A 144,179-nucleotide genomic window follows, 5' to 3' on the forward strand; every position below is an offset into this window, starting at 1 on the left:
CAAAGCTTCAAAGTGGAAATTCAATGCTCCAAGGTACAATTTAAATCTTAATTAGGGATTAGAATTTTTATCTCAAGTGATTGAAGCCTTATAGGAATCAAAATGGGTGTCCCTCCTTTCCCTCAAGCAGCAACTCTTTTTCCTTCAAGTAATTTCTTTTACAACCAGCCCTATTTTTAGCTGATTTTTTTTTGATTTTTGACTGATTTTTAATATCTTCCTTAGAACTCTCTTCCCCTCTCAAATTTTTTGTTTAGCTACATAGCAACAGCAGCAGCAGCGAATCGGTGGATGGTGGTTGAAAATGAATAAACAATGAAAGAGAATGCCAAGTGTCTAATTCTGAAAAGTGAAAGAATAATACCCTACAAGCCAATCGTATATAGGATGTGATAGAATATTCATTGTAATTTATCTTTCAGACTCATGTAATTAACATTTATGTTATTAATAAAATAAATATTTTTGATTCATTATATGCTGCATCTTATTAATTTTAAGATTATAATGAACCCCATAGGTCTGGATAATGATTTTAGAGTCATGATGAGATCACGTCAGTGAGATCTAAATCTTTGATAGCCCTAACCTAAAATATTCTTAATCATTGGTATATTGAGTCAGAGATCAATGATACCGGTAAGACTGGCATGTTCTATGTACGCTAAAAAATGAGGGTGGTTGATCTCATAACTACTTGTGTGATGACACTAATAGAAAGATATGAATACTCATTAGAGAATGAGTTCACTGAATTATCCTATAAAAAAATATCAGATGGAGTCTTATTTATATGTCAACTGATATTTCTCTAGTGGGAGTTGTGTAAGTGATCCTTAGACCTGAGGTCACCATGGTACCTTGTGTACATGGATCCATATTTTGGTTCACTACCTAACTTGATTCTTTGATCCTTGTATGGGGTGTTCTAGATATGGTGAAATATGCATGAAGATTGTGAGTGATCAATAAGGGATCAATCATTCCTAATAAGGGGAGTGAACATCCTATGTGATCTCATAGGACGATGATTCAGAAGTCTTTGGTCAAAGTAGGATGATAATTAGAAAAGAGTTTCTAATATATCATCAACTGAATCATCACCTTCAGATCGAGATACATAAAGATAAGTGATTAGATTTGACATATTTTCATATCCACAGCTCATCTGGGATGTTGTTTGACTGAAGGATTGAATTATACGGTAACTTACCACTGAAAGATATTTTGATAATTTTTTATTAAAATTTTAAATTTTTTAGATAGTCATGATACATTGCTAGATGTCAATTTTAACTTATGAATTTGATAGAATTAAAAGAGCTTAATTCTGAAGTCAATTTGGAAGAGTCAAAGTTGATTGAGACTCTTTGGATGACCTAATCTCATCGGTTTAAGATTATGTTGAAAGTCTTGATCTATTGCTGGCCAGATTTAGAACCCAATGGATCACACACTTTGAGATTTGACCTTGATCTAATCTAATTAAAGTTTAATATAAATTTTATGAGTTAATTAGATATGCTAGCATATTGTATTAACACAAGTTCCTAAATTGGTTTAGATCAAAGTATTTGAGCTAACCTAGACTAGTTGCCTTTGACCTAATGGGCTTAGATCAATTTAAATTGGATATTTATCCAATTTGAACCAATTTCAAGTGGAGAAGAACTCCTCTATGCCCACTAGAAGTCACATAAAAAATAAATGCCACCCCATCTCAAATTAGCATGTGAAATGGAGAGTCCTTCTTAAAGAAGGCTCTTAATTATATGCGTTGCCTTAAAAGATAAACCAGATATCCTATGATTTAATGTCAAAATTGATTGGGTTTTTCATGGAACATAGAAGAGGGAGAGTCCTTTTGCTGCAAGTATCTGATATGCCAAATTTTATATGGTGAATTTATTCACCATGTGAGAAGATGGAGCGCCAAAGGTTGGCACCCCTTCATCCCATGTGTCATCCCTTGGTCCCTTATTTATATGGGATGCCCCACTTAGTTTCTTGCAATAATTTTAGGTTGAACCTAGAGAGGAAGAACATGATAATCATAGAAAAAATTTTGAAAAAAAATTTAAAAAAAAGGCAAGGGAAATTTGAGTGGCAAAAGTTGTAAGAAGGGTGGTGAGATTTTAGCAAGCATTGCTTGTGTGCCCTAGGATTTGATTTTTTCATGTGTTGGAGCTAAAAATAAAATCTTAGGTTGTATGATATCTAAAGAGTATCTTCTTGGTGTTGTTTTGGTGGTAAGATCAAAAGCAACTGGACTTTGGCACAATCATAACGTAAGTTCGAAGCCGATAGTATTCTTGAAAAGATAAGACTACGGCAACGCACCAGTTGGGAAGAACCTTGGCTAACTTTTGTGTGGATCATTATTGAAGGATTTCTACCTTGGAGTCTCATGGAGAACACCAATATGCCACTTTTTTATTTTGGTAAAAGTATAAAATTCTATTCCTTTTGCATGCTTTTTTTGTTTTATCGTTATCGACAAGGTGATTTTAGGGTTTGGATTCTGACTTGATAGTTTTATTTGATAAAGCTATTAATTTGTATGATTTTAAAATTTTAAAAATTATTTTTTATTACATGGCTGGAACTCAATAGTGGTATCAGAGTCACCTTTGTCTGATTCAATCAAACAAGTGCAAAATTGTGGCATAGAATTATTCTTATGTATATCCTGCCAAAATTTTGCATTGATTTTTTAGCATCAATCCTTTAAACTCAAAAAAAATATTTTTGACTTTATATATACCATGATGATAAATTTTAATTATTAAATTATGAATTTATGATAATTTTGAAATTTATATTATCATGGTAGTATGATGTTTAAATTGATGCATTGTTAAGGGTGTTATGCATGCCTAATGTGATTAGGGTTTGCTATATTTCTTCGATATGCTTGTCATTTGTTTTGACTCCAATTGCATCCTTGTTTGATTTTTGGTATGATAATATAATTGCTATTATGAATAGTAGAAGCATATCTAATTGCATAATTTATAGTGTATATTTTATGTAGTTGTAGTTAGGATGTGCTGAGATTAGTTTAAAGTCCCACGTAAAAATTATATTAAGTTGTAATGTTGGGATTCACTTTTAAATCAAAAGTTGAATTCTTAAGATTAATTGGTGTTAAGAAAAATATGAATAGTGATTTTCTAATTAGGTCCATATGCTGGTCTGGCCAACTCTATTGATGTCTGAGAAAAGCTACAGAGAGCCTCCCACCTACTTACCTGGCCAATTTGATCTTTTTGAATTTTGGATTTAGATTGATTAGTGATGTAGACACTACAAAGGCCTTCCTTCAAACTTGATCGATAGAGTATGTCAAAATCTTAGTGAGCTTGTTGTGCTATCCACAAGACTTACTATAAAAATTGACGTGACGTTGATCAAGTGCATGTTGATGCTTATGGCATATTTGAATAGTGTTACTTTATTGTGCTATCCATAAGGGCAGCATTGTTTGGGTATGACTATATAGGATTGAAGGGTCAACTTAACTAGAACACTATAGTTTGTTGTGCTATCCATAAGGCTATATGTGATCTACAGGTCAGAGAGAAAGATGTTGAGAATTATAGTTGTACAATTGGTAAAGGGTTACGTACTCTTGAACTCATGAATACTTGTTGTGCTATCCACAAGGTGTTTGTGAGGAATAAAGATCTCAACCCCACCAAGAGACATTAGTATATTTCTTGATTTTCATATTTGAGGGGTATAAAGTTCAATAAAATAGTAGGAGACATAATTAGATGAAAATCCTAGTCTAGTTGTGAATGTCATCATGAGTCATCCGCTTATATTGTGTTCTTGTTGTTGTAGATTAACTACACACATAGCATCCTCACTTTCACTTAGAGGTATCCTAGATGTAAACAAATTGATCGGACCCAACTATGTCGATAGGTTAAGAAACTTGAGAATTATTCTCACTCAGGAGAAAGTCTCTTACATTCTGGATACACTTGCTCCAAATTTTCTTAGAAAAGATGCTTCTGAGGATGATAGGGCTGCATATAAGATGTGAAAAGATGACAGTGTGACTGTCAAATGCATCATGCTTGCTTCTATGAGCAATGAGCTTTCGAGGTAGTATGAGGACATGGATGTTCCCTTAATTCTTCTTAATCTTAAGGAGTTATATGGAGAATAAAATCAAACTACTCGATATGAGATATCAAAGTAGTTATTCCGTGCCTACATGACTGAAGGCACCTCCGTGCAAATGCATGTCCTAAAAATGATTGATTTGATCACTCATCTGGGACAATTAGATTTTGCCATGGATGGTGAACTGAGCAAATCCTGCAGTCTCTTCTTGATTTTTTTTCTTAGTTTGTTATTAATTATCACATAAACAAACTAAACATCAACCTGTCAGAACTGCTGAATATATTAAAAATAGCAGAGAACTATTTTAAAGGTGAAAAGGCTCAGGTCCTTCATGTTGATAAGATCAGTAAGAAGAAGGCAAAGAAAAGTTCTAAGAAAAAGATGAATCCTAAGGCTGGCATCTCCAAGAAGAAAGCGAAGAAGGTCTCCGCCAAAGGTACTTACTATAACTGTGGCAAGGAGGGCTACTAGAAGAGGAATTACAAAGAATACCTTGCCATCGTGAAATCGGCAAATGTTGCTAAAGATTTGTATATGATACAAATTAATTTATCATTAAGTACTTCAATGTCAGATTTTTGGATATTGGATACCGCCTGTGGTTCACACCTTTGCAAATCGTTACAGCATCTACAGGAAGTAAGAAATCTGAATAAAGGTGACTTCGTGCTGTTCAACGCTAGTGGAGAGTCCATTCAGACCGAAGCCGTAGGAATCAAAAATTTAAAGTTATCTTCGGACAAAGTTTTAGAATTAAAGATCTACTATTATATTTTTGATATTATTAAAAATATTATTTTTGTACCATTATTATTGAAACAAGATTTTGAAATAATTGCAAGGAACAATGGTTGTTCTATTTACTTTTCTAAAGAATATTATGAAAATATTTTTATTGATAATGGTCTTATATTTCTTTCACTTAATGATAATGTGCTTCATATTGAAAATATGAAGAAAAAAAAGAGAGAGGATGTGAATGTCACATACCTCTGGCACTGCCGACTTAGCCATATAAATGAGTCGAGAATTAACAAGTTATTCAAAGATAATTTTTTTGATCCTTATGATTATGAATCATATGGATCTTGTAAATCTTGTCTTATGAAAAAAATGATCAAGACTCCATTTACTGGATATGAAGAAAAGATGAGTGTCATTTTAGACCTTGTACATACTGATGTATGTGGTCCAATTTTGACTCAAGCCAGAGATGGATACTCTTATTTCATCACGTTTACTGATGATAGGTTTTGGTTTGGATATGTATATTTAATAAAATATAAATTCGAAATCTTTGACAAATTTAAAAAGTATCAAAGAATGGTCAAGAAACAAACTGGTAAAAGTATTAAAACTCTTCGATCTGATCGAGGAGAGAATACTTGTCTAGTGAGTTTCTTAATTATTTAAAAATAAAATAGAATAATCTCTCAATGGACATCTCCTTATACTCCACAATTAAATAGAATTGTGGAAAGGAAGAATCATACCTTATTAAATATGGTGTAGTCCATGATGTGTTTCACGAATCTTTTGATATCTTTTTGGGGATATACCCTCGAGGCTGCAGTGTATATCTTAAATAAAATACTTTCTAAGTCTATTTCTAGCATTCCATATGAAATATGGAAAGGAAAAAGATCAAATCTTAAGTATTTTAAGATTTGGGGTTGCCCAGCTTATGTGAAAAATATTGATGGACATAAGCTGGATGCTAGATCAGAAAAATATAGGTTTGTAGATTATCCTAAAAAGAGTATAGAATACTACTTCTACAACCCTACTCAATAAAAGGTATTTGTTGGTAGGCATGCCGTATTCTTGGAGAAACAGTTTATCCAAGAAGGAGGCAGTGGGAGGTCTGTCGAACTTAAGAAAGTTCAAAACCTACAATCCATCCAAGATTTATCAAATAGTTTTCAACCAGATGTGCCCATTGTTAAGGCACAGCCACTACACACACCTCCTCTCCGAACATCAAGTAGAGTGCATAATGTACCACTCAGATATGGATTTATCATTGAGAATGATAATACATCCCACATCATTGGAAATGATGTCCCACGACCTATTCGAAAGCTGTCGTGAGTAGTGACTCTGACAAGTGGCTTAATGCCATAAAATTTGAAATGGACTCCATGTATGCTAACCAAGTATGGACTTTGATTGATGTGCCTGAGGGTGTGACCCCAATAGACTGCAAATGAGTCTTCAAAAAGAAGATTGAAGCAGATGACCAGGTAGAGACCTGTAATGCTAGGTTGGTGGAAAAAGATTTCAAACAAAAATAAAGTATTGATTATGAAGAAATCTTTTCATCAATAGCCATGCTCAAGTTTATTCGGATAATGCTTGCTATTGCAGCATACCATGACTATGAGATCTGGCAAATGGATGTCAAAGCTGCCTTGCTCAATGAAAACTTTGAGGAAGAAGTCTATATGACTCAGTCAGAGAGATTTATCTCTAGCGGGAGAGCAAATTAAGTATGCAAGATGAATAGATCCATTTATGGATTAAAGCAAGCATCGAGGAGCTGGAACATCCATTTTGATGAGACAGTCAAATCGTTTGGCTTCATCAAAAATATGGATGAACCTTGTGTGTACAAAAAAAATAGTGGGAGTGCTATTGTCTTCTTGATCCTATATGTGGATGACATATTGCTCATTGAAAATGATATCTCGATGTTGCAATCGATCAAGACTTGGCTATCACAAAAGTTTTTCATGAAAGACTTGGGTGAAGCATCCTATGTACTTGATATAAAGATCTATGGGGATAGATCGAAAAAGATGCTGGGCTTATCCCAGTCTAGGTACATTGACCTGGTGTTGAAGAGGTTCAACATGAAGGGAAGTAAAAGAGATTACTTGCCCATAGGTCATGGCATACAACTCTCTAAGAAGATATCTCCTAAGACACTTGAAGAGAGAAATAGAATGGGATCTATTCCTTATGCTTCGGCTATAGGATCGATTATGTATGCTATGTTATGTACCGGCCTGATGTGGCTTAAGCCTTGGGCATTGTAAGCATATTTTAGGTTGATTCTAGGGAGGATCATTGGAAAGCTGTGAAAAATATAGTCAAGTACTTGAGAAGGACTAGAGATATTTTTCTAATATATGGTGAATCTGATTTAAAACTGAAAGATTATACCGATTCTAGTTTTTAATCTGATCCAGAAGATAGCTAATCTATATCTGGATATGTGGTCACCTTATATGGTGGTGCAGTAATTTGAAAAAGTTTCAAACAGCAAACTATTGCTGACTTGATCACTGAGGCTGAGTATATTGCTGCAAGTGAGGCTGCTAAGGATGCATCTAGATGAAGAAATTCATCTATGAGTTGGGTATGGTTTCAGGAATTGAACAATCAGTGCCTCTTTATTGTGCTAATACTGAGGCAGTTGCTCCAGCCAAAGAACCAAGGTCTCATTATTGTGCTAATACTGAGGCAGTTGCTTAAGCCAAAGAACCAAGGTCTCACCATAAATCCAAGCATATCCTAAGACGGTTCCACCTCGTTTGGAAGATAGTCAAAAGATGCGATGTGATCATGGAGTGAGTTGACATTAAGAGCAATATAGCAGACTCGTTCACTAAGGCCTTATCAATACAGCAGTTTAACCATCATTTTGATATTATGGGTATCAAGTATAGGGGCGATTGACTTTAAGTGCAAGTGGAAGATTGAAAGAATAATGCCCTACAAGCCAATCGCATATGGGATGCGATAGGGTGTTTATTGTAATTTATCTTTCAGACTCATATAATTAATATTTATGTTATTAATAAAATAAATATTTTTAATTCATTATATGCTGCATCTTATTAATTTTAAGATTATAATGAATCTCATAGGTCTGGATAATGGTTTTAAGACCATGATCAGATCATATCAATGAGATCTAAATCCTTGATAGTCCTAACCTAAAATATTCTTAGTTGTTGGTACATTGAGTCGGGGATCAATGATACTGGTAAGACTAGCATGTCCTATGTATGCTCAGAAATGAGGATGGTTGATCTCATAACCACTTGTGTGATGACACTAATATAAGGATATGGGTGCTCATTAGAGAATGAATTCACTGAATTGATCTACAAAAGGATATCAGATAGAGTTTTATTTACATATCAACTGATGTTTCTATAGTGGGAGTTGTGTAAGTGATCCTTAGACTTGAGATCATCATAGTACCTTGTGTATATGGATCTATTTTTTGGTTCACTACCTAACTTGGTTCTTTGATCCTTGTGTGGGGTGTTTTGGATGTGGTGAAGTATGCATGGAGATTGTGAGTGATCAATAAGGGATTAGTCACTCCTAATAAGGGGAGCGAACATCCTATGTGATCTCATAGGATGATGATTCGAAAGTCTTTGACCAAAATAGGATGATAATTAGAAAAAATTTTTTAATATATCATCAACTAAATCATTGCCTTCAGATCGAGATATATAAAAATAAGTGATTGGGTTTGACATATTTTCATGCCCACAGCTCATCTGGGATGTTGTTTGACTGAAAGATTGAATTACACGGTAACTTACCACTGAAGGATATTTTAATAATTTTTCATCAAAATTTTAAATTTTTTAGATAGTCATGACATATTGCTAGATGTCAATCTTGACTTGTGGATTCAACAGAATTAAAAGATTTTAATTTTAGAGTCAATTTGGAAGAGTCAAAGTTGATTGGGACTCTTCGGATGACCTAATCTCATCGGATTAAGATTACGTCGAAAGTCTTGATCCATTGCTGGCTAGATTTGGAATCCAATGGGTCACACACTTTAAGATTTGACTTTGGTCTAATCTAATTAAAGTTTAATATAAATTTTATGAGCTAATTAGATATGCTAGCACATTGTATTAACCCAAGTTCCTAAATTGGTTGAGATCAAAGTGTTTGACTAACCTAGACTAGTTGCCTTTGACCTTATGGGATTGGATCAATTTAAATTGGATCTTTATCCAACTTGAACCAATTTTAGGTGGAGAAGGACTCCTCTGCACCCATCAAAAGTCATACAAAAAATAAATGCCACCCCATCTCAAATTAGCATGTGAAATGGAGAGTCCTTCTTAAAGAAGGCTCTTAATTATATGCGTTGCCTTAAAAGATAAACTAGATATCCTATGATTTAATGCCAAAATTGATTGGATTTTTTATGGGACATAGAAGAGGGAGAGTTCTTCTACTACAAGTATCTAATATGCCAAAATTTCATATGGTGAATTTATGCACTGCATGAGAAGATGGAGCGCCTAAGGTTGGCACCCCTTCATCCCATGTGACGTCCCTTGGTCCCCTATTTATATGGGATGCCTCACTTGGTTTCTTGCTATGATTTTAGGTTGAAACTAGAGAGGAAGAATGTGGTAATCATAGAAAAAATTTTAAAAAAATCTAAGAAAAAGGCAAGAAAAATTTGAGTGGCAAAAGTTGCAAGAAGGGTGGTGAGCTTTTTAGCAAGTGTTGCTTGTGTGCTTTAGGATTTGATTTTTTTATATGTTGGAGCCAAAAATCAAATTCTAAGTTGTATGACATATGAAGAGTATCTTCTTAGTGTTGTTTTAGTGGCAAGATCGAAAGTAACTGGGCTTTGATGCGATCATAACGTAAGTTCGAAGCCGGCAATGTTCTTAAGAAGATGAGGCTGTGGCAGCACATCGATTGGGAAGGACCTTGGCCAACTTTCATGTGGATCACCAATGGAGAACTTCTATCTTGGATTCTCATAGAGAACACCAATGTGCCACTTTTTTATTTTGGTGAAAGTATAAAATTTTATCCCTTTTGCATGCTTATTTTTGTTTTATCGATATCGGCAAGGTGATTCTAGGGTTTGGATTCTGGCTTGATAGTTTTATTTGATAAAGCTATTGATTTGTATGATTTTAAAATTTTAAAAATTATTTTTCACTATATGGCCAGAACCCAACAAAAAAGTTAACAATATCATGCTTTTTAAACCCTTGTCTTTTCTTGCCAAATGGCACACCCTTGGAGAGCCAACAAATGGAGACTTTTTAAGGTGGCAATAAGAGGGTTTTTAACTCTTTAATTATGCCTAAGTTGCTGCTTAACCATCCCTTCAAAAATCTTTTAAAAAAGAATGTAAAACAATCTGGACCCACTAACAGCCTGTGGTGGAGTCGACTCCCCTGTAATCTGAGTCGGCTCCATTTTGGCCAAGTCGACTCCTCTTGGGATCGAGTTGACTCCTCACCCAGCATGTCAGAGGCTAGTTTTTGTTACTTTCTATACCTCTGAGAGAGCCAACTCTTTTTAAGATTGAGTCGACTCGACTGAGGGCAGAAGCTAAAATTGATCCAAAATTCTATCTTTCAAGTTACTGTACACACATACATGAAATTTAAAATATTTACACCGTATTAATTCATTCTAAACTCATTATTCCTCTCAATTTAATCCTCAATATCACCATCATTAGTTTAACTCCTCAATTATCTTCCTTTCTAATTAAACCATCAATTTTATATTCCATTACCACTATCTAATTTAGTTTTAAATGCTCAAACATGGCATGGATAAAATGCTATACTATATGCATATGAAATGCTAAGTGAAAGTACTAGTTTTCTTGATTCACTACTAATTGGTTGTGGATGTTACATCATCCCCCCCTCTCAAACCAGTCATTCCAGGGGAACCAATTCCTCCTTCATCTACATCTCTATTGCTCCAAGATGTGACTACACCTCAAATTTCCATGTGCATTTCTCCTCACCAAGCCGGCCCTCCAGCGTAGGTTCCTCAAAAATCCACTACTCATCCTGGGCAGGGAGTCGAGAATCAAAGGTCAGGCTTTGCGAACAACCAAGTCTCTCATGAACTACTTCATGCTACAATTCTTCTAGCCGATGTTGAGGTGATCAACGTAAAAAGTCCCGAATCCCATGTTAAGGACTCCTACAACTCTCCTCCGAGTGAGTTTAGAAAATTCTCTTCCTTTTTTTCCTCTCTCTCTCTCTTGTTTATTCACTGACTTCATTTGTTGCTCAGCTCGTCCACCATGTGGACCACTTCATGGATGTTTTGAAGGAAAACTAGCAGTCCTTAGAGGAGGCTGAGGCTAGAGCTACTTAGTCTGAGGCCCAAACTACAAGCTGAGAAAAAGATGGATGAGGTCTTGGAGTTAAAGTAGATGGCTGATAGGGAAATTCAACCCTTGAAGGCCAAGGTAAAATGAATGGAGGCTGAGGTTGCAGACGCTTGGAACCAGGTCGAGGTCCAATTGGTCAAGGGTCTCCACAGTGATAGCTCAGTGGGAGAAGAAGCTATAGACCAAGAAGCTTGTGGTGGCTGAGGCCTTTTGCTCCTCAGAAGAATTCATGATGGCCAAGCTAGAAGTCACCACCGACTCTTATTTGGAAGGCTTTGTAGATAGCAAGGCCAAAGTCCAAGGCCTTTTTCCAGATATCGACCTTAGCCCATTGGATGCTGACGAGGGGGGCACAGGTGCCAAGAAGGGAATTGGGTCGAGTGGTGTCGAGGATGTGTCTACCGAGGATACACGGACTGCCTCCCAACCTCCACTTGTGATTGTATTATTGGAGCCCGATGTTCAGGCTGAGAAGCAAAATGCTCCCATTGATGCCTGGGACTTGTTTTCTATTTTTCTTTTATTTTTGTACTTAAGCTAAAAGAACTTAGTACTACTCCGGTACCAACCGTGGACCAATGTCTTGCATGAAACCTGGGTGCTAGTCCAAAAGACTAAAGAAGAGACATGGAAGAGCATGGAAGCCTGATTGCATGGTGGATGATAGCAGCAAGGCTAACTTCTTTCCTAACATGCAACCCTAGGTGGAGTCTAGGGACATGAGAGAGAGAGAGAGAGAGACAGCTAGGGTTTCAGGAGAAAAAGCTCTATATTCATTCCACATTTTTTTGGTATAACAAGATTTGTATATATTCCAATTACAATGGGTTAAACAACCCGAGCCCAAAAAACTTCCTAAGCTAACCCATACATGAAAGTACTCACCCAAGCCCAAGTCTTGCATGCTCTCATCCTTTCGACTTAATCCTAGTTCAAATCTTTAGTTAGCCCCCTTAAGATCTCTCAAATAGCTCTCTATCTGGCCACTCCTATGAGATCGAGTTGACTCATACTGAGATCAAGTTGACTCGCTTGGAACCAAGTCGACTCTTACTGAGATCGAGTCGACTCGGGTATCCTAAAGCTGCTTCTTTCCTGTAGTCTTCATCCTTGGCTAGTTTCTTACTCCATCTTGTATTTTCAAGTCTCCATAGCACCAATCAAGCCTCTCAAAGTCCTCAACACCTGAACCTCAAGTTTGTAGAGAGCTACATGCCTCCACCCTAGGATCACTCCCGTTTTAGCTCTAGGATCACACTTGTCCTAGTCTTCCAGAGCCAACACCCTGACTCTTCTCTTATGGCCTTCCAAGGCTTGGAAGCACTACATCAACTCCTACAATCCCTATCTTAGTACCCCTAAGCCTTGGCACCTCTGGCAATCTCCTCCTACATGACCCCACTGTCGCTGCATATCCTGACAACCCCTTGTGTGAACATCCTTTCCACCACCAACCTTCTTCAGCTTCTGAGCTCCCTTAGAGACATTTGAAATGACTGCCTCCATAGCTGAAGACCTTTACTTGTTTCTTGACATCACCTTGAAACTTGTTGTAGACTCCCTTCTACTTGGCAGCTGCATCACTTGTTATCCTAAACTTTTTTGGAGAGACTACAGCATTCTTATGCTGGCACTTGCTGCAACTGATGCTCCACCTGATACGGTCTCCTCAGAGCCACACCTCTCAAACTGCACACTCAGCTCCACCTAGCTCTGTGCATTCTTGATGCTGGTGCTGGGAGATTGCTCCACCTCTTGCACCCCTCCGCTCTAAACTTATGCCAAAACTTCCTCCACCTATGAAGCCATGTTTGTCTGATGCTCCACCTGAATCTAAAGTCCACCTGGTGCTATAGAAGATAAGCCTGTACCCAAGGCCAACCATCTAATGCTGCCCTACTGGGCCTATCGCTGTACTTCGATCACCGTCGCTGCCCCTTCAAACTCTCTATACTTCACAGATCCCTCTGAAGCTGTTTTGAACCCTCCATACCTCATGAGCTCCTTCGAAACCAACAAGAGCTCATCCAACTCTTCTGATTCAGTGACTGAATCTAGAGAATTTGAGCCTTTCATTTCTCCTCCTTTGCACTTCTTCCAAATCGGACACTCCCGCTTAAAGTGTCTTGCTTCATTGCACTTGAAGCACCTAGCCTCCTTGCTGTCTTTTCAGGACTTGACTTCACCCCACCTACTCCTCTTTTTCTTTCATTTTTTAGGTCTCTTCGAAACAGCAAGATCCTCCTAGAAAACCTCCCTCTTCATCATCCATTTCCACTGTTCATTGGACATAAGCACTAACACGATCTCCTCGTATACCGGTGTCTTCTTACCATGCAGCAACATCGTAACCAATGGATCAAAGCTCCTAGATAGCGAACACAATAGCAGCAAACTCTTGTCCTCCTCTTCAAGCTCTACCCCAATGTTGAGCAAGTTCATGCTCATCCAATCAAACTGTTGAATATGCCCTGCAACATCCTCATCCTCCTGCATCTGAAGACTGTAAAGTTGCTTCTTCAGCATCAACTTGTTATATATATTCTTTTTCATATACAACATGTGCAATCTCGATCACAGACCCTTGGGTGATCTCTCTTCCAATACACCATACAACTTTCATCTGTCAGACAAGCCTTAATCATGGCACATATCCTTTTCTCCAAGGACATCCACTGCTTGTCAGTCATTCCCTCCGATCTATCCTTCAAGACCGAATCCAATCCCATCTGTACCAACGATCCTCCATCCTCACCTTCCATATGGTGAAACTCTTCTTTCCATCAAATTTATCAAACCCAACCTTCACCCCACTGCTTTCCATGATTAATCCAAATCACACATAGCACAAAGGCAGATCTAAAAAATACTTGATAAGGGATGGTGGATAGCTTCCTCCAGATCTCTTCGTTCTTCATAAAACCTGGAGAAAACCCTAGATTTGAAACCTTGCTGCTGATTTTCTACTATAGAAAACTCCTTGATCTTCTCTTCTTCCTCCTCCATGCTCAACCTGAAGAAAATTTACGATAGTGCAGTACATGCAATTAAAAATTTTATGCAGCAAAAATAATAAATTAAATAATTTAATCCTAATCATATGTATAAGATCTAATCTTAAACTACCACATTAAGATCTTTGATATAAAAAATATATACTTTAGATTTAAAAATAAAAATCACATCGATCTCATCAATGCTGAAATTCTAGATCTAACTATTAGATCTACCATATGAATCAAAATAAGTTAGAGATTATTACCAAATAAATTTTGATCTTGATCTTCTCTAATCCAACAATTGGAGAGGGTGCTCCTCAGGTTGCTCGTAGTCACACAAAGTCATCTGGCCTCTACAGAAAAATTCACGTGAAGACTGGCACAAATCAGGGGCTCGAAGATGCTAGTCTGCAAACAATTTCGACAGCTGACCTCTTCCTTCTTCTACAAGCACCTTGAACACTCCAAAGTGATAGAAGATCTGGAAGAAAAAGAGAGGAGGAGAAGAGGCTCTGAAAATAAAAAATCTACAAGGGAATTGATCATGGGATGTCCAAGTGAGGAGTCTTCTTTTTATAGACTAGGAATTAGAACTTTCTAAAAAAGGATGCCATGAATCAATGCCAAAACTCCTTTTGGCATCCCCAAAAATTCTCAAAAAATCATTAAGATGTGGAGAAGAAATTTGAAGTCTCACATGCTAAAGAATTCATCAAGAAAAATAAAAAAAATAATATGGCTCTAATAATATACCATATACAAAAAATTCCTTTCCTAGTCTGCATCTTATCTCTAATTCGGATCACATTCGGATTAGGCAAGAGATAATATTATGACTCATCAGCTATAGCCGACCACCCTTATTGGATCCTCTCTTATGATTCCAAAAACTACAATCCAAATCTAATTAGGCATGGAGAAATTGATATGGATCCAGATGTGGTGCAAAAGATAAAGATAGAGTCCTAGTCTGACTTAGACTCTTCATTTCTAATTCAATTCTAATCCAAATCAAATTTGGATTGAAATCATTGATAGAAATGAATCTAATCCAATTAGAAATCTAAATATATCATCAAATTTCTAATCCAACTAGGAATTAGTGGAGTCCAAACCCTAATCGAATCAAGATCAATTTTTTTTTGTAATCAGATTTGATCATATCAATCCCAATCTGAGTCGAACTGAATCTAATCCAATTAGATTTGTTCCAAAGCTCTTTACTCAATCAAATTGAGTCAATTAGTAATCTAATTACTAATTAATTCTTCATAAATGGTAGAGTCCTAGTCCCAGTGGGACTCTTCCATAGTATCTTAGTCTAAGTAGGACTCTTCACCAGAGTCACAATCCAATTGGACTCTTCAACCATCAGATCTGATCAAATTTTCTAATGCGTGTGATCCCATTAGTTCAAACTTAAGTCGGTAGTATAAGAATAACTTCCTATACCAATCGATGTAACTATTTAGTAATGATGATCCGACGACCGGATGGGTCGAAGTGTTGCAAAGCAATCTTCTAGAACCAACGACATATGGTTACCGTATAATTCATCCCCTTGACCCAAATGCTCAAGGTGACTTAGGGTTTAACTGTCAACCCTAATTAAGTTGACCACATTGTATTTCAACCTTTCAAATCCATCTTATGGATTATTCTAGTCAAGATTTTGCTAAATTGAAATACACTGATGCATATCTTCTACCAATTCAGAGGGGTCAATTCCATCTTGACTCACACATCGCCGATGAGTACTTGACTGCACCTAGTATCCTTCTGTCACTAAGTTTGAAACTCAGATAGTCCAATACTAAAGTATAGTGAGTTGCTTACAAGTCATCGTGGTGGTCTCAGGTCAGAGAGACACATATCCATACCCTTCACAAGCTACTCTTGACAGCAGAGTGCTCGGTACATGGTCACGTTCGATGTGAATATACTCTTACATTCTATCTGCATGCCATAACAGTATCTCCATAATCCTTGGTTAAGAGAATAACCAACTCATATGGCACACAATGACTTACACTTGATATCTCTATCATCATAGTAATAGCATATCATTTAGTCGCGAACAATTTTAAGGACTTAACGACAAATCCTCCTTTGTCGATTAATATATATAGTCCTAAGGACTTGATTACAACACAAGAGTTCAAAGATGATCAATTTGTAATGAAAATACCAAATAACTTTTATTAATAAAAATTCATATACAGTTTACAAGATGAGCACAATCGTCTAACAATTAACTTTGGGACATATTTTCCAATAACTTTCACTTGGACTAAAGCCAATCGGTACAGTATTGTATACCCATCTTCGATTTGTGGTCATCAAACTCCTTGATTTCAAGAGCTTTAGTAAATGGGTCGGTCAGATTTTCTCTTCCATCGATCTTTTGAAGGTCGACGTCACCTCGATCCATGATCTCCCAGATAAGGTGATAACAGCGCAGAATATGTTTAGTGTGCTGATAGGATCTCAGCTCCTTGGCTTGAGCAATGACTCTAGTATTGTCATAGTATAACAAGATAGGGCCATCAATGGAGGGTGTCACTCTGAGCTCGTCGATAAACTTCTGCAACCATACAGCTTCCTTCGCAGCATCAGATGTCGCAATATACTCTACTTCACAAACAATATCTGCAACAATATTCTGCTTGGAACTTTATTAGTAGATTGCTCAACTATTTAGGATAAAAATATAATCCGACATACTCTTACTGTCGTCATGATCTGACTGAAAGTTGGAGTCGGTGAGCCCCACAAGTTTCAAGTTAGTTTCACCATACACAAGCCACTAGTTTTTAGTATTTCTTAAATATTTAAGAATGGTCTTTACAACCTTTCAGTGATTTTTTTCTGGATCAGATTGGTATCTACTCACTATCCCTAATGAGTATACCACGTCTGGTCTCATACATATCATGGCGTATATAATAGAACCCACTGTCGAAGCATATGGAACTCTACTCATATGCTCTCTCTCTTGAGGAGTTATCGGACAATCTCCTTTCGAAAGAAAAATTCTTTGGCCTATCAAAAAATAGCCTTTATTGAAATTTTCCATCCTGAACCATTTCAGCATAGTATCTATGTACGTGGATTGGGAGAGCCCGAGCAGCCTCTTAGATCTATCCCTATAGATCTTCATCCCTAGGATGTAGGCTGCTTCTCCTAGATCTTTCATGGAGAATTGTGACGACAGTCACACTTTTATTTTCTGTAATGCTGGGATATTATTTCTGATTAAGAGAATGTCATCCACATACAACATAAGAAATACAATTATCAAACCATTTATCCATTTATATATGCAGGGTTCCTCTCCATTCCTAACGAAGCCATAGGTTCTGATCACCTTATCAAAACATATGTTCCAACTCTGAGATGCTTGCTTCAATCCATAAATGGATCTCTGAAGCTTGCACACCTTGGACTCATCTGTGGATATGAACCTTTCAGGTTGTATCATATACACCTCTTCGTTCAGTTCTTCATTTAGAAAAGCTGTCTTCACATCCATTTGTCAGACTTCATAGTCTAGATATACTGCTATCGCAAGCATGATCCGAATGAATTTGAGTATTGTCATAGGAGAAATATCTCATCATAGTCAATATCATAACGCTGACGATAACCCTTGACAACCAAATGGACTGTATAGGTCTCCACCTTCCGTCTGCACCCCTCTTCCTCTTGAAGACCCACTTACACCCTATGGGCTTTACCCCTTCAGGTGGATCAACCAATGTCCATACATTGTTGATCTTCATGGACTCTATTTCGGATCTTATGGCTTTAAGCCATTTATCAGAGTCAGATCTCTGCATTGCATCCATGTAGGTGATCAGATCCTCATCGTTCTCATCGAGTTCGACAGGATCTCCATCCCGGATCAAGAAACTTAAGTATCTGTCTGGCTAATGCGATACTCTACTAGATCACATTAAGGATGTTTGTTCATTGGGCTCCAGATTTGATCTCATCAAATTCGGTTCAGATTCAATCATTGGTGTTGATTCTTCTACCTGTCGAACTTCGTCAAGCTTGATTTTAAAGGCACTTATTTTTTCACTAAGAATTTTTTTTTCAAAAAATGTGCCTTATTGCTGACAAACATTTTTTGTTTAGCAGGCAGATAAAAGTAATATCTCTTCATTTTCTTGGGATACCCTATGAAATCACACTTATCAGACTTAGGACCGAGCTTGTCAGTTTGTAATCGTTTAACATAAGCTAGACACCCCCAGACCCTAAAGTAAGAGAGGTTCGGCCTACGTCGTGACTATATCTCATGTGGTGTCTTACTAACTGACTTGCCTGAAATATTATTGAGCACAAGATAGGCTGTTTCAAGTGCATATCCTCAAAAGAAGATCGACAGACTTGCAAATCCCATCATGGACCGAATCATATCCAATAAGGTTCAATTCCTCCTTTCTGAGATGCCATTATGCTGTGGTATCCCTAGAGGGGTCCATTGAGAGAGAATTTCATTCTCTCCTAGATATATCAGAAATTCACTAGAAAGGTATTCACCTCCTTGATCAGATCGAAAAATTTTAATACTTTTTTTAGTTTATTTTTTTACTTCATTATGAAACCGTTTGAATATTTCAAACGATTCAGACTTGTGTTTCATCAAGTAGACGTACCCATACTTAGATAGGTCATCTGTGAACGTGATAAAGTAGCTATACCTTCCTCTAGCACATGTGCTCATGGGTCCACATACATCGGTATGTATCAGATCCATCACATCATTGGCTCGTTCACCTTTTTCAATAAAAGGTGACTTGGTCATCTTTCCAAGCAAACAAGACTCACAGGTAGGAATGACTCATAATCGTGTTTATCAAGATTTTCTTCTTGAGCCAACCTGTTCATCCTATTCTTGTTGATATGACCTAGCCTACAATGCCAAAGGTAGGCATTTGTGACGTCATCTATTCTAGGATGTTTATTTGAAATGTACATTACATTATGCCTAGATATAATATAGATACTATTGTTCAACTGTCCATGTAAAATTGTAACACCATTCAAAATGATATCACAAAAAAAATTTTTATTGATATTTATAATTTGAATTGGCCAAAAGACCTACAGAAATAATATTTAAAAAAAAATTGAGATAATAATGACACTCACTAAGAATAATAATTGAGATTTGAATACAAGCTTTGTTGGTGCAAAAATCTACCTGCGTCGGAGAAGCTGGAGCTGGGGAAGTCGCGGTCGCTGCCGGGACCTGCAAAGGAAGTCTAAACCGGAGGTGGGGTTGCTCCGGCAAGACCCTCTGACGCTCAAGTCAGTTCTCTACCTCAACAAGAATGGAGTGCTCGAACGGAGAATTTAGCAGAGTTTTGAGATAAGAAATGAGCTTAGAGAATAACGTATCTGGATCCCCCCTTTTTATAGGCGGAGGAAGTAACGGATTGATGGCGACGTCTGTAACCGTCTGGTCGTGGGCCACCCATAGTCAGGGGGAATTTATTGTGAAGGGTAGTGGAGCGGAATCGTGGCTATCACCGCAGCTCGCCACGTGGAATCAGTTGCGAGGAGTGGAGCAGCATCCATTGTCGTGACTTGCCAGCGGATGGGAGAATCGCCCGGCATCCGTCGCAGGAGGTGGAGCAGGTTCGTGGCCGTTATGGTGGCCTGCCAGGGGGTAGTGGAGCTGTGCGGAATCTGCCACAGGAAGTGGAGCAGAGCTGCGGTGGTTACTGCGGCCTGTCAGGGAATGATGGAGCTGCACGGAATCCGCCACAGGAAGTGGAGCAGGATCGTGGCCATTATGGTGGCCTGCCAGGGGGTGCAGATCCATCGGCTGAAGTTTGGCAGCGGTCGGAGTCCGGCCCCCGTAGGAGTCCGGGCGTGGTCTTCCTGCAATTAGAGTTAAAGGCGGAGTCCGGCTCCCGTAGGAGTCCGGACGGGGCTTACCAGCAGTCGTTGTTGAGGACGGAGCCCGGCTCCCGTAGGAGTCCGGGCGGAGTCTGCTTGCGGCTGCAGTTGTTGGTGTCGAGGATGAAGTCCGGCTCCCATAAGAGCACGGGTGAAGTCTCCCTGCAATTAAAGTCAGAGGGGAGGTCCGGCTCCCGTAGGAGTCCGGACGAGGCCTACCAGCGGTTGATGCTGAGGACGGAGCCCGGCTCCCGTAGGGGTCCGGATGGAGCTATCCTGCAGTCGATGTCGGTGGTGGAGCCCAGCTCCCGTAGGAGTCCGGGCGGAGCTGTGCTGTAGTTGATGTTGGCGGTGGAGCCCGGCTCCCGTAGGAGTCCGGGAGGAGCTGTCCTGTAGTCGATGTCGGCGGCGGAGTCCGGCTCCCGTAGGAGTCTGGGCAGAGCTGTGCTGTAGTTGATGTCGGCGGTGGAGCCCGGCTCCCGTAGGAGTCCGGACGGAGCTGTCCTGTAGTCAACGTCGGTGGTGGAGCCCGGCTCCCGTAGGAGTCTGGGCGGAGCTGTCCTGTAGTCGATGTCGGCGGTGGAGCCCAGCTCCCGTAGGAGTCCGGGCGGAGCTGTGCTGTAGTTGATGTCGGCGGTGGAGCCCGGCTCCCGTAGAAGTCCGGGCGGAGCTATTCTGTAGTTGATGTCGGCGGTGGAGCCCGGCTCCCATAGGAGTCCGGGCGGAGCTATCCTGTAGTCGATGTCGGCGGCGGAGCCCGGCTCCCGTAGGAGTCCGGGCGGAGCTGTGCTGTAGTTGATGTCGGCGGTGGAGCCCGGCTCCCGTAGGAGTCCGGGCGGAGCTGTCCTGTAGTCGACGTCGGCGGTGGAGCCCGACTCCCGTAGGAGTCCGGGCGGAGCTGTACTGTAGTTGATGTCGGCGGTGGAGCCCGGCTCCCGTAGGAGTCCGGGCGGAGCTGTCCTGTAGTCGATGTCGGCGGCGGAGCTCGGCTCCCGTAGGAGTCCGGGCGGAGCTGTGCTGTAGTTGATGTCGGCGGTGGAGCTTGGCTCCCGTAGGAGTCCGGGCGGAGCTGTCCTGTAGTCGACGTCGGCGGTGGAGCCCGGCTCCCGTAGGAGTCCGGGCGGAGCTGTGCTGTAGTTGATGTCGGCGGTGGAGCCCGGCTCCCGTAGGAGTCCGGGCGGAGCTGTCCTGTAGTTGATGTCGGCGGTGGAGCCCGGCTCCCGTAGGATTCCGGGCGGAGCTGTCCTGTAGTCGATGTCGGCGGTGGAGCCCGGCTCCCGTAGGAGTCCGGGCGGAGCTGTGCTGTAGTTGATGTCAGCGGTGGAGCCCGGCTCCCGTAGGAGTCCGGGCGGAGCTGTCCTGTAGTCGACGTCGGTGGTGGAGCCCGGCTCCCGTAGGAGTCCGGGCGGAGCTGTGCTGTAGTTGATGTCGACGGTGGAGCCCGGCTCCCGTAGGAGTCCGGGCGGAGCTGTCCTGTTGTCGATTCTGCTGAGGGTTTCGACTGTGAGTATTTTATACCCAACACCAGTCCCCCTACTTCCGAGTTTGTATTTCAAACGAAGGAAGTACAGAGAGAGATGGGCACAGCCGCAACCGTCCCTTCGAATCCTGCGCACTGCCGCCTCCAGATATTTTGGCATTAAATGAGCGCGTGCCGGAGTCTTTTCGAATTGGAGTGGTACGAGGGGACGCTTCGAAAATCCCACAGGTACCCTGGCCTAGGTACGGTGCAATTATGATCCTGCCAATCGTCAGCCGCTTTTAGCCGTCTGCAAGGGGGAGTGGGACACGTGTCGGATGCGGGTTGGCCTGGGGGATTCGCGATCATTATGGCACCGGATCCCAGGGTCTATTTAAACCCATCCTCCCCCCTTTAGGTGTCCTACTCCATTCCTGAGTTTTCGCTGGTGTCCGTCTTCTCTTCGAGAGCCCTGCTTTAGTGAGCATCTTCTCGAGCCGTAGGTGCCTCCCATTTCTCGTCCCCCAGGTCCCTCAGAGTAACATAGGTTAGTGCCAACCTTCCTCTCACCGCCTAGGGGCTTCTCCTCTCATCATTGCTTTTGCGCCTCCCTCTGAGTTAGCCTTCAGCCTCTCGTTCCCCTTTCGGTCCGTCCTTTTAGGGTCCTTTAGATTCTCCCTTCGAAATCGCTCAAAATGTCCTCTGGCTCTTCTGTCTCCGGCAGTTCCGAGAGTTCTTCTGCTTCAAACCCCCAGGTCCCCATCTCTGCGGACGAACCCGCATCTGGGGCTAGGCCTCACCCGATTTTCGTACCGGGCGTTATTCCATGTTCGACGACTTCGGAGGAACTCCTTCTGATAAGGGTTCGGTATGGGGTTCCTCCGGAGTACGATCTGGAGCTACCTGGCCCCTCTGACCGGGCCAACACTCTGCCTCCCGGTCGCTTCTGTTTGTATCAGGAAGCATTCCGTGCCGGACTCCGGCTTTCGCTTCCTGCCTTTGTTGCTGCCTTCTTCCACTTCTTGGACATATCTCTCGCTTCCGTGGCCCCGAACTCCTTTAGGTTTCTGATAGGGTTTCTCTCCCTCTGCCACATAGTCGAGGTTCAGCCATCCCTCTCCTTGTTTAGGCATTTTTACACTTTCAAACGCCATCCTTCGGCGAAGGACTGGTGGTACTTCTCCCCCCAGTTCGGTAAGAAGGGGTTGCTGAAGGGCGCCCCTTCTTCGATTCACAATTGGAAGGGGAAATACCTCTTCGTCCACTGCCCGACCCTGGAACTGGGCCTGCCCCCTTGGGGTTCTCTGAGGGATTCCGTCCGCCGGGCTCCTAGCCTGGGGGAGGACGACCTCCAGGCCGTCCAGAAGCTTCTAACTTATCCCGCTCCTTCCCTTCCTAATCTTCTGAGGGAGCAGCCTCTTTTCAACATCGGCCTGAGCCCTCAGGATCCAGCGAGTATTCATCTTATCTTTTCTTTTCTTGCCTTCCTCTTCTTCTTCTCTTTACCTCTTTTTCCTTCCCACTCTCTTCTTTTTCTTTCTTTCTCTTTTTTTCTTTCTTTTTTTTTTTCTCCTTTTTCTTTTCTCATCATTTTTCTTTTTTTTTTCTCCTTTTTCTTTTCTCATCATTTTTTATTTTTATTTTTTTTTTTTTTTTAGCAATGGATGCCGAAGCGACGCGGATGCTCGCCAGGGGCATGAGAGCCCAGAAGAGAAAGGGCGCGGCGGCCTCCGGATCGGCGAAGAGGGCCAGGGCGGAGGAGACGAGCTTGGCTGCACCTGTCCGGGCGGCCCCGGCCATCGACATTCCTTCAGACGCCGAGCCAGTGGCTCCCCGGGCCTCCGCGAGGAGCCCGCCGTCTGGGGCCCCCGCTCCGGGGGTTCGCCCCACGGAGGTGCCTACCGCAGGGAGGAGGAGGAAATCGGTGGCTCGCAGGGCGAGTAGCCACCGAGCTACTGCAGACGAGTCCGTCTGCTCCGAGGAGGGATCGGAGAACCCCTTCAACGATAGGGACTTGATCAGGCGGTTGCTCGACGGCTGCATCCTGTCCGACGTCGTGGAGAGGATCGACCGCGTCGATCCTGAGCAGCGGGCTTGGGACTCCTTGGGGTCCTTCCTCGAGGTAAGCAGATATTTATTTACACGGTCACTCGGCCTTTGTCGTAATTCTCTATCCGTCCTTGCAGATTGGGCACCAGCTCTTCGCCTATGTCGAGGTGACGAGCCGCATGAGAAGGGACCTCCTTCAGGCGGAGGAATGCTGCCAAGCCGAGGTTGCTCGCCTCCAAGCGAAGACGGCCGAAGTAGTAGTCGCCCTCCAGGAGGCCCTGGAAAGAGAAAGGCAAGCCCGGGAAGAGGAGAGATGGATCTTGGAGGAGTCGGCGAGGAAGGCGGAGGTCGAGGTCGCCCATTTGGTCGAGCAAACTCTGGTTCTGGTCTCGGAGGCCAGGGCTCTTGCGGTGGAGGAATTCAAGGCCTCCGTGGAGATGAGGGTCCTGAATGTCCAGTTCGGCCAGGAGGCGTTCACCAAGGGGTTCGAGCTCTGCCAAGAGAAGGTGGCCAGCAAATTCCCCGAACTCGACCTCGGCTTTCTTGAGGAGTCTGAAGACGAGGCCGGCCCCTCGTCCGCCGCCACCGCGGTCGCACCCCCCGCGCCGAGTTCTCCACCTCCTGCCCCTGAGGTCTGAGACCTCTGATCCTGTGCCCTTATTTTATCGCCATATTTCCTTTCTGTTTGTCTTCAAAATTATTCAATCAATAAAGTCGAATTTCTTGTTGTGGATGGCTTCTCCTTCCCCCTCCTCCCTCTTTCTGCTTTTCTTCTTGTAATGAGTCGATCTTTGATGCTTGCATCTTCCGATGGCAGTGCCCTGCTGAAGCTCTCCCCTTGCCCCTGGGGGTCCCACTGAAATCGACAATCCAGCAGTTGAAAAAAGAGGTCCTTCACCTGACGAAGAAGTTGAAGAAGTCGGAAGGTGAGCTCCGCAAATCGAGAGAAGGCCATTCTGAAGCCGCCGCTGAGGCCGCCCACTTTCGGAGTCTCCATGTGAAGGCGATCATGGATTACAGCCGGAGGAAGGCGAACTTCACAAAGGAGCTCGAGGAATGCAAGAAGAGCACCAGCGATCGAATTTGGGCTCAAGAAGCCAGGATCAGCGCCCTTAAGGTGGAACTATCAGCTGCGAAGAGGAAGATCGGCCAGCTGGAAGGAAACTCATCCCGGCTCTTGGCCTGGGTTGATGATGGACAGAAGTGGTCGCAGAAGGTCTCCGACCTTCAGAAGCAGCTTCAAGACGCCGAGGTGAGCCATGACGTGCAGCGGGCCAGCTGGCGCCGGCAAGTGGAAGAGTACAAAGGGAGATTCCGGATGGCGGCTGACGAGGTCGTTCATCTCCAGAGGCAGCTGGTCAATAGGGCGCAGCTTACTTCCGCCCAAGATTCCGAAGAGCTCCAAGCCCTGAGAGGCACTGTTGAAGGGATTTCTGTCTCCCTCGGGGAGAAGACAGCCGAGCTGCAACAAGTGAAGATCCAACTGGCACTTGAGCGGAAGGCCGTCGTAGACGCGGAGGCGGAGTCCGAAGTTTTGTGGAAGTGGCATCGAGAAGCGGAGGCTGAGAGCCAGCAACTTCGTCGGGCGCTCCAGGATGCGCTGCGGAAGAGGGAAGAACTAGAAGAAGCAATGGAGAACCTGAGGCAGTCCTGGTTGAGGGATGGAGTAGATAACCCTAGGTCGAAGGGAGCAGGGCCTCCTTAGAGCTCTTTTGTCTTTATGTCTTATCATGTAGTTACTTCCTTTTTGTCGTTTTGTCCTTCTTTCCTTGGCCGTCCTGGCCTTGTAGTGTGTATATCGGAAATGGAAAAAAGAGCATTTTGTGTTACCTCGTCCATGCGTCACACTGATATTGTTGTCTGCTGAACCTTTCTTGTCATTTGACTTGTTTGACGTAGACGTCGTCGTGGGGGGGGGCTTTTTCCTTTCATCCGATCTTGTTACGCGGCCGAGTTTCGTCACCATTAACCCTTGCTGCAGAAGTTGCGGATGGAGCCCGACTCCCGTAGGAGTCCGGGCGAAGTCTTCCTTGTAGGCGAAATCCGGATCCCGTAGGAGTCCGGGTGGAGTCTTCCTTGGCGTAGGAACCCAGCTCCCGTAGGAGCCCGGGTGAAGTCTTCCTTGGCGGTGGAACCCGGCTCCCGTAGGAGTCCGGGTGAGGCCTACCTTGTCGTTGGAACCTGGCTCCCGTAGGAGTCTGAGTGAGGCCTTCCTTGGCGGCGGAACCCGGCTCCTGTAGGAGTTCGGGTGAAGTCTTCCTTGTCGTTGGAACCCGGCTCCCGTAGGAGTCCGGGTGAGGCCTACCTTGTCGTTGGAACCCGGCTCCCGTAGGAGTCCAGGTGAGGCCTTCCTTGGCGTAGGAACCCGGCTCCCGTAGGAGTCCGGGCCTTCCATTTTGCTCGAGCCGACGTGAGGTTCTCCTCTCGTTATCAGCCTGGCTTGTGGGGGCGCGTTAGGGTGCTGTAAGGCCTCTCCCCCATCCGGTCTAAAAGAATCGGGCCTTCGACTTTGCTCATGTCAGGACGAGGTTCTCCTCCTATTCCTGACATGGCTGTGGAGGCACATTAGGGCGTTGTAAGACCTCTCCCCCCATCCGGTCTAAAAGAACCGGGCCTTTGACTTAGCTCAAGTTAGGGCGAGGTTTTCCTCCTGTCCCTAACAGGGCTGTGGGGGCACATTAGGGTGTTGTAAGGCCTCTCCCCCCATCCGGTCTAAAAGAACCGGGCCTTTGACTTTGCTCATGTCAGGACGAGGTTCTCCTCCTGTTCCTGACATGGCTGTGGGGGCACATTAGGACGTTGTAAGGCCTCTCCCCCATCCGGTCTAAAAGAACCGGACCTTTGACTTTGCTCAAGTTAGGGCGAGGTTCTCCTCCTGTCCCTAACAGGACTGTGGGGGCACATTAGGGCGTTGTAAGGCCTCTCCCCCCATCCGATCTAAAAGAACCGGGCCTTTGACTTTGCTCATGTCAGGATGAGGTTCTCCTCCTGTTCCTGACATGGCTGTGTTTTTGGAGGGATCATATCCAGTCATAATACATCCACGCCAGGTGGGAAAGGCACGTTAGGTAGAAAGAAAAATAGATTCAAGGTGAAATCGTAAGTGATATATTTACAGTTTTCTCGCTCCTCCTTGAGGCCCTCCGGTGATAGAGTCGATGGTCCCGATGGGAGGCCGGTCCCCGGGCCGCTCCTCCCTTTTCTACGGTTCAGGCTGTGGGAGGGCTCTTGGCCGGTCTCCTCTACCCTCAGGCCTGTGGTGGATGAATCTATCGAGTCGACCTCGTCGAATGAGCTCCTCGATCTCATCCTGGAGCTGGATGCATTCCTCCGTGTCGTGGCCGTGGTCGCGGTGGTAGAGGCAGAACTTGTTGGGGTTGCACTTCCCGGGGTGTGTGCGCATCCTCTCCGACCTAGGGAGCTGCTCCCTGACCTCCATCAGTACCTGGGCCTTTGAGACGTTGAGAGGGGCGTAGTTGCGGAATTTCCCTGGTGGGGAGCCCCGCCGAACCTCGCAGTTCGGGCTTCTTTGCCTGCGTGCCCGGGGTGGGGTATGGGCGCGCCTATATCCAGGAGGAGAGCGGGAACGCGACCGGGCTTCTTTCGGCCTTTTCTCAACTGCGGGCTTACTCGAATCTCCTGCTTGATGCTCCCTTACTGTCTCTTCGTCCTTCATTTTGAAGGCTTCTTCTGCCCGGGCGTATCCTTCAGCCTGAGCCAGTAAATCGGCAAAATCCCTGGGGTACTTCTTCTCCAGAGAGTACAAAAGATCATTCTTCTGAAGGCCGCCTTTCAGGGCAGCCATGGCAACTGACTGGTCCAAGTTTTGGACCTCCAACACCGCGATATTAAAGCGGTTGACGTAGGCCCGTATGGACTCTCCTTCCCTCTGCTTGATGTTGATGAGGGACTCCGAACCCTTCCGGGGACGCCGGCTGCTGACAAAATGGGCCACAAATTGGTGGCTCATTTGATCGAAGGAAAAGATGGTACCCGACTTCAAAGTCGAGTACCAGTTCCTCGCTGCTCCCTTCAAAGTAGACGGGAAAGCCCGGCATAAGATGGAGTCAGGAGCGCCGTGAAGCAGCATCATCGTCCGGAAGGCCTCCAGATGATCGACCGGGTCTGAAGTCCCGTCGTAGCTTTCGAACTGGGGAAGCTTGAAGTTTGGCGGGATAGGTTCCTGCATGATCATTTGAGAGAAGGGAGGGTCAGTGCAAATATCCTCACCATAAGCGGGGGGCGCGTGGCGGAGTTCTTCAATCCGTCGGTTCATCTCCTGGAGCCTCCGGTCCAGGAAATCCTCTCGACTTCGAGTCTCGAGGGTCCTTTGGCAGTACGGGGGCAAGGATCTTCCAGGGGTGGAGTCGTGATCCTATTGAGGGCTCTCTACCCTCGGATTTGTTTTTTCGGGGAGGACGGGGCGGCTGGCCCAGGTGGCCCGCCCCGCCGCCGGGTTCTGGCATTCTGGAGATGCCCCTTCCGGATGCGCCGACGCCTGCGGTTGCTGCTGCTGCATTGCTTGTACGGCTTCGACGAGGCCTCTGACCTACTGTGCCAGCGAGTCAAATTGCTCCGCGCCGACCACCACCGTCAGAGGGGGAGGAGGAGGAGGCTGAGAAACTGGAGGGGAGGTCGGAGCCTGAGATCTGGCCGCGGAGGCCGTGGACCGTCGGGTGGATGCCTTACGTGGAGGCATCGAGTGTCGATCTCGCGGGGAAAGATTAGGAGTGGGTGATGGAGAGACGGTCGGAGGCGGCTCCGTTGAACACTCCTTTAAGAATAAGGGTGCTGCGAAGACACAGCCCCTTCCTCTAGCGCCAATCCTGTTGGTGCAAAAATCTGCCTGCGCTGGAGAAGCTGGAGCTGGAGAAGTCGCGGTCGCCGCCGGGACCTGCAAAGGAAGTCTAAACCGGAGGTGGGGTTGCTCCGGCAAGACCCTCCGACGCTCAAGTCAGTTCTCTGCCTCAACAAGAATGGAGTGCTCGAACGAAGAATTTAGCAGAGTTTTGAGATAAGAAATGAGCTTAGAGAATAACGTATCTGGATCCCCCCTTTTTATAGGCGGAGGAAGTAACGGATTGATGGCGACGTCTGTAACCGTCTGGTCGTGGGCCGCCCATAGTCAGGGAGAATTTATTGCGAAGGGTAGTGGAGCGAAATCGTGGCTATCACCGCAGCTCGCCACATGGAATCAGTTGCGAGGAGTGGAGCAGCGTCCGTTGTCGTGACTTGCCAGCGGATGGGAGAATCGCCCGGCATCCGTCGCAGGAGGGGAGCAGGTTCGTGGCCGTTATGGTGGCCTGCCAGGGGGTAGTGGAGCTGTGCGGAATCCACCACAGGAAGTGGAGCAAAGCTGTGGTGGTTACTGCGGCCTGTCAGGGAATGATGGAGCTGCGCGGAATCTGCCACAGGAAGTGGAGCAGGATCGTGGCCGTTATGGTGGCCTGCCACGGGGTGCAGATCCATCGGCTGAAGTTTGGCAGCGGTCGGAGTCCGACCCCCATAAGAGTCCGGGCGTGGTCTTCCTGCAATTAGAGTTAAAGGCGGAGTCCGGCTCCCGTAGGAGTCCGGACGGGGCTTACCAGCAGTCGTTGTTGAGGACGGAGCCCAGCTCCCGTAGGAGTCCGGGCGGAGTCTGCTTGCGGCTGCAGTTGTTGGTGTCGAGGATGAAGCCCGGCTCCCATAAGAGCACGGGCGAAGTCTCCCTGCAATTAAAGTCGGAGGGGAGGTCCGGCTCCCGTAGGAGTCCGGACGAAGCCTACCAGCGGTTGATGCTGAGGACGGAGCCCGGCTCCCGTAGGGGTCCGGACGGAGCTGTCCTGCAGTCGATGTCGGTGGAGCCCGGCTCCCGTAGGAGTCCGGGCGGAGCTGTGCTGTAGTTGATGTCGGCGGTGGAGCCCGGCTCCCGTAGGAGTCCGGGCGGAGCTGTTCTGTAGTCGATGTCGGTGGCGGAGCCCGGCTCCCGTAGGAGTCTGGGTGGAGCTGTGCTGTAGTTGATGTCGACGGTGGAGCCCGGCTCCCGTAGGAGTCCGGGTGGAGCTGTCCTGTAGTCGACGTCGGTGGTGGAGCCCGGCTCCCGTAGGAGTCCGGGTGGAGCTGTCCTGTAGTCGATGTCGATGGCGGAGCCCGACTCCCGTAAGAGTCCGGGCGGAGCTGTGCTGTAGTTGATGTCGGCGGTGGAGCCTGGCTCCCTTAGGAGTCCGGACGGAGCTGTCCTGTAGTTGATGTTGGCGATGGAGCCCGGCTCCCATAGGAGTCCGGGCGGAGCTGTCCTGTAGTCGATGTCGGCGGCGTAGCCCGGCTCCCGTAGGAGTCCGGGCGGAGCTGTGCTGTAGTTGATGTCGGCGGTGGAGCTCGGCTCCCGTAGGAGTCCGGGCGGAGCTGTCCTATAGTCGACGTCGGCGGTGGAGCCCGGCTCCCGTAGGAGTCCAGGCGGAGCTGTGCTGTAGTTGATGTCGGCGGTGGAGCCCGGCTCCCGTAGGAGTCCGGGCGGAGCTGTCCTGTAGTCGATGTCGGCGGCGGAGCCCGGCTCCCGTAGGAGTCCGGGCGGAGCTGTGCTGTAGTCGATGTCGGCGGTGGAGCCCGGCTCCCGTAGGAGTCCGGGCGGAGCTGTCCTGTAGTCGACGTCGGCGGTGGAGCCCGGCTCCCATAGGAGTCCGGGCGGAGCTGTCCTGTAGTTGATGTCGACGGCAGAGCCCGGCTCCCGTAGGAGTCCGGGCGGAGCTGTGCTGTAGTTGATGTCGGCGGTGGAGCCCGGCTCCCGTAGGAGTCCGGGCGGAGCTGTCCTGTAGTCGACGTCGGCGGTGGAGCCCGGCTCCCGTAGGAGTCCGGGCGGAGCTGTGCTGTAGTTGATGTCGGCGGTGGAGCCCGGCTCCCGTAGGAGTCCAGGCGGAGCTGTCCTGTTGTCGATTCTGCTGAGGGTTTCGGCTGTGAGTATTTTATACCCAACAAGCTTAATGATTCCTAAAGCTAGAACTGAAACTAATCTTCCGTCTCCAACATTCAGGAATCTCTCGCCTTCTCCAAATCTCCCAGTGACCTGAAGATCCTGCAATGAATTACAAATATGAATAGGACTTCTAGTATTCAATACCCAGGTCATTGTATCTATAAGAGAGAAGTTACAAGGTGTTATCACATAAGTACCTTGTCCAGCAACTGATTGCTTCTTCTTCTTTGGCCTGTTCGGATCAAGGGAAGCGATATACTAAAGATAATTTCTCTTCCAGTGACCCTGCTTCTTGCAAAAGAAGCACTCTGCCTGACGTTGATCAACCTTGAACTTGGATTTCTGGGACTGACTCCCAGCACTAGGCACCTTCTTATTATTCTTCTTTTTTCCTTTCTTAAAGGGACGACGACTACCTGAAGAAGATCCTCCCACTAGATTCATTGTCTCTTTATGGAGCTGGTGATCTTTCTCAAAAGTCTATAGCAACCCCAACAGATTGTGGTAGTTGACTACAGACTTTGTCATTCTGAAATAACTGAGAAACGACAGGTAGGACTTGGGAAGAGAGTTCAGGATCGCATCTTTCCCCAGTTATTCATGCAAAGGAAAGCTGAGTTTGCTCAATTTTTCAATCTACTCGATCATGTACAATACATGATCGATAACAGATGCACCCTCCCTCATCTAGGCATTGAAAATGGTGCAACTAGTCTTGTGCCACTCAACGTTATTAGGAGTACCAAAGGAATCCCTCAACACTTGATGTATTTTCTCTGGCTGAGCTTTTTCAAACTTTCGACTGAACTCCTCATTCATGAAGGCCCGCATGATGCAACAAACCATAGTATAATTGTTGAGCCACTTCAAATAAGTATCTCAGACCACTCCTCGGGTGTTAGGAGCAGGCTCCTCAGGTGTCGAATCCGTTATCACATAAAGGATCCACTCGTGCTCCAAGATAATTTTTAATTTTTGATATCAATTATCAAAATTCAGTCCAATAAGCTTCTCACTGTCCAATAGTGATCGGAGTGACAAGTTTGAGGCTATATCTGCATACACAAAGAAAGAATAAAGCCTAATTAGTATATAAATTTATTAATCCTAAAGACTTGGACTTTAGTCTAAAGGTCCTCCCACTATTTTATACGAATTAATAGCCTCTACCTCTAATACGATGAATTACCTTAATTTCTTAGTGGGTACTAGGATCCATACAGACTACATATAGGTCCGAAGATGGCTCGATCAATCCATATGCATTATGGACAGGTTCTCAAACAATTATTTCTTCAAATAACTTCTAGTATTTAATTTAGCCCCAGATTTCATTTTAGTAGGCGATGGACCTCCACTGAAAGTTTTGGTTAGGTCAAACCATTAACATGAACCTCTGAGTGATTCTACTTAATGAGTGATCAGGCCCGCGGATGGCTCGATCAACCAAACCATCATCAGATAGTTCATCAGAATCATCATATGATGAATGATAATTCCATCATTCAGAGAGAACATCAGACGCGTGGCACCTGCAATATCAATCAGAAATAATGAACCCATTATCACTCACCTTAATGGGAGGCTATGATCTAGTTATCACCATAACCAGTTTATTTTAAGGATCTAATAATTTAAAGGATTTAATCTATTTAGAAAAGAGAGAAGAGAAGAAAAGATCAATCAGTAGATCATAATTCTCTCACTGACTTCACCAAATCACTGAATCGAGTTAGGTCATGCTGATTGAACTGGCACCTAGATCAGTCACACTGATCAACCTTAATTGCATGGGCTAATTTAAATCACTTAGTGATCTAATCAAAATTTAGTTCACCAAATTGGCCAGATAAGTGAGATCGGTGGGAGGGTCTGCTAAGCTTGCCTTAGACACCATCAAAATGGCTAGGTAAGCCACTTTTAATTAAAAATCATCGATCGAAATGCCAAACTTACCTTAGACACCAATTGGTTAACTAGTTTTGATTTGACCAACCTAATGGTTTGGGTTCAAACACTGAGCCACAATCAAGATCCATTTGGTCTAATCAAAGACATGGACTTTCTATAACTATTGTACTAAAAAAATTTTGATTAATTTAATTTAATATTTGGTTAGACTTAATCAATTTTTCTACATGGTCAATCAATTCTTTGATTCTAACCTTAGGTCTAATCCAATTAAAGAGAAGGACCTGATTTGAGCTAACCCATGCCCAATATTTTATGCAATATCATTAGATCTAAATCACAATTCTAGATCCAATCAGCTTGATACTTAATTCTCAATTAAGTTTTGCATCAATATGGTTAAGATTTTGAAAATAATTTTTTATGTAAAGTTTTACATCAAGTCATAAAATCTTTTAGATCAAATCTAAATTTTTTTATGATTTTAGATCAAAATAATTTTGACTAAATAAGATTAGATGTAACTAACTATCTTCACAACTTGTATCACATACAACAACACCTAAGGTTTCAAGATCTAGGATTTTACAAGAAAGTAAGTTTTCTCTTTTCAATTTTTTCTTCATGAGACCTCACAGTGGCACCCCTACATGCCATGAAGAGCACCTCATTGAATGGGAGGAGAGGGTCACGAAACCCTACTTGCTCCTATGACCGGACGGCCTGGTGATTACCCAATCCGAGTATTTTACTACTCAAAATATCTAATCTAAATAAATAATAATAAAATCTAAAATAAACTAATTTAGATCTAATCTAAATCATAAATAATTAGATCTAATAATAAAAAATCAGATCTAAAGTCATATTAATTCATATCAAAACAACATGGCTCTGATACCAGTTAAAGAAAATTTACAGTAGTACAGTACATGCAATTAAAAATTTTACATAGTAGAAATAATAGATTAAATAATTTAATCTTAATTACATGTATAAGATATAATCTTATACTACAATATTAAGATCTTTGATATGAAAAATATATACTTTAGATCTGAAAATAAAAATCACATCGATCTCATCGATGCTGAAATTTTAGATCTAACTATTAGATCTACCATAGGAATCAAAATAAGTTAGAGATCGTTACTGTTGGTGCAAAAATCTATTTGCGCCGGAGAAGCTGGAGTCGGAGAAGCCGCGGTCACCGTCGGGACCTGCAAAGGAAGTCTAAACCGGAGGTGGGATTGCTCCGGCAAGACCCTCCGACGCTCAAGTCAGTTCTCTGCCTCAACAAGAATGGAGTGCTCGAACGGAGAATTTAGCAAAGTTTTGATATAAGAAATGAGCTTAGAGAACAACGTATCTGGGTCCCCCTTTTATAGGCGGAGGAGGCAACGGATTGATGGCGACATTTGTAACCGTCTGGTAGTGGGCCGCCCATGGTCAGGGGAATTTATTGCGAAGGGTAGTGGAGTAGACCCGTGGCTATTGTCATGGCCTGCCACGTAGAGCCTGTTGCAGGTAGTGGAGCGGCGTCCGTTGTCGCTAGTTGTCAGAGAGTAGTGGAGTCGCGTAGCACCTGCCGCAGGGAGCGGAGCAGAATCGTGGCCGTTGACACAGCCTGTCAGAGAGTAATGGGTCCGCCGCAGGGGGTGATGGAGCCGCACGAAATACACTACAGAAAGTGGAACAGGATCATGGTTGTTATTGTGACCTGCCAGGGGGCGCAGATCTGTTGATTGAGGCTCGACAGCGGTCGGAGTCCGGCCTCTGTAGAAGTCCGGGAGGGGTCCTCCTTGCGGTTGGGGTCGTGGGTGGAGTCCGGCTCCCGTAGGAGTCCGAACGGAACTTACCAGCAGTTGATACTGAGAGTGGAGCTCGGCTCCCGTAGGAGTTCGGGCGGAGTCCTCTTGAGGTCGAAGTTGTCGGCGGAGTCTGGCTCCCGTAGGAGTCCGGACGGAGCTTACCAGCAGTTGATACTGAGAGCGGAGCCCGGCTCCCGTAGGAGTCTAGGCGGAGTCCTCTGCAATCAAAGTTGAAGGTGAAGTCCGGCTCCCGTAGGAGTCCGGACGGAGCTTACCAGCAGTTGATGCTGAGAGCGGAGCCCGGCTCCCGTAGGAGTCCGGGCGGAGTCCTCTACAATCAAAGTTGAAGGTGAAGTCCGGCTCCCGTAGGAGTCCGGACGGAGCTTACCAGCAGTTGATACCGAGAGCGGAGCCCGGCTCCCGTAGGAGTCCGGGCGGAGTCCTCTGCAATCAAAGTTGAAGGTGAAGTCCGGCTCCCGTAGGAGTCCAGACGGAGCTTACCAGCAGTTGATACCGAGAGCGGAGCCCGGCTCCCGTAGGAGTCCGGGCGGAGTCCTCTGCAATCAAAGTTGAAGGTGAAGTCCGGCTCCCGTAGGAGTCCGGACGGAGCTTACCAGCAGTTGATACCAAGAGCGGAGTCCGGCTCCCGTAGGAGTCCGGGCGGAGTCCTCTGCAATCAAAGTTGAAGGTGAAGTCCGGCTCCCGTAGGAGTCCGGACGGAGCTTACCAGCAGTTGATACCGAGAGCGGAGTCCGACTCCCGTAGGAGTCCGGGCGGAGTCCTCTGCAATCAAAGTTGAAGGTGAAGTCCGGCTCCCGTAGGAGTCCGGACGGAGCTTACCAGCAGTTGATACCGAGAGCGGAGCCCGGCTCTCGTAGGAGTCCGGGCGGAGTCCTCTGCAATCAAAGTTGAAGGTGAAGTCCGGCTCCCGTAGGAGCCCGGGCGGAGATTTCTTTTAAGGTTGGCCTTGTTGGCGGAGCCGTTGATTCTGTGGAGGACTTCGACTGGGGGTATTTTATACCCAACACCAGTCCCCCTACTTCCGAGTTTGAATTTCGAACGAAGGAAGTACAGAGAGATGGACACAGCCGAAGTCGCCCCTTCGAATCCTGCGTACCGCCGCCCCTAGATATTTTGGTATTTTTTGTGTGTATGTCAGAGCCCACTTTTCGATGAAGGTGACCTGAAGAGTCTTTTCGGAACCCCCGTCGGAATGCGATCCCAAGCGCCGTGCCGTGGGAATTTGTGAACGGTCAACCCTCGATAGCGATGAAGGGGATAAGCACGACACGTGGCACGCACCAGTTGGTCCAGGAATACCCGCCGCCATAACTGCGCTAGGATCCGTCGGCTATTTAAACCCCCTAGTCCTTTCATGGCTTCATCCTGGCGCCTTTCTTTCGCCTGAGAACCTTGCTTCCCTCGCACCAGTCCTTGCCTTCTTCAGCCCCCCAATTCTTCTCTGAGGGTTTCTACGCCATGTCCTCTACCCCGGAGGCCGTTTTTGAGGGGATCTCTAGGGCTTGGAGGAAGGTGAGGAGGAGAACGGCGGTCGGTGAGAATCTCCATCGTTTTAAAGGGGGCTCAAGGAAGAATTCCTTCAACAACAGGGGTTTAATAACGGGGGCTGTCGGTGAAGTTATTCTGCCCGCGAATTTTGGAGTAGCAAGGCGGGATGATACCGGTCAAGAGGGCAGAGCTGTCGTCATAAGCTATGGCGGGATCCTTGATGCCGTCGGGGCCGAGGGACCAGAGGCGGTCGGCGTCGACGGTGGGGCAGTGGAACTTGTTGCGGGGACGGTGGAAGTAGCGCATGCCGACCTTGCCGGAGCATTTTGGGTGGCGGCTGTCGTGGAGCATTCGAAGATGAGGCACATCTCTGGCATCGCTACCGCTTCCAAGGTGACTCCGGTTCTTCTTGAAACAGGTCTTCGCTACTGCCGCCGTTGCCCTTACCGCCTCCGGAGATCTATCCCACCCTTTTCTCGCTAGGGTTGGGACTTCGGAGACAGAATGAGGCGAGATGAGGCGAGAGCTGTTACACGCACTGGAGAACGCGGCTGAGAAGGACAGAGACGGGAAGAGGAGTTTGCAGCTCAGAGCGGCCTCTGGTTCATCCTTCCTGAACCGTGTTTGCGAGGCTTGCGATGACGTGTATCTTCTTCTTCTTTTTTTCCTGACCCACCGGGTCCTGTAACTCATACTCTTGTTAAATGAAAAAGAGATTTTGTTACCTCGTCTGCATCTCGCATTAAATAGCTGTCTGTCGAACTTCTTCATTTTTCTTTCCTCTTTCTTCCTTCTCTTCTTCTTTTCTTTTTCACGTCGTCCCAAGGTCATCGATGACCTCTTCTGTTCATGTGGGGTTGTCATTTGCCGAGCTACTTTTCGGCTCTTACGCCGTTCGAAGATACCCAATTGTCATTCCGTCGATGGTTGCAGGTTCGCTTGGGGCCCTTCGGGCCCGAGGTCCCTCCTAGGGCTTGAATTTGGGGATTCGAGCTTCCGTTGCCTTCGGGCACTGTTTGCTTTCCTTTTTTGCTTGGGTTTTTTCTCTGCTGAAGTCGGAGCTAAGTTCGGCTCCCTTGGGAGTCCGAACGGAGAAGCCCTCCTGAAGTTGGGGTAGCCTAGCTCTCGTAGGGGTCAGGGCGAAGTCTTCCTGCAATCAAAGTCATAGGCAAAGTCTGGGTCCCGTAGGAGTCTGGACAAGGCCTATCGGCAGTTGTTGTTGTCAGTGGAGCCCGGCTCCCGTAGGAGTCCGGGCGGGGTTGTCCTGTAGCTGATGTCGGTGATGGAGCCCGGCTCTCGTAGGATTCCGGGTGAAGTTTTCTTTGGCGTTGTGGACGGGACCCGGCTCCCGTAGGAGTCTGGGTGAAATCTTCTATGGCGTCGTGGACGGAACCCGGCTCCCGTAGGAGTCCGGGTGAAGTCTTCCTTGGCGTCGGAACCCGGCTCCCGTAGGAGTCCGGGTGAAGTCTTCCTTGGCGTTGGAACCCGGCTCCCGTAGGAGTCCGGATGAAATCTTCTTTGGCGTCGTGGACGGAACCCGGCTCCCGTAGGAGTCCGGGTGAAGTCTTCCTTGGCATCGAAACCCGGCTCCCGTAGGAGTCCGGATGAAATCTTCTTTGGCGTCGTGGATGGAACCCGGCTCCCGTAGGAGTCTGGGTGAAGCCTTCCTTGGCGTCGGAACCCGACTCCCGTAGGAGTCCGGATGAAATCTTCTTTGGCATCGTGGATGGAACCCGACTCCTGTAGGAGTCCGGGTGAAATCTTCTTTGGCATCGTGGACGAAACCCGGCTCCCGTAGGAGTCCGGGTGAAGTCTTCCTTGACGTCGGAACCCGGCTCCCGTAGGAGTCCGGGTGAAGTCTTCCTTGGCGTTGGAACCCGGCTCCCGTAGGAGTCCGGATGAAATCTTCTTTGGCGTCGTGGATGGAACCCGGCTCCCGTAGGAGTCTGGGTGAAGCCTTCCTTGGCGTCGGAACCCGGCTCCCGTAGGAGTCTGGATGAAATCTTCTTTGGCGTCGTGGACGAAACCCGGCTCCCGTAGGAGTCCGAGTGAAGTCTTCCTTGGCGTCGGAACCCGGCTCCCATAGGAGTCCGGGTGAAGTCTTCCTTGGCGTTGGAACCCGACTCCCGTAGGAGTCCGAATGAAATCTTCTTTGGCGTCGTGGATGGAACCCGGCTCCCGTAGGAGTCCGGGTGAAGTCTTCCTTGGCGTCGGAACCCGGCTCCCGTAGGAGTCCGGGTGAAGTCTTCCTTGGCGTTGGAACCCGGCTCCCGTAGGAGTCCGGGTGAAATCTTCTTTGGCGTCGTGGATGGAACCCGGCTCCCGTAGGAGTCCGGGTGAAGTCTTCCTTGGCGTCGGAACCTGGCTCCCGTAGGAGTCTGGGTGAAGTCTTCCTTGGCGTTGGAACCCGGCTTCCGTAGGAGTCCGGATGAAATCTTCTTTGGCGTCGTGGACGGAACCCGGCTCCCGTAGGAGTCCGGGTGAAGCCTTCCTTGGCGTCGGAACCCGGCTCCCGTAGGAGTCCGGATGAAATCTTCTTTGGCATCGTGGACGGAACCCGGCTCCCGTAGAAGTCTGGGTGAAGTCTTCCTTGGCGTCGGAACCCGGCTCTCGTAGGAGTCTGGGTGAAGTCTTCCTTGGCGTTGGAACCCGGCTCCCGTAGGAGTCCGGGTGAAGTCTTCCTTGGCGTTGGAACCCGGCTCCCGTAGGAGTCCGAATGAAATCTTTTTTGGCGTCGTGGACGGAACCCAGCTCCCGTAGGAGTCCAGGTGAAGCCTTCCTTGGCGTCAGAACCCGACTCCCGTAGGAGTCCGGGTGAAGTCTTCCTTGGCGTTGGAACCCGGCTCCCGTAGGAGTCCGGATGAAATCTTTTTTGACGTTGTGGACAGAACCCGGCTCCCGTAGGAGTCCGGGTGAAGTCTTCCTTGGCGTTGGAACCCGGCTTCCGTAGGAGTCCGGGTGAAGTCTTCTTTATCGTTGGAACCCAGCTCCCATAGGAGTCCGGACCTTCCATTTTGCTCGAGCCTGGCTTGTGGGGGCACGTTAGGGCGCTGTAAGGCCTCTCCCCCATCCGGTCTAAAAGAACCGGGCCTTCGACTTTGCTCATGTCAGGACGAGGTTCTCCTCCTGTTCTTGACATGGCTGTGGGGGCACATTAGGACGTTGTAAGGCCTCACCCCCCATCCGGTCTAAAAGAACCGGGCCTTTGACTTTGCTCAAGTTAGGGCGAGGTTCTCCTCCTGTCTCTAACAGGGCTGTGGGGGCACATATGGGCGTTGTAGGGCCTCTCCCCCCATCCGGTCTAAAAGGAACCGGGCCTTCGACTTTGCTCAAGTTAGGGCGAGGTTCTCCTCCTATCCCTAACAGGGCTGTGGGGGCACATATGGGCGTTGTAGGGCCTCTCCCCCCATCCGGTCTAAAAGGAACCGGGCCTTCGACTTTATGAGATTGCCCTTTTATTTTTGACACAGTTTGCTTGAATTGTCTAAAGACACATGGGTATGCGATTTTCGACTAAAACGAAGTCACTGGTAGTACATCCGTAAGTTTTTTGAGCTCCACGGTCGTGGGAGGTCGGCTCCTTCGAGCTCCTTGAGATAATAAGTTCCGGGCCGAACTACTTCTTTGACCTCATAAGGTCCCTCCCAGTTCGGGGCGAGCTTCCCCCGGTCCTGAGGTTGTGAGACAGCAGCTCGTCGAAGCACCAGATCTCCTGCTTTAAAGGCTTTGCTCTTGACCCGGGCATTGTAATATCCGGCAACTTTCTGTCTGTAGGCTACCATTCAAACCTGAGCAATCTCCCATCTTTCTTCCAGCAGGTCGAGGTTGGCTCTGAGACTTTGTGCATTTTGGGGTTCATCGAATGTCACGACTCGTGCCGACGGGAGTTTAAGCTCGATCGGGATGATGACTTCCGTACCGAAGGCTAAAGCAAAGGGAGTCTCCCCTGTAGGTAACCTCTAGGTAGTTCGATACGCCCATAGCACGTGATAAAGCTCGTCCGCCCAAGTTTCTTTTGCTTTTTCAAGCCTTGTCTTAATTCCCTGCAAAAGGGTTCTGTTAGTTACCTCAGCTTCGCCGTTCGCCTGAGGGTGGGCTACTGATGTGAAGTTGTGGGAGATGTTTAGATCTTCACAGAATTCGGTGAATCTTGCTCCGTGATTAGGGTTCTAGGTAGACCGAACCTGCACACAATTGACTTCCAAACGAAATCTTGTACTTTTGCTTCTGTGATTTTCGCTAGCGGTTCGGCTTCAACCCATTTGGTGAAGTAGTCGATCGCTACCAGGAGGAACTTCCTTTGCCCAGACGCCATGGGAAAGGGGCCAAGGATGTCCATCCTCCACTGTGCAAAAGGCCATGGGGCACTCAGGGGTGTGAGCTCAGTGGTGGGCTGTCTCTGGATGTTGGCGTATCTCTGACAACGATCGCACTTTTTGACGTATTCGGTCGAATCATAATGCATCGTTGGCCAGTAATACCCTTGGCGGAGTAGCTTGTGGGATAAAGATCTGGCACCCAAATGGTTTCCGCAAGCTCCCTCGTGCACTTCTCATAAAGCGTAGTCAGCTTCTGAGGGCTGGAGACACCTTAAGAGGGGCAAGGAGTATGATCTTTTGTACAATTTGCCCTCATAAAGGATGTATCGGGAGGCTTGATTTCGGAGCTTCCGGGCCTCTTTCGCGTTTTGGGGGAGAACTCCATCTCTAAGATAGGTTATCAGTGGGTCGACCCAGCTGGGCTCGTGGTCGATCTCCATTACGGGCCGCGGTTCTTCTGTACTCGGATGTTTCAGAACTTCAAAGAAGACGCCTTTGGGCAATTCGGCCGGAGCCGATGTCGCCAGCTTGGAGAGAAGATCGGCTCTGGTATTCTCCGACCTTGGAATCCGCCTGATGTCGAAACTGCTAAAGGCGGGGGTAAGCTCCTTCACTTTCTCAAGGTACCTGGCCATACTATCTTCCCGCGCTTCATAATTCCCGCTGACTTGTCCCACCACAAGTTGGGAATCGCTGTGCACCTGGAGTTGATCTATTCCCAGCTCTTTGGCGATCCTTAATCCTGCAATCAGAGCCTCATATTCCGCTCCATTGTTTGTTGCGGGGAACTCGAAACGCAGAGCGTACTCCGCGATGACTCCCTCCGGGCTGACCAAGATCAGGCCTGCACCCGCACCTGCCATGTTGGAAGATCCATCCACATAGAGGGTCCAAAAGCAATCGGAGGGACTGGCTTCTTCGTTGGGGGAGTTCGGTTGAGACTTCAGGCTGTCAACTCTGCTTGGCTCAGGTTCGGCCTCCTCTGGGATGGTGCACTCTACAATGAAATCTGCCAATATTTGGGCTTTTACTGCCGGTCTAGGTCTGTAGTTGATATCGAATTTCGTGAGCTCGATTGCCCATTTTGCCATCCTTTCGGAGGTATCAACTCGGTGCAAGACCGCCTTGATCGGTTGATCGGTGAGTAGCGTCACCGTGTGCCCTTGAAAGTAAGGTCGGAGTCTTCGAGCTGCAATCAACAAGGCGTAGGTCAGTTTTTCTAATTTAGTATACCTGATCTCGGCGTCCCTCAGCGCGCGGCTGATGTAGTAGACCGGTCGCTGAACCTTCATTTCTTCTTTGACAAGGACAGCTGCAAGGGCCGTGGGAGAGACTGCCAGGTACAAAAATAGTTCCTCCCCAGGTTCGGACTTCGCCAGCAGCGGGGGTGAGCTAAGGTAGCCTTTTAATTCTTTGAATGCCTGTTGGCATTCAGAGATCCAACAGAAGTTCTTCGGCTGCTTGAGGGTTTGAAAGAAGGGCAAACATCATTCGGCCGACCTCGCGACAAAGCGATTAAGAGCCGCTATCCTTCCCGTGAGGCACTGAACCTCCTTGATCGACCTTGGGGCGGTCATCTCTTGGATGGCGCAATTTTTTTCTGGATTGGCCTCAATCCCGCGCCCCGATACCATGAAGCCCAGGAACTTTCCTGAAGTTACCCCAAAAGCACATTTGATCGGGTTCAGCTTCATCCTATACTTTCGAAGAGCGCCAAAGGTTTCCTTGAGGTCGGCGACATGATTTCTGGAAGACCTGCTTTTTACAAGCATATCGTCCACGTAAACCTCCATGTTTCGGTCGATCTGCTCTTTGAAGATTTTGTTCACCAGTCGTTGATAGGTTGTGCCCGCGTTCTTGAGGCCGAATGGCATGACCCTGTAGCAGTAAAGGCCGCGCTTAGTGATGAAAGCTATCTTTTCTTCATCTTCCGATGCCATTCTAATCTGGTTATAGCCGGAGAACGCGTCCATAAAAGTGAGGAGCTCATGGCCTGAGGTAGCGTCCACCAGTTGGTCGATCCTGGGAAGGGGGTAGCTGTCCTTTGGACAAGCCTTATTCAGCTTTTTGAAGTCGATACACATCCTCCACTTGCCGTTTGCTTTCTTGACCAGAACAACATTGGAGATCCACTCAGGATAATTGACTTCCTTAATAAATCCGGCCTTGAGAAGCTTATCCACTTCCTCGGCTATCGCCTTCTGCCTCTCCGGGGCATGACTCCGGATTTTTTCTTTTGTCGGCCGATGTTTCGGGTCGACTGCCAGATGATGTTCCATGACTTCTGTGTCGATCCCCGGCATATCCGCCGGGACCCATGCGAAAACGTCCGCATTCCTTCGGAGGAAATCCACAAGACGCGTCCGCACCTCCTCCCCCAGGTTGGAGCCAATTAACACCACATGCTCCGCGTTTCCATCATTCAAAGGGATTGGTATTAGGTCTTCGATTGGACCGCCCCTCTCTTCAGTGAGGTCATCGCGAGCATCCAATCCATCGATCGGACAGAGGTCCGCTTGATCGCTTCTTTGCAAGGCGATGTTGTAGCAATATCTGGCCAGGGCTTGGTCTCCCCGGACCTCTCCGATCCCCTGGTTGGTGGAGAACTTTAATTTCAAATGGTAGGTTGAAACAACAGCTCTGAGGGCATTGAGGCCGGGTCGGCCAAGAATTGCATTGTAGGCAGATGGCGCCTTTACCACCAGGAAATTTACCAGAGCTCTGGACTGCTTTGGATACTGACCCGCGGTCACAGTCAGAGCTATCATTCCTTCCGTCGGAACGGCGTCACCGATAAACCCTATCAAGGGGGAGCAAATCGATCTCAGATGACCGCCAAGAGTGGTCATTCTTGAAAAGGCATTGTAGAACAAGATGTCGGCCGAACTCCCGTTGTCGACGAGAATGCGACGGACGTCATAATTTGCTATGTTCAAAGAAACTACGATCGCATCGTTATGAGGGAATTGGACTCCCTGGGTGTCCACTTCAGTGAAGGTTATGGGTTCTTCAACTTTTTGTCGCTTGGGGGATGCAGCTGGTACGCTGATTGCCTCCCACCGGGATTCCCCCGAGATGACGTTGACGGAATCCGGCAGAGGCCGGTCATCCGACCACCCCTTCTCGGCGACCATAGCTGGAGGTAGTTGTGCAGAGACCTCGTGAGAGGGCATCAGATGAGGGAAGGAGGATTGGGCACCGAAAAAGATGGCCAGAAGCGGATCCGTTGAGCGCTCCTTTAAGAACAAGGGTACTGCGAAGGCACAGGCCCCTTCCTCTAGCACCAATCCTGTTGGTGCAAAAATCTATTTGCGTCGGAGAAGCTGGAGTCGGGGAAGCCGCAGTCGCCGTCGGGACCTGCAAAGGAAGTCTAAACCGGAGGTGGGGTTGCTCCGGCAAGACCCTCCGACGCTCAAGTCAGTTCTCTGCCTCAACAAGAATGGAGTGCTCGAATGGAGAATTTAGCAGAGTTTTGAGATAAGAAATGAGCTTAGAGAACAACGTATCTGGATCCTCCTTTTATAGGCGGAGGCAACGGATTGACGGTGACATTTGTAACCGTCTGGTAGTGGGCCGCCCATGGTCAGGGGAATTTATTGCGAAGGGTAGTGGAGTAGACCCGTGGCTATTGTCATGGCCTGCCACGTAGAGCCTGTTGCAGGTAGTGGAGCGACGTCTGTTGCCGCTAGTTGTCAGAGAGTAGTGGAGTCGTGTAGCACCTGCCGCAGGGAGCGGAGCAGAATCGTGGCCGTTGACACAGCCTGTCAGAGAGTAATAGGTCTGCCGCAGGGGGTGATGGAGCCATGCGGAATCCACTACAGGAAGTGGAACAGGATCATGGTTGTTATTGTGACCTGCCAGGGGGCGCGGATCTGTTGATTGAGGCTCGGCAGCGGTCGGAGTCTGGCCTCTGTAGAAGTCTGGGAGGGGTCCTCCTTGCGGTTGGGGTCGTGGGTGGAGTCCGGCTCCCGTAGGAGTCCGAACGGAACTTACCAGCAGTTGATACTGAGAGTGGAGCTCGGCTCCCGTAGGAGTCCGGGCGGAGTCCTCTTGAGGTCGAAGTTGTCGGTGGAGTCCGGCTCCCGTAGGAGTCCGGACGGAGCTTACCAGCAGTTGATACTGAGAGCGGAGCTCGGCTCCCATAGGAGTCCGGGCGGAGTCCTCTGCAATCAAAGTTGAAGGTGAAGTCCGGCTCCCGTAGGAGTCCGGACGGAGCTTACCAGCAGTTGATGCTGAGAGCGGAGCCCGGCTCCCGTAGGAGTTTGGGCGGAGTCCTCTGCAATCAAAGTTGAAGGTGAAGTCCGGCTCCCGTAGGAGTCCGGACGGAGCTTACCAGCAGTTGATACCGAGAGCGGAGCCCGGCTCCCGTAGGAGTCCGGGCGGAGTCCTCTGCAATCAAAGTTGAAGGTGAAGTCCGGCTCCCGTAGGAGTCCGGACGGAGCTTACCAGCAGTTGATACCGAGAGCGGAGCCCGGCTCCCGTAGGAGTCCGGGCGGAGTCCTCTGCAATCAAAGTTGAAGGTGAAGTCCGGCTCCCGTAGGAGTCCGGACGGAGCTTACCAGCAGTTGATACCGAGAGCGGAGCCCGGCTCCCGTAGGAGTCCGGGCAGAGTCCTCTGCAATCAAAGTTGAAGGTGAAGTCCGGCTCCCGTAGGAGTCCGGACGGAGCTTACCAGCAGTTGATACCGAGAGCGGAGCCTGGCTCCCGTAGGAGTCCGGGCGGAGTCCTCTGCAATCAAAGTTGAAGGTGAAGTCCGGCTCCCGTAGGAGTCCGGACGGAGCTTACCAGCAGTTGATACCGAGAGCGGAGCCCGGCTCCCGTAGGAGTCCAGGCGGAGTCCTCTGCAATCAAAGTTGAAGGTGAAGTCCAGCTCCCGTAGGAGCCCGGGCGGAGATTTCTTTTGAGGTTGGCCTTGTTGGCGGAGCCGTTGATTCTGTGGAGGACTTCGGCTGGGGGTATTTTATACCCAACAGTTACCAAATAAATTTTGATCTTGATCTCCTTTAATCCAATGGTTGGAGAAGGTGTTCTTCAGATCACTCACAATCACACAAAGTTGTCTGGCCTTTATAGAAAAATTCATGTGAAGACTGACGTAGATAAGAAGCTCGAGATGCTAGTCTGCGAATAACTTCGACAGCTAACCTCTTCCTTCTTCTATAAGCACCTTGGACACTCCAAAGTAATAGGAGATCTGGAGGAGGAAGAGAGGAGGAGGAGAAGAGGCTATAAAAATAAAAAATCTATAAGAAAATTGATCATGGGATGTCCAAGTGAGGGGTCCCCTTTTTATAGACTAGGAATAAGGACTTTTCAAGAAAGGATGCCATGAATCAATGCCAAAACCCCTTTTTGGCATCCCCAAAAATTTTAGAAAAATTATTAAGATGTGGATAAGAAATATAGAGTCTCACATGCTAAATAATTTCTTAATAAAAATAAGAAAAAAAAAATAATATGACTCTAACAGTATACCATATATGAAAAATCTCTTTCCTAGTCTGCATCTTATCTCTAATTCGGATCCCATTCGAATTAGGCAAAAGATAATATTATGACTCATTAGCTATAACTGACCACCCTTATTGGATCCTCTCTCATGATACCAAAAATCATAATCCAAATCCAATTAGGCATGGAGAAATTGGCATGGATCCAAATGTGGCACAAATGATAAAGATAGAGTCCTAGTCTGACTTGGACTCCTCATTTCTAATTCAATTCTAATCCAAATCAAATTTAGATTAAAACTACTGATAGAAATGAGTCTAATATAATTAAAAATTTAAATATCTCATCAAATTTCTAACCCAATTAGGAATTAGACGAGTCTAAATCCTGATCGAATCATGATCAAATTTCTCTTGTAATCGGATTTGATCATATCAATTTCAATCTGAGTCGAACTGAATCTAATTCAATTAGACTTGTTCCAAAGCTCTTTACTCAATTAAATTGAATCAATTTGTAATCTAATTATTAATTAATTCTTTATAAATGATAGAGTTCCAATCCCAGTGGGACTCTCCCACAAAGCCCTAATCCAAGTAGGACTCTTCACCAGAGTCACAATCCAATTGGACTCTTCAGCCATCAGATCTGATCAAATTTTTTAATGCATGTAATTCTATAGGTTTGAACCTAAGTCAGTAGCATAGAAATAACTTTCTATACTAATCAATGTAACCATTTAGTAATGATGATCCGACGATCGGATGGGTCGAAGTGTTGCAAAGCAACCTTTTAGAACCTACTGGCATATGGTTACCGTATAATTCATCTCTTTGATCCAAATGCTTAAGGTGACTTAAAATTTAACTATCAATCCTAATTAAGTCGATCACATTATATTTCAACCTTTCAAATTCATCTCATGGATTATCCTGGCTAAGATTTTGCTAAATTGAAATACACTGATGCATATCTCCTACCAATTCAGAGGGGTCAATTTCATCTTGACTCACACACCGACTTAATGAGTACTTAACTGCACCTAGTATCCTTCCATCACTAAGTTAAAAACTTAGATAGTCTGGTACTAAAGTATAGTGAGTTGCTTACAAATCACCGTGGTGGTCTAGGTTAGAGGGATACTTATACTCATACCCTTCACAAGCTACTCTTGACAGCAGAGTGCTCAGTACATGATCACATTCGATGTAAATGTACTCCTACATTCCATCTATATGCCATAATAGTGTCTTCACACTCTTTGGTTAAGAGGACAACCAACTCATATGGCATACAACGACCTACACTTGATATCGCTATTGTCCTAGAAATAGTGTATCATTTGGTCGCGAATAATTTTCAGGACTTAATGATAAATCTTTTTTTTGTTGATTAATATATATAGTTCTAAAGACTTTATTATAATACAAGAGTTCAAAGATGATCAATTTGTAATGAAAATATTAAATAATTTTTATTAATAAAAATTCATAAACAGCTTATAAGATGAGCACAATCGTCTAATGATTGGCTTTGGGACATATTTTCCAATACAACCAGCTCTGATACCAATTAAAAGAAGCTGGTAACACTCCGATACCAGTTGTGGACTAATGTCTTGCATGGAACTTGGGTGTTAATTTAGAAAATTGAAGAAGAGACAAGGAAGAGTGTGGAAGCATGATTGGATGGCGGATGACAGCAGTAAGGCCACCTTTTTCCTTGGCGTGCAACCCTAGGTGGATTTTAGGGATGTGAGAGAGAGAGAGATGGCTAGAATTTTAGGAGAAAAAGCTTTATCAACATTCCACTTTTTCTTGGTATTATAAGATCTGTATATATACGAATTATAATGGGTTAAACAATCCAAGCCCAAAAAACTCCCTAGGCTAACCCATATATGAAAGCACTCACCCAAGCCCAAGTATTGCATACTCTCATCCCTTGGACTTAATCCTACTTCAAACTCTTAGTTATCCCCCTTATGACCTATCAAACCAGGCTTTAAGACCCCTAAGATTAAACCCAACCCAAGACCAAAACAGAAATCCATACAATTCTGCCCGATAATCGAGTCAACTCTTATTGAGATCGAGTCGACTTGACAGTATGCCTGCCATAGGTTTTTCCAAACACAGCTCTCTATATGGCTGCTCCTCTGAGATCGAGTCGACTCATATTGAGATCGAGTCGACTCACCTAGAATTGAGTCGACTCTTACTGAGATCGAGTCAACTCAGTCACCCTGAAGCTGCTTCTTCCCTGCAGTCTTCATCCTTGGCTGGTTTTATACTCCATCTTATATCCCCAAATCTCTGGAGCACCAATCAAGCCCCTCAAAGTTCTCAATACCTAGACCTCAAATCCATGGAGAGCTATATGCTTTCACTTTAGGACCACTCCTGTCCTAGCCCTAAGACCATATCTATCCTAGTCTCTCGGAGCTAACACCCTGACTCCTTTCTTATGGCCTCCCAAGGCTTAGGAGCACCACACCAACTCCTACATAAGCTTGGCAATGGCTGAGCAAATACTGTGGTCGGGCCACTATTGAATTCTTCAGCTTCGATCGAGTTGATTTTGTCGTCGGCCCGACCCATCCATTGTAAATCTTCTTGTGTTTAATGCAAACTATACTTTTTCAACTTCATCTCCACTACTTATTATCATTGTTGCTTTTTTTTTCTCTATTACCCATAAAATTCTCCATCACAGGTGAAGGAACCAGATCTAAGGTTTCAAGATTAGATCTTGAAATTTTTTCAAGATCAAGCAGCGGAAGACTAAAAAAAATTAAAATTTATTTTATAAAATTAAAGAATCCCTAGATCTAAGATTCTATTACATGATTATTACATAGCATTAAATCAAAAATTAAAATATATAGAGCATGAACTACATGTTGATCATATCAACATGTTTCTATACTACATCTAATGTATGTATTAAACAATAGATCAGATCTATTACCTTGCAAGTTAGACGTTCTAACCTTGCTGATTTGGGCTTGAGGATGATGTTACAAACCTACATGCATCCAGTCTCTAGGAGTCATCCACACGATCCCACAAATCTCGATCAGAAGTTCTGCTTCAGAAAATCAGCACAGTATGCTAGTACTATGCTGATCCTTCTTCGATGGTTGATCAAGTACCTCCTTCTTCTTGATTTGAGCTCTTCCAAAGATGAAAAGTAGGAGAAAGAGTTTTAGATTTGAGATGCTCTCAGAAAACTCAAGATGGAGGAAGGAAAGAGATGAAACTAACAACCCTAGAAGAAGACCCTATTCTTCTTCTCTTTATTTTCTCCTAGACACCCTATCTTGTGTTTATTATATCTCCACAACCCAAAGATCTTTCTCTCTAATTTTTAGATGCCCCAAAGTTCTCTCAAATCTCTATAATATCCAAAAATTTTATGAAAGAACTCATTTTATATAGAGAGATATGATAGAGTCCTTGTCTAGGTCAAATACCTAGTCAAGGCTTATCCAAACATGGTAAGATAAGGGGTGCCCAACTCTTGGGTGCCTCCTCCTTATTTTAGTGCATGGACCACCAGCAAAGGATGCACAATGTGTGCCCTAAAAGCTATAAAAATCTCAAAAAAAATTGGGTAAATTTGGTGCAAAAAAGAAAGAGTTTTGGATTTCTAAAACTCTATCTCATAGAATTTGAAATCCAAACTTATTCCTACTTTGATTTGATCCACAACCACTTTCCATGTATAAAAGAAGAGAGAAAACCTTTTGGATATGGGAAAGACCTGGGAGAGGATTTTTTTCACACAAAATAAGAGGGGATTGGTGTGGAATAAGAGAGAGGGCATGGGGGGGGCTTACGTGGCGCAAGGTGGAATCCTAGCCTTACTAGGATTCTATCTTATGACTTATTTTAATTTGGTTTCTCAAACCAAATCAAAATAAAATTAGATCAACCCAATTAAAATAGATCTTAACCCAATTAAAAACCTAATATAATCAGATTAAATTAGATTTAAATTTAATTTAATTTTTTAATCAAATTAGAATTAGGTTGACCCAAGTCCTAATTGAACTAGGACTAATTTTTTTCTTGCACTTGGCTTATCCAATAAACTAATTGGACTTGATCTAATCAAGCCCAAACCAAATCTAATTAAATTATATTCAATTAGACTTAATCTCAACCTATTGGCTTAATCAAATTAAGTCAATTAGCAATCAAATTGCTAATCGATCCTCCTACAATACTTGCACTAGGTTAAATGTCAATCGTTTTGATCATTTAATCCTAGAATGATTCTTAATCGTTGATCAACCATCCGATCGGATCATGAACTCTAATGTGTGTAACCTTATAGGTCCGAACCTAAGCCAGTAGTATAGAAATAAATTTTTGTACCAATTGAAGTGACCATCTAGCAATGGTACCCGACGATCAGATAGGTCGAATGTGTAGAACAATATCCTTAGAACCCATGCGGATATAGTTTTCATATAATTCATCCCCTTGATCAAAATGATCATAGAACACCTCAGAGTTCAACTGTCAACTCTGATCAGGTTGTCCACATTATATTTCAAAATATTAAATCCATCTGATGGATTACCCTGGCCAAGATTTTGTTAAATTGAAATATAGTAACTCATTTTTCTCCAACTCTTGGAGTGGTCAATCCCATCTCGATCACACTCTAACTTCGCAAGCACTTGACTATGCCCAAAAACCTTCCATCATTGAATTAAAAATTTAGTTAGTCCAGTACCAAAGCACAGTGAGTAGCTTGCAAATCACTAAGGTGATCTCAGCTCTAAGGGACACTTATACCTATATCCCATCAGAGATATTCTCGATAGTAGAATGCTCTAAAGTTGGTCACATCCAATGATGATGTACCCTGATATCTTACCTGTATGCCATACCAGTATCTCCACACTCTTTGGTTAAGAGGACAACCAACCATATGGCCTACAGTGACCTATGCTCGATAGAAGCTGTCGTCTTTATTAACAGCCTATCATTTGATCGTGAATAGTTTTAAGGACTAATCGATAAATCTTCTCTTTATCGAATCTGAATAGTCCTAAGAATTTCATCATAACAATGGAGTTCGTTAGAAGATGAAAACTTATGATGAAAATACCTAAAATATATTTTATTTATTAATAAATCAATTACAATACTTGGTTGCTCAACCGTCAACAGCATGACGATTGGCTTTTGGGACATATTTTCCAACAACAGGAATCAGACCCCTATGGGTTGGTCAACCTCATCCTAGACTTTTCTGCAGCTTATCTAGGGATGATGTGTATTCATCTGAGGATGAGGAACACTTGTTTGATCTTGATGTTTGGCCTCTACTCAACTCATTCGAGGAAAAGAAGCACCAGTTGGCGATGTTGCATTACCGATCTCCGCTTGACTTGTATGAGCACAAGGAGCATCCATTGGCCGTGTCACTGACCTTCGCTTGACTCATACAAGGACAAGGAGCGTCTATTGGTCGTGTCAAGTTACTAGCCTCTACTTGACTTGTATAAGAATGAGAAGCATCCATTGGCCATATCATATCATTGGTCTTTGCTTGACTTATACGAGGACAAGGAACACATATTGGTTATGTCAAGTTGTTAGCCTCCACTTGACTCATATGAGGATGGGTGCTCATGGCCATGTCATATCCTTGGTCTTTGCTCGATTGTATGAGGATGAGGAGCACCTGTTGGCCATATCGTGTTGCTGGCCTCAGTTCAACTCATACAAAGATGAGGAGTGCTCGTTGGCTGTGTCGTGTCGCTAGCCTCTGCTCGACTCATACAAGGATGAGGAGTGCCTATTGGTCATGTCGCTGGCCTCCACTGGACTCATATGAGAATGAATGTCCATTGGCCATGTTGTGTTCCAGGCCTCCACTCACTTGTACAAGGATGAGCAGCGCCCATTGGCTATGTCACTAGCCCCCACTTGACTCATACGAGGATGAAAAGCATCCATTTTTCATCAAGAGTGTTAGAATTTTTGATTTGCAAGAAGTGAATCTTTATTACCGGTTAATGATAATTACATTAGGGATAATAGATTCATAAATTTTCAGCATTCTAAGTTCGAGAAACCCATGCTCCATATAATCGACCAAGCAGTATGCTCTTGGGTACACCACCTCATCAACATCATATGAGCCCTCTATTGGATTTTTACAGGTGCTAGTGCAAGTGGATTTCAAAAATTTTCTCAATCCAAAATATAATAAAAAATTAGATTAAAATAATTTTAATCTAAGTATGTATTCATCACATAAAAGTACCTATGGATCTAGTTCATATGCTGAAATTAATATAAACTAATTTTAGTAGAAAGAAATAAAAAATCTATGATCTAGTTGCATACCTGAATCACTTTCCTTTTTCCTCAAATCTGTAACTAGGGTTGAATCCAATTCAATCCCTGGATCTGGGGTTGAGCAGGTTCTGAATTAGTAGCATAAGTATCTTGCCTTTACGGATATCTATAGGGTTGATCTGGATTGGCTTCTCTTAAAACAACTCACTTGAGCTTAAAGTCTGAATAGGCTTGAACTAAGCCTGGATAGGGATTAACCCTTGATCCATTTTTCTTAATTCTTGAATGAACCAACTCTTATTTGATCTTTCTTTTTTGATTTTTGAAGAAACCAAGAGCCCTTCTTGATCCCTCAACTAACCAAGAACTAATAAAAAAAGTAGTTGTAACAACCTTCCAATAAACTTAGAAGAAGAAGAAGAACTCCAATAACTTTATGGCACCAACCCTTGACACCAACAAGATGTTGCCGCCCACCTCTCTCCAAGATCCAAGAGAGAGGATGCCTAAAGAGAGAGGGCACGGACTAGAGAGAGAGAGGAGAGGAGGTATTGGGCACAGTGAGGGTGGTGGCAAGGAAGAAAATTATGAGATTAATTTAAGCGATAGGGCTAGGATCCTTTAAATAGACAACATAAGGAAGTCCTAATCAAATAAGGATCCCTTCCTCTAATCATATTAGAAATCCTAGACTAAAGCCTCTTGGACCAAATCAAAGGGGTGGCTCGCCACCTAGCCTAGACCCATGCCCACATTAGGCTTGGGCATCCCATCATATGGGACCCAATTAAATATGCTCTAATCAGCCCACATGATTCTATAAATTCAATTGAACGGTTCTTGATCAAATCAAGATGAATGTTCAGTTAAGAAAATCAAAAAACTCTTTCTTGATTTAATTCAAGTTATAAATTGAGCATCCAACCATTGGAGCCTACTGAATCAAATTCAATTAGGTTCAAATTAAGTATAGGAATTGGCTAATCCTTATCATATAAGCAAACTAACCACAAGAGGTATTGGGTTCACCTAGGTGCTAGCAAGGTTAACATGAATCCAATAAGATTTTTTTAAATTTATATAAATTGATGCTTCATAAGCCTAATTTTAATCAATCCAGATCTTCTCCCTTTAATGTGTGATCTCATATATTCAATTCTGACTGGTAGTGAGATATACCATGATCTCTATCATAGGTATCACTGAAACTCCTTTCAGTGAGTTGGAATAGTTCTACTCTAGCTCGACAAAGATCATTAATCCAAAATGATCCTATTAAGCTCTCATAATCCATCAGTGATATCTAGTAATATATAGTGACAGCTCAGCAGAATCGAAAAAGAATCTCTAGATATAATTAATGTGTGATAAAGTCCCTTTATCATGAGTCCTGACTGGATGGTAGGTTATGGATAAATCATCAAACCTCATTATCAGTCATATGATAGATCCGATCAGCTCAAGTTCAATAGTGATTCTAAATAAAAACTCTTTTCTATCAATTATATTGCCATGGCCATAGACTTATGGACTTAGCTTCTCAAATCTCATAGGACTACTTCTCTCTATCAAGATTAATAGATTTCATCTAGATGCACACCTTACTACTACAGCTCAACCAACTGCAGTCAACATCCACTACAAAGACTCATAATCGAATCAATGCTTATGTGCAATCAAACTACAGTAGCCTTACTGCAAGCAACTGTGACATTGTAGGTCAAAAGACTAGTCACACAACTACAGTATCGAGATGATCACTGATGATTGAATAGAATTTTATGTGATCTCTCATATGGTCACACTCAGTATTAGTTATTCTCTAACAACTATCCATACTTGCTGTTAGTGTCTCTATACCGTAGATTAGAGACTCATCTATCTCGAAGAAAGTGAATCGTACGTCGATCTATCTGGATCGATCATTGTCCCCATGGCTATCCTATGACTGGAAGTAATTTAGAAATCGATCATACATGCCTCTAATTGTCAACAATTGAGAATATATATCGTAACATCAATTCTAAGAATGATTCAAGGATACATAATACTTGAATGGATAAAGAAAACTTATCCTTTATTGATTAAATCAATAGTTTAAGTATAAATTTATGTCATAGAATAAAAAATATATCAACCAACAATTGGCTTCTAGGACATATATCTAACACCCTCCTAGTTTGGCAATAGTTATCCTTATTCCATTAGGCGAGATACTTTAGCTCTTTGCAAGGTGAGGTCCTCTATTCAAAAGGCTTTTCCTCTTATTCTTGAGTTATAGTGTCAGTCCATTTTCAACTGATAAGTCACTATCTGAAGTCAAGCTTGCTCTCATATTTCCTCTAATAGGTCCAAGTTCGCCCTCAGATCATTCGAGTTGCTTTCTTCATTGAACTTTTCAACCTTGAGCAAATGTAAGCCGACTTCGAGTGGTCTCACATCTTCTATCCCAAAGGCCAAGTCGAATGGTGTTTCTCTAGTGGAGATTTGCTATATCATTCGGTAGGCCTAGAGTACATTGTAGAGCTCTTCAACCCATTGTCCTTTAGCTCGGTTGAGTCTCATCTTCAGTTCCTACAATAAAGTTTGATTAGTCACCTTAGCCTCACCATTACTTTGAGGATGTGTGATTGAGATTATGCGATGTGCAATTGCAAGCTCTCTGTAGAATTTTGCGAACTTCATATTGTCAAATGGCACCCATTGTGTATGATGATGGCTCACAGTAGGTCAAATCTACAACTAATGTATTTTCATATGAAGTCACGAACCTTGGCTTCAGTGATGTGTGTCAATGCCTCTACTTCTACCTACTTTGTGAAGTAGTCAATCATGATGAGTAGGAACTTCTTCTATGCTACTGCAGTTGGGAAGGGTCTGAGGATATATATCCCCCATTAGGCGAAGGGCCAAGGTATTATAATCGATGCCTGCAGAGCTGAAGGTCATTGTTAAATACTAGCATTCTTCTAGCATTGATTATATCTTCGCACTAAATCGGCTGCATCCTGCTATAACATCGCTCAGAAGTAACCTTGTCATAGTGCTGTGTAAGCAGAGCTCTATGCCCTAGGTGGTTGTCATAAATACCTTTATGAATCTCTCGAAGAGCATAATTTATTTTTGATGGATGAACACACTAGAGCAGTGGCAGTGAAGAGGACCTATTATATAGCTTCTCCTTATACATTAGATACTGAGGTGCTTGGTGTTTCAACTTTCTAGTCTCTTCGAGGTCAGCAGATAGAGTTCCATTCTTCAAAAATTGAATATCGGATTCATCCAACTTAGCTCATGATCAGTATGCATCACTGGGGCTTCCTTGATGCTTGGGCTTTCCAGACTCTCCATATATGAGCTTCTCTTGAAGTTGATAACTTCCATAAGGGCAAACTTTGATAAGAGGTCGGCTCTAGCATTCTCAGACCTCAAAATTTGCTGAATATTTAGGGATGCAAGGTCAGACATAAGATCCTTCACTTTCTTCAGATACTTAATCATGTTAGGTTCTTGTGAAGGAACCAGATCTAGGGTTTCAGGGTTAGATCTTGAAACTTTTTCAAGATCAGACAGCGGAAGACTAAAATAAATCAAAATTTATCTTGTAAAATCAGAGAATTCCTAGATCTAAAATCCTATTACATGATTATTACATGGCATTAAATCAGAAATTAAAATATAAAGAGCAAAAACTACATGTTGTTCATATCAACATGTTTCTATACTACATCTAATGTATGTAAAATATAATAGATCAGATCTATTACCTTGCAAGTTAGACATTCTAACTTTGTTGATCCGGACTTGAGAATGATGTTACGAGCCGTACATGCATCCGACCTCTAGGAGTCATCCACATGAGCCCATGAATCACGATCAGAAGTCCTGATCCAGAAAATCAGCACAGTATGCTAGTACTATGCTGATCCTTCTTTGATGGTCGATCAAATATCTCCTTCTTCTTGATTTGGACTCTTCCAAAGATGAGAAGTAGGAGAAGGAGTTTTAGATGAGACACTCTCAGAAAACTTACAAATGGAGGAAGGAAAGAGATGAACCCAGCAACTCTAGAAGAAGATCCTTTTCTTCTTCTCTTTGCTCTAACCCAAACACCTAGTTTTGTGTCTATTAGATGTCCACACCCCAAGACTCTTTCTCCTTAGTTTTTTGATGCCCCAAAGGTCTCTCAATTCTCTATAATTCATAAAAAGTTTATAAAAAAAATTATTTTAAATAGAGAGATATGAAGAGTCCTTGTCTAGGTCAAATACCTAGTTAAGGATTATCCAAACAAGGCAAGACAAGGGCACCCAACTCTTGGACGTCCCCTCCTTTCTCTATCATGGATCACTAGAAAAGGGCACATATTATGTGTCATAAAAGCTATGAAAATTTCAAAAAAAATCTGAGTAAAATTAGTGCCATAAGGAAAGAGTTTTGATTTCCTAAAACTCTATCTCATAGAATTTGAAATCCAAACTAATTTCTACTTTGACTTGGTCCACAACCGCATTCCACATAAGAGAGAAAGGAAGGAAAGTTTTGGGCATGCTTGAAGACCTGGGAGAGAGGGTTTTGTTGCACAAAATAAGAGAGAGTGGATGTGGAAAAAGAGAGAGTGGGCATGGGGGGCTAAGGTGGTGCAAGGTGGAATCCTAATCTTATTAGGATTCAATCTATGACTTGTTCAAATTTGGTTTCTCAAACCAAATCAAACAAAAACCAAATTAACCTAATTGAAATAGGTCTTAACCCAATTAAAAGCCTAATTTAATCAGATTAAATTAGATTTAAATCTGATTTAATTTTTTAATCAAATTAGAAATTAGGTTGACCCAAGTTCTATTTGAACTAGGATTAGTTTTTTCTTGCACTTGGTTTATCCAATAAACTAATTGGAATTGATCCAATCAAGCCTAAAAATCTAATTAAATTATATTTAATTATACTTAATCTCAGTTCATTGGCTTAATCAAATTAAGTCAATTAGCAATCAAATTGCTAATCAATCCTCCTGCAACACTTGCACTAGGTTAAATGTCAATCGTATTGATCGTTTAACTCTAGAATGATTCTTAATCGTTGATCAACCATCCGATCAGATCATGAACCCTAATATGTGTGACCTCATAGGTTCCAACCTAAGTTGATAGCACAGAAATAAATTTTTGTACCAATCGAAGTGACCATCTAGCAATGGTATCCGATGGTCGGATAGGTCGAATGTGTAGAACAACATCCTTAGAACCCATGTGGATATAGTTTCCATATAATTCATCTCCTTGACTAAAATGCTCATAGGACACCTCAGAGTTCAACTGTCAACTTTGATCAGGTTGTCCACATTGTATTTCAAAATATCAAATCCATCTGATGGATTATCCTGGCCAAGATTTTGCTAAATTGAAATATAACAACTCATTCTTCTCCAACTCTTGGAGTGGTCAATCCGATCTCGATCATACTCTGACTTCGTAAGTACTTGACTGTACCCAGAAGTCTTTTGTCACTAAATTAAAAATTTAGTTAGTCCAGTACCAAAGCATAGTGAGTTGCTTGCAAGTCACTGAGGCGATCTCAGGTCTAAGGGATACTTATACCTATATCCCATTAGAGACATTCTCGATAGCAGAATGCTCTGGAGTTGGTCACGTTCAATGATGATGCTCCCTTATGTCTCATCTGTATGCCATACTAGTATCTTCACACTCCTTGGTTAAGAGGACAACCAACCCATATGGCCTACAGTGACCTATGCTCGATAGAAGCTGTCATCCTTATTAATAGCCCATCATTTGGTCATGAACAGTTTTAAGGACTAATCGATAAATCTTCTCTTTATCGAACCTAAATAGTCCTAAGAACTTCATCACAACAACGGACTTCATTAGAAGATGAAAACTTATGATGTAAATACCAAAAATATATTTTATTTATTAACAAATCAATTATAATACAAGGTTGCTCAACTGTCAATAGATTGATGATTGCCGTTTGAGACATATTTTTCAACAACTCCCACTTATCCTAAAGCCACTCGGCACAGTATCTAATACCCATCTTCGACTTGTGGTTGTCGAACTCCTTTATCACCAGGGCTTTAGTGAAGGGGTCGGCCAGGTTCTCCTTTCTGTCGATCTTCTGAAGTTCGATGTCACCTCGATCCATGATCTCCTGGACTTGATGGAAGCGGCGCAAAATGTGCTTCATCCACTGGTGTGCTTTGGGTTCCTTCCCCTGAGCTATGGCACCAGTGCTGTCACAGTAGAGCAGGTCGGACCATCGAGAGAGGGTGCTACTCCGAGCTCGATGATGAATTTTCTCAGCCACATAACTTCCTTCGCGATATCTGATGCTGCGATGTACTCCACCTCACAAAAAGAGTCTGTCATAGTATGCTGCTTGAAACTCTTTCAGCAGATGGCTCCACCATTCAAAGTAAAGATATAACCCGACACGCTTCTGCTATCATCATGATCAGATTGAAAGTTGGAGTCTGTGAACCCTATAAGTTTCAGATCTGTCTCGCCATAAACCAACCATTGGTCCTTAGTATTTCTCAAATATTTAAGGATGACTTTAACCACTTTTTAGTGATTTTCTCCAGAATCAGATTGGTATCTACTCACTACTCCTAGTGAGTATGCCACATCTGGCCTTGTACATATCATGGCGTACATGATAGATCTCACGATCGAAGCATATGGGACTCTACTCATACGCTCTCTCTCTTCAGGAGTTGTCGGACAATCCTTCTTAGAGAGAGAAATTTCATGGCCTATCGGTAGATAGCCCTTCTTGAAATTCTCCATGCTGAACCTCTTCAGCACAGTGTCTATGTACGTGGACTGGGATAACCCAAGCATCCTTTTAGATCTATCCCTATAGATTTTCATCCCTAGGATGTAGGATGCTTCACCCAAGTCCTTCATGGAGAACTGTGATGACAACCAAACTTTTATTCCCTATAGTGCGGGGATGTCATTCCCGATTAGGAGAATGTCATCCACGTACAAGACAAGGAATACCACAACTGGACCATTTATCCATTCATAGATGCAGGGCTCTTCTCCATTCTTAACGAAGCCATACATTTTGATCACTTTATCAAAACACATGTTCCAACTCTGAGAAGCTTGCTTCAATCCATAAATGGATCTCTGAAGTTTGCACACTTTGGACTCATCTGTGGATGTAAACCCCTCAGGTTGTATCATATACACCTCTTCGATCAGCTCTCCATTCAGGAAAGCTATCTTTACATCCATCTGCTAGATCTCATAATCCAGATGGGCAACTATTGCAAGCATTATCTGAATGGATTTGAGTATTACCACAGGAGAAAATGTCTCGTCATAGTCAATACCATAACGTTGACGATACCCCTTGGCAATCAGATGGACTTTATAGGTCTCCCCCTTTCCGTCTGTGCCCCTCTTCCTTTTGAAGACCTATTTACACCCAATGGGTTTAACCCTTTCAGGTGGGTCAACCAATGTCCATACATCATTGACCTTTATGGACTCTATTTTGGATTGCATGGCTTCAAGCCATTTCTCAGAATCAGGTCTCTACATTGCATCCATATTGGTGATCGGATCTTCATCATTTTCATTGAGTTCAATGGGATCACCATCTCAGACCAAGAAACTATAGTATATGTCTGACTGATGCGGTACTCTATCGAATCACCTTAATGGTGCAGATACATTGGGTTCCGAATCTGATCTAATCAAATCTGACTCAGGTTCAGCTATTGGTGTCGATCCTTCTATCTATTGAACTTCATCAAGTTCAACCTTAGAGACAACGGTTCCTTCACCAAGGAACTTCTTTTCTAAAAAGGTTGCCTTAAGGCTGACGAACACCTTTTGTTCATCAGCATGATAGAAAAAATATCTTTTGGTCTCTTTAGGGTACCCTATGAATGTACATTTGTCAGACCTAGATCGAAGTTTATCTGTAACTAACCATTTGACATAGGCCGGCACCCCCAGACCTAAGGTGTGAAAGTACTGGCTTACGCCCTATCCATATCTCATATGGAGTCTTAATTACAGACTTACTTGAAACCCTACTTAACAGATAACAGGTCGATTCGAGTGTATATCCCCAGAAGGATATCGGCAAGCTGGCAAAACCCATCATGGATCGGATCGTGTCTAACAGAGTTCGATTTCTCTTTTCAGACACACCATTATGCTGTGGTGTTCCTGGAGGAGTCCATTGGGAGAGAATCTCATTCTCTCCTAGATATGTGAGAAACTCACCAGAAAGATATTTCCCTCCTTGATCAGATCGAAGAGTTTTAATACTCTTCCCAGTTTGTTTTTCTACTTCACTTTGGAATCGTTTGAACATTTCAAATGAATCCGATTTATGTTTCATTAGATAGACATATCCATATCTGGATAGATCATCTGTGAAAGTGATGAAGTAGAAATATCCACATCTAGCACTTGTGCTCATGGGCCCACATACGTCAGTATGTACTAGGCCTAAGAGCTCAGTAGCTCTCTCACCTTTTTCAGTAAAAGGTGACTTGGTCATTTTATCAAGAAGACAGGATTCACAGGTTGGAAGTGATTCATAATCACTGACTTCGAGAATTTCCTCTTGAGTCAACCTGTTTATCCTGTTCTTGTTTATATGACCTAGCCTATAGTGCCATAAGTAGATATCTGATACACTATCTAATCTAGGGTGCTTGCCAGTGGAATAGACTACGTTAACAGGTTATGATAATATATACACATCATTGTTCAAATATCCACAAAAAATAGTAACACCATTCATAATGATATTACAAACTTGTTTCATTATTGAAATTCATAATCATTTTTTACCAGAAAGCCTATAGAAATGATATTTAAAAAGAAATTAGGATAGACATGACAATCATTAAGAATAAAGGTATGGGACTCAAATATAAGTTTCAAGATTCCTAATGCTAGAACTGAAACTGGTCTTCCATCTCCAACGTTCAGGAACCTCTCATCTTGCTCAAATCTCCTACTGACCTGCAACCCCTGCAATGAATTACAAATATGGTAAGGGCTACCGGTATCCGATATCCAGTCAGTTATATCACAAATAGAGAAATTGCAAGGAGTTATCATATAAATACCTTGCCCAGCAACAGCTTGCTTCTTTCTCTGCCTGTTCGGATCCAGGGAGGCAATGTACTGAGGACAGTTCCTCTTCCAGTGCCTCCGCTTCTTGCAAAAGAAGTATTCAGCTTGACTCTTATCGAGCTTGATCTTTTGGTCTGGTTCTGCACTGATGTCCCAACCTGAACTTGCACCTTCTTCACTTTCTTCTTCTTGTTCTTCTTCTCTTTCTTAAAGGATCGAGAACCAGAAGACGAACCTCCCACTAAGTTCACCGACTCCTTGTGGAGTTGGTGATCCTTCTCAAAGTTCTGAAGCAACCCCAGTAACCTGTGGTAGTTTACTTCAGGCTTTGTCATTCTATAATGGGTGAGGAATAGGAGATAAGACTTGGGCAGCGAGTTTAGTATTGCATCTTTTCCTAGCTACTCATGCAAGAGAAAGTCGAGCTTGCTCAAACGCTCCATCAGCTCAATCATGTATAATATATGATCAATGATGGAGGCACCATCCCGCTTTGTGCCTCTCCATGTCATCGGGTGTGCCAAAGGCATCCTCCAATACTTGAAGCATGTCCTTTGGCTGAGTCATCTCAAATCTATGACTAAACTCATCGCTCATGGCAGCCAGCAGGATGCAGCACACCGTGGTCCAATCATTGAGCCACTTCTGGTGAGTGTCTTTGACTGTTCCACGTGCATTGGTAGCTGGCTCCTCAGGTGCAGGATCCGTTATCACATATAGGATCCATTCATGCTCCAGGACTATCTTCAACTTTCGATACCAGCTATCGAAATTGGGTCCCACCAACTTATCATTGTCCAACAATGATCGAAGCGATAGGAAAGTGGCTATATCTGCACAAAAAAAAAATCATAACCTAATTAGTAATTGATTCATTAAACCTAAAGATTTGGACTTTAATCAAAAGGTTTCTCTCACTATTTTATTTGAATTGGTAGCCTCTACCCCTCCAATTCGAGGAATTATCCTAATTTTTTAGTGGGTACTAGAATCTACTTAGACTGCACATAAGCCTAACTTTGGTTGACCAACCCATGTACATCTAAGGGTAGGTTCATAACCAATTATTTTTCTAAATAATTTTTAGTAATTTTATTTTTGCTCCAGTCCCTAATCAGTAGGCTTTGGCCTCCATTGAAAAGGTCTAGTTAGGTCCAACCATTAACATGACCATACTTGGCCCATCTAGCCAATGAATGATTAGGCCCAACTTTGGTTGGCTAACCTAACCACCATTTAGAAAGATGCAGTCAAGAAATCATATTATGAATGACAATTCCATCAGCCGATAAGCACCAGGCCTTTGGGCCTCCAATAATTATCCAACTGATGGACCCATTTTCATCCACTTAATGGGAGGCTATGATCTAGTTATCATTATAACTATTTTATTTTAAGAATCTAATAATTTTAGAGAATTTAATTGATTTAGAGGATGAGATTAGATGAACCAGCTTATCATGATCCTCTCACTGGCTTCACCAAGTCAGCTTAAGGGAGACCATTAAAAGGGCTGGTCTAGGAGCACCAAAATCAGTCACACTGATTTACCTAGTTGACATGGGTCAACTCGAATAGTCAAGTAATCTGATCAAAAAATAATTTCATCAAGAGATCAGGTAAGTTCGATTGATGGGAGGGTCTGCCAAAGCTTGCCTTAGACACCATCAGAAATGGCCAGATAAGTGGGCTGCCAATTAAAAACCACCGATCTGGTTTACCTTGGACACCAACTGGTTTAATTAGTTTCGATTAGATCAACCTAACAGTTCATGCTAGACCGCTTAGCCAAGAATCAAGTCCACTTGGTTCTCGTTAAAGACATGGACTTGACCAACTACAACTATTGTAATTGATCTAGAGAATCCTTGACCTAATCTAAGACAACAATTGATTAGATTTAGTCAATTCTCTAATTAAGTCTATCTTTAATCTAACCTTAGGTCTAACCCAATTAATAGACCTAATTTCCACTAACCCATTAACCCAATATGTTATAGTTTGTGTCTTAGGTTCTTCAATTCACAATCCTAGAACCTAATCAAACAACTTCTTAATTCTCAATTAAGTTTTGGGCTGAGGGTCGGGGTTCGACTTTTCAAAAATAATTTTCATATTTGTAAAATATTTTTACAACATGATTTTACCAACCAAGTTGCATGTTTGATTCATAATCAAAATGCAAGTGAAATAAGCATGAAACTACTTTAGATCTAATCTAAACAGGTTTATGTAATTGAAATAATTTCAACTTTAAACTGTGCAAATTTTCTAGACAAATATATGATGGTTCTTTACGTAGAAATTATTAACAAAGAGATTTTATTTTAAAAATATTTTTTAAATCTAATAAATCATAAATTTTATCTAGATCACATCTAATAAATTTATGATTAAAGATAGATCTATACAAACTAGGACAACCTTTGCACTGTAAGAGGTAAACTTTACAACAGGATAACCTACAGTTCATGATTGATCTAAAAATTTTAATTTCAGATTTAACAATCAGATTATAAATTAGATCTAATCTAAAAAATAATCTAAATATATATAAATAATTATGTAATAAACAACCTAGGCTCTGATACCAATTGAAGGAACCAGATCTAGGATTTCAGGGTTAGATCTTGAAACTTTTTCAAGATCAGGCAGCGAAAGATTAAAATAAATTAAAATTTATCTTATAAAATTAGAGAATTTTTAGATCTAAAATCTTATTATATGATTATTATATAGCATTAAATCAAAAATTAAAATATAAAGAGTAAGAACTACATGTTGATCATATCAACATGTTTCTATACTACATCTAATGTATGCAAAATATAATAGATCAGATCTATTACCTTGCAAGTTAGATGTTTTAACTTTACTGATCTGGACTTGAGGATGATGTTGCAAGCCACACATGCATCTGACCTCTAGGAGTTATCCACACGAGCCCACGAATCACGATCAGAAGTCTTGGTCTAGAAAATCAGCACAGTATGCTAGTAATGCACTGATCCTTCTTCGATGGTCGATCAGATGCTTTCTTATTCTTGATTTGGACTCTTCTAAAGATGAGAAGTAGGAGAAAGAGTTTTAGATGAGACACTCTCAGAAAACTTATAGATGGAGGAAGGGAAGAGATGAACCCAGCAACTCTAAAGAAGACCCTCTTCTTCTTCTCTTTGCTCTAACCTAGACACCTAGTTTTGTGTCTATTAGATCTCCATGCCCCAAGACTCTTTTTCTTTAGTTTTTGGATACCCCAAAGGTCTCTCAATGCTCTATAATCCATGAAAATTTTATAAAAAAATTTATTTTAAATAGAGAGATATGAAGAGTCCTTGTCTAAGTCAAATACTTAGTCAAGGATTATCCAAACAAATCAAGACAAGTTGGGCATCCCCTCCTTTTTCTATCGTGGACCACCAACAAAGGATGCATATTATGTGCCATAAAAGCTACAAAAATATCAAAAAAAATTTGGATAAAATCAGTGCCATAAGAAAAGAATTTTGGTTTCCTAAAACTCTATCTCATAGAATTTGAAATCCAAACTAATTCCTACTTTGACTTGGTCCACAACCACATTCCATGTAAGAGAGAAAGAGAGAAAAGTTTTGGGCATGTGTGAAGACCTGAGAGAGAGAGTTTTGTTGCATAAAATAAGAGAGAGTGGGCGTGGGACAAGAGAGAGTGGGCGTGGGGGGCTAAGGTGGCGCAAGGTGGAATCCTAATCTTACTAGGATTCAATCTATAACTTGTTCAAATTTGGTTTCTCAAACCAAATCAAATAAAAACTAAATCAACCTAACTAACATAAGTCTTAACCTAATTAAGAGCTTAATTTAATCAGATTAAATTAGATTTAAATCTGATTTAATTTTTTAATCAAATTAGAAATTAGGTTGACCCAAGTCCTATTTGAACTAGGACTAGCTTTTCTTTGCACTTGGCTTGATCCAATTGGACTTGATCCAATCAAATTCAAACTAAATCTAATTAAATCATATTTAATTAGACTTAATCTCAATCTATTGTCTTAATTAAATTAAGCCAATTAGCAATCGAATTGCTAATCGATCCTTCTGCAACACTTGCACTAGGTTAAATGTCAATCGTATTGATCGTTTAATCCTAGAATGATTCTTAATCGTTGATCAACCATCCGATCGGATCATGAACTCTAATGTATGTGACCTCATAGGTTCAAACCTAAATTGATAGTATAGAAATAAATTTTTGTACCAATCGAAGTGACCATCTAGCAATGGTATCCGACGGTCGGATAGGTCGAATGTGTAGAACAACATCCTTAGAACCTATATGGATATAGTTTCTATATAATTCATCTCCTTGACCAAAATGCTCATAGGATACCTCAGAGTTCAACTGTCAACTCTGATCAGGTTGTCCACATTGTATTTCAAAATATCAAATCCATCTGATGGATTATCTTGGTCAAGATTTTGCTAAATTGAAATACAGTGACTCATTCTTCTCCAACTCTTGGAGTGGTCAATCCCATCTCGATCACACTTTGACTTCGCAAGTACTTGACTATGCCCAGAAGCTTTTCGTCACTGAATTAGAAATTTAGTTAGTCCAGTACCAAAGCACAGTGAGTTGCTTGCAAGTCACTGAGGCGATCTCAGGTCTAAGGGACACTTATACCTATATCCCATCAGAGACATTCTCGACAGCAGAATGCTCTGGAGTTGGTCACGTTCAATGATGATGTACCCTCACATCTCACCTGTATGCCATACCAGTATCTCCACACTCTTTGGTTAAGAGGATAACCAACCCATATGGCCTATAGCGACCTATGCTCGATAGAAGCTGTCGTCCTTATTAACAATCCATCATTTGGCCGTGAACAGTTTTAACGACTAATCGATAAATCCTCTCTTTATCAAACCTAAATAGTCCTAAGAACTTTATCACAATAATGGAGTTCATTAGAAGATGAAAACTTATGATGAAAATATCAAAAATATATTTTATTTATTAATAAATTAATTACAATACAAGGTTGCTCAACCGTTAACAGATTGACGATTGACTTTTGGAACATATTTTCCAACATCTTGTGCCTCGTATTCGCCATATACTTGGCCGACGAGGAGTTGTGAATCGCTGTAAATCCTTAGGTGTCAGACTCCTAATTTCTTGGCAATTTTAAGTCTGGCTACCAAGGTTTCACATTCTACTTCATTGTTCAAGGCTTTGAATGTGAAGTGTAGAGCATATTCAGTAACTGCACCTTCCAGGGTAGTGAGGATAAGCCCAACTCTAGATCCTACTGCATTGGAAGAACCATCCAGATGAATTACCTAGCACTCCTTAGGTTCTTTGGCCTTGAGTTTCAACATGAGCTCCTCCTCTTCAAAGATGGCGCACTCCAAGATGAAATGTGCTAATAGAGCCTTGATGGATAGTCGGGGGAAGTATTTAATTGCAAACTTCCCAAGGCCAATGGCCCGTTTGGCTAGCCAACCTGAGGTCTTAGGTTGGTGCCTGATTGGTGGGTCGGTTAGGATGGCAATTGCATGCACTTGAAACTATGGATGCAGACTCTTTACTAAGATCACAAGCATATACACCATTTTCTCTTGCTTTGTATACTTAGTCTTCATATCATGGAAGACTCAGCTTACATAATATATGGGTTTCTAAAGTGCACCTTCTTGTTGGATGAGAATCAAGCTAATTGCTTGATGAGAGACTGCAAGGTACAAGCATAATACCTCATTGGGTTCTAGTTTGTTGAGGAGTGGGGTTGGGATCCGAGATCCCTCTTCAGTTCATTAAATGCAGCTTGGTATTCTCCCATCCATCAAAAGTCCTTAGTCTATTTTAGAGCTCCAAGGAAGGGTAGACTTTTCTCGACTGACCTTGAGAGGAATCTATTGAGGGCTACAATTCACCTCATGAGGCATTGCACCTCCTTGATCATCCTTAGCAATGTCATTTCTTAGAGTGCTCGAATCTTCTCTGAGTTGCCTTAATCCCATGCTGCAACATCATAAAGCCAAGGAACTTGTCGAACATGAACTTCATGTGAAAGTGTCATAATATTGCGAAGGTCCCTTCGAGGTCAGTAATGTGGCACCCAACAATCCTACTTTTGGCAAGTATGTCATCCACGTATACTTTCATATTCTTCTCAATCTACTCCTTGAAGATCTTATTGACAAGCCTTTGGTAAGTTGCTCATATATTCTTTAGGCCGAAAGGCACAATCCTATAGTAAAAATGACCCTTGTCAGTAGTAAAGGCAATCCTCTCCTCATCCATGGGGTCCATACAGATTTGATTGTAGATGGAGAAGGCATCTATGAAGGAGGGGAGCTGGTGATTAGATGTAGCATCCACCAACTAGTGATCTGAGGTAGCAGATAACTATTCTTGGGACATGCTTATTAAGGTCAGTATAATAAATGCATATGCATCACTTCCCATTTGCCTTCCTGACCAGCACTACATTGGCTAACCACTTAGGATAGTTTACCTCTAGAATGAAGCCTACCTTCAAGAGTTTGTCCACCACCTCCTCTATGACTTTCTGGCTCTCTAACAAGAAACTCCTTTTCTTTTGACTGATAGGATGATCCTCCAAATCCACAATCAAATGTTGGACAATAACCTCCGAGTCTATGCTTGTATATCCGAAGCTGATCAAGCGAAGACGTCTGTATTGGATCAAGAAAATGAGGCAAGGTATTGACGGTCATCATCATTCAAATTTGAGTAGACTTAAATTGTCCTGATCAGGTCTAACTCTTCTAACACAATCAGGATGAGGTCTTCTACTGGCTGGCCTCTTTTCTCTATCAGCTCATCTCAGATATCGAGCTCTTCTATGGGCCAAGGTTCTATGAGAGCATAGCCATATAGAATCACCATGTAGCATTCCTTAATAAACTCTTTGTCTCCTCGAACCTTAACAACTCATGTGAGGTGAGAAACTTAAACAACAAGAGATAAGTTGACATCACAGCCCAGAGGGTGTTCAGTCTTGGCTAATAGAATTTTCACGATGAAAAAGTGGATCAAGATTGTTGACTTCTTTGGAGTTCATCCTACAGTCACAGGGAGGGAGATAACCCCTTCTAGTGGTGTAGCATTACCAAAAAAGCCAACAAGAGGAGAATCAAGTTTCCTCAGTTGATTATGAGCCAAATCCATTTTTATAAAAGTATTATAAAATAAAATATTTGCAGAACTTCTATTATCCATCAAGATATAGTGTACATCGTAAAGTAAATGTCATATTCACATCTACCTTTCAAGGTAGCATCCCAAACTAAATCTTTGATTGTATCTCTTTAGATATTTCTCCAACCTTAGATTCTCGGGTTTTAGCATTACTTGATGCATCCTTCTTTGCCCATTATTGCTATTGAAGAGGTATCTTATGCACTTCCAATGCTATGTTTCTTTATAGTACTTTTACTCTTTACCATCGTCTTTTTTGAGCCTTTGTCATATATGACTTAGGCCAAAGTTGCCTCCCCTCTTTCGGTCATATTTCATACCATTCTTCAATAGGTATCATGGAAGGTTTAACTAACTTCGGTCACCTTTAGTCCCTATCAGTTTCACTTGAACTTCTTTCATCATATCATTGTTGATTCTACTAGACTGGCCGATAAACCATTTTACATATTCAATCGACTGAATGTTTGCTCTCATCTCATCTTTCCTATGCCAACCCATTTTCATATGCTCATCTCTAATTGGCTTGCCTTTATGACACCATTTATACTTGCCATTATCATTCTATTTATACCTCATCAGTTCTTTTTTTTTATCTTTTACATTGGTTAGACTTTCGGTTTGCATCCTTTCCCTCATCGATCTTCCACCCGATTGTCTATACCTTTAATCCCTCCTTTTCCACATGTTAAATAGAAGATTTTGAGGTCAATTCTTTTGATGTCGCTTCTAGAGGTGTACTATCCTTTCCAGTGTGACACTAAATCAAGATACTCGATTACAAAATTGGTATGGAACTTCTAAATGCAACAAATTTTTATATTGCATGTTCATGAACTCTCTTTTCTATTATTGTGGATCCACCATTATTCACTTTTCCATGTCTTCATTCTTTTGCATTCTATTTCGACCATGATTAACTATTATATTGGCCAGATCTGCACTCGCCATATTGACTGTTACTTTTGGAAAGGGATCTTCATTGATGAACATAACTCCTTTATCCTTATTAGAAAACTTCAATCTGCCTTCCATAATGGATTTTTGTATAGCATTTCTAAATATCGGATAGTCGTTTATACTATGACTACACCGATTATGCCATTTACAATACTTCTTCCCTTTAACTCCTCCACTGATGGAATTTTATGATCTTTCGATAATTTGATTTTTTGATCCTTCAATAGATGATCAAATATTTAATTTGCCTTAGTAATATTGAATGTAAACTTGACCTCTTCTTTCGGTGAAGCTTGAACAATTGTTGTTGATCGAACTTGTGCATTCGGCCTACTAAGTACCCTACAAATGTAAGGTTTGCCTGTGAGAATCTCTACAACATCAATTTTTGTTTTTAAATCTTCATTGAATTCCTCAGATTCAGCCTTAATGGTTGAAATATCATAATTAAAATATCTACGATATGTTTCTTTTGTAATTTTTTTTGTTCTTATTTTCTAAGAATTGTCTCATAATTTACCACTAGAATTTTAAGTAAAATAGATCAAAAAATTTTTGACCAGCAAACATCTTTCTTAGCTCAAGGTTAAGGCCATTTTAAGCAATTTTTATATATTTGGCCTCTCTTAAAGATGCATAGCATCTATTTCAGGCCTTTTCGAATCGACTTATATACTTTTCAGCTGATTCATCTACTTGTTGTGTCAATTAGCCAAATCTACAATCAATACCTCAGGCTCGATTCTATAAAATTAAGCATGAAATTGAATTTCTATTTTTTGCCAAGTAAATATGAAATTAGGAGGCAAATTCACATACTCTGAAAAAGCAGATCCAGTGAGGAAGTTTGTGAACAACTTAAGGTTGAGGAAATCATAAGTGCCTGCCTCATCACAGTAGACTGAGAATCTTCTTGCATGTTTTACAGTTGAAATACCATCATCTCCTGAGAAATGAAAAAATTTGGATACTTTGTACCCTCCAAAAATTCATATGCTTGATCATACCAATCTAGATATGGTTTCCTATATATCTGCCTATTGACTGGCCGAAGTGAAAAATCTAGTTGTTTCCTGACCATATCTACTAGATGAGCCACATCAAAAATAAGCTGGACATAATCGCCTTGATTCCATGGCACCATTAGCTTATACTGGGGCCCTTTGTTGTGACCGATATATAGGAGTACTATATACTGTATAAGAGCCTAGCACTGTAGCACTTATACCAATCCCTAGGGCCCTCTTCTATAAATGATATATAGGAGTACTATATACTGTATAAGAGCCTGGCTCTGCAGCACTTATACCAATCTCAATTCCTGGATTAGAAATGAACCTTGGCCCGTTCAGTTCTTTTGGCAATGGCACCATTGTAGGTCTCGTATATTGTCCCCCAGAATTATTCACATCTCCTCTTAGACTTAGTTGTCCCCCAGTGTTAAGGGCTATCATTGAACCAGATCTTGCTCTATTCTTGAAATGACCATTACAATTGGCAATGGATACATTCAGCCCGTACCCGATCGTAGTTCACATTGCATAGGCATTAGCCTCATTTAACCTCAAATTTAGGCTGTAATTGGCTAAAGTGATTGCATGAGATGGAACTGGAGGCCTAGTTGAGACTCCTATGTTCATCAAATATGGCTTTGTTCTAGACCACTCTCCATCATAGTATTGGCCTTTCCTCTATCACAAGACATCATCTTTTTTAGATCAAACCACTCTAGGATTTTCATATTTCCATAATGTAGACCCTATGTAGGCAACCCTTGTGTTATTGATTGGGCATTTTCTAAAAGGTTGTACAATAGTGGCCAAATTTCGAGGTGCAAGTAAGGATTGATTTTGTTCAGTCAATAACATAATTAACTTGTCAAACTGCTTAGACATAAGTGAAGAAGCACTTTCCCACTGACTTACTAACAGCCTCATGTCCATAGCAAATTGGTTGGTAATTGCTTCGACTAGATTTTTCTGATTTTCATCCAAATGATAACGAAATTATGCCACCATATTATTCACCTGGTATACGGTCCATTAGAAAGTCATGAGACAAGAATCTACTTTTACGTTGGCCAACTTTCTTTCCTAATGACACTTTACTGGGCTTCATCACTATTAGCATTACCTGCCACAAGAATGAATTAGACTCCACTTGTTCAACGAGGGGAGCCTACCAGTCTTCCATATCTTAACCACCAACAAGAAGAGTTTTTAGTTAATTCCATAGCAGAGGTTTGAACTTCAATCTTCTTCTTCGGTGGTACTCCATGTCATCCCACCAAGCATGTCAAAAATTATTTCTCTATTTTCAAGGCTGAAGTCCAAGAAAATTTAATAAATTGGTAGTCTTAAAAGAAATGCATGGCATGTTACCAATGCAGGGCCGAAATGAAGAGGATAATTAGATTTGAAATTGTCTTAAAACTTCAAGAACTTTTGGATTACAGAACTACCACCTACTCTTAAGAAAAATATTGTAAAATATGATTCAAAGGATAAAGTAAACAAGTAGATAAAGTAGAGTTTCTACTGATCTCTAATATCTCTTTCTTATGTGGTTACATCTAGTTTAAATAAATTTCACAATATAGTTACAACTCAACTTATCCACTTCCTTGTAACACCTCTCTTTAAAAAGGTTCCTGGTATCATTCAAATTCAGCACTCCTGTGCCCTTCACATGTTAGCCTTTTTTGCCTTTTTTACCAAGCCCCCTCGCCTGGTTTGTTAAGCCCAAATAACTTATGTGTGTAAATTTATGATGCAGATAATCCAAAGTTAATATGAAGTTGATTCATGACAAAATTTTTGCCAAGTCGCTGTCATTGTTTTACTTGATCAACGATGGGGTGTATGGAAAGATCCCGATGAGGCTTTATCTAAAGTGATATGAAGTTGATTCATGACAATACTTTTGCCAAATCACTGTCAATATCTTAACCCGATCACTGATGGGGTGCTCGAGAAGATCCTGACAAGGTCTCTTCTGTGGATGTCCTAACTTGGATCAAGATGTTTCCTTGTGATTGGTACTTTATCGATCACTATTATGAAGGTTTTAGCCATAGTCAAGATATCTCCATGTGGTTAGTGCTTTCTAACCTAGTCATCAGGATCTAGATTGGGGTCAAGATATCCTGAATCAGATTATGTCCAATCAACCTTCTCTGAAGATCAAGGCTGGACTCAGTGGTCTTGGATATACTCTTTGTGATGTCCTCGGTCATTCTTGATGACTTTGTTCATGGTCGGTTATAGCTGACATCAGTCGAATGCTTAACTTAGTCGCTTTAATAGGAAACCTGCATCATGACTTAAAGGAAATATTTTTACTGATGTAATTACTGGACATTCAAGTCATTGGTGATACATTCTCATCAAAGAGAGGAATAAAATGCCTTGTGAAGGATGTCGCACATTTGGGATCATGCATGCAAAAATCGAAATGTGCAGATTTTTAACTTTTAAAAATATGAATACTGCAGAATAAAAAATCTGATCCAGATTAAACTCTTTAACCTATCTAACATGCATGAAGTAGATCTAATCTACATGTAATAGGATCGATCACATACTTTTAAGATACTAAAAAATTAGATTTAAATAAAATTAAAAATTTAAGATCAGATCTCGACAACTTTGCATGGCTCGATGATCTCCGCTGTCGATAATTGTGATAATCCAATGAGATCTTCATTGAGCCATACATATGTTTGACCTTTACGAATATCCACACTAAGCTTCGATCTGATCAGAGGCTCTTGACTTCATCGGGATGCTAGCTCCCTTGTAGAAGTCTCTTCTTGATGGTTAATTCTGGTTTCTTCTTCAAAACTCTAAAACTCTCAAATCTCTAAAGAGGAATAGGAGGAAGAATATGTGGAGAAGGAAGAAGAAGATGTGGAATAGGAGAAACCCCTTTCTTTCTATTTTATTTTCTTATCTCAAAAACCCAACCCCACAAGAGAATGAAACCCTAAAGATGATGTGCACCTCTCTCAATCTCATGCACACATGAAGACCACCGCCCGTCCCTTTTTTTTTTTTTTCTTGCATTGAGAAACCCTTTCTCACACTAAAAATACCTCACACCCCTAACAGATTTCCATGATGAAAAACTCTCCTTTTTGTCACACAAAAAGTTTTCTTTTATGGTATGGCATCAAGGGATTTGGATGAGGTCAAACCTCATCCTGATAAGGAATCAAATCAAATTTTAAACCTTTATTATCTTCATCCAAACCTAGGGCATTGAGAAGAGGGGCGACATCTACCTTTTGCATGAGATGTCTCCCATAAAAAATAAGAGGGTGTGGCTTCTTATATGGGGCATGACATTATAGTGGGGGGTGCTAGGGAGAGCGAGTTCCAGTAGGCTGGGACTCCTCTTTTGGTACTAAATCAATTCCCAACCATCTTAAAAATTGGTTGCGCTTAATTGAACTCAACCAAATCTTATTTGGTTGCACCCAAAGAGAAGAGAAAATCTAATCTAATTAGGAACCCATTTTTCTTAATAAAATCCTAATCCAATTAGAAAATTAGTTAAACCCAATTCCTAATCAAATTAGGAACTAGTCTCTCTTGTAATTGAGTTATCTCATAACTCAATCGGCTTGATCTAATCAAATCCAAACCAATCTAAATTGAATCCAATTTAATTAGACTTGATTTCAGCCCTATTGCTCAATCAAATTGAGTCAATTAGCAATCCAATTGCTAATTAATCCTCCCACGACTCACAAACTCTTAGTGAATTATATTATTGCAACTCTTACATTGGATTAATCATCAATCACATTAATGATTATACCCAATAGTGATTTATAATCACTAATCAATCATCTGATCGAATAAAGACCTCTTTTGTATATAACCCATAAGTTCTATTCTGTCTGGTAGTGAGATATATTGTGATCTTCATCATAATATCATCGAAACTTCTTTCGATGGATTGGAATAATTCTAACTCTGTCCATCAAGGATCATGATCATCATGATGATGCTCGATGAGTCTCATAATCCATCAGTGACACCTTGCAGTATGTACTGATAATCTAATAGAATGAAATATTGAACCTTTAGATACTGTTATCATATAGTTTGATTTTTCTACCGTGAGTCATGATAAAATGCAGGTCAAGGATCACTCGTCAAATCCGTTCATCCATCATATATCAGGTTCAATTGACTCAAGTCCATATGAAGTCTTATGAAAATTTTTTTCCATCATTTACCTACCATGGTCATAAATTTTAGGACTCAGTCTCATGAACTGCATAGGATCTCTCCCTATCTACCAGGATCGATAGATCCCATCTTGGTGCACACCTTATTCCTACAATAGACCTACTATAGCCAATATATACCTCAAAGTTCTAAATGGCTAGGTAACCAAGTATTGATATAGTCAAACTACAGCAATCCCATTATGAACAGTCAAGACATTGCAGGTCAAAGAACTATCTACACCACTGCAACTTTGCATAAGCCACCAGCGAGTAGGTAGCTATTATAGTGACTTTTCATGTTGGTCATGTTCAGTACTCTTGACCTTTATCAAGCATCTGTGTTGGATTTTGATCACACAATAAAAATTAAATTTAAAAAATTTTAAAATAAATGTATCAATAGTTTTAACAATTAAAACTATTGAACCGAAATCTAAATCCTAGAATCATCTTGTAGATGTTGAACAAAATACAAACAAGCATGCAAAGAGATAGAAATTTATACTTCCTCCAATGAGTAGTATGGCAAGATGGTGACCTCCATGAAACTCCAAACTAGAAGCCCTCCAACAGTGATCCACACGAAAGTTGGCCAAGGTCCTTCCTAATCAGTGTGCAACCGTAGCCTTTTCTTCATAAGAACACTACCGGTTTCAAACTTGAAATACGATCACACCAACATCCAATCACCTTCAATTTTATCACCAGAATCATACCAAGAGAACACTCTTCAGCAGTCTCATAACCTAGGTTCTGATTTTAGGCTCCAATATATAGAAAAATCAAATTCTAGGGCTAACTAGCAACTCTTGCTAATTCTCTCACCACCCTTCTTATAATTTTTCCTCTCAAATTTTTCTCTCTTTTTTAAAATTTTTTTCTAAAATTTTTTTTCTTTATTGCATGCCAATTGGCTCTGATTTTCACCCAAATTCACCTATTAGCCCATATGGGATGCCCCATATAAATAGGCTAAGAGGGGATGTAAGGAAGGACCAAGGGGCGCCAACTCTTGGCACTCCAACTTCTCACATAGTGAAATAAATCATCGTGATTTATTTTTAGCACAGAAGAGCCTTCACACAGAAGGACTCCTCCTCTTCTACACCTCATAAATTTTCACATTAATATCAGCATGTAATAGTTAAGTATTTGGATGAGAACCAAAGAGATGGATAAGAGTCTTTTTTAAGAAGGACTCTTCACATCTCAATACAATAAAGAGGGGGGCAGCAATTTATTTCTGGCATGAAACCTGGTGGGTGCAGAAGACTCCTTCCACACTTAAAATACTTCCAAGTTGGATAAGAACTAAATTAAATTAGATCCAATCCCATTAGGTCAAAGATAACTGGTCTGGTTTAGCTCAAACGCTTTGAAATGAACCTATTTAGGAACTTGGGTTAATACAATGTGCTAGCATATCTAATTAACCCCTAAAATTTATATTAAATTATAATTAAATCAGATCAAAATTAAATTTTAAAATTTATAACTCATTGCGTTCCAAATCTAACCAGTAGTAGATACAGACTCTTGACGTAATCCTAATTTGATTAGATTAGGTCAGTTGAAGAGTCTCGATCAACTAGGACTCTTCCTAATTAATTCTTGAATTAAATTTTTTTAATTCTGATGAGCCCATAAGTCAAGATTGATGTCTATAAATATATCATGACTATCCGAAAGATTTAAAATTTTGATGAAAAATTATCAAAATATCCTTCAGTGGTAAGTTACCGTGTAATTTAATCCTTCAGTCAAACAACTTTTCAGATGAGCTGTGGGTATAGAATCATGTCAAATTCAATTACTTATCTATATGTATCTTAATCAAAAGTAATGATTCAGTTGAAGATACATTAAAAACTCTTTCTAATTATCATCTTGTTTTGGCCAAAGACTTTCAGAATCATCGATCTATGAGATCACATAGGATGTTCACTCTCCTTATTAGGAGTGACTGATCCCTTATTGATCACTTACAACCTCCATGCATACTTCACCACATTCAGAACACCTCATACAAAGATCAGAGAATCAAGTTGGGTAGTGAACCATAATATAGATTCATGTACACAAGGTACCATAGCAATCTCAGATCAAAGGATCACTTGCATAACTCTCACTAGAGAATCATCAGCTGACATATAAATAAGACTCCATCAGATATTCTCTTGCAGGTCTATTCAGTGAACTCATTCTCTAATGAGCATCCACATCCTTGTATTAGTGTCACCACACAAGTGGTTATGAGATCAACCACTTTCATCACTGAGCATACATAGGACATGCCAGTCTTATCGATATTATTGATCCCCGACTCAATGAATCAATGACTAAAAATATTTTAGGTCATGGCTATCAAGAATTTAGATCTCACTAGCGTGATCTCATTATGATCCTAAAATCATTGCCCAGACCTATGGGGTTCATTATAATCTTAATAATAATAATAAGATGCAGCATATAGTGAATCAAAATATTTATTTTATTAAATAATAATATCAATTACATGAGTTTGGAAGATAAAATTATAGAAAATACCTGATCGTATCCCATATGTGATTGACTTGTAGGGCATTATTCTTTCAATCTCTCACTTGTACTAAAGTCAATCATCCCTATACTTGATGCCCATGCAATCAAGGTGGCAGTCAAACTGCTGCAATGATAAGGCCTTAGTGAATGGGTTTGCTATATTGTTCTTGGTATCAACTCACTCTACGATCACATCATATTTTTTGACTATCTCCCGAACGAGATGGAACTGTCTTAGAATATATTTAGATTTATGATGAGACCTCGGTTCCTTGGCTTGAGCAACTATCCCAGTATTGTCACAATAAAGGGGCACTGATTGTTCAATCTCTAGAACCACACCCAATTCTGAGATAAATTTTTTCATCCAAATGGCCTCCTTAGCAGCTTCACTAGCAGCAATATATTCGGCCTTAGTGACTAAGTCAGCAATAGTTTGTCGTTTGAAACTTTTTCAACTTACTGCTCCACCATACAGGATGAACACATACCCAGATATGGATTTGCTATCATCCGAATTAGATTGAAAATTAGAATTAGTATAATCTTTCAATTTTAAATCAGATCCTCCATATATGAGAAAAACATCTTTAGTCCTTCTCAAGTACTTGAGTATATTTTTCATAGCTTTCCAATAATTCTCCCTGGGATCAACCTGAAATCTGCTTACAATGCCCAAGGCATAAGCCACATTAGGTCTGGTACATAGCATAGTATATATAATAGATCCTATAGTCAAAGCATAAGGAATAGAACTCATTCTATTTCTCTCTTTAGGTGTCTTAGAAGACAACTTCTTAGAAAGTTGTATGCCATGACCCATGGGCAAGTAACATCTTTTACTTTCTTCCATGTTGAACCTCTTCAACACAAAGTCTATGTACCTAGACTGGGACAAGCCAAACATTCTCTTTGATCTATCCCTATAGATCTTTATACCAAGTATATAGGATGCTTCACCCAAGTCTTTCATGAAAAACTTTTGTGATAGCTATGTCTTGACCAATTGCAATATAGGGATATCATTCCTAATGAGCAATATGTCATCTACATACAAGATCAAGAAGATAATAGTACTCTCACTAGTCTTCTTGTATACACAAAGTTTATCCAAATTTTTGATAAAGCCAAACGATTTGACTGTCTCATCAAAATGGATGTTCCAGCTCCTCAATGCTTGTTTTAATCCATAAATAGATCTATTCAGCTTGTATACCTGATTTACTCTTCCATTAGAGATAAATTTCTTTGGCTGAGTCATATAAACTTCTTCCTTAAGGTTTTTATTGAGGAAAGTAGTCTTGACATCTATCTGTCAGATTTCATAGTAATGGTATGCAGCAATAGCAAGCATAATCCTAATAGACTTGAGCATGGCTACTGATGAAAAGATTTCTTTATAATCAACACCTTATTTTTGTCTGAAACTTTTTATCACCAGCCTAGCCTTATAAGTCTCTACCTAGCCATCTGCTCCAATCTTTCTCTTGAAGATCCATTTACAGCCTATTGGGGTTACACCCTCAGGTGCATCAACCAAAGTCCAAACTTGGTTGGTTTACATGGAGTCCATTTTGAATTTCATGACATTGAGCCATTTGTTAGAGTCACTACTCATGACAGCTTCCAAATAAGTCATGGGATCATCATTCTCAATAATATAAGATGTGTTGTCATTCTCAATGATAAATCCATATCTGAGTGGTACATTATGCACTCTACTTGACCTTTGGAGAGAAAGTATGTGTTGTGGTTGTGCCTCAACAATGGGCACATCTGGTTAAGAATCAGCTTGTGAATTCTAGATAGGTTGTAGGGTTGAACTTCCTCAAGTTCAACAAACCTCCCACTGCCTCCTTCTTGGATAAACTCTTTCTCCAAAAAAATGGCATGCCTACCAACAAACACTTTTTATTGAATAGGGTGGTAGAAGTAGTATCCTATACTCTCCTTGGGATAACTCACAAACCTGCATTTTTCTGACCTAGCACTAAGCTTTTGTCCATCAATATTTTTCACATAAGTAGGATAATCCCAAATCTTAAGATATTTAAGATTGGGCTTCTTTCCTTTCCATATCTTATACGGAGTGCTAGACACAAATTTGATGGCACTTTGCTCAAAACATATGCCATAGCCTCGAGAGCATATCTCCAAAAGAAGATAGGAAGATCCATGAAACACATCATAAACCGCATAATATCTAATAAGGTGCAATTCCTCCTTTCTACAATTTTATTTAATTGTGGAGTGTAAGGAGGTGTCCATTGAGAGATTATACTAGTTTATTTTAAATGATCGAGAAACTTACTAGTCAAGTATTCTCCTCCTTGATCAAATCGAAGAGCTTTAATACTTTTATCAGTTTGTTTCTCAACCATACTTTGATACTCTTTAAATTTGTCAAAGGCTTTGGATTTATATTTCATGAAATATATATATCCAAATCTAGATATATCATCAGTGAATGTGATGAAGTAAAAGTATCCACCTCTAGCTTGAGTCGATATTAGACCACAAACATCAGTATTACAAGATCCAAGATGTCACTCACCCTTTCTCTATATCCAGTAAATGGAGTCTTGGTCATTTTATCCATGAGACAAGATTCATAAGTTTTATATGATTCAAAATCATAAGGATCAAAGAATTTATCTTTGTATAACTTATTAATTCTTAACTCATTTATATGACCAAGTAGACAGTGCTAAAAGTATGTGATATTCACATCCTCTTTCTTTTTTTTCTTCATATTTTCAACATGAAGTATATTATTATTAATTGATAGGAATAGAAGATCATTATCAATATAAATATTTTCATAAAATTTGTTAGAAGAATAGATAGAACAACCATTGTTCTTTGCTTTTATTTCAAAATCTTGTTCTAATAATAAGGGTACAGAAATAATATTTCTAATAATATTAAGAATATAATAATAGATCTTCAGTTCCAAAACTTTGTACGAAGGCAACTTCAAAATTCTGGTTCCCATAATTTCGATCTGAATGAACTCTCCACTAACGTCGAATAGCTCGAAGTCACCTTTATTCAGACTCTTTATTTTCTGCAGACCCGATAATGATTTGCAAAAGTGTGAGCCACAGGTGGTATCCAATACTCAAGAATCTAAAATTGAAGTACTTGATGATAAGTTAGTTTGCATCATATACAAATCTTTAGCAACATTTGCTTGTTTCACAGTTGCAAGATATTCTTTGCAATTTTTCTTCTAGTGGCCCTCCTTGCCATAGTGATAGCAAGTACCTTTGATGGAGACCTTTTTCACCTTCTTCTTAGAGATGCCAGTCTTAGGTTTCAATTTTTTCTTGGAATCTTTCTTATCTTTCTTCTTGTTGATCTTATCGATGAGAAGAACTGAAATCTTTTCACCTTTGAAATGGCTCTCTACTGTTTCAGCATGTTCAATAGTTCAGGCAGATTGATATTCAGTTTGTTCATATGGAAGTTTATGACAAACTGAGAGAAAAAATCAGAGAGAGACTGCAGGATCAAATCCTGGCTCAGTTCACCATCCATAGTGAAACCCAACTATCCCAGATGAGTAATCAAGTCAATCATCTTCAGGACATGAGTTTGCATAGATGTACCTTCAGTCATGCGGGTATGAAATAACTGCTTAGATATCTTATATTTAACAGTTCGACTTTATTCCCCATATAACTCCTTAAGATTAAGGAGTATAGAAGGAACATCCATGTCCTCATACTGCCTCTGAAGCTCATTGCTCATTGAGGCAAGCATGATGCATTTGATAGTCACACTATCATTCTTCCACATCTTATATGTGATCCTTTCTTCCTCAGATGCATCTTCTCCAATCGTATCAGGTGCAGGTATATCCAGTATGTAGGAGACTTTCTCTTGAGTGAGAATAATTCTCAGATTTCTTAACTAGTCGATGTAGTTTGGTCCGGTCAATCTGTTAGCATCTAGTATGCTCTAAGTGATAGTGAGGATGCCATATGTACAATTAATCTATAAAAATAAGAACATAATATAAGCAGACAACTCATGATGACATACACAACTAGATTAAGGCTTTTGTCTAATTGTGTCTCCTACTATTTTAACGAATTTTATAGCCCTTAAATATGAAAAATAAGAAACATCCTTATGTTTCTAAGTGAGGTTGAGATCTCTATTCTTCACAAATACCTTGTGGATAGCACAACAAGAATTCATGAGTTTAAGAGTAGATAACTCTTTACCAATTATACTTCATACAATTCTCAATATTTTTCTCTCTTGCCTCTAGATCACTCATAGTCTTGTGGATAGCATAACAAACTATAGTGTTCTAGTTAAGTTAATCTTTCAATCCTATATGGTCATACTTAAACAATACTGTCCTTGTGGATAGCAGAACAAAGCAACACTATTCAAAATATGCCATAAGCACCAATATGCACTTAGTCAACATCATATCAATTTCTATAGTAAGCCTTGTGGATAGCACAACAAGCTCACTAAGATCTTGACATACTCTATTGATCAAGCTTGAAGGAAGATCCTTGTAGTGTCTACATTACTAATCAATCTAACTTCGAAATTCAAAAAGATCAAATTGGTCAGGTTAGTAGGTGGGAGGCTTCCCGTCACTTTTCTTTGACACTAACAAAGTTGGCCAGGCTAGCATATAGACCTAATTAAAAAATCATCTTTAACACTTATCTAGACACCAATTGATCAAATGAATTCGATATTTGATTTGAAAGTGAATCCCGATATTACAACTTAATATAATTTTATAGAGGATCTTTAAACTAGTCTCAACACATCCTAATTATAACTATATAAAATATACTATACATATTATGCAATTCGGCATGCTTTTACAAGTTGTAATAAACATCATATTGACATGCCAAAAAATCATATAAGGGTGCACAAAATGACTTAACAAACATAACAAGTTTAGCCAAATTGAATAATAGACCCTAATCAAATTAGGCATATATAACACACTTAATCAAAAGTCAAATTAACCATCAAGCAACCATGAAACTATAAATTTTATATTATCATAAAATATAATTTTAATAATTAAAATTTAAATCCATAGTTTATAAAGTCAAAACTAATTTTTGATTTTAAAATTGATGCTAGAAATTGATGCAACATTTTTGGCAATATATGAACTAGAACAATTTTGTACTATAACTTTATACTTGTTTGATCGAATCTAACAAGAATGGCTCTGATACCACTATTGGGTTCTAGTCACATAGTGAAAATTGAATTTAAAAAATTTTAAAATAAATATATCAATAGTTTTAACAATTAAAACTATCGAACCAAAACTCAAATCCTAGAATCATCTTGTAGATGTCGAACAAAACACAAACAAGCATGCAAAAAGATAGAAGTTTATATTTCTTCCAATGAGTAGTATGGTAAGATGGTGACCTCCATGAGACTCTAAAGTATAATCCCTCCAATGATGATCCACACGAAAGTTGGCCAAGATCCTTCCTAACTAGTGTGCCACCGCAACCCTTTCTTCACAAGAATACTGTCGGCTTTGAACTCGAAGTATGATCATACCAACATCCAACCACCTTCGATTTTATCACCAGAATCATACTAAGAGAACACTCTTTAGTAGTCTCACAACTTAGGATTTGATTTTGGACTCCAATACATGAAAAAATCAAACCCTAGGGCTAACTAGCAACTCTTGCTAATTCTCTCACCACCCTTCTTATAACTTTTCCTCTCAAATTTTTCTCTCTTTTTCTCAAATTTTTTCTAGAATTTTTTCTCTCTATTACACATAAATTGGCTCTGATTTTCATCCAAAATCCAACCATTAGCCCATATGGGATGCCCCATATAAATAGGCTAAGAGGGGATGTGAGGAAGGACCAAAGGGCACCAACTCTTGGTGCTCCAACTTCTCATACGGTGAAATAAATCACCGTGATTTATTTTTGGTGTAGAAGAGCCTTCACACAAAAGGTATCCTCCTCTTCTATGCCTCATAAATTTCCACATTAAAATCAGCATGTAATAGTTAAGTATCTGGATAAGAACCGAAGAGATGGATAATAGTCTTCTTTAAGAAGGACTCTTCACATCTCAATGCAACAAAGAGTGGGGCAGCAATTTATTTTGGGTGTGAGACCTAGTGGGCACAGAGAATTACTTCCACACTTGAAATACTTCTAAGTTGGATAAGAACCAAATTAAATTAGATTCAATCCTATTAGGTCAAAAGCAACTGGTTTAGTTTAGCTCAAACGCTTTGAACTGAACCTATTTAGAAACTTGGGTTAATACAATATGCTAGCATATCAAATTAACCCCTAAAATTTATATTAAATTCTAATTAAATCAGATCAAAACTAAATTCTAAAGTATATGACCTATTGGGTTCTAAATCTAGCCAGCAGTAGACACAGACTCTTGACATAATCCTAATCCAATCAGATTAGGTCAGCTCAAGAGTTTCAATCAAGTAGGACTCTTTCTAATTAATTTTTGAATTAAACTCTTTTAATTCTGATGAGCCCATAAATCAAGATTGATGTTTAGCAATGTATCATGACTATCCAAAAGATTTTAAATTTTTATAAAAAAAAAATAAAAAAATATCCTTCAGTGGTAAGTTATCGTGTAATTCAATCCTTCAATCAAACAACATCCCAAATGAGCTGTGGGTATGGAATCATGTCAAACTCAATTTCTTATCTATATGTATCTCGATCAGAAGGCAATGATTCAGTGGATGATATATTAAAAATTTCTTTTTAATTATCATCCTACTTTGGCCAAAGAATTCTAGAATCATCGACCTATGAGATCATATAGGATGTTCGCTCCTCTTATTAGGAGTGATTGATCCCTTATTGTTCACTCACAACCTTCATGCACACTTCATCACATCCAAAACATCCCACACAAGGATCAAAGAACTAAGTTAGGCAGTGAACCAAAATATGAATTCATGTACACAAGGTACTATGGTGATCTCAGGTCAAAAGATCACTTACATAACTCTCACTAGAAAATCATCAGCTGACATGTAAATAAGATTCCATCAGATGTTCTCTCACAGCTTTATTCAGTGAAATCATTCTCTAATGAACACCTACATCTTTATATTAGTGTCACCACACAAATGGTTATGAGATCAATCACCCTCATTATTGAGCATACATAGGACATGCCAGTCTTACCGGTATCATTGATCTCTGACTTAATGAACCAATGATTTAGAATATTTTAGGTCATGGCTATCAAAGATTTAGGTCTCACTGGCGTGATCTCATCACAACCCTAAAACCATTGTCCAGACCTATGAAGTTCATTATAATCATAATAATAATAATAAGATGCAGCATATAATGAATCAAAATACTTATTTTATTAAATAATAATATCAATTACATGAGTTTAGAAGATAAAATTACAGAAAATATCTGATCGCATCCCATATGCGATTGGCTTGTAGGGTATTATTCTTTCAACCTGAACTCTCACTTCAGTATCTCCATACTATCGACTTGAGACTCGTCTACCCATAAAGAGAAGCGATCTATATACTGATCTATCCGGATCAGTTACCATCTTCATGATGATCTATCGATCGAAAGTATTTAAGAATTAACCACTAATAACATATATCTCAAATTCTTAACTCTTGAGAATATGTGTCATCATCCGTTAATTCTTTGGATGATTCATGGACACATTTTAAACACATGGATGAAAAAAATCTAATTTTTTTTTTATTTCATAATTTTTATTACAAAATTATGGCCATAGAAGGTGAATATATATCAGCCAATCTGGCTTCAGTGCATACATCTAACAAACTCCCACTTGATCTAAAGTTAATTGGTCATAAACTTAAGCCCCATCTTCTCAAGGTAAGCTTCAGTCTTCTATTGGCTCTATAGCTTAGTCAGCAGGTCAGTCACATTCTCTGTGGAGTTGACTCTCTACTTCTCAATGAACTTCTTCTTGAAATATTTATGAATCAGATGAAAATGTCACTCGATGTGCTTAGACTTCTAGTGGGATCTCAATTTCTTAGCGAGTGCTATGATACCATTATTGTTACAGAAAAGTAGAACGACATCTGATGGTATCACACCCTGCTCCATAACGAACATCTTGAAACAGAATCCTTAGCAGCTTTCGATGCAACGATATATTCTACCTTCATGGTGGAATCTACAATAATCGATTTCTCAAAACTTTTCTAACTAATCACACCACCATTATACAAGAATACAAAACTTGATGTAGATTTTTTATCATCAATGTCAGATATAAAGTCTAAGTTTATGTATCCCTATACCCGCAAGTCTCCTCCTCCAATGATCAAGAAGAGATCCTTAATCCTTCTCAAGTACTTAAGGATATTCTTTACAACAATCTAGTGTTCCTTATCTGGATTCGACTGATATCTACTTGTAATACTTACAGCAAGAGCAATATCAGCTCGAATATATAGCATAGCATACATGAGGCTCCCAATAGCAGAAGCCTAAGGGATCTTGCTCATACGCTGAATCTCCTCAGGTGTGCTAGGACACATCTTCTTGGAGAGATGAACTCCATGCCTGAAGGATAATAGATCCCTCTTAGAGTTTTTCATACTGAATCACTTTAGTATTTTCTCTATGTACAATTACTGTGACAAACCTATCATCCTCTTAAATCTATCTCTATAGACTTTTATTTTTAGAATATAGGATGCTTCTCCAAAGTCTTTTATGGAGAACTCTTTAGACAACCAAACTTTCATAGAAGTCATCATGGGAATGTCATTCCCAATTAGAAGGATGTCATTCACGTATAATACGAGAAATGTGATAGTCCTTCCACTAACCTTCTTGAATATGCATGGTTCCTCCTCGTTCTTGATGAAATCAAATGATTTGATCGTATCATTGAATTGAGTATTCTAACTTCAAGATGCTTACTTTAGTCCATAAATAGACCTTTGCATTTTGCAGACCTGATAATCTCCATCACTAGATGTAAAACCTAGAGGCTGCTCCATTAGATATCTTTCTCAAGATATCCATTTAGAAAGACAGTGTTCACATCTATCTACCATATCTCATAGTCATAAGCTGCTGCAACAGCAAGCAATGTTCGAATGAATTTTAGCATGGCAACTAAGGAGAAGGTATCCTGATAGTCAACGCCTTCACCTTGACTACAACCTTTAGCCACAAGCCTCACTTTAAAGATTACCTTTCCATCTGAACCGATCTTTCTCTTAAAGATCTATTTACATCCAATAAAAACTATTTCTACTGGTGGATCTACTAAGGTCCAGATCTGGTTGGTATGCATTGAGTCAATCTCTGACCTCATTGCGTCTAACCATTTCTCAGAGTCGATGTCTGACATCACCTCATCATAGATTTTAGGATCATCAACATGGTCCATATCATCTATGAGGAATATTTTCTCTACATCCCCTTCCAGCAGATCCATATATCATTTAGGATGATGTATGATCCTATTGAATCTACGAAGTGGAATGGGTTCCACAGGCTCTATGGCTCGTCGCTCTTCAGAGGTACTCTCTTCGAGCTGAATTTTTCTCCTACTACCTCCATCCTAGATAAAATTTTTTTTCAAAAATTTGGCATGCCGGCTCACAATCATATTATGACCCTTCAAAAGATAAAAATAGTACCTCAAAGACTCTTTTGGGTATCCTATAAAATGAGTTCTCATAGATCTAGCCTCTAATTTATCTATCTATTATTATTTGACATAGACTGGATATCTTCAAATTCTGAGATAACCAAAATTTGGCTTCTTACTATGCCACATCTCATGTGGTATGGTAGGAATGAATTTAGAAGGAACCCTATTAATTAAGTAATTGGCAATTATTAAGACGTGTCCCCAAATAAATAAAAAGAGGTTGGTGAAGCTCATCATGGATCGAACCATATCCAATTGAATCTGATTTCTCCATTTTGAAACCTTATTGAGCTGAGGCGTTCCAGGTGGAGTCTATTGAAAGACTATGTCGTTTGTCTTGAGATAACTGAGAAATTCTCCACGATCTGATTGAAGTATCTTAAGTGATTTTTTAATTTATTTCTCTACCTCACATTTGAAGTTCTTGAATCTTTCAAAGATTTTAGATTTATGCCTCATAAGAATACATATTCGTACTATAAAAAATCATCGATAAAGATGATGAAGTAGAGATAACCTCCTCTGACCGACACATCAAATGCGTCACACATATTAGTATGTACCAGAGCCAAGACTTCAGTGGTCTTTTCTCTATGTCCCACAAAGAGAAGCTTGATCATTTTTTTCTAAAGGTACAACTCATAGACTGGATACGACTCATCTGAGAATGAGTCTAAAAGACCATCTTTCATCAGTCTATTAACGAGTCTGAAAGATCATCTTTCACTAGTCTGTTAATCTTTTCTTCTCTGATATGTCCTAGCTTAAGGTGCCACATGTACTTTAGATTAATCTCATCTTTGAATCTCTTAGATCCAATATCACTCACAATTTTTTCAGATAAATTAATTGACTCATCTACATCAACATACAAATAGTAGAGACTATTGATTAAGTAACCATGTACAACCATTTTATTTTCAAAATAAATGGTATAATGATCCTTATTAAAACTAATTTCATAATCATTCTGTACTAAGCATGAAACAAAAATCAAATTTATGTTCGCAGTAGGTACACAGTAACAGTCCCTTAGTTCTAGACAGAAATCAGATGGTAGTCGAAGAGGATAGATCCCTACGATCATAGCAGCAACTCTTACTCCATTGTCTACTTGTAGGGTTATCTCTCCTAGCCTTAATCTTCTACATTCCTTAAGATCCTGCATTGAAGTACATAAATGTATACTAGAATCAGAGTCTATTACCCAACTGATAGTAGAAAAAATTATAAAATTAGCCTCAATCATGAGCAGATCCGACATACCTTTTAAAGATATATCCCTATAACTTTTCAAGGTCCATATCAGCATTTCTGGTCTAGGACACAATCTAGCTTCTCAAAATTTAAAATACTTTTCAAGTCCTTTAGCCAATCCTTATAGTTGAAACCTGGCAATTGGTTGATTTCTAAGATACGGGCTAGACTATTAGAGGTAGACAATTTTTCACAGAGAGAAGAAGTTTCTAGTTAGACTTTTGTAATTGATTTTTAGTTTATTTTAGAGAATTTATTTTAAAAATAAATTTAGCTTCCACTATTGTTTTGGATCTCACGATTAAAACAAGATGGCATTATATAAATTAGATCTAATCTATATTACAACAATAGCATCTGTTTGATTGAATCTAACAAAGATAGCTCTGATACTACTGTTTGATTTCGATCATACAGTGAAAAGTAATTTTCAAAAATTTTTATATGCATAAAATAAGTTTTAACACTTAAAACTAGCCAATCGAAACACAAACCCTAGGAATACTTTATAGATTTTAATCAAACAAATCAAGTATGCAATAAGGCAGATAATATACCTTCTGAAGATGATGATTCGATGATAGAACGATCTCCACAAGACACCAAGATGGACGTCCTCCAATGATGATCCACACAGGATTGATCAGGGTCCTCAATAGATGTAGTGTTGCAGCCTTCTTCTCAAGTGTACTGCTAACCTTTTCATTTTCAAGAACGGTTTGCACCACCACCTAATAGCCTTCAATCCTCCACAAAAGCCACACCAAGGATCTTTTCTCAAAAGATCTCATCACCCAAGAATTATTCAGAAATTCAAGTTTTGGATATTCTAAATCCTAAGATAAGCAACTCTTGCCTTTCCTTTTTCTCTCTTGTCTTTCCTCTTTCTTTTTTTTTTCACTTTTTTCCTTGCCCTTTTTTCTAATTTTTTTCCTTCTTTTCCTTACATGATCCCATGCCTAAGCAACCAAGGAATGTGCACGCCAACCTGATGTAGCTCCCCCTTTAAATAGGAAATGAAGGGGCACTAAAACATCCCATGGTGCTAGACTTTCTCATGCGGTGATTTAATTCACCGTGTGATTTAAATGGGCATGGAAGAACCTTCATACAGAAAGACTCCTCCTCTTCTATGCTGACACATTCCAAAATGCCATCTGATGGCACAAAAAATAAAAAGAGTGGCATTGGATATGAGGTGGCAAGGGAAACTAAGAGTCTTAGTCAAGAAGGACTTTTCGCCAAATTAAATGGGGCACTTCCAAATTAAAATGGCATGGAGAAAGGTGTAGTGGTGTGGATGAAGTCTAGTTCACATGAACTCTTTCATGATAAGATAAGAAATCAATTACATTAAGCCTAATCCAGTTAGATCAAGACAATAAGATTAGGGTTAGCACAAACACCTTGGCACCAAATTCAATTGGGAACTTGAGTTAATTCATATGCTAGCAATTTAATTAACCCATAGGATTTACAATAAATCCAACTAGATTAGATCAAGATCAAATTCCTAACATGTGACCCATTGGATTCTATATCTAGCCAGTAATGGACTCAGGCTCATGATGTAAACTAATCCAATTAGATTAGGTCAATCCAAATGCACCAATTAATTAGAACACCTTCTAATTAATTTTTAAATTAAACTCTTTTAATTTATGTAAGTGCACAAGTCAAGATTGATGTCTAGCAACATGTCTAACTATCTAAAAAATATAAAATTTGATAAAAATATCAAAATTATCATTTCATGATGAGTTACCATACAATTCAATCCTTCGATCACACATCACAGACAGGCCATGGGCATGAAATCATGTCAAGCCCAAATATCTATCCATATCTATTTTGATTTGATGATGATGACTCGATTGATGAATTAGTAGAAACTCTTTCTACTGTTCATTCCTACTCTAGTCAGAGACTCTTAGAGTCATCATCTTATGAGACTACATATGATGTTCTCTCATCTTACAAGGGGTGGTCGATTCCTTGTTGACCATTCACAACCTCCATGCTGTTGGATTCTGATGATGCAGCAGAATATAAATTTTAAAATTTTTATATGCATTCAATAATTGAAAATAAGGTTTAACAATTAAATTAGAGTACCAAAACTCCAAAGTCCTAGGAATACCTTGATGATTGCAATCAAATATCATAAGCATGCGCAACAAGAGAAGATCAGAAGTCATATACCATCATGAAAACTATGAACTGATAATCTCGAGATCTTCGTAAGACTCTAAAGTAAAAATCCTCTAATGATGATCCACACAGGACTGATCAAGCCCTTCCCAATTCGAGATGGTGCTGCAGCCTTCTTCATAAGTTCGCCATCGAATATCTTTTGTAAGAACAGATTGCACCATTGCTTGTATGCCTTCAAGACCTCTACTAGGACTACTCTAGGAACTCTTTTCTAAAAGATCTCACCACATAAAAATTAAATCAGATGTTCAACACTTGAACAATCTGATTTTAGGATAAGCATCTCATACTTTTTTTTCTCTCTACTCTGCCTTTCTATTTTTCTTCCTCTCTTTTTCCTTATCTTTATCCCAGATTTTTCTCTCTTTTTCCTCTCATTCCTATGCCTAGACTCAGCCAAAATTAGACATCAAAGCCAAATGTAGTGCCCCCTTTATATAGGAAATGAGAGGTGATACCATGGGACACCAATCTCTTCACATTAAACATTCCACATGGTGAAATAATTTTTTGCATGGAATACAAAGCAATAAGGCATGGAATAAAAGATGATTTACAAGCAGAAGGACTCTTCCTCTACTAAGAAAAATCAAAACACCATCATATGGTGCGTGGGAAAGGGAATTGCATGAGAAAACAAAGAGTCTATGAAATTAAGGACTCCACCATATCATCCAAAAAATGTGGCATCCCATTTATTTGTGGCATTCAATTTCCTTCCAAAAGAAGGACTCCTCCTTCTTATCTGCACCCACAATCCCAAGGGCCATCCCATGACATGAGGAATTAAAAAGAGACACGTAAACTTGGTAAGAAATTTAAGATACCACATTGAGAAGGACTCTTCCTTCTTAATGCCAAAATAAATGGGGCATTACATTCTTTTCTTGCATGGTGAATGGCATGGAAGAGGTTTATTCACATGAAACTCTTTCATTAAAAATCAGATAAACCACCTATTTAATTATAGGTTCAAACTCAATCACATTAGATCAAGGCAACAAGTTAAGCTTAGCACGAACACTTTTGCACTGAACCCAATTGAAAACTTAGGTTAATTCATGTGCTAGCAATTCAATTATCCCATTAGATTTATAATAAATCCAATAGATTGGATCAAGATCAAATCCTTATTGTGTGTGATCCATTGGGCTCCAAATCTAGCTTGCAATGGATCCAGACTCATGATATAACCCTAATTTTATTAGATTAGGTCAGCTTAAGAGTCCCAATCAACTAAGACTCTTCTTAATTGATTCTCGAATTAATTTTTTTTTAATTTTGATGAGTTTATAAGTCAAGATTGACGTCTAGCAACATGTCATGACTATCCGAAAGATTTGAAATTTGATAGAAATATCAAAATTATACTTTCATGATGAGTTATCATGTAATTTAATCCTTCGATCATACAACATCCCAAAAAGATCATAGGTATGAAAATATGTCAAACCCAAATATCTATCCATATGTATCTCGATCTGATGATGATGACTCGATCGATGAATTAATAGAAATCTTTTCTACTATTCATTCCTGCTCTGATCAGAGACTTTTAGAGTCATCATCCTATGAGATCACATAGGATATTCTCTCCTCCTACGAGGAGTGATCGATTCCTTATTGACCACTCACAACCTTCATGCACACTTCATCATACCTAGAATATCCCACACATATCTCAAAATAACATGCTAGAAAATAAATCAAAGTAAGGATCCATGTACATGAGGTATCATGATGATCTCAGGTCAAAGGATCACTTACACCACTCCCACTGAAGAATTATCTGTCGACATGCTGTAAGGCTCCATTTGATGTTCTTTCTATAGGTCAGTTCAGTGAACTCATTCTCTAATAAGCACCTACATCCTTGTATTAGTGTCATCGCACAAGTGATTGTAAGATCAACCACCACCCTCTCCATCGAGCATACATAGGATGTACCAGTCTTATTGGTATCATCGATCTCTGACTCGATAATCCAATGACTGAAAATATTTTAGATTAGGACTATCAAGATTTTAGATCTCACTGGCATGATCTCATCATAGTCCTAAAATTATTGTCCTAATCTATGGGGTTTATCATAATCATAAAAATATGATGTAGCAAATGATAAAACACAATACCTCTTGAATAATATAACTAATGTCATGCAAATGAGTAGGAAGATATTGCAGAAAAGTTCCTTCGCATCCCCATATGATTGGCTTGTAGGGTACTATTCTTTCAATCTCCTACTTGCACTAAAGCCAATCACCCCTATACCTGATGCCCATGCAATCAGGATAGCGAGCACACTGCTGCTATGTAAGGCTTAGTGAACTAATCCATTATGATGTTCTTAATATTAACACATTTTATGATTATATCATGAATGAGGTGAAAGTGCCATAGGATGTGCGTGGGTACTTGGTGAGACCATACCCAACTCAGTGATGAACCCTTTCATCTGGCTACTTTTCTTAGCAATCTTTACTAACAGCAATTAGCTGAGTCAAACACAGTTTGCTGTTTGGAACTTTTTTAATTCACTGCTCCTCTAGTACTTCTCAAATATTTTGAGAATACTTTTCACAGTTTTCAAAAGATCCTATCATGAATCTATCTAAAATCAATGATTATGTATAAGGTATAAACCACATCAGGCGAGGTATATTGAATATATGGGTAAGTAAACTCTTTTACACCCATTCATGTTGAACCCTTTCAACATAAATTTCATGTACCTAGACTGGGACAAGCCCAGCATCCACTTACATTTATCACTATAGATACTAAGTATATTGGATACTTAACCCAAGTTTTATCCATGAAAACTTTTGTGATAAGCATATCATTGACCAAGTGTAATATCGGGACTACCTTCCCAATATACTGTATGTTAACTACATACATAACAAGAAATCAGTGAGACTCTCACTTGTCTTCTTACACATATACATGGTTCATCTATATTTGATAAAGTAAAATATTTTGACTATTTCATCAAAAAAAGAAGTACCATCTTCTCAAATCCTGCTATAATCCATAAATAGATTTGCCTTCCCACTAGAGATAAACTCTCTAGATGGTGTGTAGCTATAGCAAGTAATAATCTGGATTGACATTTTTGTTAGCAACTTGTTGGGTCATACCCATAGGTGCTTCAACCATAGTCCATACTTGGTTGATGTACAGAAAGTTCATTTCGAATATCATGGTTTCAAGCTATCTGTCAGTCTTTACTCATGACAATCTCCGAATAGGTCAAAGAAACATCATTCTCAATAATGTATGGTGTATAGTCATTCACAATGACAAATCCATATTTGAGTGGTACATTACACACTCGGATTGACCTTCGATGAGGAGGTGTGTTTCATAGTTGTGCCTCATCAATATGCACATCTGATTGAGGATCAACTTGTGGACACTCCACAGGTTATGATAGGATAGTTTATAGGTCTTGAACTTTTCAAGTTCAATTATCCTCCTACTATCCCCTTAGAAAAAATTTCTTTTCCTAAAATGTGGTATACCTACTGACTAAACACTTTTGTCCAGTAGGATGGTAGAAGCAGTATCGCATACTACTCTTAGGATAACCTATAAACTAATATATATAAATCTGTTCTAGCACAAACTTATGTACATTAACACTTTTCACATAAGTTGGGCAACCTACATCTTACCTCTTTTTTATATCTCATATGGAGTACTAGTAATAGATTTTTATGGTATCTAATTCAGAACATATGCAGCAATTTTTAAAGCATATCCCCAGAATGAGATTTGTGAAGCATATTAAAGAATACACCATATCTCATATGGGGTGTCTATCTCTAGATCAAGATATTATTAGTCTTCGAACATCCACATGTTCAAGACCTAATATCTTGCTTGCCTATTCCCATGTCAAGTAAATGGGATCTTGGTCATTTTATTCATGAGACAAGATTTACAAGTTTTATATGATTCATAATCATACAGACAAAAAATTCTTCTTTGTATTACTTGTTTATTTTTGACTCACAAAAATAGTCAAGTTGGCAATGCCAGAGATATGTGACCATCACATATTTATTTCTTGTTCTCATCAACATGAAGAACAACATCATTGAGTGATAGAAACATAAGATCATAGCCATAAATTTTTATCAGAAGAAGAGTAACTTTTACTCTATACATTAATTTTAAATCCATATTACAATAACATAGGAATTAAAATAATAGTTTTGATAAATTAATGCATGTAACAATGGTCTACTAGTTTCTAAATAAGTAGCTTCCTATAGCCTTAGCATGAATGGACTATCCATCAGTGCTCAATGGCAAGTAATCATCTCACTTCAGCTTTATAGGTCCAGCAATACTTTGCATAAGTGAGACTTATATGAGGTATCACATACCCAAAGTGCTAAAGCTAAAATACTCAATGGTAAACTAGTTTGTATCATGTACAAACCATTAGCAGATTCAACTTTTGCATCCTACTACTGCTTCACACTTGCAAGACAATTCTTGCAAATATCTCTAATGCTCATCATTACTGTAATGATATTAGATACCCATAGTGAAGATATGCTTCACCTTTTTCTCCTAGAAGATACTAAAGAAGGAACTTAGGAGAGTTAGCAAGACCTAATCCTAGATCAACTCACCATCTATGATATTGACTTAATCACATGATTAAGTTAATCATGATACATTTTGACAGTCATACTATTACTCTGCCATATCTTATATGCGGTATTTTCTTCTATATAGTATCAACTCTGATCAAATCAAAATAAGGAGAATAGGAGACTAACCCCTATATGAAAACTATTCTCAGGTTCCTCAACCATTCTATGATGTTCGATCAATTTTAAAAACATCCTATGCAGTGATAGTGAAGATGCAAATATGCACATAAGAACATAAAAAGACTACTCATAATGACATGCACAATTTAGATGAGATTTTTATCTATTTGTATCTCCTACTATTTTAACAAATTTCATAGCCCTCAAGTATGAAATCGAGAAAACCTATAATCTAGTTCCTTAGTGGGGTTGAGATTCCAATTCCTCATAAAAATCTTGTGGATAGCACAACAAGCTCCTATGAGTTCAAAGATAGGTAACTCTTTACCAATTGCATCTCATGTAACTCTCAACTTAACTTTTGTCTTTAAAATACTTCTAGCTTTGTGGATAGTAAAATAAACTATAGTATTTTAGTTAAATCGTACCTTTCAATCTTATATGATCATATTTGAATAATACTATCCTTGTGGATAGCACAATAAGATAGCACTATCAAAATACACCATAAGCATCACTAAGTCAACATCATATCAATTACTATAGCAAGCCTTGTGGATAGTACAATAAACTTACTATAATTTTTGACATATTCTATTGACTTAGTATGAGCTAAGTACCATTAGCTTTATTATGCACTAAGACAGTATCAAATCAGTCTTCGCAGTAAGCCTTGTGGATAGTACAACAAGCCTACTCTGGTTCTTGATATAATACTGGCTTGACATGAAGGAAGGCATAGGTAGTGTTCTTAACACTTCACTATTAAAACTTAATATAATTTAAATTAGAGATTTAGGTCTCATGTACATCCAAAATATATATAATAAAATGTATCATATATAATTTTTAAATCTAACCACTAGCAAATAAGAGTAGATAAATAGAAATCTAATAGTTATGGACTTCTGAAAAATCATCTGAGCCACAGGATGATTTATGGGTCTATCCTAGGTGCATCATTGATTGAACCATCTCATGGTCAATCTTAATGCGCCTCTTAAATGTCTGGTAGTCTAGTCTTCATCTCCATGAAGTCTACCATGAATACTTGATCTATATTTAAAAATAGAGAAAAATAATTTCTATCTATTCTCAAATAATTTTTTTTTGTTATTTTACATCGACATATAAAAATTTCAATCAACAGTTGAAAACATACGAAAGAAAGGTATAGCTGATAATATAATACATCAGGGGCACCCAGCCCCTATTGCAACTTTTGCACATACATTTATATAATCAGTTAATAGAAAAGCATTCATGCAAACATCCATCACATGGATGTACCATAGTCCATAACCACTCAACATGCATTTTTATAATAATTACAAAATATTATAACAAGCATATCATGTTATCTTAGTTGTGATATCATTCATACACATGTCAATGGAGATGTTTAAATATATGGGTATAAGATTCATCTGGGGTTTTTGATTTAGATTCAACACTTGATCTAATTTTTTAATTTTAAGTCAATCATTTGTCATGCTATTTGAGTTGGGTTAATCAATTCATAGGTAAACCCTAATTCAATTAGGTTAATACAGATTCGATTAACCATAACTCAAATCCTAATCAAATTAGGTAAGTGACAATTAGATCAACCTAAATTAAATATGATATCTAATCAAATTAGAACTATGAATTTGATTTAATCTATAATCATTAACTTTAATTACATTAGAATAATGAATTATAGTTAAACAAATCCATCGATAAAAATTTTAATCCTTGTCTAATGCATCCTTTCCATGACCAAATTTTTTTCAGCCCCACACATACCTCAGGCAACAACCAAGATGGTTGACCCACAATGGTGAGTACCCAATAACATGATGGTCGGCCCTTGGATCTTAGGTAAATACATCAAATGCAAGAATCCTAAATCTTGGCAATGTACATCCAATGTATCATTCCAAGACTCCACGCATCACATGCACTAAATTTATAATTCCATCAAAAATTAGATCAGGGGATCTAATTTTAAACTGGTCTCATAAGTCTAAAAATCATGAAATTTGCATATTCAAGGTTCGATCATGGATTAATAACATTTATCATTTACAAAAATGGATCAAAAATATCAATTAAACATCAATAAAAAAATCTGATTTTGATATAGTTTGAACTAGATCTAATCCATATCATAAAAATAACATAAAATTTGATTGAATCAATCAAGGATGGATTTGATACCACTGTTAGATTTTGGTGACATAGCAAAATATAAATTTCAAAATTTTTATATGTGTTCAATAATTGAAAATAAGTTTTAACAATTAAACTAGAGTACCAGAACTCAAAAACCCTATGAACACCTTGATGACTGCAATCAAATATCATAAGTATGCATAATAAGAGAAGATCAGAAGTCATATACCATCATGAAGATCATGAACTGATAATCTTGAGATCCCCACAAGACTTCAAAGTAAAAGCTCTCCAATGGTGATCCACACAAGACTGATCAGGGCCCTTCTCAATTCGATACGATGTTGCAGCCTTCTTCATAAGTTCGCCACTGAATGTCCTTTGCAAGAATGGGTTGCACCATTACTTGTATGCCTTCAAGACATCCACTAGGACCACTCTAAAAATTTTTTTCTAAAGAATCTCACCATACAAAAATTAAATCAGACGTTCAATACTTGAACAATCTGATTTTAGGACAAGCATCTCATGCTTTCCTTTTCCTTTCTACTCTTCCTTTCCATTTTTCTTCCTCTCTTTTTCCTTATCTTTATCCCAGATTTTTCTCTCTTTTTCCTCTCATTCCTATGCCTAAACTTAGCCAAAATTGGATGTCAAAGCCAGGTGTAGCACCCCCTTTATATAGGAAAGGAGAGGCGATACCATGGGACACCAATCTCTTGGCGTTAAACATTCTATGCAGTGAAATAATTTTTTACATAGAATACAAAGCAATAAGGCATGGAATAAAAGGTGATTTACAAGCAGAAGGACTCTTTCTCTGCTAAAAAAAATCAGAACACCATCATATGGTGCATGGGAAAGGACATTGCGTGAGAAAACAAAGAGTCCATGAAATTAAGGACTCTACCATATCATCGAAAAAATGTGGCATCCCATTTATTTTGTGGCGTTCAATTTCCTTCCAAAAGAAGGACTCCTTCTTCTTATCTGTGCCATAATCCCAAGGGTCATCCCATGACATGAGGACTTAAAAAGGGACGCATAAACTTGGTAAGAAATTTAAGATACCACGTTAAGAAGGACTCTTCCTTCTTAATGCCAAAATAAATGGGGTGTTACATTTTTTTCTTGCATGGTGAATGGTGTGGAGGAGGTTTATTCACATGAAACTCTTTCACTAAAAATCAGATAAACTACCTATTTAATTATACATTTAAACCCAATCATATTAGGTCAAGGCAATAAGTTAAGGTTAGCACAAATACTTTTGTACTTAACCGAATTGAGAACTTGGGTTAATTCATGTGCTAACAATTCAATTAACCCATTAGATTTATAATAAATCTAAATAGATTAAACTAAGATCAAATTTCTATTATGTGTGACCCATTAAATTTTAAATCTAGCCAGCAGTAGATCTAGACTCATGACATAACCCTAATCTTATTAGATTAGGTCAGCTCAAGAGTCCCAAACAACTAGAACTCTTCCTAATTGATTCTCGAATTACACTCTTTTAATTTTAATAAGTCCACAAGTCAAAATTGATGTCAGCAACATGTCATGACTATCTGAAAGATTTAAAATTTGGTAGAAATATCAAAATTATCCTTCCATGGTGAGTTACCGTGCAATTCAATCCTTCGATCACACAACATCCTGAAAAAACCATGGATATGAAAATATATCAAACCCAAATACCTATCCATATGTATCTCGATCCGATGATAATGACTTGGTTGATTAACTAGTAAAAATTTTTTTTACTGTTCATCCCTGCTTTGGTCAAAGACTCTCAGAGTTATCATCCTATGAGATCACATAGTATGTTCTCTCCTCCTACAAAGAGTAACGATTCCTTGTTGGCCACTCACAACCTTCATGCATACTTCACCATACCCAGAATATCCCACACATATTTCAAAGTGGCATGCTAAGGAATAAATCAAAGTAAAGGTCCATGTACTCAAGGTACCATGGTGATTTCAGGTCAAAGGATCACTTGCACCACTCCCATTGGAGAATCATCTGTTAACATACTGTAAGGCTCTATTAGATATTTTTCTTATGGGTCAGTTTCGTGAACTCATTCTCTAATGAGTATATACATCTTTGTATTAGTGTCACCACACAAATAATTATGAGATCAACCATCCTCTCCATCGAGCATATATAGGATGTACCAGTCTTATCGGTATCATCGATCTCCAACTCGATGATCCAATGACTAGAAATATTTTAGATTAGGGCTATCAAGATTTTAGATCTCATTGGCATGATCTCATCATGATCCTAAAATTATTATCCTAATTTATGAGGTTTATTATAATCATAAAAATATGTTGCAGCAAATGATAAAATATAATACCTCCTGAATAATATAACTAATATCATGCAAATGAGTAAGAAGATATCACAGAAAAGTCTCTTCGCATCCCCATGTGATTGACTTGTAGGGCACTATTCTTTTACATGCATACTTCACCAAATCTAGAACATCCTACATATGTCTCAAAGAGTCATATTAGGGTATGAACCAAAGTATGTATTCACATACACAAGGTATCATGGTGAACTCAAGTCTAAGGATCACTTGCACCACTCTCACTAGAGAACCATCTTTTGACATATTGATAAGGCTCCATTCGATATTCTCCTTGTGGATTAGTTCAGTGAACTCATTCTCTAATGAGCACCTATATTCTTGTATTAGTGTCACTACATAATTGATTATGAGATCAATCATCCTTTCTGTCGAGCATATATAGAAAGTACCAATTTTACCAGCATCATCGATCTCCAACTTAATGATCCTATGACTGAGAGTATTTTAGATTAGGACTATCAAGATTTTAGGTCTCAGTGGCATGATCTCATCATGGCCCTAAAATCATTGCCCTAATCTATAGGATTCGTTATAATCATAATTAAAACATAATATGATACAGCAAATGATGAAATACAATACCTCATAAATATAAAAATAATGAATGTCATACAAATGAGTAAGAAGATTATACAGAATAGTCCCATTATATCATCCATACGATTATCTTGAAGTGCACTATTCTTTCAATCTCCCACTTGCACTTAAGCCAATCGCTCCTGTATCTAATGCCCATTCTATCAAGATGGCGACACACTACTGCTGTGACAAGGCTTAGTGAACAAGTCCATTATGTAGTTCTCTGTATCAACTCATTTTATGATCACATCATGAATGAGGTGAAAGTGCTTTAGGATATGCATGGGTTTTTGGTGAGACCACATCCAACTTAGTGATGAACCCTTTCATCAGATGACTTTCCTTAGCAATCTTCACTTACAACAATATGCTGAGTCAACTATAGTTTGCTGTTTGGATTTCATCCAATTTACTACTTCTCTAGTACTTCTCTAGTACTTGAGAATGCTTTTTATGATTTTCTAAAAATCCTATCCTGGATTTGTCAGAAATTAATTGTTATGCCTAAGGCATAAACCCCATCAAGCTTGGTACATGGGTAAGTAAAATTCTTTTACACCCATCCATGTTAAACCTCTTCAACATGAGATTAATATACCTAGATTGAAACAAGCCTAGCATCCATTTGATCTATCTCTATAGATCTATATACTAAATATATCAGATGCTTTGCCCTAGTCTTTCATGGAAAACATCTGTGATAGTCAGATCCTGAACAATCAAGATATTATTTCCAATATACAGTATGTCATCTACATATAGAATCAAAAAGATGATAGCACTCTCACTAGTCTTCCTATACACACATGGTTCATTCATTTTTTTGATAAAATCAAATAATTTGACTATCTCATCAAAATGGATGTTCTAACTTCTTGATGTCTGCTTTTAATCCATAAATAGATTTGCTCTCCCACTAGAGACAAACTCTCTAGCTGATATACAGCAATAGTAAGGAATATTCAGATGGACATGTTGGAAAAAATATCTCGAATTCAACCCATAGGAGTAAAAATCCAGATACGAAGAAGTTCAATTCGAAGAGCACGGTGTGAGGAGCATGAAGGTGTATTTGTGGCCTGCAGCACATGGCCCAGTGGGGCTCGCTGTGCGTAGGCTCACAAGATGGCCTATAGGCCCACGAGGTGCCGGCCCGACCAGGTGCGGCCCAGTGCAACCTAGCACACAAGTGTGCGCACGTGCGACAAAAGGTGGCCCAGGTCATTTTTCCTCTTTCGATCCATGGTGGATCGGATCCTGTTATCATGGACCATGGCAGGCCTGTGGACTTTAAGGGTCCATAGGGAAAAATCATGGCTCACAAAGAACACTATTCATATGAATAGTGTTTCGATGTTGAGGCTATAGTGCCGGGCACATGGATGCAGGTTTGGATGGCATATGGATCCAATAAGGAGGTTTCGTCTGGGCACTGGGAGTTGGGTTTTATCAGGATTCAGAGACATTTTTCATCCGAATTGAGCCCCATTTTCAATACTATCTTCACATAGTTTTGGGCCCTTTAAATAGGGATGCTGGGGTACTATTGAAAGCGGGGAGAGTTGAGAGAGAGGAGCTCAGACAACAATCGAGAAGAGCTCAACGAGCATCGAGCACGAGCAGTCGATAGAGAGATGCAAGTAAAGCACCGATAGGGGCTCGAGAGCAAAGCAAAGTGTCAGGCAGAGCATTGCAGAGGCATGACATAGCGGTTTGCTCCACAAGAAGATCTAGGGGCATCGAGGATCCTGATACTAGCAGGTCTGTGAGATGATCTCCTTGGAGATTTTGAGAGAGCTTTTATGAGGGTAGCTTCTAATTGAGAGAGATTTGTGTATAGAAAATTGAAAGTGTGAGGATCTCCTCTTGTACTTATTTTCTCTTTCATAATGAAGCTTGCATACCTCATGAAAGTAGCACTTGGACTATTCCATGTACTTGATTATGTGTTTTATTTTATTTCTTCTTTCTTTCTGCTATAACAGATGGTATCGAATCTACAACAAGTGATATCAGAGCAAATGATATCACAACAGGATATACCTGTTAGCAACCTATTGGGTTATACCTGCAGGTGCATCAACCAAAGTCCGTACTTGGTTGGTATACAAAGAGTCCATCTCAAATTTCATGACTTCAGGCCATCTGTTAGAGTCACTACTCATGATTACTTCTGAATAGGTCATGAAAAATCATTCTCAATGATGTGTGGTATATTGTCATTCTCAATGACAAACCCATATATGAGTGATACATTACGTACTCTTTTTTATCTTCGGAGAGGATGTGTGTGCCATGATTATGCCTCATTAATGGGCACATTTGGTCGAGGATCAACTTGTGGACTCTCTACTGGTTGTTGTAGGATAGTTTATAGGTTTTGAACTTCTCAAGTTCAATTATCCTCCCACTACCTCCTTCTTGGATAAATTATTTTTCAAAAAGTAGTATATCTACTGACAAAACATCTTTTATTTAGTAGGATGGTAGAAACAGTATCATATACCATTTTTAGGATAACCTACAAATCTATACTTATCTAATCTAGTACGAAACTTATGTACATCAACTCTTTTCACATAAGCTAGACAACCTGTCTCTTTTCTTTTCCATATCTCATTTGGAGTGCTAGTAACATATTTTGATAGCACCTAATTCAAAATATATGAAGTAATTTCTAGGATAAATCCCTAAAATGAGATCAAAAGGTCTGTGAAGTATTTGATGGATCACACCATATCACATATGGAGTATCTATCTCTGGCCTAAGTTGTCATCAGCCTTCAAACATCCATATGTATAAAGCCTAACAGCTCGCTCACCTTTTCTTCATGTCCAATAAATAGAGATCTTGGTCATTTAACTTGTTGGTGCAAAAATCCGCCTGCGCCGGAGAAGCTGGAGTTGAGGAAGCCGCGGTCGCCGCCGGGACCTGCAAGGGAAGTCTAAACCGGAGGTGGGGTTGCTCCGGCAAGACCCTCCGACGCTCAAGTCAGTTCTCTGCCTCAACAAGAATGGAGTGCTCGAACGGAGAATTCAGCAGAGTTTTGAGATAAGGCAAAAGAGCTTAGAGAATAACGTATCTGGATCCCCTTTTATAGGCAGAGGGGGCAACGGATTGATGGTGACACCTGCAACCGTCTGGTAGTGGGCCGCCCACGGTCAGGAAAATTAATTGCGGAGAGTGGTGGGGTAGACTCGTGGCTATTGTCATAGTCTGCCACGTATGGCCTGTTGCGGATAGTGGGGCGGCGTCCGTTGCCGCTAGCTGTCAGTGAGTAGTGGAATCGTGCAGCACCTGCCACAGGGAGCGGGACAGAATCATGGCCGTTTGCTACAGCCTGTCAGGGAGTAATGGGTCCGCTGCTGAAGCCACGTAGAATCCGCTGTAGGACCTGGAACAGGATCATGATTGTTGTCGCGACCTGCCGAGGGGGTGCGGATCCGTCGATTGAGGTTCGACCGCGGTTGGAGTCCGGCCTCCGTAGGAGCCCAGGCGGAACCGCTCTGATGTCGAAGGTGGAGCCCGACTCCCGTAGGAGTCCGGGCGGAGCCTTTCTGATGTCGGAGGTGGAGCCCGGCTCCCGTAGGAGTCCGGGCGGAATCGCTCTGATGTCGGAGGTGGAGCCCGGCTCCCGTAGGAGTCCGAGCGGAGCCTTTCTGATGTCGGAGGTGGAGCCCGGCTCCCATAGGAGTCCGGGCGGAGCCTTTCTGATGTCGGAGGTGGAGCCCGGCTCCCGTAGGAGTCCGGGCGGAGCCTTTCTGATGTCGGAGGTGGAGCCCGGCTCCCGTAGGAGTCCGGGCGGAACCGCTCTGATGTCGGAGGTGGAGCCCGGCTCCCGTAGGAGTCCGGGCGGAGCCTTTCTGATGTCGGAGGTGGAGCCCGGCTCCCGTAGGAGTCCGGGCGGAGCCTTTCTGATGTCGGAGGTGGAGCCCGGCTCCCGTAGGAGTCCGGGCGGAACCGCTCTGATGTCGGAGGTGGAGCCCGGCTCCCGTAGGAGTCCGGGCGGAGCCTTTCTGATGTCGGAGGTGGAGCCCGGCTCCCGTAGGAGTCCGGGTGGAACCGCTCTGATGTCGGAGGTGGAGCCCGGCTCCCGTAGGAGTCCGGGCGGAGCCTTTCTGATGTCGGAGGTGGAGCCCGGCTCCCGTAGGAGTCCGGGCGGAGCCTTTCTGATGTCGGAGGTGGAGCCCGGCTCCCGTAGGAGTCCGGGCGGAGCCTTTCTGATGGGAATTTCGGCCGCGGGTATTTTATACCTAACACCAGTCCCCCTACTTCCAAGTTTGAATTTCAAGCGAAGGAAGTACACAGAGAGAGAGATGCGCAGCCGAAATTGCCCCCTCGATCCCTGTGTGCAGCTGCCCCCACTTAATGTGCGCGTGTCAGAATCCATTTTTTGACAAAGGCGACTTGAAAGGTCTTTTCGAAACCCCCGTTGAAACGCGATCCCAAGCATCGTTCTGTGGGAATCTGTGAGCGGTCAACCCTCGATAGCAACGAAGCGGATAAGCGCGACACGCGGCACACACCATCTGGCCCAGGAATTCTCGCCGTCATAACTGCGCCAGGATCCGCCGGCTATTTAAACCCTTCGATCCATTCACGGTCTCATTCTGGCGTTCTTCTTTTCTCCTGAGAGTCTTGCTCCCCTCGTGCCAATTCTCGCCACCTTTTGCCCATCAATCCTTCTCTGAGGGTTTCCACACCATGTCCTCAACTCTGGAGGCTGTTCTTGAGGGGATTGTTAGGGCTTGGAGGAAGGTGAGGAGGAGGACGATGGTCGGTGAGAATCTCTGTCATCTCAAAGGGGGCCCAAGAAAGAATTCCTTCAACAACAGGGGTTTAATATCGGGGGCTATTGTAGAAGCTATTCTGCCCGCGAATTTCAGAGCAGTAAGGCGGGGCAATACCGGTCAAGAGGGCAGAATAGACGTCACAAGTCATGATGGGATCCTTGACGCCGTCGGGGCCAAGGGACCAGAGACGGTCGACGGCGGGGCGGTAGAACTTGTTGCGGAGACGGTGGAAGTAGCGCATGCCGACCTTGCCGGAGCGTCTCGGGTGGCGGCCGTCATGGCTATGGCTCTTCTTGAAACAGGTCTTCGTTACTGCCGTTGTTACCCCCGCCGCCTTCGGAGATCAATCCCACCCCTTTCTCGCTAAGGTCGGAACTTTGGGGACAGAATGAAGAGAGATGGGGCGAGAGATGTTACACGCACTGGAGAATGCGACTGAGAAGAACAGAGACGGGAAGAGGAATTTGCAGCTTGGATCGGCCTACGGTTCATCCTGCCCGAACCGTGCTTTGCGAGACATGTATTTTCTTTTTCTCTTTTTCCTGACCCGTCGGGTCCTGTAACGTGTGCTTCTATCAAATAAAATAGTGATTTCAGTACCTTGTTTACCTCTCGTGTCAAATAATTATCTGCCGAACTTCTTTCCTTCTCTTTGCCTGTGTCATGCCGTTCCAAGACCGTCGGCGACCTTTTCAGTTCATGTGGGGTCGTCCTTCGCCGGGCTTCTTTTCGGTTTTTTCTGCCGTTAGGAGATATCCACTTGTTAGGTTTGCTGGGATCTTTCTCCGCTGGAGTTGGGGCTAGGTTCGAAGAAGCTCCTGGAAGTTGAAGCAGTATAGTTTTCATAAGAGGTAGGGCAAAGTCTTTCTGTAATCAAAGTCATAAGTAAAGTTCAGCTTCCATAGAAGTCCGGGCGGAGCCGCTCTGATGTCGAAGGTGGAGCCCGGCTCCCGTAGGAGTCCGGGCGAAGCCTTTTCGTGGCGGAACCCGGCTCCCGTAGGAGTCCGGGCGAAACCTTTTGGTGGCGGAACCCGGCTCCCGTAGGAGTCCGGGTGAAGCTTTTTGGTGGTGGAACCCGGCTCCCGTAGGAGTCCGGGTGAAGCTTTTTGGTGGTGGAACCCGGCTCCCGTAGGAGTCCGGGTGAAGCTTTACCTTGACGGCGGAACTAGGCTCCCATAGGAGCCCGGGTGAAGCTTTACCTTGGCGGCGGAACCCGGCTCCCGTAGGAGCCCGGGTGAAGCTTTACCTTGGCGGCGGAACCCGGCTCCCGTAGGAGTCCGGGTCTTCCATTTTGCTTGAGCCGGTGGCGAGGTTCTCATCATCAGCCTGGCTTGGGGGGCGCGTTAGGGCGCTGTAAGGCCTTTCCCCCCTCCGATCTAAAAGAACCGGGTCTTCGACTTTGCTCAAGTTAGGGCGAGGTTCTCCTCCTGTCCCTAACAGGGCTGTGGGGGCACATATGGACGTTGTGAGGCCTCTCCCCCCATCCGGTCTAAAAGAACCGGGCCTTCGACTTTGCTCAAGTTAAGGCGAGGTTCTCCTCCTGTCCCTAACAGGGCTGTGGGGGCACATATGGGCGTTGTGAGGCCTCTCCCCCCATCCGGTCTAAAAGAACCGGGCCTTCGACTTTGCTCAAGTTAGGGCGAGGTTCTCCTCCTGTCCCTAACAGGGCTGCGGGGGCACATATGGGCGTTGTGAGGCCTCTCCCCCCATCCGGTCTAAAGGAACCGGGTCTTCGACTTTGCTCAAGTTAGGGCGAGGTTCTCCTCCTGTCCCTAACAGGGCTGTGGGGGCACATATGGGCGTTGTGAGGCCTCTCCCCCCATCCGGTCTAAAGGAACCGGGCCTTCGACTTTTGTAAGATTGCGTTCTCGTTTTTGATACCGTCTGCTTGAATTGTCCCTAGACAAGTGGGCACACATTTTTCGATTAGGATGAAATCACTGGTAGTATACCCGTAAGTTTTCTGAGTTCCATGGTCGCGGGAGGTCGGCCCCTCCGAGCTCCTTAAGATAATAAGTCCCAGGTCGGACTACTTCTTTGATTTCATAAGGTCTTTCCCAATTTGGGGCTAGCTTCCCCTGGGCCTACGGCTGTGAGACAGCAGCTCGTCGGAGTACAAGGTCCCCCACTCTAAATGTCCTGTTCTTGACTCGGGCGTTATAATATCGGGCAACCTTCTGTCTGTAGGCCGCCATTCGGACCTGAGCGATCTCCCGCCTTTCTTCCAGTAGGTCGAGGTTGGCCCTGAGATTTTGTGCATTCTGGGGTTCGTCGAACGCCACGACTCGTGCCGACGGGAGTTTAAGTTCGATCGGGATGATGGCTTCTGTACCAAAGGCTAGAGCGAAGGGAGTCTCTCCCGTAGGCAACCTTCGGGTAGTTCGGTACGCCCATAGCACATGGTAAAGCTCGTCCGCCCAAGTTCCTTTCGCTTTTTCAAGCCTTGTCTTGATTCCCTGCAAAAGGGTTCTGTTCGTTACCTCGGCTTCGCCGTTTGCCTGGGGATGGGCCACTGATGTGAACTTGTGGGAGATGTTTAGGTCTTCACAGAATTCAGCAAATCTGGCTCCCGCGAATTGCCGTCCATTATCAGTGATCAGTGTTCGAGGTAAACCGAACCTGCACACTATTGATTTCCAGACGAAATCCTGCACTTTCGCTTCTGTGATTTTGGCTAGTGGTTCGGCCTCGACCCATTTGGTGAAGTAGTCGATTGCTACAAGGAGGAATTTCCTTTGACCGGACGCCATGGGAAAGGGGCCAAGAATATCCATCCCCCATTGCGCAAAAGGCCATGGGGCATTCAGGGGTGTGAGCTTGGTAGCAGGTTGTCTCTGGACGTTGGCGTACCTTTGGCATCGATCGCATTTTTTGACATATTCGATTGAATCATGATGCATTGTGGGCCAGTAGTACCCTTGGTGGAGTAGTTTGTGGGATAGAGATCTGGCACCCAAATGGCTTCCGCAAACTCCCTCGTGCACTTCCCATAAAGCGTAGTCGGCTTCTGAGGGTCGGAGACATCTCAAGAGAGGCAAGGAGTACGATCTCTTGTACAATTTGCCCTCATAGAGGATGTACCGGGATGCCTGATTTCGGAGTTTCCAGGCCTCTTTCGCATCTTGGGGGAGAATCCCATCTCTAAGATAGGTTATCAGCAGGTCGACCCAGCTGGGCTCGTGGTCAATATCCATTACGAGCTGCGGTTCTTCCGTACTTGGATGCTTTAAAACTTCAAAGAGGACGCCTTTGGGCAATTCGGCCGGAGCCGATGTTGCTAGCTTGGAGAGAAAATCGGCTCTGGCATTCTCCGATCTTGGAATTTGCTTGATGTCGAAATTGTTGAAGGCGGGGGTGAATTCCTTCACCTTCTCAAGATATCTGGCCATACTGTCCTCCCGCGCTTCAAAGCTCCCGCTGACTTGTTCCACTACAAGTTGGAAATCGCTGTGCACCCGGAGTTGGTTTATTCCAAGCTCCTTAGCGATCCTCAATCCTGCGATTAGAGCTTCATATTCTGCTCCATTGTTTGTTGCGGGGAACCCGAAACGCAGAGCATACTCCGCGACGACTCCCTCCGGGCTGGTCAAGATCAGGCCTGCACCAGCGCCCGCCATGTTGGAAGATCCGTCCACGTGGAGAGTCCAAAAGCCATCGAAGGAACTGGCTTCTTCGTCGGAGGGGTCCGGTTGAGTCTTCAGGTCGTCAATTTTGCTTTGCTCAGGTTCGGCCTCCTCAGGGACGGTGCATTCTACTATGAAATCCGCCAATACCTGGGCCTTTATTGCCGGCCTAGGCTGGTATTTGATGTCGAATTCTGTGAGCTCGATTGCCCATTTCGCCATTCTCCCAGAAATATCAGCTCGGTGCAAAACCGCTTTGATCGGTTGGTCGGTGAGCAACGTCACCGTGTGCCCTTGAAAGTAAGGTCGAAGTCTCCGAGCTGCAATCAACAAAGCGTAGGTCAGTTTCTCTAATTTAGTATACCTGGTCTCGGCGTCCCTTAGCATGCGGCTAATGTAGTAGACCGGTCGCTGGACTTTCATTTCCTCCTTAACAAGGACGGCTGCAAGGGCTGTGGGAGAGACTGCCAGGTACAAAAATAATTCCTCTTTGGGTTCGGGCTTTGCCAGCAGTGGGGGTGAGCCAAGATAGCTTTTCAATTCTTCGAACGCCTGTTGGCATTCAGGGGTCCAACAGAAGTTTTTCGGCTGCTTGAGAGTTTGAAAGAAGGGCAGACATCGCTCGGCCGACCTTGCGACAAAGCGATTGAGAGCCGCAATTCTTCCCGTGAGGCACTGAACCTCTTTGATCGACCTTGGGGCAACCATATCTTGGATGGCGCGGATTTTCTCCGGATTGGCCTCGATCCCGTGCCCTGATACCATGAAGCCCAGGAATTTCCCCGAGGTTACCCCAAAGGCGCATTTGGTTGGGTTCAGCTTCATTCTATACTTTCGAAGAGCACCAAAGGTTTCTTCAAGGTCGGTGACATGATTCCCAGAAGACCTACTTTTCACGAGCATATCATCCACATAAACTTCCATATTTCGGCCGATCTGCTCCTTGAAGATTTTGTTCACCAATCGTTGATAGGTTGCACCCGCGTTCTTGAGGCCGAACGGCATAACCCTGTAGCAGTAAAGGCCGCGACTAGTGATAAAAGCAGTCTTTTCTTCATCTTCCGATGCCATCCTAATCTGGTTATAGCCAGAGAATGCGTCCATGAAAGTGAGAAGCTCGTGGCCCGAGGTAGCGTCCACCAGCTGGTCAATCCTGGGCAGGGGGTAGCTGTCCTTTGGGCAAGCTTTATTCAGCTTTTTGAAGTCGATACACATCCTCCACTTGCCGTTTGCTTTCTTGACCAAGACAACATTGGAGATCCACTCTGGATAATTGACCTCCCTGATGAATCCGGCCTTGAGAAGTTTACCCACTTCCTCGGCTATCGCCTTCTGCCTCTCTGGGGCATGACTCCGGATTTTTTCTTTTGTTGGCCGATGTTTAGGGTCGACCGCCAGATGATGTTCCATGACCTCTGTCTCGATCCCCGGCATATCCGTCGGGACCCATGCGAAAACGTCCGCATTTCTTCGGAGGAAGTCCACGAGATGCGTCCGCACCTCCTCCTCCAGGTTGGAGCCAATCAACACCACGTGCTCCGCATTCCCATCATTCAAAGGAATTGGTATTAGGTCCTCGATCGGGCCGCCCCTCTCTTCAGTGAGGTCGTCGCGCGCATCCAACCCGTCGACTGGACAAAGGTCCGCTTGATCGCTTCTTTGCAGGGCAATATTGTAGCAGTGCCTGGCCAGCGCCTGGTCTTCCCGAACTTCTCCAATCCCTTTGTCAGTGGGGAACTTCAACTTCAAATGATAGGTTGAAACAACGGCTCTGAGGGCATTGAGGCCGGGACGGCCAAGAATTGCATTGTAGGCAGATGGCGCCTTTACCACCAGGAAATTCACCAGAGCCCTGGACTGCTTTGGATGCTGACCCACGGTCACAGTTAGAGCTATCGTTCCTTCCGTAGGAACGGCATCACCAGTAAACCCTATCAAAGGGGAGCACATCGGCCTTAGATGACCGCCAAGAGTGGTCATTCTTGAAAAGGCGTTGTAGAACAAGATGTCAGCCGAACTTCCGTTGTCGACGAGAACGCGACGGACATCATAATTTGCTATGTTCAAGGAAACTACGACCGCGTCGTTGTGAGGGAATTGGACTCCCTGGGCGTCTTCTTCAGTGAAGGCTATGGGTTCCTCGACTTTTTGCCGCTTGGGAGGTGCAGCTGATTTGCCGATCGCCTCCTGCTGGGATTCCCCCGAGATGACATTAACGGAATCCAGCGGAGACTGGTCGCCCGACCACCCTTTATCGGCGGTCACAGCCAGAGGTAGCTGTGCAGAAACCCCGCGAGAAGGCATCGGACAGGGAAAGGAGGCTTGGGTGCCAGAAAAGATGGCCGGAAGCAGATCCGTTGAGCGCTCCTTTAGGAACAAGGGTGCTGCGAAGATTCGCAGCCCTTCCTCTAGCGCCAATCCTGTTGGTGCAAAAATCCGCCTGCGCCGGAGAAGCTGGAGTTGAGGAAGCCGCGGTCGCCGCCGGGACCTGCAAGGGAAGTCTAAACTGGAGGTGGGGTTGCTCCGGCAAGACCCTCCGACGCTCAAGTCAGTTCTCTGCCTCAACAAGAATGGAGTGCTCGAACGGAGAATTCAGCAGAGTTTTGAGATAAGGCAAAAGAGCATAGAGAATAACGTATCTGGATCCCCTTTTATAGGCAGAGGGGGCAACGGATTCATGGTGACACCTGCAACCGTCTGGTAGTGGGCCGCCCACGGTCAGAGAAATTAATTGCGGAGAGTGGTGGGGTAGACTCGTGGCTATTGTCATAGTCTGCCACGTATGGCCTGTTGCGGATAGTGGGGCGGCGTCCGTTGCCGCTAGCTGTCAGTGAGTAGTGGAATCGTGCAGCACCTGCCGCAGGGAGCGGGACAGAATCATGGCCGTTTGCTACAGCCTGTCAGGGAGTAATGGGTCCGCTGCTGAAGCCGCGTAGAATCCGCTGTAGGACTTGGAACAGGATCATGATTGTTGTCGCGACCTGCCGAGGGGGTGCGGATCCGTCGATTGAGGTTCGGCCGCGGTTGGAGTCTGGCCTCCGTAGGAGCCCGGGCGGAACCGCTCTGATGTCGAAGGTGGAGCCCGGCTCCCGTAGGAGTCCGGGCGGAGCCTTTCTGATGTCGGAGGTGGAGCCCGGCTCCCGTAGGAGTCCGGGCGGAGCCTTACTGATGTCGGAGGTGGAGCCCGGCTCCCGTAGGAGTCCGGGCGAAATCGCTCTGATGTCGGAGGTGGAGCCCGGCTCCCGTAGGAGTCCGGGCGGAGCCTTTCTGATGTCGGAGGTGGAGCCCGGCTCCCGTAGGAGTCCGGGCGGAGCCTTTCTAATGTCGGAGGTGGAGCCCGGCTCCCGTAGGAGTCCGGGCGGAACCGCTCTGATGTCGGAGGTGGAGCCCGGCTCCCGTAGGAGTCCGGGCGGAGCCTTTCTGATGTCGGAGGTGGAGCCCGACTCCCGTAGGAGTCCGAGCGGAGCCTTTCTGATGTCGGAGGTGGAGCCCGGCTCCCGTAGGAGTCCGGGCGGAACCGCTCTGATGTCGGAGGTGGAGCCCGGCTCCCGTAGGAGTCCGGGCGGAGCCTTTCTGATGTCGGAGGTGGAGCCCGGCTCCCGTAGGAGTCTGGGCGGAGCCTTTCTGATGTCGGAGGTGGAGCCCGGCTCCCGTAGGAGTCCGGGCGGAACCGCTCTGATGTCGGAGGTGGAGCCCGGCTCCCGTAGGAGTCCGGGCGGAGCCTTTCTGATGTCGGAGGTGGAGCCCGGCTCCCGTAGGAGTCCGGGCGGAGCCTTTCTGATGTCGGAGGTGGAGCTCGGCTCCCGTAGGAGTCCGGGCGGAGCCTTTCTAATGTCGGAGGTGGACCCCGGCTCCCGTAGGAGTCCGGGCGGAGCCTTTCTGATGGGAATTTCGGCTGCGGGTATTTTATACCTAACATAACTCATGAGATAAAACTTACAAGTTCTATATGATTCAAAATCATATAGATCAAAGAATTCTTCTTTGTCTTACTTATTTATCTTTGACTCACTAAAATGACCAAGTTGGCAATATCAAAAATATGTGACATTCATATTTTCTTTTTTCCTTATTCTCATCCATATGAAGAACAATATCATTGAGTGATAGAAATATGAGACCATTATCATAATATCCATAGCCATAAAATTTATCAGCAAGAGAGCAACATTTGTCCTTTACATTAATTTCAAAATCATGTTACAATAACAAAAGAATTGAAATAAGGTTTTTGATAACTTTAGGTATATAATAATAGTCTACTAATTTCAAAACTTTGTCTGAAAGTAAACATAAAAAGATTTATATAGCTTAGGTCTAGATAGACTCTCCACTAGCACTGAATAGCTCGAAGCCATCTTTAATCAACTATCTTATTCCTTGCAGTTCTTGCAACAATTTGCGTAAGTAGAAACTATAGGAGGTATCTAATACCCAAGAATTGAAACTGAAGTACTCAATAATAAATTAGTTTGTATCATATACAAATCTCTAGCAAATGCAACATTACACTCTGCTATTGCTTCATACTCGTAAGACAACTCTCACAATTTTCTTTTCAATGCTCATCATTGATACAATGTAAATAGGTACCTATGGCGAAGACATTCTTCACCTTCTTCTCCTCGATGATGCTATTCATAAACTAAAAGAAAGAATCAAGGAGTATGAGCAAGATCAAATCCTGGCTCTACTCACCATCCATGAAAAGAATCTAATTGACTTAATCACAAGATTAAGTTAATTAGGATACACTTGACAGTCATACTGTCATCTCATTATATCTTATATGTAGTTCTTTCCTTCTTTGAAGGATCATTCCTTATCGAATCGGGGTTAACAGAATTGGAGACTATCTCCTAAGTGAGAACTATTCTCAGATTCCTCAACCAGTCCATATGGTTCGATCAATCTAAAGGCATCAAATATATCATGCAGTGATAGTGAAGATGTAGATAACTTTATAAGAATAATTACATTAAAGGACTACTCATGATGATATGTATAATTAGATGAGATCTTTTATCTAATTGTGTCTTCTACTAATTTGATGAATTTCATAGTCCTTTAGTATGAAAAATGAGAAACCCTATCATCAAATTTTTTTAGTGAGGTTGAAATCCCAATTCCTCATAAAAAACCTTATGGATAGCACAATAAATGTCTATGAGTTGAAGGATAGATAACTCTTACCAATTGCATCTCATGCAACTTCCAACATAACTTTTACCTTCAAAACACTTGTAGTCTTATAGATAGTACAACAAACTATAGTATCTTAATTAAGTTGTATCCTTCATTCTCATATAGTTATATCTAAATAATATTATCTTTATGGATAGCACAACAAGACAGCAGTACCCAAATATGCCATAAGCATCACTAAGTCAACATCACATTAAGCCCTATAGTAAGTCTTGTGGGTAGAATAATAAACTTACTACATTTTTTGACATACTCTTTTGACTTAGCATAAGCTAAATATACCATAAGTATCATTATATACCAAAACAGTATCACGTCAGTCCTCACAGCAAGCCTTGCGATTGCACAATAAATCTACTATGATTCCTGACATAATATTGGCTTAGTATGAAGAAAAACATAGATAGTGTTCTTAACGCTTTGCCATTATGACTTAATATAATTTTTAATGAGAGACTTCGATCTCAAATGCATTCATAAAATATACAAATGCATCACAAATAATTATATTTAACTACCAGCATATTATAGCAATTAATAAAATCGGATAGTTATAGATTTTCTAGTGTAGTCCACCCGAGCCATTTGAATGGATTATAGATTTTATCCTAGGTGCATCACAGACTGAACCATCTCATGGTCGATTTACATATGCCTAGGCCCATTAACATTTGATAGTCCAGTCTTTATCTCCAAGAAAGCTTCTATGAATGCTCCATCTTCTTTCTTTATCTGTAAATATAAAGAAATAATTTTTATTTATTTATAAAAAAAAATTTATCCTTAATTTTATATCAACATGTAAAAATCCCAATCAAAGGTTAGAAACATATAAAGGAAGGAATAGAAAGATATAGCTGAAAATATAAATACATCAGGAGCACCTAGCCCCTAATGCAACCATTGCAGATGCATCCAAACAATCAGCCATCATAGATACATTCATAAATACATCCATCACGTAGGTGTATCCTAATCCATAACCATCCATCATACAATTTATAATAATTTTATGAAGTATGATAACAAACTACCCATGTTATTCTAATTATGATATCATTCATGCACATGTCACTTGAAATATTTAATTTCATGGGTGCAGGACCCATCTAAGATTTTTGATACGGGTTCAACTCTTGATTCAAATTCAATGATGAGTTTGCCATATGTCCCTCTCTTTGAGTTAAGTTAACCAATTCTTAAACAAAGTCTAATCTGATTAGGTTTGTAAAGATTTGATCAACCGTAACTCAAGTCCTAATCATATTAGATCAATGATAATTAGGTCAACTTAATTGAATATAAAATCCAATCTAATTAGAACTATGAATCTGATTTGATCTACAATCATAAAATCCTAATCATATTGGATCAATGAATTGTAGTCAAATCAAATCCATCATAAAAAATTCTAATTCATGATTAAAGCATCTCTTCAATTATTCAAATTTTTCAGCTGCACACAAGCCTAGATCAAGAACCATGATGGGAGACCCTACTATGATAAATGCCCAATCTATGGTGACCGACCCTGGGTCTAAGGTGTATGCATCACATGTAACAACCTTTCGTCCCAAGCATCACATGCACAATGCAGTAATTTCATGAAAAAATTCAAATCATAGGATCTTTCCTAAACTTGTCACACAAGTTTTGAGCCATAAAATTTCATCCCAGGATTTGATCATGGACAAGATAATATTTATTCTTAACCAAGGATGCACCAAATCAATAATTAACACCAAGTAAAAATCAAATTTTTACATAACATAAATTTGATCTAATCAATATCACAATAATATCATGCAATATATCATGCTATTCAAATTATAATATCATTCATATGCCTATGCCAAAATCATGTAGGGTGTATTTATAACTTTGGTTCAACACTTGAGCCAATTATCATTTGACTATGTTTTGGATTCAACCCTTGATCTAATTCAGATGTCAAATTTGACTTGAGCCATCACATTGAATCATAATCCAATTTGGATTAAAATTAATTCAAATCCTAATCTAATTAGTCTTAACCAAGTCAACAATTGGGCTAAAACAATACATCTTAATAAAATCGATTAAAACATCAATCTACCATGATCATAAATTTTTAGATAATGATAAATTCTAAATTCAGCAACTAAAATTTAAAGTTCAACTACGATCATGGTCAAAATAATTTTGGTTTAAAGATCGATGTAAGTAATCGATTAAAACAAGATGGCATCATATGAATTAGATCTAATCTATATTACAACAATAGCATCTGTTTGATTGAATCTAACAAGGGTGGTTTTGATACCACTGTTGATTTCAGTCACATAGCAGAAAGTAATTTTTAAAAATTTTTACATGCATAGAACAAATTTTTACACTTAAAACCAGCCAACCAGAACACAAATCCTAGGAACACCTTGTAGATTTCAATCAAAGAAATCAAGCATGCAATAAGGCAGATAATATACTTTTCGAAGATGATGATCTGATAACAGAACGATCTCCACAAGACACTAAGGTAAACATCCTCTAATGGTGATCCATATAGGATTGATTAGGATCTTTTTCAATAGATGTAGTGCTACAGTCTTCTTCTCAAGTGCACTGCTAACCTTTTCTTTTCAAGAACGATTTGCACCACCACCTAATTACCTTCAATCCTCTATAAAAACCATACTAGAGATCTTTTCTCAAAAGATCTTACCACCCAAGAATGATTCAGAAATTCAACTCTTGGATATTCTAAATACTAGGATAAGCAACTCTTGCCTTTTTTTTCTCCCTTGTCTTTTCTCTTTCTATTTTTTTCACTTTTTTCCTTGCCCTTTTTTCTTATTTTTTTCCTTTCTTTTCCTTACATGATCCCGTGCCTAAGGAACTAAGGAATGTGCATGCCAACCTAATGTAGTGCCCCTTTTAAATAGGAAAGGAAGGGGTGTTAAAACATCCCATGGTGCTAGACTTTCTCATGTAGTGATTTAATTCATCGTGTGATTTAAATAGACATGGAAGAGTCTTCATACAGAAGGACTCCTCTTCTATGCCCACACATTCTAAAATGCTATCTAATGGTGCAAAAAATAAAAAGAGTGACGTGGGATATGAGGTGGCGAGGGAAACTAAGAGTCTTAGTCAAGGACTCTTCCTTCTTAATGCCAAATTAAATGGGGTGCTTCCAAATTAAAATGGCATGGAGAAAGGTGTGGTGGTGTGGATGAAGTCCAGTTCACATGAAACTCTTTCATGATAAAGTAAGAAACCAATTAAATTAAACCTAATCCAATTAGGATTAGAGTTAGCACAAACACCTTTGCACCAATTTTAATTAAGAACTTGAGTTAATTCATGTACTAGCAAATTAATTAATCCATAAAATTTACAATAAATCCAACTAGATTAGATCAGGATCAAATTTTTAATGTGTATGATCCATTGGGTTCCATATCTAGCCAACAACAGATTCAGGCTCATGACCTAAATCCATCCAATTAGATTAGGTCAGCCTAAATGCACCAATTAATCAGAATATCTTCTAATTAATTTTTGAATTAAACTTCTTTAGTTCATGTGAGTCCACAAGTCAAGATTGATATCTAACAATATGTCATGTGTTGGAAAATATGTCCCAAAAGTCAATCGTCAGTCTGTTAACGGTTGAGCAACCTTATATTATAATTGATTTGTTAATAAATAAAATATATTTTTGATATTTTTATCATAAGTTTTCATCTTCTAATGAACTCCATTATTGTGATGAAGTCCCTAGGACTATTTAGGTTTGATAAAGAGAGGATTTATCGATTAGTCCTTAAAACTGTTCACGATCAAATAATAAGCTGTTAATAAGGACGATAGCTTCTATCGAGCATAGGTCGCTGTAGGCTATATGGGTAGGTTGTCCTCTTAATCAAAGAGTGTGGAGACACTGGTATTGTATACAGGTGAGATGTAAGGGTACGTCGTCATTGAATGTGACCAACTCCAGAGCATTCTACTATCGAGAATGTCTCTGATGGGATATAGGTATAAGTGTCCCTTAGACCTGAGATCACCTCAGTAACTTGAAGCAACTCACTATGCTTTGGTACTGGACTAACTGAATTTCTAATTTAATGATGGAAGGCTTCTAGACACAGTCAAGTACTTTGAAGTCAGAGTGTGATCAAGATAGGATTGACCACTCTAAGAGTTGGAGAAGAATAAGTCACTGTATTTCAATTTAGCAAAATCTTGGCCAGGATAATCCATCAGATGGATTTGATATTTTGAAATACAATGTGGATAACCTGATCAGAGTTGACAGTTGAACTCTGAGATATCCTATGAGCATTTTGGTCAAGGAGATGAATTATATGAAAACTATATCCACATGGGTTCTAAGGATGTTGCTCTACACATTCGACCTATCCAACCGTCGGATATCATTGCTAGATGGTCACTTCGATTAGTGCAGAAATTTATTTCTGTACTACCGACTTAAGTTCGAACCTATGAGGTCACACATATTAGAGTTTACGATCCGATCGGATGGTTGATCAATGATTAAGAATCATTCTAAGATTAAATGATCAATATGATTGACATTTAATCTAGTGCAAAAGTTGTAGGAGGATCAATTAGCAATTCGATTGCTAATTGACTTAATTTGATTAAGTCAATGGGTTGAGATTAAGTCTAGTTAAATATAATTTAATTAGATTTGGTTTGGATTTGATTGGATCAAGTTCAATTGGTTTATTAGATAAGTCAAGCGCAAAGAAAAATTAGTCCTAGTTCAATTAGGATTTGGGTCAACCTAATTTCTAATTCGATTAAAAAATTAAATCAGATTTAAATTTAATTTAATCTGATTAAATTAGATTCTTAATTTGATTAAGATCTATTTTAATTGGGTTGATTTAGTTTTGGTTTGATTTGGTTTGAGAAACCAAATTTGAACAAGTCATAGATTAAATCCTACTAAGACTAGGATTCCACCTTGCGCCACCTTAGCCCCCCATGCCTACTCTCTCTTATTTTATGTGACAAAACCTTCTCTCCCAGGCCTTCACATATGCCCAAAGCTTTTCACTCTTTCTCTCTTACATGGAATGTGGTTGTGGACCAAGTCAAAGTAGGAATTAGTTTGGATTTCAAATTCTATGAGATAGAATTTTAAGAAACCAAAACTCTTTCCTTATAGCACTGATTTTTTTTGAGATTTTTATGGCTTTTATGGCATATATTGTGCACCCTTTGCTAGTGGTCAATGGCAGAAAAAGAAGGAGGAGGCACCCAAGAGTTGGGCACCCCTTGTCTTGCCTTGTTTGGATTTTTCTTGACTAGATATTTGACCTAGACAAAGATTCTTCATATCTCATTATTTAAGATGAATTTCTTCTTGAAATTTTTGTGGATTGTAGAGTATTGAGAGTCCTTTGGGGCATGTGAAAATCAGAGAGAAAGAGTGTTGGGGCATGGAGATATAATAGACACAAAACTAAGTGTCTAAGTTAGAGCAAAGAGAAGAAGAAGAGGGTCTTCTTCTAGGATTGCTGTGTTCACCTCTTCTCTTCATCCATCTGTGAGTTTTCTGAGAGTGTCTCACATTTAAAACTCCTTCTCCTACTTCTCATCTTTAGAAGAGTCCAAATTAAAAAGAAAGAGGCATCTGATCGACCATCGAAAAAGGATCAGCACAGTACTAGCATACTGTGCTGATTTCTTGGACCAGGACTTCTGATCGTGATTCGTGAGCTTGTGTGGACGACTCCTAGAAGCCGGATGCATGTGCAGCTCACAACATCATCCTCAAGCCTAGATCAGCAAAGTTAGAACATTTAACTTGCAAGGTAATAGATCTGTTCTATTATATTTTACATACATTAGATGTAGTATAGAAACATGTTGATATGATCAACATATAGTTCTTGCTCTTTATATTTTAATTTTTGATTTAATGCTATGTAATAATCATATAATAAGATCTTAGATCTAAAAATTCTCTAATTTTATAAGATAAATTTTGATTTATTTTAATCTTCCACTGCCTGATTTTGAAAAAGTTTTAAGATCTAACCCTGAAACCCTAGATCTGGTTCCTTCAATTGGTATCAGAGCCTAGGTTGTTTATTACATGATTATTTATACATGCTTAGATTATTTTTTAGATTAGATCTAATTTATAATCTAATTGTTAAATCTAAAATTAAAACTTTTAGATCAATCACGAACTGTAGGTTGTCCTACTGAAAGATTTACCCCTTACAGTGCAAAGGTTGTCCTAGTTCGTATAGATCTATCTTTAATCATAAATTTGTTAGATATGATCTAGATTTAATTTATGATTTATTATATTTAAAAAATATTTAAATCTAAAATGAAATCTCTTTGTTAATAATTTCTGTGCAAAGAACCATCATATATTTCTCTGAAAAATTTATGCAGTTTAAAGTTGAAATTATTTCAATTACATGAACCTGTTTAGATTAGATCTAAAGTAGTTTCATGCTTGTTTCACTTGTATTTTGATTATGAATCAAACATGCAACTTGATTGGTAGAACCATGTTGTAAAAATATTTTACAAATATAAAAATTATTTTTGAAAAGTCGAAGCCCAACCCTCAGCCCAAAACTTAATTGAGAATTAAGAAGTTGTTTGATTAGGTTCTAGGATTGTGAATTGAAGAACCTAAGACACAAACCATAACACATTGGGTTAATGGGTTAGTGGAAATTAGGTCTATTAATTGGGTTAGACCTAAGGTTAGATTAAAGATAGACTTAATTAGAGAATTGACTAAATCTAATCAATTGTTGTCTTAGATTAGGTTAAAGATTCTCTAGATCAATTACAATAGTTGTAGTTGTCAAATCCACATCTTTAACGAGAACCAAATAGACTTGATTCTTGGCTAAGCGGTCTAGCATGAACTGCTAGGTTGATCTAATCGAAACTAATTAAATCAGTTGGTGACTAAGGTAAACCAGACCGATGGTTTTTAATTGACAGCCTGCTTATCTGGCCATTTCTGATGGTGTCTAAGGCAAGCTTTGCCAGACCCTCCCACTGATCGAACTTACCTGGCCTCTTGATGAAATTATATTTTGATCGGATCACTTGACATTCGAGCTGACCCATGTTAGCTAGGTAAATCAGTGTGACTGATTTAAGTGCTCCTAGACCAGCCCTTTTAATGGTCTCCCTTAAGCTGACTTGATAAAGCCAGTGGAAGGATCATGATAAGCTGGTTCATCTGATCTCCACATCTAAATCAATTAAATCTTCTAAAATTATTAGGTCCTTAAAATGAAATAGTTATGGTGATAACTAGATCATAGCCTCCCATTAAGTGGATGATAATAGGTCCATTAGTTGGATAATCATTGGAGGCCCAAAGGCCTGGTGCTTATCGGCTGATGGAATTGTCATTCATAATATAATTTCTTGACTGTATATTTTTAAATGGTGGTTAGGTTAGCCAACCAAAGTTGGGCCTAATCATTCATTGGCTAGATGGGCCAAGTATGGTCATGTTAATGGTTGGACCTAATCAGACCTTTTTAGTGAAAGCCAAAGCCTACTGATTAAGGACTGGGGCAAAATTAAAATTACTAAAAATTATTTAGAGAAATAATTAGTTATGAACCTACCCTTAGATGTACATGGGTTGGCCAACCAAAGTTGGGCTTGTGTGCAGTCTAAGTGGATTCTAGTACCCACTAAGAAATTAAGGTAATTTCTCGAATTGGAGGTAGAGGCTACCAATTCAAATAAAATAGCGGGAGAAACCTTTTGATTAAAGTCCAAATCTTTAGGTTTAATGAATCAATTACTAATTAGGTTATGATTTTTTTTTGTGCAGATATAGCCACTTTCCTATCGCTCCGATCATTGTTGGACAATAAAATTTTGGTGGGACCCAACTTCGGTAGCTGGTACTGAAAGTTGAAGACAGTCCTGAAGCATAAACAGATCCTATATGTGATAACAGATCCTATATGTGATAACAGATCCTGCACCTGAGGAGCTAACTGCTAATGCATGTGGAACAGTCAGAGACACTTATCAGAAGTGGCTCAGTGATCGGATCACGGTGCGCTGCATCATGCTGGCTGCCATGAGCAACGAGTTCAATCACAGATTTGAGATGGCTCAACCAAAAGATATGCTTCAAGTGTTGGAGGATGCCTTTGGCATACCCGATGACATGGTGAGGCACAAGACTAGTTGTGCCATCTTCAACGTCAAAATGCGGGATGGTGCCTCTGTCACTGATCATGTATTGTATATGATCGAGCTGATGGAGTATTTGAGCAAGCTCAGCTTTCTCTTGCATGAGCAGCTTGGGAAAGATGCAATACTGAACTCACTGCCCAAGTCTTATCTTCCATTCCTCACTCATTATAGAATGACAAAGCCTAAAGTAAACTACCACGGGTTACTGGGGTTGCTTCAGAACTTTGAGAAGGATCACCAACTCCACAAGGAGTCGGTGAACTTAGTAAGAGGTTCATCTTCTGGTTCTCGACTCTTTGAGAAAGGGAAGAAGAACAAGAAGAAGAAAGAAAAGAAGGTGCAAGTTCAGGCTGGGACATCAGTGCAAGGCCAGACCAGAAAGATCAAGCCTGATAAGAGTCAAGCTGAATGCTTCTTTTACAAAAAGCGGAGGCACTGGAAGAGAAACTGTCCTCAGTACATTGCCTTCCTAGGCCCGAACAGGTAGAGAAAAAAGCAAGCTGTTGCTGGGCAAGGTATTTATATGATAACTCCTTGCAATTTTTCTATTTGTGATATAACTGACTGAGTATTGGATATCGATAGCCCTTACCATATTTGCAATTCGTTGTAGGGGTTGCAGGTCAGTAGGAGATTCGAGCAAGGCGAGAGGTTCCTGAATGTTGGAGATGGAAGACTAGTTCCAGTTCTAGCATTAGGAATCTTGAAATTTGTATTTGAGTCCTATACCGTTATTCTTAATGATTGTCATTTCTATCTCAGTTTCTTTTAAATGTTATTTCTGTAGGCCTTCTGACCAAAAATGATTATGAAATTTTAATAAAGAAATAAATTTATAATATCATTATGAATGATGTTACTATTTTTTGTAGATATTTGAATAATGATGTGTATATGTTATCACAACCTGTTAATAGTCTATTCTACTGGCAAGCACCCTAGATTAGATAGTGTATCAGATATCTACTTATGGCACTATAGGCTAGGTCATATAAACAAGAACAGGATAAATAGGTTGACTCAAGAGGAAATCCTCGAAGTAAGTGATTGTGAATCACTTCCAACCTGTGAGTCCTGTCTTCTTGGTAAAATGATCAAGACATATTTTACTGAAAAAGGTGAGAGAGCTACTGAGCTCTTAGGCTTAGTACATACTGATGTATGCGGGTCCATGAGCATAAGTGCTAGAGGTGGATATTTCTACTTCATCACTTTCACGGATGATCTATCTATAATATGGATATGTCTATCTGATGAAACATAAGTCAGATTCATTTGAAATATTCAAACGATTCTGAAGTGAAGTAGAAATACAAATTGGAAAGAGTATTAAAACTCTTCGATCTGACCGAGGAGGGGAATACCTTTCTGGTAAATTTCTTACATATCTAGGAGAGAATGAGATTCTCTCCTAATGGACTCCTCCAGGAACATCACAGCATAATGGTGTGTCTGAAAGGAGAAATCAAACTCTGTTAGATATGGTCCGATTCATGATAGATTTTGCCAGCTTGCCGATATCCTTCTGGGGATATGCACTCGAATCGATCTGTTATCTGTTAAATAGGATTCCAAATAAGTCTGTAATTAAGACTTCATATGAGATATGGATAGGACGTAAGCCAGTACTTTCACACCTTAGGGTCTGGGGGTACCCGACCTATGTCAAACGGTTAGTTACCGATAAACTTGGACCTAGGTCTGACAAATGCACATTCATAGGGTACCCCAAAGAGATCAAAGAATATTTTTTCTACCATGCTGATGAACAAAAGGTGTTCGTCAGTCTTAAAGCAATCATTTTAAAAAAGGAGTTTCTTAGTGAAGGAACCGTTGCCTCTAAGGTTGAACTTGATGAAGTTCAACAGGTAGAAGGACCGCCACCAATAGCTGAATCTGAGTCGAATTTGATTAGATCAGATCTAGAGCCTAATGTACCTGCACCATTAAGACGATCGGATAGAGTACCGCATCAGCCGGATAGATACTACAATTTTTTGGTCTGGAACGGTGATCCCATCGAACTCGATGAGAATGATGAGGATCCGATCACTTATATGGATGCAATGCAGAGATCTGATTTCGAAAAATGGCCTGAAGTCATGAAATCTGAAATAGAGTTCATGAAGTTCAACGATGTATGGACATTGGTTGACCCACCTGAAGGGGTTAAACCCATTGGGTGTAAATGGGTCTTCTAAAGGAAGAGGGGTGCAGACGAAAATGTGGAGACCTATAAAGCCCGTCTGGTTGCCAAGGGGTATCGTCAATATTATGGTATTGACTATAACGAGACGTTCTCCCCTGTGGCAATGCTCAAATCCATTTAGATAATGCTTGCAATAGCTGTCCATCTGGATTATGAGATCTGGCAGATGGATGTAAAGACAGTTTTTCTGAATGGAGAGCTGACCGAAGAGGTGTATATGATACAACCTGAGGGGTTTACATCCATAGATGAGTCTATGATATGCAAGCTTCAGAGATCCATTTATGGATTGAAGAAAGCTTCTCGAAGTTGGAACATGCATTTTGATAAGGTGATCAAAACGTATGGCTTCGTTAAGAACGGAGAAGAGCCCTACATCTATAAATGGGCAAATGGTCTAATTTTGGTATTCCTTGTCTTGTACGTGGATGATATTCTCTTAATCGGGAATGACATCCCCGCACTACAGGGAATAAAAGTTTGGTTGTCATCATAGTTCTCCATGAAGAACTTGGATGAAGCATCCTACATCCTAGGGATGAAGATCTATAGGGATAGATCTAAAAGGATACTTGGGTTATCTCAGTCCATGTACATAGACACTGTGCTGAAGAGGTTCAGCATGGAGAATTCAAAGAAGGGCTATCTATCGATAGGCCATGAAATTTCTCTCTCTAAGAAGGATTATCCAACAACTTCTGAAGAGAGAGAGCGTATGAGTAAAGTCCCATATGCTTCGATTATGGGATCTATCATGTATGCCATGATATGTACAAGGTCAGATATGGCATACTCACTAGGAGTAGTGAGTAGATATAAATCTGATCCTGGAGAAAACTACTGAAAAGTGGTTAAAGCCATCCTTAAGTATTTGAGAAATACTAAGGACCAATGGTTGGTTTATGGCGAGTCAGATCTAAAATTTGTAGGGTTTATAGACTCTAGCTTTCAATCTGACCATGATGACAGTAGAAGTGTGTCAGATTATATCTTTACTCTGAATGGTGGAGCCATCTACTGAAATAGTTTCAAGCAACATACTATAGCAGACTCTATTTGTGAGGTGGAGTACATCGCAGCATCGAATGCCGCGAAGGAAGCTATGTGGCTGAGAAAATTCATCATCGAGCTCAGAGTAGCATCCTCCCTCGATGGTCCGATCCTGCTCTATTGCGACAGTACTGGTGCCATTGCTCAAGTGAAGGAACCCAAAGCACATCAACGAACGAAGCACATTTTGCACCGCTTCCACCTGATCCGAGAGATTGTGGATCAAAGTGATGTCGACCTTCAGAAGATCGATGGAAAGGAGAACTTGGTCGACCCCTTCACTAAAGCCCTGACGATAAAGGAGTTCGACAATCACAAGTCGAAGATGGGTATTAGATATTGTACCGAGTGGCTTTAGGATAAGTGAGAGTTGTTGAGAAATATGTTCCAAAAATCAATCGTCAGCCTGTTAATGGTTGAGCAACCTTGTATTGTAATTGGTTTGTTAATAAATAAAATATATTTTTGATATTTTCATCATAAGTTTTCATCTTCTAATGAACTCTGTTGTTGTGATGAAGTCCTTAGAACTATTTAGGTTCAATAAAAAGAGGATTTATCGATTAGTCCTTAAAACTGTTCACGACCAAATGATAGACTGTTAATAAGGACGATAGCTTTTATCAAGCATAGGTCGCTGTAGGCCCTATGGGTTAGTTGTCCTCTTAACCAAAGAGTATGGAGATACTGGTATGGCATACAGGTGAGATGTAAGGGTACATCATCATTGAACGTGACCAACTCCAGAGCATTCTGCTGTCGAGAATATCTCTGATGGGATATAGGTATAAGTATCCCTTAGACCTGAGATTGCCTCAGTGACTGCAAGCAACTTACGTACTTTGGTACTAGACTAACTGAATTTCTAATTCAGTGATGAAAGACTTCTGGGCATAGTCAAGTACTTGCGAAGTCAGAGTGTGATCAAGATGGGATTGACCACTTCAAGAGTTGGAGAAGAATGAGTCGCTGTATTTCAATTTAGCAAAACCTTGGCTAGGGTAATCCATCAGATGGATTTGATATTTTGAAATACAATGTGGACAACTTGATCAGAGTTGACAGTTGAACTATGAGGTGTCCTATGAGCATTTTGGTTAAGAGAATGAATTATATAGAAACTATATCCGCATGGATTCTGAGGATGTTGTTCTATACATTCAACCTATCCAATCATCGGGTACCATTGCTAGATGATCACTTCGATTAGTGTAGAAATTTATTCCTATACTACTGACTTAGATTCAGACCTATGAGGTTACACATATTAGAGTTCACGATCTGATCGGATGGTTGATCAATGATTAAGAATCGTTCTAGGGTTAAACGATCAATACGATTGACATTTAACCTAGTGCAAATATTGCAGGAGAATCGATTAGCAATTTGATTGCTAATTGGCTTAATTTAATTAAGTCAATAGGCTGAGATTAAGTCTAATTAAATATGATTTAATTAGATTTTGTTTGGGCTTGATTGGATCAAGTTCAATTGGTTTATTAGATAAGTCAAGTGCAAGAAAAAACTAGTCCTAGTTCAATTAGGACTTGAGTCAACCTAATTTCTAATTCGATTAAAAAATTAAATCAAATTTAATCTAATTTAATCTGATTAAATTAGATTTTTAATTGGGTTAAGACCTATTTTAATTAGGTTGATTTGATTTTGATTTGATTTGGTTTGAGAAACTAAATTTGAACAAGTCATAGATTAAATCCTAGTAAGACTAGGATTCCACCTTGTGCCACCTTAGCCCCCCATGCCCACTCTCTCTTATTTTGTGCGATAAAATCTTCTCTTTCAGACCTTCACGTATGCCCAAAACTTTTCACTCTTTCTCTCTTATATGGAATATGGTTGTGGACCAAGTCAAAGTAGGAATTAGTTTAGATTTCAAATTCTATAAGATAGAATTTTTAGAAATCAAAACTCTTTCCTTATGGCACTGATTTTATCCAGATTTTTTTTAAGATTTTTATGGCTTTTATGGCACATATTGTGCGCCTTTTGCTGGTGGTCCATGGCAGAAAAAGGAGAGGACGCCCAAGAGTTGGGCATCCCTTGTCTTGCCCTGTTTGGATTTTCTTTGATTAAGTATTTGACCTAGACAAGGATTCTTCATATCTCATTATTTAAGATAAATTTCTTCTTAAAATTTTCATGGATTATAGAGCATTAAGAGACCTTTAGGGCATGTAAAAATCAAGAAGAAAGAGTGTTGGGGCATAGAGATATGATAGACACAAAACTAAGTGTCTGGGTTAGAGCAAAGAGAAGAAGAAGAGGGTTTTCTTTTAGGGTTGCTGTGTTCACCTCTTTCCTTCCTCCATCTGTGAGTTTTCTGAGAGTGTCTCATATCTAAAATTCCTTCTCCTACTTCTCATCTTTGGAAAAGTCCAAATCAAGAAGAAAGAGACATCTGATCGACCATCGAAGAAGGATCAGCACAGTACTAGCATACTGTGCTGATTTCCTGGACCAGAACTTCTTATCGTGATTCGTGGGCTCGTGTGGATGACTCCTAGAGGTCAGATGCGTGTGTGGCTTGCAACATCATCCTCAAGCCCAGATCAGCATAGTTAGAACATCTAACTTGCAAGGTAATAGATCTGATCTATTATATTTTACATACATTAGATGTAGTATAGAAACATGTTGATATGATCAACATGTAGTTTTTGCTCTTTATATTTTAATTTTTGATTTAATACCATGTAATAATCATGTAATAGGATCTTAGATCTAGAGATTCTCTGATTTTATAAGATAAATTTTGATTTATTTTAATCTTCCACTGTCTGATCTTGAAAAAAATTCAAGATCTAACCCTGAAAACCTAGATCTGGTTCCTTCGTCATATGACTATCCAGAAGATATGAAATTTGATAAAAATACCAAAATTATCTTTCCATAACGAGTTACCATGCAATTCAATCTTTCGATCACACAACATCCTAGATAGGCCATGGGCATGGAATCATGTCAAATTCAAATACCTATCTATATGTATCTCGATCTGATGATGATGACGACTTAGTTGGCAAATAAGTAGAAACTCTTTCTACTGTTAATCCCTGCTTTGATCAGAGACTCTCTGAGTTATCATCCTATGAGACTATATAGGATGTTCTTTCCTCTTACAAGGAGTGACCGATTCTTTATTGACCACTCACAACCTCGATGCATATTTTATCAAATCCAAAACATCCCACATATGTCTCAAAGAGTCATGTTAGGGTATGAACAAAAGTATGGATTCACATACATAAGGTACTATGATGATCTTATGTCTAAAGATCACTTGCACCACTCCCACTAGAGAACCATCTTTTGACATGCTGATAAAGCTCTATTAGATGTTCTCTCTGTGGATCAGTTCAGTGAACTCATTCTTCAATGAGTACCTTCATCTTTGTATTAATATCACTACACAAGTGATTGTGAGATCAATCACTCTCTCTATCGAGCATACATAGAATGTACTAGTCTTACTAGTATCATCGATCTCTGACTTGATAATCCTATGATTGAAAATATTTTAGACTAGGACTATCAAGGTTTTAGGTTTCACTGGCATGTTCTCATCATAACCCTAAAATTATTATCCTAATCTATGGGATTCATCATAATCATAATTAAAACATAATATCATATAACAAATGACGAAACACAATACCTCATAAATATAAAAATAATGAGTGTTATGTGAATGAGTAAGAAGATTATACAGAATAGTCCATCACATCATCCATACGATGGGCTTGAAGGATACTATTTTTTTAGTGATAACAATCTTAATTAAATAACCACCATCTATGTTCTTGCCTTAGACACCAAATTGGTCTACCAATTCGATATTGAGTTGGCTTCAGTTCTTCACTATGAATTGCAATCACAATCATTTTTAATTCAAATTTATGATCCATCCTGTTGGTGCAAAAATTCGCTTACGTCGGAGAAGCTGGAGTCGTGGTCGCCGCCGGGACCTGCAAAAGAAGTCTAAACCGGAGGTGGGGTTGCTCTGGCAAGACCCTCCGATGCTCAAGTCAGTTCTCTGCCTCAATAAGAATGGAGTGCTTGAACGAAAATTTTAGCAGAGTTTCTAGATAAAAATGAGAGCTTAGAGGATAACGTATCTGAGGTCCCCTTTTTATAGGTGGAGGGAGCAACAGACTGATAGTGATGTTTATAACCGTCTGGCAGTGGGCTGCCCATGGTCAGGAGTTTATCATGAAGAGTAATGGGGTGGAGTCATGGCTGTCATCATGGCTCGCCACATGGAATTAGTTGCGGGGAGTGGAGCGGCGTCCGTTGTCGCGACTTGCCAGGGAGTGGTGGAACCGCACAGGATCCGCCGCAGGGAGTGGAGCAGAATCATGGCCGTTAGTACGGCCTGCCAGGGAGTAATGGAGCTGCGTAGGGTCCACCGCAGGGAGTGGAGCAGAACCGTGGCCATTATTGTGGCCTGCCAGGGAGCAATGGAGCTGCGTAGGGTCCGCCGCAGGGAGTGGAGCAGTGCTGTCCGTTACTGTGGCTTGCCACGGGGTCCAGACTTGTCGGCTGAAGTTCGGTTGGAGTCGGTAGCTGGAGTCGAAAGTGAAGTCCGGCACCTGTAGGAGCTCGGACGAGGTCTTCCTGCAGTCGAAATAGAAGACAGAGTCTGGCTCACGTAGGAGTCCGGACGAAGTCTGCCTGCAGTCAGAGTAGAAGATGGAGTCCGACTCCCGTAGAGGTCCGAACGAAGTCTGCCTGCAGTCAGAGTAGAAGATGGAGTCTGGCTCCCGTAGAGGTCCGAACGAAGTCTACCTGCAGTCGGAGTAGAAGACGGAGTCCGGCTCCTGTAGGAGTCCGGACGAAGTCTTCCTGCAGTCGGAGTAGAAGGCGGAGTCCGGCTCCCATAGGAGTCCAGACGAAGTCTACCTGTAGCTGGCGAGATCAGGCTCCCGTAGGAGTCCGGTCAAAGTCTACCTGCAATTAAAGTCAGAGGCGAAGTCCGGCTCTCGTAGGAGTCCGGACGAAGTTTACCTGCAAGCGAAGTCGTGGGTGGAGCCCGGGCTCCTAAGACGAAGTCGTGGGTGGAGCCCGGCTCCCTTAGGAGCCCGGGCGAAGCCTTCCCACAGTCGGGGTCGAGGACGGAGCCCGACTCCCATGGGAGTCCGGGCGAAGCCTTCCAGTAGTTGAGGTTGGGGATGAAGTCCGGCTCCCGTAGGAATTCGGACGGAGTCTTCCCGTAGTCGGAGCTGGAGACGAAGCCCGACTCCCATAGGAGTCCGGTCGAAGTCCACCTGCAATCGAGGTCAGGGATGAAGTCCGGCTCTCGTAGGAGTCCGGATGGAGTTTACCTGTAAGTGAAGTCACGGGCAGAGCTCGGCTCCCGTAGGAATCCGGGTGAAGCCTTCCAGCAGTTGAGGTTGGGAACGAAGTTCGGCTCCCGTAGGAGTCCGGACGAAGCCTGCCTGCAGTTGGAGTCGGAGACGAGATCTGGCTCCCGTAGGAGTCCGATCGAAGTCCACCTGCAATCAAGGTCAGGGACGAAGTCCGGCTCCCGTAGGAGTCCGGACAGAGTTTACCTATAAGTGAAGTCACGGGCGGAGCTCGGCTCTCGTAGGAGTCCGGGTGAAGCCTTCCAGCAGTTGAGGTTGGAAACGAAGTTCGGCTCCCGTAGGAGTCCAGATGAAGCCTGCCTGCAGCTGGAGTCGGAGATGAGATCTGGCTCCCGTAGGAGTCCGATCGAAGTCCACCTGCAATCAAGGTCAGGGATGAAGTCTGGCTCTCGTAGGAGTCCGGACAGAGTTTACCTGTAAGTGAAGTCGCGGGCGGAGCTCGGCTCCCGTAGGAGTCCGGGTGAAGCCTTCCAGCAGTTGAGGTTGGGGATGAAGTTCGGCTCCCGTAGGAGTCCGGACGAAGCCTGCCTGCAGCTGGAATCGGAGACAAGATCTGGCTCCCGTAGGAGTCCGATCGAAGTCCACCTGCAATCAAGGTCAGGGATGAAGTCCGGCTCCCGTAGGAGTCCGGACGGAGTTTACCTGTAAGTGAAGTCACGGATGGAGCTCGGCTCCCGTAGGAGTCCGGGTGAAGCCTTTCAGTAATTGAGGTTGGGGACGAAGTTTAGCTCCCGTAGGAGTCCGGACGAAGTCTGCCTGTGGCTGGAGTCGGAGACGAGATCTGGCTCCCGTAGGAGTCCGGACGTCGCGAAGAATCCGGTCGGTGCTGGCGGGGTCCTGCTCGTCGACAAAACTTGGGAGTGTGGCGGAGGCTCGGTCGTCTGGGAGGTTTGAAGAGACGTTGTCGGAGGTCGAAAGTCAGTTGGATCCCCGGAGGGTCACTCCCATCACGAACTTTGGCTGGGGAATATTTTATACCCAACTCCAGTCCCCTTACTTTCGAGTTCGAATTTCGAATGAAGGAAATACAGAAAGATTGTCGTAGCCGAAGTTCTTCCCTCGATGTCCGCACGCGATCGTCCTCAGATATGTTGGCATTTAATGTGCGCATGCTGGAGCCTTTTTCCGATTAGGGCGACCCAAAGAGTCTTTTCAGAACTCTCACCGGGATGTGATCCCAAGCGTCGTACCATAAAAGTTTGCGAACAATCAACCCCAGGTCGCGGTGAGTGGGACACGCGGGACACGTGGTGGGCACTGGTTGGCCTAGGGACACCTGCCACCATAACTGCGCCAGGCCCCGTTGCCTATTTAAGCCCCCACCTTTCCTCCAGGGGCTTCACGACATCCTTCTTTCGCCTGAGAGCTTAGCCACTCAGCCACTCCATCGGTGCCCCTTCCGACTCCGAGCATCTTTCGCGTCGGTCTTTGCCATCTCCACCGGCTTTCCGTCGCTTCCGATCCCCCGAGTCTCTCCAAGGGGTTCCCCCACTGGGGCCTCCGCCCCGAAGGCCAATCTCAAGATGATGTCACAGACTAAGAAGAGTGCAAGGAGGAGAACAGCAGTCTGCGAATTCTCCGATTGTCAAGCTGCTGCTGAGGGTTCCCGCCGCTTTAACTGGGGCTCAAGGGAGAATTTTTTCAACAACATGGGTTTAATAACGGGGACAACCGGTGAAGACGTTCCGCCTAAAAACTTTGGAGTAGCCGAATGGGGCGACACCGGTCAAGGGGGCAGAGCCTTCGTCACAAGCCGTGGCGGGATCCTTGATGCCGTCGGGGCCGAGGGACCAGAAGCGGTCTGCGCCGACGGTGGGGCAGCAGAACTTGTTGCGGGGATGGTGGAAGTAGCGCATGCCGACCTTACCGGAACACCCAGGATGGTGGTTGTCATGGAGCGCATGGCGGTGGTGCATGCCTTCGGTGCCACCGCTGCCTCTGGGGTAATTCCGGTTTTTCTTGAAATAGGTCGTCGTCGTCGCTGCCGTTGCCCTTGCTGCCCCCTGGAATCTATCCCATCCTTTTCCCCCTAGTGTTGGGGTTTCGGAGGTGGAGCGGAACGATGCGGGGGGCGAGAGCCGAGAGGCCTGTCACACGTGCTAGAAAATGCTGCTGGAAAGGATGGAACCGGGAAGAGAAGTTTACAGCTCGAAGTAGCCTCTGGTGTATCCCTTTCGAGTCTTGTAATAATATTTTTTTTTCTGGCCCTCCGGGTCTTGTAACGTACATCGAGAAATGAGAAAGAGATTTTGTTACTTCGTTTGCGCTTTGCGTCAAATTGTTGTCTGCCGAACTTTCTTTCTTTACCATTGTTGTGGTTGTATTCCCTTCTCTTTACTTCTCTTCTTCTTTCTCTCTTTTCTCTTCTCTTTTTTTTTTTTTTTGACGTCGTCCATAGGTTGCCGGTAGTGGTCACGTCGGCTCGCCTTTCAGTTGTCCTTCTCCTTCAACTAATGGCTCTATAATGTATATTGGATGAATAATATGAGAAGGAAAATTTCTGCTACCTCTTATACTCACGTATTGAATTGTCGCTTGCCGAGCTTCTTTTCGGTCTTCGCATCATTTGGAGGTACCCGATTGCCATCGTATCGACCCATCCTTTTCGTCCATGGCCGCAGATTTGTCCGGGGTCGCTCGGGTTTGGTGCCCCCCATCAGGGCTCAGGCTCGGAGGTCTGATCTTTCGTCACCCCGAGGAAGTCTCATCTCGGGCTCATGCTGAGAGCTTCCTTGAGAGCTGGGGTCCTTGATAAGAACCCCAATCCTTGCTGAGACGGGGTTCTCTGCATCTTCGATGCTGTTTGTTTTCCATTCGTCACTGACGTGGTCCATCGCCTTCCTTTTTAGCCCCTCCTTCCTTTTTCTTTTTCATTTGGAATTTTTCCTCCGCTCTTGGTGGGGCTATGGGAGTTCGGCTCCCGTAAGCGAAGTCGGGGTGAAGTCCGGCTCCCGTGGGAGTCCGGACGGAGTTTACCTGCGATTGAAGTCAGAGGCAAAATCTGGCTCCCGGACGGAACTTACCAACGGTCGAAGTTGGGGATGAGGTTCCGGCTCCCGTAAGAGTCCGGAAGGAGTTTTCCTGTAGCTGGAGTCGGAGACGAGATCTGGCTTCCGTAGGAGTCCGATCGAAGTCCACCTGCAATCAAGGTCAGGGATGAAGTCCGGCTCTCGTAGGAGTCCAGATGGAGTTTACCTGTAAGTGAAGTCACGGGCAGAGCTCGGATCCCGTAGGAGTCCGGGTGAAGCCTTCCAGCAGTTGAGGTTGGAGGCGGAGTCCGACCCCCGTGGGAGTCTGGACGGAGTTTACCGACGGCCGAAGCCGGGGACGAAGTCCAGCTCCCATAGGAGTCCAGACGGAGTCTTATTATGAAGGGGCCGCTGGGGAAGGTCCCCCCTTTTTCTCTTCTGGTTTTGAACGACCAGACATTAATTGATGCCGGGACGAGGTTCTTTTCCTATTTCTGTCATAACAGATTTCAGCTCTGGTTAGGATGAGGTCCTCCTCTTATCTCTAACGCGGCTGTAGGCATACATATGGGTGTTGCTGGGCCCTTCCCCCCTTCCGGTCTAAGAGAACCGGGCCTTCGACTTTGCTTGAGTTAGGGCGAGGTTCTCCTCCTGTCCCTAACAGGACTGTGGGGGTACATGTGGACGCTATTTGGCCTCTCCCCCCATCTGGTCTAAGAGGAACCGAGCCTTCGACTTTACTCACGTTAGGGCGAGGTCCTCCTCCTATCCCTGACGTGGCCGTGGGGGCGCATAAGGGCATTGTAGGGCTTCTCCCTCCATCCGGTCTAAAAGAATCGAGCCTTTGACTTTGCTCACGTTAGGGCGAGGTTCTCCTCCTGTCCCTAACATGGCTGTGGGGGTGCGTAAGGACGTTGTAGGGCCTCTCCCCCCATCCGGTCTAAAAGAACCGGGCCTTTGACTTTGCTCATGTTAGGGCGAGGTTCTCCTCCTGTCCCTAACATGGCTCAGAGGGTGTCCAAGGGCCGTTATATGGGCCTTTTCCCTGATCCGATCTTAAAATAATTGGACTTTCATTTGGCTCATGTTAGGACGAGATTCCCCTCCTGTTCCTAACATGACCTTGTTTTAATTGTTTGAAGGGGTCATCCCCGATCGTAACAAATCCATTCCAAAAGGGAAAAACATGCAAAGTCGAAAGGAATTTAGATTCAGGGCAAAGTCGTGAGCAGTACATTTACAGGTTTCTTGAGTTTCGTGGTTGTGGAAGGTCTACTCCTCCTTGAGGCCCTCCGGTGATGGAGTCGATGGTCCCGATTGGAGGCCGATCTCCGGGCTGCTCCTCCTTCCTTGGCGGTTCAGGTTGCGGTAGGGCCCTCGGTCGATCTTCTCTACCCTCAGGCCGACGTCGAATGAACCTACCGAGTCAACCTCACTGGATGAGCTCCTCGATCTCATCTCGGAGCTGGATGTATTCCTCCGTGTTGTGGCCGTGGTCGCGATGGTAGAGACAGAACTTGTTGGGGTTGCACTTCTCGGGGTGTGTGTGCATCCTCTCTGACCTAGGGAGCTGCTCCCTGACCTCCATCAGCACTTGGGTTTTTGAGGTATTGAGGGGGGCATAGTTGTGGAATCTTCCCGGTGGAGAACCCCGCCGGACTCCGTGGTTCGGACTTCTCTGCCTACGTACCCGGGGAGGAGTATGGACACGCTTGTGCCTGGGAGGAGTTCGAGAACGTGGTCGAGCTTCTCTCGACCCTTTTTCGATTGTGGGCTTACTCGAGTCTCCCACCTGCCGTTCTCTCGCAGTCTCCTCATCCTTCATTTTGAAGGCTTCTTCTGCTCGGGCATACCCTTCGGCCCGAGCCAACAGATCAGCAAAATCTTTGGGGTACTTCTTCTTCAGGGAGAACAAAAGGTCATTCTTCTGAAGGCCGTCCTTCAGAGCGGCCATTGCTACCGACTGGTCCAAGTTCCAGACCTCCAGTGCGGCGATATTGAAACGGTTGATGTAGGCTCGAATGGACTCCCCCTTCCTCTGCTTGATATTGATGAGGGACTCCAAACCCTTCCGGGGGCACCGGCTGCTGACAAAATGGGCCACAAATTGGTGGCTCATCTGATCGAAGGAAAAAATGGTACCCAGCTTCAGCGCTGAGTACCAATTTTTTGCCGCTCCCTTCAAGGTGGATGGGAAGGCTCAGCATAGAATGGCGTCGGATGCGCCATGAAGCAGCATCATCATCCGGAAGGCCTCCAGATGATCAACCGGGTCCGAAGTCCCGTCGTAGCTTTCGAACTGGGGGAGTTTGAAGTTTGGCGGGATCGGTTCCTGCATGATCATTTGAGAAAAGAGGGGGTCAGTGCAAATATCCTCACCATAAGCGGGGGGAGCATGGCGGAGTTCTTCGATCTGCCGGTTAATCTCTTGGAGTCTCTGGTCTAGGAAATCCTCTCAACTTCGGGTCTCGAGGGTCCTCTGACAGAATGGGGGTAGGGATATTCCAGGGGTGGAGTCGTGATTCGATTGAGGGCTCTCTACCCTCGGATTCGTCTTCCCAAAAAAAATGGGGTGGCTGGCCCAAGTAGCCCGCCCCACCGTCGGATTCTGGTGTTCCAGTGACACCCTTTCCAGGCGCACCGATGCCTGCGGCTGCTGCTGCTGCTGCATGGCCTGCACAGCTTCAGTGAGGCCCCTGACCTGCTGTGCCAGCAGATCAAATTGCTCCACGCCGACTGCCATTGCTGGAGGAGGAGGAGGAGGCTGGAAAACTGGAGGTGAGGTCGGAGCTTGAGATCTGGCCGCAGAGGCCGTGGATCGCCGTGTGGATGCCTTGCGGGGAGGCATCGGGCAAAGACCAAGTGGAGGAGGGAGGAGAGGGCGTCGGAAAAGATGCCCGGGGGCAATCCCGTTGAGCGCTCCTTTAAGAACAAGGGTACTGCGAAGGTTCAGACCCCTTCCTCTAGCGCCAATCCTGTTGGTGCAAAAATTCGCTTACGTCGGAGAAGCTGGAGTCGCGGTCACCGCCGGAACCTGCAAAAGAAGTTTAAACCGGAGGTGGGGTTGCTCCGGCAAGACCCTCCGACGCTCAAGTCAGTTCTCTGCCTCAACAAGAATGGAGTGCTCGAACGAAAATTTTAGCAGAGTTTCTAGGTAAAAATGAGAGCTTAGAGGATAACGTATCTGAGGTCCCCTTTTTATAGGCGGAGGGAGCAACAGACTGATAGTGATGTTTGTAACCGTCTGGCAGTGGGCTGTCCATGGTCAGGAGGAGTTTATCATGAAGAGTAATGGGGTGGAGTCGTGGCTGTCATCATGGCTCGCCTATTCCTATCAGGGATAAACTCAGGTTAGGACGAGGTTCTTCCCCTATTCCTAACAGGGCTGTGGGGGCACATATGGGCGTTGCAGGGCCTCTCCCCCCATCCGATCTAAGAGTAACCGGGTCTTCGACTTTGCTCATGTTAGGGCGAGGTTCTCCTCCTGTCCCTAACAGGGCTGTGGGGGCACATATGGGCATTGTAGGGCCTCTCCCCCCATCCGGTCTAAAAATAACCGGGCCTTTGACCTTGCTCATGTTAGGACGAGGTTCTCCTCCTGTCCCTAACATGACTGTGGGGGCACATATGGGCGTTGTAGGGCCTCTCCCCCCATCTGGTCTAAAAATAATCGGGTCTTCGACCTTGCTCATGTTAGGGCGAGATTCTCCTCCTGTCCCTAATATGGCTATGGGGGCACATAAGGGCGTTGTAGGGCCTCTCCCCCCATCCGGTCTCAGAATAACCAGGCCTTTGACTTTGCTCATGTTAGGATGAGGTTCTCCTCCTGTCCCTAACATGACTGTGGGGGCACATAAGGGCATTGTAGGGCCTCTCCCCCCATCCGATCTAAAAATAACCGGGCCTTCGACCTTGCTCGTGTTAGGGCGAGGTTCTCCTCCTGTCCCTAACATGGCTGTGGGGGCGCATAAGGGCATTGTAGGGCCTCTCCCCCCGTCCGGTCTAAAAATAACCAGACTTTCGATTTTGCTCATATTAGGTGTCGTTTTCGTTGTCTGAAGGGGTTATCCCCTGTCATTACAAGTCCATGCCAAAAGGAAAAGATGTGCAAATCTGAAAGGAATCTTGATTTAAAGCGAAGTCGTTCGTAATACATTTACAAGTTTTTCAAATCTCAGGGCTGTAGAAGGTCTGCTCCCCATCAAGGTCCTTCAGAGATGGAGTTGATGATCCCAATTGGAGGTCGATCTCTGGGCTGCTCTTCCTTCCTTGGTGGCTCAGGTTGCGGCAGGGCCCTTGGCCGATCCTCTCTACCCTCAGGCCGGCGTCGAATGAACCTGTCGAGCCGACCTCATCTGATGAGCTTCTCGATCTCGTCTCGGAGTTGAATGCATTCCTCTGTGTCATGGCCGTGGTCACGATGGTAGAGGCAGAACTTATTAGGATTGCGCTTCCCGGGATGTGTGCGCATCCTTTCTGGCCTTGGGAGCTGCTCTCTGACTTCTATCAGCACCTAGGTTTTCGATGCGTTGAGAGGGGCGTAGCTGCGGAATCTTCCTGGGGGAGAGCTCTGTCGAACCCTGCGCTCTGGGATTCTCTGCCTGTGCGCTCGGGGAGGAGTCTGGGCATGCTTGTACCCGAGAGGAGTTCGAGAACGTGGCCGAGCTTCTCTTGGCCCTTTTTCAACTGCGGGCTTACTCGAGTCTCCCACCTGCCGCTCTCTCGTGGCCTCCTCACCTTCATCTTGAAGGCTTCTTCTGCTCGAACGTACCCTTCGGCCCGAGCCAGCAAATCAGCAAAATCCCTGGGGTACTTTTTTTTCAGGGAGAATAGAAGGTCGTTCTTTTGAAGGACCGATTGGTCCAAGTTCTGGACCTCCAACGCGGCGACCTTGAAACGATTGACGTAAGCCCGAATGGACTCCCCCTCCCTTTGCTTGATGTTGATGAGGGACTCCGAACCCCTCCGGGGATGCCAGCTGCTAACAAAATAAGCCACAAACTGGTGGCTCATCTGATCAAAGGAAAAGATGGTACCTGACTTCAGCATCGAGTACTAGTTTCGTGCTGCTCCCTTCAAGGTGGATGGAAAAGCTCGGCACAGGATGGCGTCTGGTGCACCATGGAGTAGCATCATTATCCGGAAGGCCTCCAGGTGGTCAACTGGGTCCGAAGTCCCGTCTAGCTTTCAAATTGAGGGAGCTTGAAGTTTGATGGGATCGGTTCCTGCATGATCGTTTAAGAGAAGGAAGGGTCAGTACAAATATCTGTAGGAACCAGATCTAGGGTTTCAGGGTTATATCTTGAAACTTTTTCAAGATCATACAGCGGAAGACTAAAATAAATCAAAATTTATTTTCTAAGATCAGAAGATCCCTAGATCTAAGATCCTATTACATGATTATTACATAGCATTAAATCAAAAATTAAAATATATATAAATATAGTATGAACTACATGTTGATCATATCAACATGTTTCTATACTAGCTACATCTAATGTATGTATTAAATAATAGATCAGATCTATTACCTTGCAAGTTAGACGCTCTAACCTTGCTGATCCGGGCTTAAGGATGATGTTGCAAGCCGCACACGCATCCGGCCTCTAGGAGTCGTCCACACGAGCTGACGAATCTCGATCAGAAGTCCTGCTTCAGGAAATCAGCACAGTATGCTAGTACTGCGCTGATCCTTCTTTGATGGTTGATCAGGTGCCTCCTTCTTCTTGATTTGGACTCTTCCAAAGATGAAAAGTAGAAGGAGGAGTTTCAGATTTGGGACACTCTCAGAAAACTCAAGATGGAGGGAGGAAAGATATGAAAACAAAAACCCAAGAAGAAGACCCTCTTCTTCTTCACGTTTTTCTCTCTAGACACCCAAACTTGCGTCTTTTATATCTCCACGACCCAAAGGTATTTCTCTCTGATTTTTGGATGGCAGAAAGGCCTCTCAAATATCTATCTCTCCTTCTAATTTTACGAAGAAACTCATCTTATATAGAGAGATATGATAGAGTCCTTGTCTAGGTCAAACACCTAGTCAAGGATTATCCAAACATGGCAAGTTAAGGGACGCCCAACTCTTGAGCACCTCCTCCATATTTTCATGCATGGATCACCAGAAAAGGGTGTACAATGTAAACCCTAAAAGCCATGAAAATTCCAAAAAAAAATTTGGATAAATTCGGTGCAAAATTGAAAGAGTTTTGGATTTCTAAAACTCTATCTCATAGAATTTGAAATCCAAACTTATTCCTTTTAGATTTTATCCAAATCACCTTCCATGTAAAAAAGAAGAGAGGAGACCTTTTGTGAATGTGGGAGAGATCTGGGAGAGGGCTTTTGTCACACAAAATAAGTGGAGATTGGCGTTGAATAAGAGAGAGGGCGTGGAGAAGGTTTATGTGGCGCAAGGTGGAATCCTAGTCCTACTAGGATTCTGTCTCATAACTTGTTTTAATTTGGTTTTCCAAACCAAATCAAATCAAAATTAGATCAACCCAATTAAAATAGGTCTTAACCTAATTAAGAACCTAATTTAATCAGATTAAATTAGATTTAAATCTGATTTCATTTTCTAATCAAATTAAAAATTAGATTGATCCAAGTCCTAGTTGAACTAGGACTAGTCTTTCCTTGCACTTGGCTTATCCAATAAACCAATTGGACTTGATCCAATCAAGCCCAAACCAAATCTAATTAAATTATATTTAATTAGACTTAATCTCAGCCCATTGGCTTAATCAAATTAAGCCAATTAGCAATCAAATTGCTAATCGATCCTCCTGCAACACTTGCACTGGGTTAAATGTCAATCATATTGATTATTTAACCCTATAATGATTCTTAATCGTTGATCAACCATCCGATCGGATCATGAACTCTAATGTGTGTGACCTCATAGGTCCGAACCTAAGTCGGTAGCATAGAAACAAATTTCTATACCAATCGAAGTGACCATCTAGCAATGGTACCCGACGTCCGGATAGGTCGAATGTGTAGAACAACATCCTTAGAACCCATGCGGATATAGTTTTTATATAATTCATCTCCTTGACCAAAATGATCATAGGACACCCCAGAGCTCAACTGTCAACTCTGATCAGGTTGTCCACATTGTATTTCAAAATATCAAATCCATCTGATGGATTACCCTGGCCAAGGTTTTGCTAAATTGAAATACAGCGACTCATTCTTCTCCAACTCTTGGAGTGGTCAATCCCATCTCGATCACACTCTGACTTCGCAAGTACTTAACTGTGCCCAGAAGCCTTCCGTCCCTGAATTAGAAATTCAGTTAGTCCAGTACCAAAGCACAGTGAGTTGCTTGCAAGTCAATGAGGCGATCTCAAGTCTAAGGGACATTTATACCTATATCCCATCAGAGACATTCTCGACAGCAAAATGCTCTGGAGTTGGTCATGTTCAATGACGATGTACCCTTACATCTCACCTGTATGCCATACCAGTGTCTCCACACTCCTTGGTTAAGAGGACAACCAACCCATATGGCCTACAGCGACCTATGCTTGATAGAAGCTATCATCCTTATTAACAGCCTATCATTTGGTCGTGAATAGTTTTAAGGACTAATCGATAAATCCTCTCTTTATCGAACTTAAATAGTCCTAAGGACTTCATCGTAACAACGGAGTTCATTAGAAGATGAAAGCTTATGATGAAAATGCCAAATATATTTTATTTATTAACAAATCAATTACAATACTTGGTTGCTCAACCGTCAACAGCTTGACGATTGGCTTTTTGGGACACATTTCCCAACAACTCCCACTTGTCCTAAAGCCACTCGGCACAGTATCTAATACCCATCTTCGACTTGTGGTTGTCGAACTCCTTTATTGCCAGGGCTTTAGTGAAGGGGTCGGTTAGGTTCTCCTTTCCATCGATCTTCTGAAGGTCGACGTCACCTCGATCCATAATCTCCCGGACCAGGTGGAAGCGGCGCAAGATGTGCTTCGTCCGCTGATGTGCTTTGGGTTCCTTCGCCTGAGCTATGGCACCAGTGCTGTCACAGTAGAGCAGGATCGGACCATCGAGGGAGGGTGCTACTCCAAGCTCGTTGATGAATTTCCTCAGCCACACAGCTTCCTTCACGGCATCTGATGCTGCGATATACTCTGCTTCACAAACAGAGTCTGCCACAGTATGCTGCTTGGAACTCTTCCAGCAGATGGCTCCACCATTCAGAGTAAAGATATAACCCGACACACTCCTGCTGTCATCATGGTCAGATTGGAAGCTAGAGTCTGTGAACCCCACAAGTTTCAGATCTGACTCGCCATAAATCAACCATTGGTCCTTAGTATTTCTCAAATACTTAAGGATGGCTTTAACCACTTTCCAGTGGTTTTCTCCAGGATCAGATTGGTATCTACTCACTACTCCTAGTGAGTATGCCACATCTGGTCTTGTACATGTCATGGCGTACATGATAGATCCCACGGCTGAAGCATATGGGACTCTACTCATACGCTCTCTCTCTTCAGGAGTTGTCGGACAATCCTTCTTAGAGAAAGAAATTCCTTGGCCTATCGGTAGATAGCCCTTCTTAGAATTCTCCATGCTGAACCTCTTCAGCATAGTATCTATGTACATGGACTGGGATAACCCAAGCATCCTTTTAGATCTATCCCTATAGATCTTCATCCCTAGGATGTAGGATGCTTCACCCAAGTCCTTCATGGAGAACTGTGATGACAACCAAACTTTTATTCCCTGTAGTGCGGGGATGTCATTCCCGATTAAGAGAATGTCATCCACGTACAAGATAAGGAATACCACAACTGGACCATTTGCCCATTTATAGATGCAGGGCTCTTCTCCATTCTTAATGAAGCCATACGTTTTGATCACCTTATCAAAATGCATGTTCCAACTCCGAGAAGCTTGCTTCAATCCATAAATGGATCTCTGAAGCTTGCACACCTTGGACTCATCTGTGGATGTAAACCCCTCAGGTTGTATCATATACACCTCTTCGGTCAGCTCTCCATTAAGAAAAGCTGTCTTTACATCCATCTGCCAGATCTCATAATCTAGATGGGCAGCTATTGCAAGCATTATCCGAATAGATTTGAGCATTGCCACAGGAGAAAATATCTCGTCATAGTCAATACCATAACGTTGACGATACCCCTTGGCAACCAGACGGGCTTTATAGGTCTCCACCTTTCCGTCTGCGCCCCTCTTCCTTTTGAAGACCCATTTACACCCAATGGGTTTAACCCCTTTAGGTGGGTCAACCAATGTCCATACATCGTTGACCTTCATGGACTCCATTTCGGATTTCATGGCTTCAAGCCATTTCTCGGAATCAGGTCTCTGCATAGCATCCATAAAGGTGATCGGATCCTCATTATTCTCATCAAGTTCGATGGGATCACCGTCCCGGACCAAGAAACCGTAGTATCTGTCCGGCTGACGCGGTACTCTACCGGATCGCCTTAATGGTACAGGTATATTGGGCTCCGGATCTGATCTAATCATATCCGACTCAGGTTCAGCTATTGGTGTCGGTCCTTCTACCTGTTGAACTTTATCAAGTTCAACCTTAGAGACAACGGTTCCTTCACCAAGGAACTCCTTTTCTAAAAAGATTGCCTTAAGGCTGACGAACACCTTTTGTTCATCAGCATGGTAGAAAAAATATCCTTTTGTCTCTTTGGGGTACCCTATGAATGAGCATTTGTCAGATCTAGGTCCAAGTTTGTCTGTGACTAATCGTTTGACATAGGCCGGGCACCCCCAGACCCTAAGGTGTGAAAGTGCTGGCTTACGTCCCGTCCATATCTCATATGGAGTCTTAATTACAGACTTACTTGGAACCCTATTTAATAGATAACAAGCCGATTCGAGTGCATATCCCCAGAAGGATATCGGCAAGCTAGCAAAATCCATCATGGATCAGACCATGTCTAACAGAGTCCGATTCCTCCTTTCAGACACACCATTATGCTGTGGTGTTCCTGGAGGAGTCCATTGAGAGAGAATCCCATTCTCTCCTAGATATGTGAGAAATTTACTAGAAAGGTATTCTCCTCCTCGATCAGATCGAAGAGTTTTAATACTCTTCTCAGTTTATTTTTCTACTTCACTTCGGAATCGTTTGAACATTTCAAATGAATCCGACTTATGTTTCATCAGATAGACATATCCATATCGGGATAGGTCATCCGTGAAAGTTATGAAGTAGAAATATCCACCTCTAGCACTGGTGCTCATAGGTCCGCATACATCAGTATGTACTAGGCCCAAGAGCTCAGTAGCTCTCTCACCTTTTCCAGTAAAAGGTGACTTGGTCATTTTACCAAGAAGACAGGACTCACAGGTTGGAAGTGATTCACAATCACTTACTTCGAGGATTCCCTCTTGAGTCAACCTGTTTATTCTGTTCTTGTTTATATGACCTAGCCTACAGTGCCATAAGTAGATATCTGACACACTATCTAATCTAGGGTGCTTGCCAGTTGAATAGACTACATTAACAGGTTGTGATAACATATACACACCATTGTTCAAATGTCCACAAAAAATAGTAACACCATTCTCAATGATAT

This window comes from Elaeis guineensis, chromosome 15, assembly GCF_000442705.2.
Source record: "Elaeis guineensis isolate ETL-2024a chromosome 15, EG11, whole genome shotgun sequence".
In the NCBI taxonomy this organism is placed as follows: domain Eukaryota; kingdom Viridiplantae; phylum Streptophyta; class Magnoliopsida; order Arecales; family Arecaceae; genus Elaeis; species Elaeis guineensis.